Here is a 117524-nt window from a genome sequence, read left to right as displayed (position 1 = left end):
CTGAGGAGAGGTTTGGTCTCCTTAGTCCTTGCAGCAGATGTCACACCCACATACATGTTTCTTCACTTGTTTCTGCTTCTTCTCTACCATCTTTGCTAACTCCCAAAGGCAACTATTCTTACACCTATAATTATATTCAGAGATGTCTTGGTCAAAAGAACAAGTATCAGGCTTTTTCTACCCACATCATTTGCAGAGTTTAGTTAAGGGAAAGGGAAGAGGTGGTGAAGCTTTAGGAGCCAAGATCTGGAACAGAAAAAATGGCAGTGCTGTCTGCTTTAAAATATGTACAGCCTCTCTCCTCCTGTAATCCCATCTCTGAAATTCTTATTTCATCCCCTCATTACCACTCAGCGTCTGCCACTTCCCACACTGCTCACAGCACTAGCAATATACAATACATGGAAAAAAAGGGTTTATCTTTTTAATAACATTTCTGATATATTTCATGTTCTAGAAGAGCTGGATCACTAACTTGGTGTATCATCTTCATGTCACTGCCCCTACTTCTACCAGAGGAAGTTCCATTTGGCTTTTCCAGGTATTAGGAGTTACTTGGACTTTTTTTTTTCCCCATGTAGAATAAGCTGCCTGAGCCAGCAGCTCTTACTCTGGGGCAAGAGATGAGAAAGGAAATGCAGGAGCAAAGATCCATGCCACAAAGCAAAACTATGTCAGCTGTTATGACTGGACTTTTCATGAACACTGTCACCCACCAGTAAGTAGCCCCTCATATTATCAAGTCTCAAATGCATTTACAAAACAAATCTTGCCCTCCTCTCCACCAGCTACAGTTTTTGCTCTAGACTTTCCTGCTTGGTTTTAAGGCAAGTCTCTAGCCCTTGCAGTTGCTTTACTAGATCTTAAGAATGGACATTCCAGTGGCAGCCTGATTTTGCAACCAGCCTGAAATGCTAAGGTGGTCCCTGGATCTTACAAGACACTTCAGTCTTCACCTGGGGAAACATCAGCATCAATCCAGAAGCCCTCGACTCAAGTTACAGTACATTTTGAAAGGCTTACATTATAAAACAGAACTAAAGATCTCAAAAAAAACATTAAAATTAATGATGAATGGGGAAGAGGATTTGGAGACACTGCTAACCCCAAATATTCAAAAAAATGAATCAGTTCTGAGGATTAAGTTTGGCTCTTTTGTTCAAATCTCAGTAAGCTGAGTTCATGCTCTCCAGGTATTTACCATTTCCTAAGGCACTCGAGGCTTAAGGGGGAGCTACCTAAGTCTCATGTGGCCAGAAGTGCCAGCTTCTAAAGAAGCCAGCACAGAGAACAGAAAGAGCTTGAGTAAGGGACATATCAGCTGTCCGAAACCTGTCCGCCCCTCATGAAGAATGCAGGGAAAGAAGAGAGTTTCTTCTTCCCACAAATGGAATCCCTCCTCCCACCCACTCTTCTCTACAGCTTGTACTGAGAAGTGGTTAGTCATAGCAGGACACAGATGCATTCATGCCTGGATGATGAAACTCGGATGATAACAAGAACACGTTCTTGTCCGCAGGCCAGAAGAAAACCACTTATTTTTCTTGCAAGCCATATTTTATAATCCCTTTGTGATGGGGAGAACAAGAGTTCCTTTTGTTTAGTCTTAGTCTGCATTCTGGGGAAAATACACAGGTTTTACTTCGCACAATGCATAAGCTTCTTGCTCTTCCACCAAGTTTGCTTTCTGTCCAGGCTTCTGTTTCCTCACAGGATATCAAATGCCACACATCCCGCAGGATTGCACAGAGCTGTCGGCCATGAGATCTATAGAAGACTAACAAGAACAAGGACCAAGGGTTGTGGACATGGATGAAGCTGACACAGAAAGGCAATTACTGCATGGCAGCGGCGTGTACCCAGCAAAGAAAAAGCCCTCACACTGAGGTTTGGCCCCTCAAAACATACAACATTGCAAACATTAATTTACAGTTCAGTGAGTTCATCATCATAATTTGAATGAGACGCTATTGAACCAGTCTGCCTATATTCACGTTTGGTTATGACTATCCTCTGAAAATGCTGTCCTTCCTTTGTGAAGACGTGCACAACGTGGTGGTAAGCAGTCTAGCGCTCCCTGCATTTGGCAACCCATAGCACATAGGAAGGATGGGCAAAACCAAGGTGAGGCCTTCTGGGTGTGCAGTTACTGACCCTGTTCAGGTCTTCATGCTCAAATAGTGAGAAAACACAGCAATTTGCTGAGCCTTACAGATTTCTAATCCAGAACACCCAGACTCAACAGAGCTGAAATATAAAAATCAGCTTTTCCAAGGCTAAACTTGATAGATTCAGAATACCAACATCATAGCAATTAAAAAAAAAAAAAAAAGAATAATCAAAAGCCCTCTTAAGGAATGGCACTCCTCTACTGGTTGTACAACTTGGAAATGTCTTTGAAATCCAACTCAAGATTCAAACCTTACCAGAGCGTGACTGAGTCTTTTCAGTGTTCTGTTGTTCTGCTTCAAAGTACTTTGAAGCAGCCCTATGCCATTCAGTACTGCTTCATCACTTCATTTTGTTGCTAAATCAAGGAGGTCTCTAGTTAATCACTTCATATCAGAAAGACTTGAATGTACTAAACTGTATGAAATGTTTTCTCCTCCGTCCATCCTGCCATAAGACAAACCACAGCACAAGCAATTCCTGCAGCATCGTAGCTGTGCTAGCTCTCAATAAGCTGCTGAATGATACCTCAAAAGAAATAAGTCAGGACCAGTATTATAAACTTTCCCTGTTCTAATACTGTTCTAGTTTAAGGAGATGAAGAGCTTTAATTAAGCTTTTGGAGGTGTTATAGGTCAAACTAATGAATTCTCCTGTCCCTGCATTACTTGTTGCTTTGTGCTCAGTCTGACTTTGTATGGATCTCTCCTGTACTGCTCAAAGATCAGCAAAGGTTGTTACCATGTGCAGCAGACTCAGCAATCAGTGTCAGGGCCTATATCCATTTTTCCCCTTTCGTATTATTGTACTCAACATCTCAATGATCATGAAACTGGCAACAAGATATGTACTTTGATCAAGGTGTTTATTGCATCTCAGAGGGCACACATGCACTGGGGGTTTGTTTTTTTTTTTTTTTTTGTTTTGTTTTGTTGTTTTTTTTTGTTGTTGTTGTTGTGTTTTTTTTTTTTTTTTAACTGAAATACAAAGAAGAGCCATTTTGAAATTAGCTTTTTATAGAACTTTCCCATTACGGTGTATGTTATCCCCACAGCAAATTCAGATACAACCACTTTTAATGGTACCATACATTGATTAAATAGTTCATTTGAAAGACTTTAGGTGAATATCTTTCCAACCCAATATTTTTTTTACAGAGAACTGCCAAGCCACTTGTAACACTGATCAACAGTGACCTCACTGAAGAGTCAAGATCTTACGCCAAGCCATCAGCAGAAACAGTATGAGAACAAATAAAAATTAAAGAAACACAGTATGTACAGTAAAGGGCATGGATCTCTGGATCAGAATTAAATCTAATCACCAATAGTACAAAAGCTACTCACAGAGCATTCGGTGCAATGGAGAAAACACTAGCCTAAGGCATACACAGGTAAGCACTAAATTAAGAGATGTACGTAAGAACTGAACAGAGATGAGTAACATCATTTGTAATGTTTTGACTACAGATATACCAAAGAGTGCTCTCGTATATGAAGTCCCTTAATGCCAGCACAACTATGGTTGCTTTTTCCAACTACATGGAGAGAAACTGACCCTTTACTTATTTTCAGTGCATTTTGCAAGAAATAATAAATATGCCAATTTTAAAGGCAAAAACTTAAATAATTAAAATGGATTTAAAAATAAAACCAGCAATAAATATGGTATTCTTTCAGATATGATTTTTCATTCTTGGTAAATCATCGAAAAAGTATTTGTTATGGAAGTTTACTTTTATATTACTTTAAATTATCTTAACATATACAGTGCCACAAAAATAAAACCTTTTTTCACGACAATTGAGATTCCTGTGATTGGAAAAAAAACCAAACCAAAACAAAACATGTATTCCACACAATTTCCTAAGTATTTTCCTTACTATCTGGTATTATCACACTATGTTTTGTAACAGATAAAGGAGAAACTGAGTCCTAGGGAAATTTTAGGTGTCCTCAAAAAGTTATATACATTGAAACCTTCAAAAACCACAGACATCGCTCCAAATGGCTCACCAAACAACAGCTGCATAATCTGCCCCTGTCGGATAGGTTCAGAAAAGCACTAGAAGGCATCAGAAACATACATCCATTGTTTAAATCGTAAAACACAAATAACCCAAGTACACAAATTTTGAGAGAGTAGGGATAACAGCTAAGGTAGTACACATTCCTAATGTTCACTTTCACAGCTGTGCTACACGTTTCAGGAGGAAGAGAAAGTCTGAGTAAGCGCTGGGTTTGGTACTGGTGGCTCACTTTGAAACTCTGAGCATCTGTTTGTAGACTCCAAACTCACGTTTTTATCATCCAGTCAGAAAAACTGCAGCTGTGAATATAGAAAAGCATTAGATGAGAACTGCAATGATGAGTTAGATAAAGCACATTCTAGAAGGAGCACCCAGTCTGCTCATCACACCTCAAAGGAGTTATCAGTTTGTAATGAAGCAGCAGCCTTCCCACACACAGTTACAAATCTGCCTACTAGAACCCCAAGTTGAAAGCGCGAGTCCCAGCAATGAAGGTGCATCTCCACTCCTGGCCATCTCCTCCGAGTGCCAGGTACACCTCCTGGGGGCTGGAATTGTGAGAAGGGGGAAGTGGGACTGGGTGGTGCTTGCTAAGAACAGCCTAATCCCATCCACTGCTGCTAACTCCAGTGCAGAGGGGGCTTAGAACAAGTCTTAGAATTAAGCTATACGAAGAAAAAGGGATGTCTGAAGAAAGCTCTGAAGATGTGTAATGACTGTCTTCTCCTCACCTGGAAAATTATTCTAGCCTTAATTATAAAGCTCCTACCTTACTTCTGCATTATTATTTTTTAATTGGCTTAACTGTTCAATTCAATCTGATGTTTCCGCTTGGGCCTCTTCACATCCTTCTCCAAAACACTCACAGTAATGTTTTTGTCTTTTTTTCCTTCCATTCTGCAATACTGATTTTTTGCTTCTCCTCCATTTTTTCTTTTTATTTACTCCTCTGTTCTTCCCCACTGTTGTTCTACACAGCACTGCTCAGACCTCATGCCTTAGCATTCAGAAAAGCAGTGCCTTGAAAAATTGTATGGTCAGGAAGAACGTTAGCTGGCAGCAGTTAAGAGATGCAAACAACCTCCTCTTGATGATCAGGATACATAAGTTTTTCCTCTTTTGATCCCTTCACACCTATGATACCAAATCTGTTTCCACACCCACAAGACTGGAACAAGCTTCTTCAGCACTGTTTTGCCCTCAGTATTTGTAGCCTGTTATGATTCTATTTGTTTCAGTGTTAATTTCATGAAAACAAAACAAAACCCACAAAACAGAACAAAACCATAAACCCTTTGACTGAATGGAAATAAGGCAAAAGTGGAAGTTATGGATTTAAGATAACTTCTCCTAGCAGTCACTTCTGGAAACAAGAAGTAGTCAAAAGTCAAGCTTTCAGGCTAAAATTAAGTGTGGACAGAGAATTTGGTTTACTGTTTAAATCACCATATAATCTGTGCATGTTTCTACCTATCCACAACTACAGTTTTATCAGTCATATTCAATCTACTGGTCTAATCAACATCTGTGTGCCAGACACATACCACAGCGTAACATGCTTAGGCAGGCAATCACAGAATACCTTATCATTTACAAGAAATCCTTGATGTTAAGATCCGCTAATGGGTCCTTTGTTGGAGGTTTCTTGGGACTCTGAGTAGCAGGAGTTGGGCTTGGAGAAAGCTAATGGACGCCAGCCAGGAGGCAGAAAAAAAACAAAGCAGACAAGGATACACAAGCATTAGGCAGATATAGCTGGTTCTCACATAAGCACATTGCAAGCATACAAAGTTCTCATTTTCCTGCAAGTTCAGCGTGTTGCCATTTTGCTCAAGCATTATCTAGACTCTATCCTTAGTACAGGGTTAACGATGTTTGGCTGGTTTAATGGATAAGGCTATAGACACCGCATATTCTAATCAAAGTAGCATCAAATCACTCTCTCCCTGTAAGAGACAACTGTTAGGATCATCAACCCAGACAGAAATTAAGCAAATGTTAGATGTTAAACACCAAGGTGCAGAAAAAGCAGAGTGCATGCTGCAGAGTAAGTCTGAAAATCCTGGCAACTGGCATTTAAATACAAGTTGTTCTACATTGGTACTGCAAATAAGAGTTCAAAGTGACTATATTATACTCTGCTCCTCCTCTGGTAGGTATAAAAATCATCAGTCATTCCACAAAACATGTCAGTTTTTCAAGTTCCATGCAACTCTCTTCACTAGTGAGCCAAGTGATACTCCTATCCTGTCCTTACTCCTCCCCATCCCTACCTTACGCAGGGGACTAGAAGTATTTAATATGTAGCCCTGGCATCTTGATGACTACCTTTCTCCCAGAAAAAAAATTGTGTTTTCCATAATACTATTCTTGATAATGTAAGTGTAGAGATCATTTAAGGTGGGAGGAAAAGCAAGACCAAGAAGCTATATATAAGATGCAGAGCTCTAATACCTACAACCTACCTTATCACTTTGAGCAGATTCAAGTTCTTCCCATTTCTACACAGAAAACCCAGAAAAACTTGAACAGGAATGTGGTTCCCTACTTCAAAACTGTGGTTAACTACAGGTTCATTGCTTAATATTTGCAAAAAACGGAGGTGGCTTGGTTTGAAGTGTTACAAGTCAAATTTTAGAGCTGCAGCATCAACTTCCATCTCTCACCCTATCTGAAAGACAAGAGGGACTTCTGACTTAAAAAGAAGCAAAATACTACAGCTAAGTCATTCCTTGCTTCTACTTTGGAAGGGCCCTTTTCTTTTCAGAGTTATTACAAACCAAACTCTACTTTGAAAAAATGTCCTAATACCTGTTTCAGGATTTATGTTGCATCACCCAGTAGCTTTGAGGCACAGAGTGCTGCACTTCCAAACTTATTAGCTTCAAGTTAAGAAGAATTCTTAGGAAACTATGAGAAGCAGCTGATACCACCCCGTTCAACAGGAACCATGGCATGTCTCCATTTACTCAATCTACTTCTTCATTAACTACTCCATTAGAATTTTTTTCATCATATTAAAGAAAAGACTCATCTCCATGGCAACCAGTAACTTGTGACACAATGTCTCCCGGTTATTTTTAATTAGTATAGAATAAAGAATATGTTTGCTTTGATTTTAGGTGGCCAAACCCATGTCCCCTCTACGTCTAAATATTTGACTGTCACAAAGTCAGACTTGGTAAATATAGTTTAAAAACATGAAAAATGAAGCAGTGTCATGCGTCTCCCACTTACAAAACAATACAATGACTGTAGATTAAGATTGTTCATTTGCATTCCTCTATCTTAATGTAAGTTAGAAGTAAAATTTCACTCCACAGTATTTAAATTTGCACGCTGCTGTGAAAAGTGTATGTTCTAAGCACTCCAATGTTACATACACTATGGTAATTCACACATGAATGCAGTTGTTTTGCCGTGAAAGAAACCAAGCAAGCTACCAGCCTGAAACAGATAAAGTTGTATTTACTGAGAAACAGCTCTCATCCAAGAACTGAAGACCTTAATTTGTTCATAAGCAGATGGTTGGTCTTCTGAGAAATCTCTTTGTGAGCTGGGAGGGATGCTGAGTGCAGGTGTAGTAAATTTCTACAAGCTCTGAACAGAATAGAAATGCTCATGAGCTCCACTTTGAGCTTTATTCAAATATCCCCCCAAACCAAGTCTTGGATGTAGTTAGCTGTAGGAAATTTTTCAAACCTGTTCCACTGGTCTCGTCCAAAGAAATTGAAAAAAAATCAAGGTGGTTCATGTGTTCTGCTGCAAGTCAGACAGCTGATACTTTAAAAAAAAACCCACCGTCTCATTTACAGACTTACAGCTAGAATTGAACTGAGGTAATGCATACACACTAGCTACTTTCTAGAGAAATGAAGAGCAATTGAACGCTCTAGCAGCAACATTTACCTGTACACCAGGGCCAGTGGCAGCTCCAAATGGTGGCCTCATCATAGGCTGCCCGTACATAACTGGCTGCTGGGGCATCATAGGTACGCCCGTGCCTGCTGGGGGCTGCAAATTAACACACTGTGAGTAGGGCTTTGGGTGAAGAAGGGAGAGCAGTGTATCAAGAGAGACTCACCATCCCAAATGCTGCTCCTGGCTGTGGGACAGGTGGAGTACCTCCTGTGGCAGGAACAGCACTTGCTGGAGGAACGGCTCCCGTCTGAAAATTAATTAAAAAAAAAAAAAAAAAAAAAAAAAAGCAGGAATCTCTGCTACACCAACTATCTGGAAACCACAAGGAGTCTCCAGAATTCTCAAAGTTGTTCTGGAAAGTAGGACTATTATGTATCAGATAATACCTAATCCCAAAGCCACAATGCTTCAAAAGAATGAGAGTTGAGTGAGTCCTTACGCTGATGCTCAGCTTGCTTTTTTGCAAGAAAGCAAGGGTGACAGACACCATTCGCTCCATGAATGAAGTCCACTTACTGAATACAACTCAAAATAGGCCAAAGATGATATGTACTTTCCTCTTCCTTCTACACAATGCAAGACAGCATCCCAATTTCATAACTGACAGTCAACACACTACAGCATTTGTAGCACTGTATTTTAGTAAAAGCTTAAGCAGGTTGTAAAGTTAAGGGAAGTAACTGCCATAATTAATTTCCAACTGAAAAAAAAAAAGTATTTTTATGCAGTGAGATTTAAATTAAAGAATAAGTTCACACACTTAAGCGACAATCACAACCATTACATACTTTACTAAGGAGAGTTTAGTTCATCGTGTTATGCTCTTCATTCATGTGCTTAGCTTGTTATGATTTTCATTCAAATAACACAAGGGAAAAAAAAAGGTGATCTTTTACCAGGATTCAGGAAGAGAGAACTGTTACTTTAGCAGTCTGACTGGATATACAGCACAACAGCATCTCTGAACAAGGCCACCCCACTTATCTAGCAGAACCTACACACCACCCCTTTTCATTTACTTGTCTGAAACTTCCCATTCACAGTCTCCTTATGGTCTTGAAAGCATACGAGTCTCTCCTTTTCAGAGAAGTATATACAATCCAAATTATTAACAACTCTGAAGAGAGGCAGGAACCATCCAAGGAAGCGCTTTAAAAATGGTAGTAGGATTTTCAGGAATCTCATTTACTGCTATCACACAGCCTAAATATACTGGCACAACTTATCAAGCTGTTACAGAAGCTGCAGGGTCATGCCTGAGCCTCCACATCCTTACCACCCACCCCGAATCAGTTATACCCCACTGCACGTGGAGGGCAGCTAGCACACTTTCAGTTCAACACACAGTGTATCTCTGGAGATATGCAGAAATTACTCACTGCATAGTCCACGTCCGTGAATGCTGCATTTAGGGCCTTTGGTGGATCCTTGCTTCCAGCCTAAAATACGCCAGTTTCGTAGGAAACTAGAGACAAGTCAAGATAACCTATTCCAGATTCATTAATCAGCAAATACCCTACAGTTTCTGACTAATTATGAACCTCTTTTTCAGTCTGAAAGTTTTCTGTGGAGCATTTCAATTGAAAGCTGTACTGTACCAGCAGTACAGCTGTCCCCAAACTAAATCCAACACCTGGACACTCAGGTGTGGAAAACAAGGAACGGAAAGGCACAGACTAATGACATCAGATGCAGTGATCTGACTGCAGCCACAGGAACACAGAGTAGCTCAAAATCCACTTAGACAGATGCCAAGATAATGGCCACACAAACCGAATCTGCTTTTGCCTCAAAGCACTAGGCTCACTCAAGGGAATGGGCTTTCAAGAAATTCTGATTTTAATCCAGAAGGTGAAAGGTCACAAGGAAGGGAAGAAGTGACCAAAACTTAAGTGGTTCAACAATGACATGAAAGAAAGGTTCGTTTTGGTCTCCAAATTTACTTCTGCAGATCTGTTTTTCTTTGGTTTCAAAATCTGGGTTTATGTGGCTAGGTTTTGGTAGGGGGTGGGCTACAGGGGTGGCTTCTGTGAGAAGCTGCCAGAAGCTTCCCCTATGTCTGACAGAGCCAGTGCCAGGTGGCTCCAAAATGAACCTGCTGCTGGCCAAGGCCAAGCCCATCAGTGATGGTGGTAGCACCTCTGGAATTACACATTCAGGGAAAGGGGGGGAAAAAAAACCTGAGCAATTGCAGCTGGAGGGAGGAGTGAGAATACATGAGAGAAGCAACTCTGCAGACACCCAGGGCAGTGAAGAAGGAGGGGGAGGAGGTGCTCCAGGTGCTGGAGCAGAGGTTCCCCTGCAGCCCATGGAGGTTATCGGTGGAGCAGATCTCCACCTGCAGCCCGTGGAGGACCTCACACCAGAGCAGGTGGATGTGCCCCAAGGAGGCTGTGACCCCGAAGGAGGCTGTGACCCCGTGGGAAGCCCACACTGGAGCAGGCTCCTGGCAGGACCTGTGGCCCCATGGAGAGAGGAGCCCACGCTGGAGCAGGTTTGCTGGCAGGAGCTGTGGCCCCGTGGGGACCCACACTGGAGCAGTCTGTTCCTGAAGGACTGCACCCCGTGGAAGGGACCCACTATGGAGAAGTTTGTGAAGAGCTGAAGCCCGTGAGAAGGACACATGCTGGAGAAGTTCATGGAGGACTGTCTCCCATGTGCAAGGGACCCCACACTGGAGCAGGGGAAGACTGTGAGGAGTCCTCCCACTAACGAGGACGGAGCAGCAGAGACAGTGTGTGATGAACTGACTGTAACCCCCATTCCCCATCCCCCATCCCCCCTGCTGCAGGGGAGGAGGTAGAGAAAATTGTGAGTGAAGTTAAACCCAAGAAGAAGGGAAAGGTGGGGGGGAATATGCTCTTATGATTTGGTTTTATTTCTCATTATCCTACTTATTTGATTGATAATAAATTAACCTAATTTCCCCAAGTCGAGTCTGTGTTGCTCATGATGGTAACTGCTGAGTGACCTCTCTGTCCCTATCTCAACCCATAAGCCTTTCATTATATTTTCTCTCCCCTGTCCAGTTGAGAAAGGGAGTGACAGAGGGGCTTTGGTGGGCACCTGAGGTCCAGCCATGGTCAACTCATCACACAAAAAATAACTAAGTGTATGGTTTTGAAGAAATATACATAGCACCCATTTTTCATGAAACTATCAAAACAACCTAGCTTTCCAGAAAGGCTAGTTACTTACCAGATGGTAAAACCACTACAAGATCCTGCTCATTTTACAGAAGTTATAAATTTCAGGTAGTTCACATCCAACTAAAGCAAAGACAGTTTGAAGCCATTATTTTCAAGCTTACAACACAGAAATGGTTAATTACTACAACCATATTCAACACACTGCCTGAGAATTGTTTGCTGGACAGACAGTCCAACAGCAGCTGTGTTAGGTAGCTTCTAGCTAGTGGCAATAACTGTAGTGCAGATGAGGTGTTAGTATCTTCGTGTTTAGTATGTATAATAAGAGATCAAAAAAAAAAAATTCACTTACATGGTACAGTATTGCCCAGCCTTTCTATCAAGAAAAAAGTTGATGTTACAACTAACACATTCAATGAAGTACCAAGTTCCAGCAATTCCTGTATCTTCCATAAGGTTAAGGAATAAGCTGGAACATGCTTAAGAGTCACATTAACATCTGTCTGTGGCAACAGGGAACTGAACTGGTCATGCTTCCCCTTGACAGGCCTTCCCTTCCCAACCCAACTTCTTTCAAATGGAGGCTGTTTTATGCCCTGTGCAACTCTGATGAGATGAGGTATGACCCCTCTTCAGATTACTCTTGTGACTTACTCATGGTCAAGTTGCTCTCGTGCCAAATTTAGATTTTTAGCTCAATTCAACCCGCTTCTCAAAGTTAGTGCCTTCTGATACATTTTACAGGGCAACATGAACTTTTCCAGCAGACTGCTTTGCTCTACTAAACAAGGTACCAACTTCTAATCTAACATCAATCACCTGATCAGTATGAATACTACTGCATAGTCTTTTGATCTACTCCATTCAGGAAAGCTTGAGAAAAACCTGTTTATTTTCTCTCCTTCCAATACTTCAGCTTTGGATCAATACCACTGTCTTTTGGGCAATGGACCTGGGCCTGGTGCTGGCAAGACCTGTAATGGCTTGGAAACGCACTTCCACACACTTGGAAACATCAACAGATACTAAGTGTACATGTAGAGTAACATCTCCATACATACGCTAGTGTATTTTCACTGACCTGAACTCAATGATTTATGCCAGTTGTAAGTCTGGTCTTAAAAATGTGACTTGAAACAATCATGTAATTTATACAGAAGCAAACTCTTCAGCTGAAGTAGACAGGAGCAGTGCCTACATGTATGCTTCCACAGCCTCATAAAATACTGAGGTTTCAACACCAGTGGTGTCAATGGATTAACCACCTACCAATGGACCACTTGGGACACCACCAGTCGACCATGTTGCAGGTGCTACTTTTGGCTGCCAGTTGGCTCCTCCTGTCAACTTTTTCTCTCCAGCGTTCCACTGAAGGTCTCCCCTAATAGAGAGGGAGAGAGAGAGAGCTACTATCTACATACCCTTACAGTAAAAATGAAAACCAACTGCAGTATACATTAACATTAGGCTTGCAGCTACATTAGTTTATGGTGTATGCAGTCTAAGTTATTAACAGAAAGATACACTTTTCTACCACTCAGTTTCAAATGTTTGTTAGCAGTAGACACCAATACACTCTACACTGAAGTCAGTTACATGGTTATGGCCTTTGTGGTGAGAATTAAAGAGAAGTTTTACTTAGTATTGACTGAAGGTAATGTATTATTGCATATACCCTTGCAAAGTAGGAAGAGGGACTGCTACTGTCTATTTTACTGGGGACAGGCAGTAGAGCTGCCTGCTAGAAGTCTTTGAAAGGTCATTTCATTGCTGGAAATCTTGCTCAGACAGCTGAAGGAGGAAAGCATTCAGTTCTGAAAAAAGTTGATAGATACAAGAGAAACAAATCATTCATAGAAGAAAAAGGGCTGTTGTAAAACCAGGTTTTTTTAGAGACTGCTCTATCCAGAATAAGACACACCATTTGAATGAAGTAGATTGAAGGAAACTAAGTTTTGGAGTAAACCTCCTGATGTGTTTATACACATCACTCCTATCACCTCCACAGATGCACAAAACGTTTTAAAGTACACACATCATAAACTGGTCTTGCATACAAGAGAAGACTCAGCATAGAAGTAAGAAATCAGTCAGATTAAGAAAGTACACTCGAAAATAAATGCAATGCTGTAAATATTTCCTCTCGCAAAAAGAAGCTTTTCACTGTATGGAATGAACTTCTTTTCTATTTTACAAGTATTCCAATGCCTACACAATAAGCACACCCAGCGTCTGTAAAAAGATAACAAAACTATTACATATTAGCCTAGATTACTGAGGGGAGCTATGTAATTTATTATCCAGACTATTTGTTCATTTTAAGTTGGTTGAAAATCAGCTATCCAATATGAAGGCAGTAATTTACAGAAAAAAAAAAAAATAAAAATCTAAGACTCAAATTAAAGCCAGCAAGTTTAAAAGCTCTGCCAGGAACATTTAACCTTAGTTATTCAGTGAATATGTATGGAATAGAATAATTCTTTCAGAACTTCTCTGAACTGATTTTTTTGGGGGGAGGGGGCATATAACCAATTGATTCTTAATAACACTGAAATAGATGTAAGACTATAACAGCAGTTGGAATTATTTTTTTTTTTTTAAACAAAGTTGAACTTACTTTTTTGAAGTGGTACCAGAAATTCCAAGATCTGAAAATTGTAAGAAAGAATAATAAAAAAAAAACCCGTTATATGTTTATTAAATTAAAGCATGTCAAAGTAACAGCTGATGTTTCACTGCACATGGGATTATACAGAGTAATACAGTTTTTGCTGTCTTCATTTAGACAGCATCAGAGGACTGAACACATCTACCCCTTCTTCAGGACAAACTTTTGACAAACCCTGCAGTGGTCTTAAATACTTGAGGAAGCCATTTTTGCTCCATAAGCAAACCAAAGTAACAATATATTTAGGTCTACAAAACGCGAAGTTAGTTAAGAGCACAAACTATCTACCACAAATGACAACACTGGTTTCTGTTCCTCATTATATGCATGGAAGTAAAAAAGCTATTTTTCAAATACATATACATCTGAATGTTACCTGGAAGTTGTGCACTGTTTTATCTGCTCTATAATACATGGGAAATCCAAGTAATTTCCTTAATTACTCTTTGGAAGAAGTTTGAAGCTAAGTTTTAAAGAATATTCTTTCACATGACCAGTACAAGTCCTGTAAATCACAAATTGTTAAGTTTGATTTTCTCCCCCAAACTTGGATATACCAAAAGACTTGCAGAAGAGGTTTCAAGTGATTAAGAGTCCTACTGACTTCTAAGAATGGTATATTTCACACACACCTGACAGAAGAGTATGCATCATAAGACCAGTCATATCTTTGCTGTGGTGTCTTTTCACATACTAAAAGTATTCCATTTATACAATTCTCCAAAGAACAACTTCAGTAGTATTACACCTTAGCCTAGGTGGGCCTCTGTTAAGTTTTTTGCAGGACTGAAGCTACTGATCTCTAGTTAGAAAGGCTCTAGCCCTTTTCCTGCTACAGAAAAGAGAACATTTTTTAGTTTAGCATTTCAAGAACATGTTTTAGAAAGTTCACTGTCAGAGAAGGTCTGTTCTTGGCTGTTGTGCACTCCTCGCCCCACTGTTACTCCTCACCACATTAAGTAAGAATTCAGCTATTTGTGTCCACCAGCTTTTCTGCTTAAATTCCACAGTGCTGTCAGATGCTTTGGACAACTTTCACCTTTCCATCTGTTATCATACATGGGCACATCCATTAGGAGTCTGATGTGCTCCTGAATGCACCTGGGACGTTCACACGTTACAAATCATACCTACCAAACAGATCCCACTGACTCAGATCCTGGGCACAAAGAGGGACAAGTTACGAACCCAGACTACCAGCTATCTGAATCAGGCCTTATTCTTGCCTATAGCATCCCAAATCTCCCAGGGAAACAGGAGGACATTGAAGCAAGCTAAAATAGAGAGGTACTTGGCTGCATGGAAGTACCCAGCTGTATGCCACACAACTTAAAACCAAAATTTGTCACTTACTGCCTACTAAGTTTGCAAGAGATGAATCAAGATCACTCCCGAGGCCTTTGCTTGCTGCTGAAGCAGTGACTGTGGCTGTGGCTGAAGGTGCTACAGACTGACCAGAAGGAACCATAGTTGGCATAAGAAGATCACCTAAGCCATCAAACACTGGAAGTGAAAGGAAAGTGGGTTAGAATAGCAGCTGTAGTAACAAAAACATTACCTGCCACTTTGCTGTTGCTCCAACAAATATAGTACAGACAACCACATCACAAGTCTTACCAAAACACTGTTTGACATTAAAAATAATGCCAACAAGGGCATGCATGTTGTTTTAGAGGACACTGAATGTACAGTAATCCTGAAAGAGCTATATTGATGCGAACTAATATGAGAGGACATGCCCAGAAGGCCTTTAATTTAAGTGTTGAATCTACATAGATACAGCATCACTTCCACATGACACTATTTTTCTTACAGCCATCCTTAGAGAGATGTCAGATGCACACACGTTTGTCAGGAGATATTAAAGGGTTTTAAAATTAACATCTTGCAGCAAACACCAGTCAGAATTACGATGGCAAAGGCAGTCTTATACCTTGACATCTTATGGCAACAGGATTGAAAGTCTCAAGATGTTACTGTTCACTTGCAAGCAGCAGGGATTCAGGAAATCCTACTAATATCTTATGAGATCAGAAGGAACCAGAACCATCCACACTGACAGAGCTAGTGTCTTTAGTCCAGTCATCTAACTCAGAAGCTCATTTTTTAGATCTCTTGAAGTCAAACCACCTGGTGCATCTCATGTCAGCATTCTATCTTCTGATCTGTATTTGAGGTACATGCTAGCGTTAAGTCAACAGGAAAGGGTAAGCATGTGCACTGGCAAGCAACCAATTAACCAAGCAGCAGTACTACTTCAACCTTTTTTTCTTGTACAGTTGCAGAACTCACCAATTTTAAGTTTGTAGCAAGGACCCAGCATGGAAAATATAGAATGGAAGAGATACAAACAAAATGACAGCAATGATGAAAATTTAAGCTTATAGTCAGGCAAAGAACACTACCTCAGTCTCCATTTTGTGTACCTTCAGCTGCCATGCAAGCTCAAGAACAGCTTCAGCAATGAGAAGACTTGCCTATATACTTGATTTACAGAACAGTGTTTTTCTTGCATAACTCCTGATTCATGCAATCAAGCTCATGCAAGGATGACATTCACACTAGTTTGTTTTTTACGGACATGGTAGAGTAATAAATGGGTACAGAGAGCTCTTGGGCACACACCAGCCTAAACACCACCCTGAGTTCTTCCAGTAGAGAAGGAACAGGGAAATCACTGATACTGCTTGTATACAGAGCCTAAATATGGTGTCATTAACTCAACTGACACATAAAACACATTAGAAAATTCACAGGAAGAAACCCTGTGGCTCACCTGATGCATCAAACGAACTGCCAGTCGTTGGAGCTGTTGTCCCAAAAGCTGCATCAAAGTTAGGCTGTAGTAAACTGGTTTGAGCTGGAGTGACTGGGGACGGTGATGGAGAGGGAGCAATAAAAGAACCTCCAAAGCCTTGAAAAAAACACATAAGAGGTGTGGACATTAGAATCAGTCTTGCTGGGCTGTGTTTAACAAAAGCTCAATCTATAGAAGGCAGAATGATAGAGACAATTCTTACTATACCACTGTAAATAACTCAGTATCACACAAACCTCCTTGGTATGCCAAGTATGGCCCAGGAAATTTAAGATTTTGTGAGAGTGACCAATAAAAAATTTAATGTTTGTTATTTAGATCTCTGCAGAGGCAGACCAACAAAGTAGAGAACATAATTTTTTCCTGTACTACACACTATCATTCTAGGTAAGTAATATCTCAGGCAGAATACAACAAACAAGAATTAGTTCAGAAAAAAGAGAAACAGGACTAGCTTGAGAAAAGCATATGATCACCCATCAACTACTTTGGAATCTCAATTCAGAAGGCAACATTTTACTAATTCAGTTTAGTCTCATCATCCTAAAACATCCTGGTCTCTCTTGTCAACACTATTGTGTGTCCCCCTCCATGCCAAAGCAGGATCAACAGCATCTACAAGGGAACTGCTTGTAGTCTAGAGAATCTCCATGAGTAGGACTTATTTATACAAGTATACTGTTTATAATATATACACATTAACTTTAATCATGGAGGTTCTCCAACCTACAAGCAATGCACTCCCATGCTTGACTATTCCTAAAGTCCCTCCCTTGCCCTCTATATAATTTGATCTCCCTTGCAATTTAAGCTAATTTGTATTATCTACAGACTCTGGAAACTGATTAAATATGCAAAGACTCTGTCAAAATGAGACCAGACATATGACACTTTCTCAATTCTCTTAAATCTACAAGCCATTCCTCTTATTCAATCTCTTCTTGACAGTGAAGTCCAAGACCTCTATACCACATCTTCAGTCTCTCACCCTTGTTTTTTCTCAGCTGCCCCTGCACATACAGGATCAGATCTGAGCTCAGTGCTCCAACTGCAACTATGCAAATACAGCAGGAAGAGCACTCTGCACAACCTGCAGGCTGTACTACTTTTTCCTGTATCAGAATAGGAAGCATATTGTTTTGCCACAGCTGAGCACAAGACATTGACAAGCCAGTGCTCTACCACTGCCTTCAGTCTCTTTTCAGGGTACATCCTGCCTTACAGTCAACTGTCCTTATTTGTCTAGCTAATAGTTGCTTACGGACAGAAGCTTGAACATTTACTCATTGGAAATTTCTCCTTTAGACAATTTTTGCAAATTTGTAGAGACCATTTTAAGTCCTATTCTCATCTGAAGCAAATACAGATCTTTTCATGTGGGTGAAATCTGAAAAATTAAGTATGCTACTCCAACAGTCACATTGTTGACATCAACTACCAAATACAACTTATCAATTTAAAAGAGATCACCTATTTACATTAAAACCTAATCACTACTTTGTCTTTTTATTGAGATAGTTTGTACCACTCTTGTTTAAGCAGCCAACTAATTCCTTTCTTCTTCTTTCTTTAGCTTTTTTTAGTTATCAGTTCAGTGGGGAAGTCAGCTTTTTAAAAGCAGAAAAATAAAGAAAATTCTGCATATTTTCTAACCACTTTTTTATCCAAACTGTTTTTCATGGTCACAGGGTATATTGGTTACGGCACATTATGCAGATATCTTACAGACAGTGACAACAGCACATCTCCCAGCTATGAAATCAAGCATCTGCCGGACATTTAACTACGAAATGGGTTAGAGCTCAACAAAGAGCTTGTGCTCAAATTGTGAGCATCAATTATATCAAATGTTACTGTGAGATCTCAGACACTCTCCCCAAAAACTACCTTCTCAGAGAACAAAGACTTAAACACCAAACACTTAATAAACGTTGAAAGAGTAGGAGAAATTTATACAGACACACTTGATGCAAGCATCAGAATTATTTACACATCAGTTGCATATTTTAGAAGAGAACTGAGTTAGCAGTAACTAATTGTATTCAAACCAAAACCCACAGTAGGGCAATGAGAGTGGTGTGCCATCACTGGGTCTTGGGCACCAGGCCAGCAACTTGCTGTACCACCAGCAGGCAGACTTTAGTTGTGGAATGCCTGGCTTGTATGAACAAATACACTGGCCCCAGACACAGCTGGGAGAGGACAGCAAACCTGAGTATGCACTACAGGTCCAGGCAAACACAACCTGATTAGAAACACCTCATAGATTATATCCTTCAGCTGGAGCTTGCCAGATTGCAGGCAATGGCTGAAAACACATCATAACTTAAACTGGTCCCTTCAGATGCTACCGACCAAGGGCACTGGCTGGAGCCAGGGAAACAGAGCAGCCTGCTTTCTGCAGGCTGAAGAGCATTTCAAAAGCATGTGTGAGCTTCCCCATGTTTATGAGACCTAATTTAGGGTTCTGGCACCAAGAAGTCTTTATCACCCAAACTCTCACTCACAGCAAGTCACATGCTTGCACGTGCAAACTCTGATTCTGGACAAACGCACTGGGATCAGAGATCTGCCCTCAGCTCTCCAAGATCTGTTCTTGAAGCAGATTTGTCACAGGATAATTTAGGTTGGAAGGGACCTCTGGAGTCCAGCCAGCCCAACACCCTGCTCAAAGCCAGTCTAATCAAAACAGGTTGCCCAGAGATTTCTCTTGACACCTCCAAAATGAGAGATTTCACTGCCTCTCTAGGTGACCTGTTTTCATATCTGACCATCCTCATGGTAAAAAATTCCAGTATTTAATGGGAATTTCCCACCCACATTGCCTTTTTTCCTATTGCTGTGCATCTCCAAGAACCACCTGGCTAGTCTTCTCTGTATCCTCCAGTGAGGTACCTTAGGTACCTCACTGGACCAGGTGTCTAAGGCCCCCCTTTTGCCTTCTCTTCTTGAGGCTGAATGGACCCAGTTCTCACCCTCTCCTCATATGTCAGGTGCACCAGTCATCATCTCAGTGGCCTCCACTGAACTCACTCTGGTACGTCTTGATCACCCATCTCAAGAGATTCTCTAACACATTCCAGAAGTCCCCTAGACTACCTGTGCCCAGTCATATTCCCTATTGCCCTTCCAGCAAATACTATGGTGGTTAAAGTTGCCCATGAGTGCCAAAGCCTGTGATAAAGAGGCTTCCTCCAGCTGCCTAAGAAAGGCTTCCTCTACCACCTCTTTGTGATCATGTGGTCCACAGCAGACACCTGCTAAAACATCACCGATGCTGGCCTGTCCCCTAATCCTTACATACAAGATCTGTTCTAGTTCATCACCTGTCTCAAGGCAAAGCTCCACACATTCAACCATCTGCAAAAAAGTACTAATCTCCAAAGAATCAGACCAGAAGCAGGTTGACAAGATACAAGGATGACAAAGGCAGTGGACTGCAGCAACTCCTAAAGCACTGGAGCCATCTAAAGATCCTGTGCTCTGTTAGATCCTTTTTGCTTCCTGAGTGAGAACAAGGAGCTTGTCACCAGGGCATGACTTAATATCCATTTATAAGATTCTGTTTAGAAAGTTACGTAAGCTTTTACAAAGCCCCATAAAGTGCCTGTTTCTCCAGCTACAGAAGAGAGTTCTCCCCGCTTCAGGTGATGTTTGCATGTTGATTGGTCCTAATTCCATAGCATTTAGCCTTGTGCAATTTAACAGCAAGACCAGGCACAGAAGCCATAAAAATGCTTTAACAGATTAAGTTCCTAGTTGTCTAGGGCTTGCACAAGACCTGGAATGAGGGCAGAAACAGCAGCAACTGAACAATGTGCTATCTGGACATCATCAGCTGCCTGATTTTGCTGTTGCTTTTACTTACATATTCAAGTAAGATTTCTTATAAGAACATGCTATTAGAGTACATACTGGGATACATACGCACATAGTTTAATTGAATAGAAAGATGTAGAAGGGAAAATTGCAAGACTATCTTATTTATCAGCATAGTTCCAGTCTTATCTGCTGAGAGGCTTAAAAGAGTATGAAAAAAATTCTACCGTATTTTCCAGTGAGCCAAGAAGAGACTAAAAACTTATTTGACAGCAGAACGCTGAAGACGATGCATTGTAAGTATAATCATGATACTATGCATATAAACACTTAGTACAACCAAACACTCATAAACCATGAAGGACAAGCCTTCAGCCACCATATGAATTCTGGACACTCTTAAATTTAAAACTTGATTACACTGCAGGCTATACATCTGCCATTATTTAGGGTGATCAAATGCTTAGCAATATGCTGTGATGTTTACAGACTATCTGCCAAAAAAATAGATTCAAATTTACTGGAAGCCCTTTTGCATGTATGTTCAAAGGAAAAATAAACAAAAAAAACAAAACAAAACAAAACAAAAATCATCTATTCACCCCAACTGCTTCAGGTCTGCTTGAGCATTTAAACATAACATCCCTTTTACAATTTAAGTTTTGATTTAATATGACTCATCAGATTCAGAGAGCACACTGCTGAAATTTAAGCCATCTGGAGCAAAATTCCTACTGGAATTTAAGCTTAGTTACAAATACAGGACACAGAATATTTTGTACTGTAATGTTTGCAGAAGCAGAATTAGCTTCTGTGTGACATCTTTGCACCCAGTCCCCAACAACAGACATAACTGCAAATGCCTGCTATGTTTCGGAATCGACTAGCTAAAGCCTGATCTACAGTCCTAAGCTACCCGTAGATTCACTAATACAAAGATCTATTGAAGTAATATTAAAACAAAAGATGGCCTTCTACCTTAAAATCCTGAAGCTGCCTGTACTAAAGCTTCAGCATGCATTTACACATTATGTCCCACTTTAAGTAGGTGACTTGCCAGCACTGTTACCAACTGAGAAGAGACACACACATTATTATCTAAACTACTTCCACCTTCTTGCAGCATAACTAGGCGATGCCCACACTTAGAGCAGGTACTAGAAAATGTGTCCTCTTCTGCACTTAGAGCAGATTACATATCTCAGTATTTCACTTACCTTATGTATTCCTCAAAATGAAGGACCTCTCATGAGCATATAGAGGCAAAATATACACAGGGTTGGACTTCTAATATAGTGTAAGTTGGCATGAGAGACCTTCAGACATACAGACATCAGGACCCACCATAGCTAGAGTGGTCAGCAGTTGCATAAAAGGCAGACCATCACTCTGGCTCAAAATTAAAGCAACAAAGGTAAAACATGAAGCTAACAATCACCTTTGAAGTTCATGCAGGATAACCTACCCACCAATTTTACTGACAAATTCAGCTTTCAGAAACATGGGGGAAAGTAAGCCAAGTCTTCCTTAAACCAGAAGTGCATTAGTTTCCTTTAAACCTGAGGAAGACATGCTGGGATCTTGTTCAACTTCAAACTGGGATGGGGAGGAGTCACAAGTGTTTAGCACAGTCAGTATAGCCACTAAAATACATGTTATAGCATGAATTTTGGAGAATGGTACAAACAGAATTCAGCTGAAGCTCCTTATCCATAGGATGCAGACTACAATAATACAGTTTTTCAGCCTTTGAAATAGGGTGTGACAGTGTTGCCACATTCAGCACTAGCAGAGACCTCAACTCACCCCATATAAGGAGAGAGTCTCGTATCACTTCTATGCCCTTGAGCTCAGAAAAGCACTCTCACCTCACCCCAGTCTCCTTGGTTAAATGCAAGACTGCTACCAACTTATTCATTCAAGCTCCTAACATTTAAGAGTGTAACCTGCCTCAATTAAATCAACCAAGCAGTGAAGATGAATTAGCAGCGAGGAACAAGTAGCATAGCCTGCAAGACTGCTTAACTAAAGTACTGCTACAGTCAAAGAAACTTTATGCATACACTCCTATTCAGTGAACAGTACAGAAAAATAAGGCTTCTGTAGGAGGTAGGAAAGCGAAGAGCATGGGAAGAAGATAATCTAGGAAGTTAATATGTACTTCACTATAGTGCTGCCATTACAAATCACCCCATTTTTAATTTAAGACAACTAAAATACTACGAAATCTCGTGAACAAGTATTTTATTTCACTGCAAAAGTCCACTTACACCCAAGGAACGTAAAAGATTTCAAAGACCATTTCTTAGTTTTGTTTTAAAATAAGAAGTTTTTAGAAGTTCTTTATTACCAGCTAGTAGGTCTGCAGAAGCTGAGGAACTAGAAGCAGCCTGGGTTGCGGGCTGGGGTTCAGAAGCACTACTTCCAAAAGCATCTAAAGGGAATTCCAGAAAGCATCAAGAAAAGGTGAAGAGTTCAATATTAAACGCATCAATTCATCACTTACTGTAAACAAAAGATGACAAAAGGATAAGCAGTTCATTCACCAGAAGAAGAAAATGAAAGTGTTGGCCATCTTTATTGCAAAGCAGTAACATGAACGCAAAGTTCAGGTGGAAAAAAGGAGGTGCAACAAACCAGCACTTGAAAGAAATCTTTTAGTTGGGCCTCTTCTCAGGAAACCCCCACAAACCACAGCATTCTAAATGAGAGGGTTAAGACCCTTGGAGATGAATGCACCAAATGAGAGTTTGGAGTAACTCCAGACAGAACCTACTGACTCATATTTAGTCTTTTTAGAGGAGTATTTCACTGACGTTTGAAAATTCACGACTTCTAAGCAACATTCCTTTCTACAACACTCCTAGAGTTGGTTGTGCCCATCCCAATTTCCACCTTGTCAAATCCAGCAAAGATCCTTCAATGCAGATACCCAGTTTGAGACATGTCACCCTCAACACTTCAGCGGCTCTGAGAAACACAACTGAGAAAACAACATGACCATGGAGAGTTGCAAAGAAAAAAAGCAAAACAGGCTTTCATTGAACCTCTGAGGAAGAGCCATACATGCATTGACTGAAGACAGAATGGCAAGTGTCATGACAACAGAATGACCATACTGACAGCTTAGTTGCAGTTTGTTATTGTGCAATACCAAAAACTGGACGTGCTAGTCTTAGCCACAGTGCTACACAGAAAAGATGTGAGAAGGGGAAATCCGCAGCTTTAGCAAAGTGCAAAGGTAATTGAAATGAAGTGATTAAACTCTGAAGTGGTGAGAAAAGAAAAATACCCACCACCAAATAGGTCAATCACACCTGAAGAATCCACCTTTGCTGGAGAGGCAGTGGGTAGAGGAGAGGGGGCTGCAAATGCATCCACTGCAGTAAGCATAGGATAAATAATATTTAGTATCAGCAAGGCAACAATGATAGCTAAATATTTCAAAGAAACGTGGGCTCCAACAGTTAGAATGGCAGGGTTGGTAAATTCAGGTAACAGTCTTCTGAACTGCAAACAGAAAGCGTTACATTTCTCACACAGCAACTGAAAATCACAGTACTTTAAAGAAAGCTTTGCTTATTAAGAATTTTCTTATGCTTAGAGGAGGATTTACTCTTTCAACCACCCCATTACTTACTCAACTTCAGTGCCAGCCACTTCATGGTTTGCACCTTCAGCAACTGCAGATCTTGTGACCAAAGCATCAAACCCACAACTTAGTATTCCAGCTTAAAGATGTAAATTGGCAGTAAGTATGGTTTTGGTTGTTTGGTTGGTTTTGGTTGTTGTTTGTTTTTTTGTTTTTTTTTTTTTTTTTTTTTTTTTTTTTTTACTCTTGGAAAAAAAATAGCAGCCCGGGAAGCCTGTAGGATAGCCTGTGAAAACAAGCACTCACCAGATAAGAGGTCAGCAGTGAGAGAGCTCTCAGGCACAGGCGAAGCTCCATGTGGTGGAGATGAAAAAGCATCTTCCAGAAATGAAAGAAAAAACAAGAAGTAAGTATCACCCAAGTCAGTTTACACCATAACACAGCATCAAAGCAGAATATTGGAAGAATTCTCTCTTTACCTGTACCAAAGAGATCTATGCTAGGAGTAGCATCTGGTTTAGGCGCTGCAGGTACATCAGGAACAGACTCAAATAAATCTAAGGCCAAGAACACAACACATCTTTAACTAATTTTTGAAAGGCAGGACTGAAAGCAGAACTTTCAGGTTTTACAGAGAGTATTTGGAGATAATAGGCTCTCTGGCTTGAAAGCCTAGCACACATCATGCATGCAACAAGGGTTTGTTTGTTCTGTACTCCTGACAGATCAATCCATCAGAATCAAAGAGTTAAAAACAAAATTACCACCAAAGATATCTAGAGCAGGAGGAGCGGAGGTGGTGGCGGTAGCAGAAGTGGTGGCAGTAGTGGTAGTGGCAGTAGCTGTAGTAGCAGTAGCAGCAGCAGCAACAGCAGCAGCTGGAGAAGGAGTTGTTGCAGGAACTGGAGTGGCTGCACTAGTTGTAGGGGTAACTACAGGAACAGCAGTCTCTGTTGGCTTCATAGCAAAGAGGTCCAGCTCAGGAGCAGCCTCTGCACTACCTTCGGATGGGGCAAAGGGGTCTTGTAAAAAGGAGAGGGGAAATATATGTGTATGCATATTTAGGATCAGTGAGGGAGGAAGTCAAGAACAAAGCAACTACAGGCAATGCACATACTGCAAATACACGCACGCACACACACAGAGGAGGTCGCTCTAACATCTAGTTTACTTATCCAGACATGTTACTTATGTTTTTCTAAAATAAAGACCATCTGAAAGGCTGAGCAGTCTAGTTACTAAAGGGGAGAACTTTCAAGGGCTGTTTGACAAGGCCCAAAAAAGACAGAAATATGACAAAAGAATAGCCAGTTTAGCAGGTTACTGCTTACAAAACTCAGCACTGACGGAACTGTTTATTAGCACTACCAAATAAGTACAAAGTAACTGGGACTTGGAAACAGGCAGTTTTATTAAGCATGCTCTTCAGTCTAAGGTTTGTTTTGACCAACTGCAAACACTATGAAAATTTCAGAAAAACACACTGCCATGTAGTTTAAACAAAAAAAAAAAAAAAAAACAACAAAAAACAGCAAAACAAGAGACTATCTAACGACATAAAACCCACCATTTCCTGAACATGCATCAAGAGCTGCTGCTACGGGGGTTGGGGTAGCTGGTGCTGCTGCCCCTTCAGCTGCTGCAGGGGCTTCCCCAGGAGAAGCTGCAAAGGCATCTTGGGTGCAGTTTAAGAACAGAAATTGAAAGGAAATAGGATAAAGAGAAGAAAAATATAGTAAAAGAACCAAGTTAAATTGCACAGGTAGATCCCCTTATACAACATGAATGTTGTTACTCTGACAGCAAGACAAGTCGTGCAGCACAAAACGCTTTGTCTCTCTCCCAACCCCACACAAGCAAGTTCTAGACAGGGCTTGAAGATGGAGCTTCTTGGGTTGCCCACAGGAAGTACAGTGATTGTAAAAGAAGGCATTATTCTCATTGTATAAGGGTTCAGAGCAGCATGCTCATATACTACCCAAAATTAACTAATTAAGAAAGAGCAGAGGTATGGCAGTAAGTTGGTGTTAATAAAGACATTAAAAACTTGCATGCTCAAAGCCCATTATATGTGATTAATCTGCAACTGTGAATTTACTTGTATAGTGCTTTGCAAGCTTAAGGACTGTTATGAATAACAATCCAATTATATATTGGCAGACATCTGCATCTACCACCTCTAGTTTTTGAGTCAAGTCAGTCATGCAACATCTGAGAAATTGAACTTACTTGTTTCTTAACAGTATTCCAATTGGATCTTTCTGAAGCCATAACCTAATGTATAGGTTATATTTACTCAGATTGCTTCTGACAGATCAAGAATATTCATCTTAACTACCGGCCAGCCATAGTTTGTCTTTCCTTCTTTCAAGATCACCTCTAGGCCAACCAGTCAAGTCAGGGAAAACAACTGTTTTATGGTTTTGGAACAACTTGTTCTTGAGTTTTGTTTCAACTTTTTTGTTTGCCACCTGATAAGTAGTATGTTTAAATTTCAAGCAATGAACATTTACAGCATTATCCCTAGGCTTAAACCACCACCTGTAGCTCTTAATTCCATGAAGTAGTCCTAATGGACAGTGCCATTTGGACTATCCTCATAGGCAAGCATTTTCTTCACAAAAAGGCCACACAATTAAGATTAAATACTTCAAGACGCTCACAAAGGTCATTTTTCTACTGCTATGAAGTTAGCAAGTTTAAAAAGAAAAAAAAAAAATCTGTTGGGGAATACTGCAATTGCACTGTCAAACTAGTATGGGGAAAAGCTTAACATGCTTTAACTTGAGTGTCAATTTTAAAATGAAAACAACCATTTTAAAAACAAGTTTGTGCCAGTTAATCTAAAAAGCTCAGAAGAACATGCATTGAAACTTCAACAGAAGAGATGAAAGCCAATTAGTCTTGTACAATAGAATTAAAATGAGTTAGTAGCAAAAAAAGGCCTGCTAATAAGCCATTTCAAATATAATTCTATTTTTCACATAACAGGGTTCAACAATAAAACTGGATGGCAGTTGTCCAAGTTAAAAAAACAAAACAAAACCAAAACCAAACATAATTAGTCAAACAACACAGTATGACATGTATGCCGGACACTGGCATACAACACGTAGAAGAAATTCAACACAGAACTGGACTGAAGAGTTTTGAATTGTACTGTGTGAGAATACGCTATGCATACAGTCACGTGTGTTGGGTTTTGCTCCACAGGGCCAGCTTTCAGATGGAAGGTCACCCTGGGCTCTTTCAAAACAGCACATTTCTGTCCACACAAGCTTGTAGGCCAACAATAAAGAAGCTGGTCAACACTACTTATGATTATTTCACAGCATGAAAGGATAGACTCTAGATTTCATCTAAAGTGATATTTCAAAATGCATAGTTAGTCACTAGTTCTGTGTTGGGACCCCTTCAGCCTCAGAGTAACAGCTGTTCCTGTTCCAGATGTAGACTACTGAAGTACCATGTGCAACAGCCATAGAAATTCGGGTGGGCACAAATTCCTTCCAGCCCAAAGATGGAAGGGAACAGTTAGCTTGGTACCAGCTTTATTATTTATTGCCACTTCTGAATAAGGTTGTTTCCAAGCATTATCATTTTCTTTAGCATCATACTTGGGTTAAATGGCAGGTGGGATAAACACCTAAGTTCACAAAGGAATCTAAAAAAAAAATGCTATGTTAAGAACTTTAAATATTAATTACCTGAAAAGTTCAAGAAACCTATATGAGCACAGAGACAAACCAACCTGAACAGGTGACCCTACAACTCAGTTCAAACCAAGGGTTTGTGGTCTGGTTTTTCTTTTTAAATTAGTGCTTATCAAGTTCTTTGAAGCCTTTCAAAATTCACCTGCATAGATGCCCTCTGCTAAAATCTAGCATGATATGTAGAAACGGATACAATTAAATACTGGATTTTTTTATCAGGTTGGGGTTTTTTTAAAGGACCATTTATTTTCTTCTTTGTTCTTCCATACTGGTGTAGTAACCCTACATTTGCATATCGAGCACTGTAAAATATTTTCTCCTTTTAAAGCAGTTCCCATATTTACTCAGTTTATGTCACTTCCTTACATTTGCACACCTTCTGCTTGAAAAGTGAATCTAGCTTTTGACTTCTAAACTCTAGTTGTACGTGATCCTCACTTGGGTTTATAGACAGCCTGGAAACTTAAAGAAACGTTGCTGAAACCTTTGCAAGTTCACACTGCATCTATTAGGAGTGATAGGGACATATTATGTACTGCGTTAACACTCAAATTGTTAAGTAAAGGTAGTTCTTATTGAAATGGTATGCACACAAGGGCATTTTTAAGTTCCAAAACACTGAAGTACTGCTTCAATACATCTTGCCTGCAGCAAAATAAGTGTTCCTGAAGAGTGATATGTTTAATTTCATAAATTCTGGCTTTATTTGATGCCATGGCATCAACACGTGACAAAAGTTACTCACACATGATGATACAGCTGACTTGTCATTTTATGTATTAAGCAAGATGTGAAAGAACCCTAAGGGATGTTACAAGTATAGGAAAAGTCACAGAACTGAAGTGTACAGGTGAAAAGAGTATTTTTCTGTTTCCATGCTTTCTTTCTCTTCAGTCACCTCTCATAACTTTGACATGGAGAGCCTGACCTGACTTAAGAAATATTCCACTATGGTCAGTGCTAGGGAAGAGTCAAGAATTATGGGATTTTTGTTGTTGTTGTTTGCTTTTTAAAATAAGTGCTAGTTTGCTATACCACCATGTTCCAGCATAAGGGACATTCATTAGTCTTTAAATGCTAAAAAGTCTTGATTATTTTGCCTTTAGTTTATTTAAAGGGAAAACCATAGTTCTGCCTGCTTACGATTCATGTCATACGAATGCCTAGTAACTGACATTTGTGCAGTGTCTGCCATGACTTGTTACTTGCACCACTTACAGCATAATCGCAACAGAGTGGAACTCAAGAGCACATTCCTAGTGTCCAAAAATATTGTGTCCAAATTCTATTATTGAGATACACGGCATTTCAGGATACTTGGTCTTTCTTCTACCTTTATATTTCTCCTTGTCAGGAATGATTCCAGCTGCACTTTGAAAACAGCCTCCTCTTGTTTATCTTAGAAATAAGATAAGGAATTCTTCAGGTTGGCCCAGGTAACTGAAAGCTCACCCATTAATCAGACTGAATTCTTTAAAAAAGCTGTGCTGGATCAATTCTGCATTTCTCATCTGCTTTCCAAGACCATCTTAGAGATGAAGACAAAATGCAGAGCTGCTTTTTCTCTTACAGACAAAGCCCGGTCCTGGGCAGCACGCAGGCTCCTATCAGCGAAAGTAACAGCGATATAGTGCAAGAGAGTAACAGTCAACAGACATTCCTGCAGTCTCCTCTTCTGCTTCTTCAATCATCTTGGCTGCCTTTTTCCTGCAACTTTCAGCTTCCTTTCCCTACCCAGCCACTCCCTCCCTGCACATTCTTTGCTCTGGGATCGCTGCTCCTGTACCTTCCCCTACCGCATCTCACTGCAAAGAACAGTGTAAAGCAATCAAGAACTGGCAAGCTGCAAAAAGTTAACGTGACCTTGAAGGCTGTATCTCTAGCAGACCTCGAAGGTCAAATAACTACTTGTTAAGTGTAAGCATGCCTAGCACCCCAAAAGCTAGAGAGCAACAGTGTCTGTCCAAAACCTACCACTTCTTGCACTGTACAGTGTTAAAGTAACAATGAATGTTAGTATGGGACATCACTTATGGCACCGGCTTCAGAAAAATCAAGGAACAAAACCCCCCCTGAGTAGAGAGATGGAAGTTCAATATGGACAGCAGGATCTTAAAAGGGTCTGGCCTGTGGGTGTCTGGAAGTCACTGCAAAAGTACCTTCGCTGCTGAGCGTGTTTAGAGATTTTTCTTCTTGAGAACTAGATGTTTTCTGCTATTGTAAATAATAAAACCTTGCTTTGTCCTGAAGTGTTCCAGGAAAAAGTCAGTATTCATCTAATATACAATCCACTGGAGATTTATAGTATTTGAGCAGCGAAATACATTTCCTTTAAAAGAAGAGATCAAGTCACAGAAGTCTGGATACTGCAAAAGTAAAATTCTTTCCACATTGGGGGATGAAGGCAGCTCCATTTAAGATGCGCCACCAAGTAATCTAATCAGTTAAATCTCTAGAAACTAAAAGCATCCAGCCCTCTGCCACTTCATAAACATGGAAGTAGACAGATGATTTGGTAGCAGCCATTTTTCCAAGCACAGAATAGTGGAAAATGCAGGGGGAAAAAAAAAAAAAAAAAAAAAAAAAAGAGAGAGAAGGGTATATCTTGCTGCTGTAATACTGGAAGAACAGGCAAGGGTAGGTGTTTTTCTAACCCTGTTGCAAGTTTATAGTGATTTCTAGCCATTTAACTATTGCTTAATTTTTTCAAGTCATAAATCTATGCTAAATTGATAACTCAATTTGAAAGTGCTGTATCCAAAAACTGGCTCAACCCCAATGTCTACACATCAGAAGTTTCACACACCATGCATCTGCAGGGGTGTTAATGAGCACAGGCCTTGGCTTCTGTAACAGGCTTCTGAGAATAACCAAGGTCAGACCCTCTTGCTCCTAGTGGTATCCAGAACCGTTGCCCGTGACTATTTTAAAATTGCTTCTGAACTACCTGATCCTGTGGCACTTAGACTATTATCCATCTTTGTAAAAGGAGGGGTTAAGTAGCATGTAGCAGTTGTACTCCTTTCTTTCAGCTTCTCAGCAGTTTTATTGGAGATACCATGGAGCTGTCTTGTTGAAGTTAGCCCTCAAAAAAATTTCTAACTGAGAAATTTCAGTCTTTAGGAAACACCTTTGTAGTCAAACTGTTTATGTACGAGACCTCTCCAGCACTCCTGTCACTAGAAGCGCTAGATAAACACATCCCACAGAGAACATACAGGAATTTAGTTTTGATAGCAAGTATGTTATTATAATTCCTGACATTCATTGTCATGCTGGAAGCATGCATCAGAGGAAGAGAAAACTAGAAAAATACAGTGGTCAGGTGATCTTTAACATGTTAATAGTTTGTAAATTGGAACATGTTTCCATTAACCTGAGTTGGTATAGCGTTGAAAAGAAATGGTAGTTTCTGACACTACAGTTTCCTGTACATTAGTTGTATAGTTTGCATTTAGTACAAGTTCATTGCCACTTTAATTTACTGTTAATGCTATGTGAAATAAAACACAGACTCTAGAATGCTGAAATATAGTAATTTCAGCTGGCTCAATACTATACGTACAGAAAGGATCCAAAAGAAACACAACACAGCTCAAGCACAACTTGTAATGAAGGCGCAGGAAGCTGCCATGTCCATCCTCTTCAACTATGAAAGCACAACTGCCTTTCCCAGAAATTGTAGTACAGTGCATAGTTACTGAATAATGTGGAAAGAATACCTGCTTACCCCAGTGTGGGCCTGAAAACTAATGTTCTTAGCTATTCAACCATAAGGTAATTAAGTCCTAAGTGTATACAATTTTCCATTTCCATATATATGCAGAGGAATCTATTAGCTAAAAGCACACCAAACAGGTAGTTGGACAGATTACATTTCCTGTTCCATCTAGTATCCAAAACACAGGAACCTCTGGTATAGTTGGTTAAATGTGAAGCTTTGTTCTAACAGCTGAACTCAGTATTTCTTTATCTACCTTATGAGCTGGCATAGAGCACTAGAGCAACCAAACTAACCTCCAAAGAGATCCACTTCAGCAGTGGCAGCAGTAATAGTTGTAGTTGTAGCACCAGCAGCTGAAGTAGTTGTAGTATCAGTAGGTGCAGTAGTAGTTGCACTAGGCTCTGGGGCAAATGGATCTGAAATCTGTGGCTCAGAGGTAACTCCAGAAAGTGCAGCCAGATTATCTGTATGCAATCACATAATAAAGATCAAACAGGAAAAGTAAGGGGAAGAGGAAGAGAGACCACAATCACTCAACGCCAGAAAGTTAGAGCTTTAATAAGGAGTCTTAACATTCAAAAGTCTTAGAAATCAAAAATATTACTCACCCTCTCCCAAGAGGTCTAGTGATTGCCCATTAAAATGACAGCAGAATAAAGAAACAGACCAATTAGTAAAACTGCCAACCTGAAGATGCTCATTAGCCATATGTTTATCCTCTAAGTGACATGTCTAGGTTAAACGTAATTTCTGCGCTTGATTTTCCAATATTCAGGAAGTTATTGTTACATGACAAAGCTCATTCTGTTTAATAGCTCTATTTGAAACAGAACCTGTACATAAATTTCACGTATTTGATGAGTTCCTTAATATCTAATCAGCAAGATCTTAATACACTGTTAGCATTTATCAGTTCTGTTTGATACGGTTGGTTTTCTTTTCTTAAACTGTAACAGAGAGAACCAAGTAGTGGCCTATAAGGGTTGACAGGAAGGTCTCCCACCTTTCAATACCCTGGGATAAAGCCAAGAACCACTTCTTTAGAAGCTTGACTCACCACTATACTAGTTTTCTCTTGCATTTAGCTTAGCAGTGTGAGAGTAAGACCAGAAGCATGTAGACTTCCTTGAAGTTCATGAACAGCTAACATCCCCCAAGAACACTGAAAATCTTAAATGCAAGTTCCTGGGCCTAACAGCACACAAATTTAAGACTTTCACCAAGTAAAAAACCCAGTGAACCCCAGTGCTCACATATGGGTACAGTAAACAGACATAACTAAAGCCTACTGAAAACAGTGAGCTATTAGCAGAGGATACTCAGATACCAAAGAGAATCTCAGGATAATTCTGCTTAGTTGCAAGTATTTTCTAGACCAAAGTAGTCTGAAAGCAGTCAAAAATCAATATTAGTCATTAAAAGTAGACAGAATTCAGCTTACTGTTCTGCCAAAGGGAGCTGCTGTGATCTACCCATTAGCTCTAGAAGCCTTCATAAAACTGGCACTAAAGCCAGGGTACTCAAGCAGAGAGCAGCTTGCAAATACAGTGTTAAGTTACTTCAGGATACAGTCAAAGGCATCCCAACTGCCCCAACTGTATTCTGAGAGGCAGACAGGTTGTGGTTCCTGTACTTGAGACAAGCGTTTAACAAAAAAGAAAAAAAAATTTAAAAAATAGTTGAGCAGCTCCTCTTTGTAAGCTTTTCCTGCATTTGTGATACAGCAAGCACACTATGCAGGAACAACCACCTCTGTTAACATTTGCTATGAGGAGTATGAATGATTGACAACATAAGCAGGCTGGCTCTGTTCCAACTTCGGTTCCTTAGTCAACTGTTTCTGGAAGCCAATGAAGCATCTTTAATGACAGACTTTCCTACACAAAAACAGCTATAAGCTATAAAAACCTGTGAAAACTAACCAGGTTGGCCTATTACATTTTTATACTACTGTTAGAATAGTCTGAGCTCAACAACTACTTATTTACTAAAGAGTAGCTCAGTGCTGCTCCTAGATTCATTGTACATGTAACAGGGTCATGGGTTCATCTGATCCACACTGAACAGCAAGCACAGAGTCCAAATGCTTTACTATGGGTCAGTATGTAGGAAGCAAAATGCTTTGAGCAAGCACAGCTCAAGCTTCACAAGTTTACTACACTTGTTAAAAAGGCACCAATAAACCACATCAGTATTTTTGTAATTGATTCCTTGGGAGAGCTCTACTTGAGACTGACTGTACAAGCTGAAGTAAGTCAAAATACCATTCTGAAAGAGCGTAACAGTATATTAAAAATGCAGCACTCTGGTATCTCATTACCGCATACCAGGTGGATGTCTCACAGCCAGACTTCAAATAAGCAACTGTTGGCAAACTTTTATATATTTTTGTTATCCATTTATGTTATAGACCACAATACTGTGAAATTACAATTATCCAGCATGGCAATCTACACTTAGTTTTAATATGGGAAAGATTAAAACCAATGCTTTATGGTATAGTAATATTAAAGTCACAATACTAATAGCAAATCCATGTTCTAAGGCACACTGCGAGGTAGTTCAGAACAGAAACTCAAGTAAACTTGCTTTTATCAGATCTCACAAGGATGCTGAATTTGACTTAGTGTATTGCTGGTAATACTACAGCCTGGCTTGCATGGCAAATGCCTATCTACTCACCTTGCAGTATGTTGCAGGCAACTTATTACCCTACCTTGATCATCTTCCATTAGTACAAAAGTGTAGATTTTCACAGGTTGTAGTATTTCATTTGCTAGATAACTTATGTTGTATTCAGAAATATACCAGGCATACAACAAAATATAGTGTACTGTATGTACTACTAAATATATAGTGTATTATACCGAATATAGAGCATATGCCAGAATACACAGAATCTACACTGCCAGGGAGAGTGCGATAGCAAGATTGCTTGTTGGTGACGTATTCCTGAGTTTTATGTAACATTTAAAGTGCCAGTTTGATGCTGCATCTTAAAGTATTTGATATTCACATTTTCCTAGCTATTCTGAACTGCAGCAGCTCTTCCAGCTTCCTCCCCCTAGTACTTCTTTCGCATGAGTTCCCATGTTAACTTACTGTGGGTCAGAAGAGTTTTGCAGATGAGGAGGAAGCTTAAGTAGCAGAGAAGTACTGTTATACATCCTCCCAAAAGGCCTGAGTAGAAGGAAGGTCATCTTGTCCAGCCTCCTGCTCAGAACATTATGTCCAACACGAGATCAGGGCAGTTATGGCTTTGTCTAGTTAGGTATTGAAAAATCTCCAGGAATGGAGAGTCCACTAGCTCACATCAGGGATCTGCTCCAGTACTGCCCTACCCTCCAAGTGCAATAATTTTTTCCTCATGTTCAAACAACCTCTGAAGCCGCAATCTGTTGCTATTACCCTTCATTATAATCAAATATCATTTCCAAGAAAATGTTGGCTTTGCTCTGTAACTCCCCTTCAAATAGTTGTAAGCCACTATTAAGAGTTCCCCTTTACCCTCCTCTTTGCCAGATGACAGAGGCCCAGCTCCCTCAATCTCTTTCCACAGAGATGTGCTCTAGATCCCTCGAGTCCTGGTAGCCTGGTAGCCTTTGCTAACACCCTTTCCCTTTAAACAGGAAAGCCCAGAACTGGATTCCTGATGTGGCCTCATCTGCACTGATTAGAAAGCTCTGTAGTACCTATGAGACCGTACAATTTATAATGACTACTGGCTTAATCCTGCAAATTTAGTTTAAATAAGTAAATAAAAAACAACTAACCCTTAACACCAGCTCAAAGGATTTCTCATTATCAGATGAAATATTAATAGAAATTCCAGTATTTTCACAACAAAGAAATTCCAGTTCTCAATTTATGCATGTCTGACATGGTGTTTGGCAATTATTTAAAAGAGTAAAAAAAAACAACCAAAAAAAAAAAAAAAAACAGAAAAAAAATATCAAAATGCCAGTGCAGTAACAGGTCATCATACCTGGACTCCTGCCAGCAGTAAAGCAGACAAACTTGAAGCTTACCAAGTTAGCAAAATGTTATTCTGAAAGATAAGACTGAAGTATACTTGATGAGGTTAGCAATAATCCTGGCCAAACGAAAAAAGTTAGCTGCCTTTTTCTGTTGTGGAGTAAGAGGACTAGGTGCATTACTAGTCAATTTTAAAGTTTTCAGTAATTCGGAAGAATAAAACCACTTAAGTTCTAAACTACAAGTGCTTTGTACAAATGAAAAAAAGGAAAAAAAAAAAAACTAAATAAATCAGCTTTCAACTGCAGTGCAAATCAATATTTTACACTATTAATGGCTCTTTACTCTGCATAAATGACCAACTGCTTGAAAAAGTTAGCTGAGGGGCCTGAGCAATTTTGAACATCTTGAAAGCTTGTGTTCCCATGCCTGGCAATGACAAAGCAAGACAAATAGAGTGCAATCAAAAATTGCGGAATAATTAGTCCCAAGCATCCTAAAACAGATGATGCTTTGGTCTTGCTTTCTGGGTGAGATTACATTTCAGTTAATAAGACTGACACTTCTGCAAAATAATATATTAAATTCAACAGATTAAATTGGAATATGAAAAACATGGTCTACATGACAACCATAGCTATCCTCTCATAATGAAGTGGCTGAGATATAATGTCAGCTTTAATGAACGAAAGCTAAGAACACAAATAGGGAATGCAGAAGCCACTAGTACCAAGTATTAGTATTCATAGCAGAGTCAGCATGACTCAGTGCAGCATTCCTGCCATGAGAGGGCTGATGAGTTCATTAAGCTGCCACACAAGATCTCTTAAGATTACACCACAGTGGGTTTACAACTATGTAAGTTAAATCACATTTACTGGCCTAATTCCTTGTCTTCACAGGACATGAGTGAACACAGCCTACATTTATTGCTGTCCCCTTCAGACCACCAGCTGCTAGTGCTGCCTGGAACAACAGGCTCAGTTCACCAGAGAGCTCAGATTTCAGAGAGCTGGTTAGGTATCCCTACTCGAAAGCAGTTAGTCCTCTTCTTCTGTTTTCATATTATTATTCTAAGCAGACAAGGAAGACTTTAATGTAATATGTTAAGGGTTGTCAGAGGCAATCACACTTGTAACAGAACTGATTCACTTGTTTTAAAAGATGTTTTTGATCCTACCCCTAATGACCTGTGGGCTCTGCTTTATGAAAAGAACAGTTGATTTCTGCCCTCACCTTGCCAATAAGCACATGAGCGGTTCTAGTTCTTCTGTTTTAAAGTGTTTACCATACCTGTTCACCTTCAGCCATCCCCTTCCTGCTCACTTTTAGTCACATAATCCTGGCTCCCCCCCAGCTTTGCAGTCAGGCCCTTATAAGCAGCTTATACTATTATGCGTATCCCTGGAAAAAGGAGCAGCCTTGTGCTGCGAAGGGATGCCTGACTGTCAGGTCAGCAGAAACCTGGGAGTGAACTGGAACATCCTGTGCTAGCAGTGAAAGAGCCAGGTTTCAGTTCAGCCAGGCAGGAAGATGAAGACTGCAAGAAGAGATGCTGACAGTGAGGTTTCTCTACCTCCCCATGAAGTTGCTCCAGCAGGGGCTGCTGGAGCCACCTGTCCAGTCGCAGCAAAATCTGGCTGAAGATCCAGAAGGTCACTGGATGGTTTGGAAGAGCTGTGAAGGAAAGGAAGAGAGGTATTAAATACTGGAGGAATTTGTCCATTTTAATCAAGTTAAAGAAATTCAAAAATCATGACCGGATTGTAGGAATTACCCTTAGTTTGGATGACTGATGAAACCATTGAGAGAGACATTTTTTTCAGGCCTTAGGATCAGAGCAGTGGCCATAAACACCTCTATTGCAGTAAGCGCCAAGAATACATTACACTCCAGGATGGGACCTTAGCTTTAATTACTTGATAATGACATTGTACCAGATCTATGAGACTTTTACAGTCCTAAAAAAAAAAAAACAAGCAAACAAACCAAACAAACAAACAACCCCCCCCCCAAAAAAAAAACAAAAAACAAACAAACAAAAAAAACCAGGTGGTCCCTAAGGACAGAGCAAACAACTGCTGCAACTGAAAACAGCTCCGTTCTACTTTAGTATTTCATTGTGCCATGTCAGAAAGCAAGAAACACGCATTTCCAGGCGATAAATAGGCATTAGAAGAGAGTTGGTAAAACTCCCGTAGCTTAAGCCAGCCAGATACTTACTTAGGAAACAAAGTCTAGTTCATTTAGAACATTTAAATAATAAACAATAGAAGCTCTTTCTTCAGTGAAATACTTATCTGACATATAACTGAGATTAGTCACGTCTTCGGACTTTTGGTGCAAGCTTAGAGCTTTTACATGCCTAAAGTTCCTTCATTTCTCCTCATTACAACTGAGCAACAGTGGTTTGTTCTGGTTTTGACTTGAAAGCAAGATTCAGATTTCCTCATTGATCAAATGTTTATTTTTTATTTTAACCTCCAGAAGTTTGTTATTTTTGTGCTTCATTAGCCAATTTGAACAGCAAGAAAAAGGAATCTTAATTCAGCAGTTTTAGAAACAGAATACTGAAAGTCAAAGACTAGATTTGCACATTACTTCAATCTATTCAATTAAAAGTTTATGTTGGGAATGGTACATCACCACTACTACACTGAAAGCAAATTAGAGTAGCCACAATTGGTTCTTTTTTTTTTTTTTGTTAGAGCTCATTTATGATCTATACTGGTAGAATAACGTAGCCCATCTAATACTGCTGTACACCACCTGTAAAATAAGCAAAATCTTGCAGGCAAGCCTCCTGTTACAAGTGTGACTTGGGCATCTTCTTCAAGCTCAGTAACTCAAATATGCTTTTTAACTTACCTGACTGGAGCAGCTGTAGAAGAAGTTGCAAAAAGATCAACTGGAGGAGATGTATCAATAGTTTTCGCTGGAGTAGAACTAGGAGATGTAACAGTTGTGGCTGGAGAAGACTGGAGAAATATTTTAAATATACATTCAATATACCAGCATTTCTCCACAAAAAAACTCATGCACAGATTCACATACTTTAAAAATCCAATTGTGACATCAGGTCGTCTTATTGTGAGCTGTTCCCCTCTTTGAAAGGATTTAAGGAAGACTGGGCTAAGTTTTCTGGGGGTGGTGGAGTTGAGAAACTCCAAGATGACTCCACCTAGTCTGGCTCAAGAGGAAATGCCTGTTGCATGCATTCAGAGCACCTGCAGACACCAGCAGCCAGCCTCATATGAGCTTTAGTCCCTTGGGTTCAAGACTCACCCAACATCTAGGCAAATAACTCAGATCTGTGATCCAGAGTTGCCTTACCTGCTTTTTAAAATCCCAGTTAGGGTAACTAACAGTTCCTATGTGTTAAAGGATTCTCAGCAAGTTCCAAGAAAATAGTTTGCTCCCCAACAAACTCCCTCCTCTCAGTTTTAAGACCATCTGGAAAAGGGGATGGAGCAAAGTATTTTTGTGGGTTTGTTTCTACATGTCAGACCCTTCACTTTGTCCACAGAATGAAGTATCTGTTCATCCACAGCAGAACCTTAGTGCTCTAATCATAGAAATGGTAGAAAATAAATGGTTAGAAACCAAGTTAAAAGTGCGTATATAAACAATCAGACTGAAGAGAGTTTAAAGAGCCATCAACAGTGCTAATGGTTAAGTCCTTGAGAAGATATAAGGGACAGCTTAGACTATGATTTTGCTTCATTAGCTCCTCCAGTTCTGGATAAAGATACCTTAAGAATGGCAAGGACAGACACACAGGAGAGTATATTGCAACTCCTTTGTGCACTTAAAGAATCAAGTTACCTTGAAGAGTGTCAGTTTAATTCTGAAAGATACTACGAGCTTTATTACAGCATCTCACATGCTAGAGAGATCCTCTGCCTAAGGAACAAAACCAAGTCCTATGTTTAGTACTGTTTGCCATTCTCATCACTTCCAAGAAAGAAAAAGTATTGCAAATTTGAAGTGATTTTTTTCTGCATTCTGATATTTCCCTTCCACCATCACAACTCTAGCAGAAGATGGATATAAGCTTTCTAGACTCTCCTCAAGGCTTTACTAAGGTTTGAGACTAGAATGGTCCAAATACTTCATGCAGATCAGGGAAGAGGCGGTTACTTCAAGTTGTAAGAACACTGTCTGAGGCATCATGTAGTTCTCACCAACTGCTACAGTACTAAACAAGAGAGGGTTTTTTTTAAAAACGGGTTTTTGGAAAGAAATTTAAGAGCTTTCACTAGAATCAACCACTGAACTGCCTCCCGCAGATTCTGAAGTTTTCATTGAGTTTTTTGGGCACAACATCCATTATTAGCACAGAACTATGGCACCTGGCAATGCTTCAGGGATGCCAGGAACTACTATTACTAACACCATAAAGCTCATTAGTTTATCTGACACTCAAATCAAGACAGTTTCACTAGCAACTCTTGCTTTAAATTACAGTGAGCAGTCTCGCTAATTAAGGTCAATTCTGAAACTAGGTATACTGCATGAAAGTTTTCTTCCTGGCTTTTCTCATGAATGCGGTTTTAAAAGAGTCAGAGCTTTCTCCTAAAAAGCTGCAAATGGACTGAAGAATTTGGAGGAGAAACACTATGGAAGAAATTTTTCGCTGACATGAGGATTGGGGGGGCGGTGGGAAAGAGAAGTTGAGATAAAAATATGTGTATCTTTTTTGCTTTCACAAAGCGTGACTATCAAATCCTGGCAAAGCTGCTTAGCATCCTGCACTGGTATAAGCACTATAGTCCTTCAGATCAGTGAAGTGCTTTTATGAGGCCATTATTTACAAGGCCATTAAAAGACGCAATTTTGTCAATTAGGCAGGGCCTAGGTGACAAAGTCTAAAAAGCAGATTAGGAGATGGAAATTTAACTCTTTATGACCTTAAGATGTTCTAAAACGTATCACCTGAACAAGAATTAACTAGTACAGCAATAGGCAGTATTTACCTTGCTCAGAGGAGAAGGAGCCCCAGATCTAGGAAAAAAAAAAAGGGGGGTTTCAGATAAGTACATTTTTGGAAACTATGTTTCAGGACATCAGAACTCCTGCAAAAAGACCAAAAACTAAGCATGACAGCTTTCTGAAGATCTCGACTGTAATGTCCTACCCATTTCTCAAACTTCCATGTGCCACATTAGACAAAGAATGAAAATTTTTCCTTCAAGTCTTAAATTAATCTTTTAAGCTAATTGGTATCACAGGATTATTCTGCCTTTTAAATAAGCTCTACTAAATGGAGGGAGGGCATAGATGCATGCAAATGTCTTGCTTTTGGGCCTACAGAAGCCAGTAGGAAAGAGTTACTCGGGCAAGATGTCAACATAGTGTAAAATCATGCAACAGCAGCAAAACAACACCAATGTGGCAGCAGTTATTTAACACAAGTCTTATGAGGATGTGTCAGTAAATTTTCAAAGTCTACTGTTCTTTTAAAGAAAGTCAGAGTTACTTTGAAAAAATGGTATTTAAAAGCATGGAAACAGTTAGTCGGAAAGTCCAAGCTGAAAGTTCTCCCACATGCAAGAAAATCCCACTAAAACTAATGGACAGAGCCTTAATCGTAAGTTAAAATGTATGTCAGTGCATTTGTTTACTTTCATCATTATCAGATATGAAAATAATGCTACATATTTTTAGAGCTGCTTTGATCTAAGAGATGAAAAGAAGAGTCGAAGTTAAAACTGCACCGGTATCAAACTAGCATCCATGCTACAAGTTACTTGAATTGGTTAAGTTCTGGGAGCTGTAGAACTGCTTAGAAGATCTGGAGCTATGACAAAAATGACCAAAAATAACTTAATGACTATATACAAAAGCAAGTAACAGTTTAGGTACAATTTAAAGAAGAAATCTATTTCTAAGTGTTCAAGCCATCTTAAAAACCATACATATCACTTGCATGCAGACATGGTTATATAAACATACGGACTTACCCTTCGCTAAATTGTAAGGAAAGCAACAGTGAAAGAGAAAACACAGGTTTAGCTTAATAATTCCTAGACTTTGTCATGACAAGTATCTAGTAAGAAGATGCAAAGCCATTAGAAAATAAATTTTGATGATAAAAGCCTCAGCAGCAGGGAAAAAACAGTTCCTTCTAGGAGTTTTCCATAGTTAATTTTACTTCATTTTGGAAAATGCCTAGCTGTTCGGTGTGTTGTTTCCCCCCATCCCCCAGTAAGAAAAAACAGTTGCCATTAAGATGACTTTCTAAGGGAAAAGAAAAGTCTAGTCTTACCACAGCTTAGCTTCCAGCTAAGTGACAAAAGGAGCTTGGGGGAGGCAAACCTAAACATCAACTAGTCTCACATTGTTACTATTATGCCTCAGTATATGGTACAACATCTATACCTACTTGTTGCCAGGTTTTTTTCCTTCCAGTGAGTTTAGATGTTGCTCAAGGGTCTCCATGAGACTGCTAGGAGCCTTGAAAGCAAAGAGAAAGATACACTACTAAACACACTGCATTGACCTAACAATACTTTGAAATCCAGCACCAACTTCCCTGAAGTCCGCCATGTGCATGCTCATGCTGTTATTTTATTTACACCACTGTGAAAATAGTGGATTTCCATGCTAGAAGTACTGAGGGAAAGACAGCTTTTCAAAGATAATACTGTGTCCAAATTTGCAGAGAGAAAACATTTATCTCTACTAAACAGTACCTGAAGCCTAAATCCAGGATGTGCCGCTCATCATGCTTTGAGTCAGTGTTAAACATTGACAACAGCACAGGCATCCACAGGGTTAATTTTAAGAGTAATAGGTTCAAGGTCATCCTTTCAGTTTTGCTTTTAGTCAGACCTCCAACACCTCTTCCATGACCAGAGGGTTAGATAGTATTTGCAGTCTAAACAAAAGCTAAGTCCTTTCCAATGCCCCCAAAACCAGCTACGTTTGGTTCAAGATTCCAACACCACAAAACTTTATAGCTGTTTCTTCTCAAAACGGTAGCCAGGTGCAGGTTACTGAACCCAGTAATCTTTCCAGATTTTGCTATTTTAGGCATCTACGGAAACTAAACTTTTTCAAGCCTCCCTGACCTCTGGTTTTATTTTAAGCAACCTTTCTGTGGTCAGGCAATACCCCCAGGCATGCACTTGCTGTTACAATGGTTGATAGGAAAAGTAGTAGTGAATGCAAAGAACAGTGTGCTTAGCTACTCTGGTATACAAATAGAATCCAGTTAAGTAGACCCCTATAAGATCAACAAGCAAGAAGGAAACCCTTGAGAGATACAGGAACATATAATAGTCAAGTATTTCATCAGGGTTACCGGTTCATCAGTGGTACAGTCTTTAAACGGGGAATTCTCTTTATCAGTCTCTTTCAAATCAACCACAATTCCTGACAGCAATACCTATGGTATTTTTCATAAATAATGTCTTTAATTTCAGGGTATACATATGCATCAAAAAAGTCAGTTTGCGATGCTTGAAAACGGACTATCCACTGCTCCTATGTACAGTATGCTGAAAAACAGCTGGCTGGCTAAACCAGATGTTTCAGGATGCTTAGTTCCTGTTAGTACCAATGCACTGCTAAGTGTACGTAATATAGTGTTTGCATATTAATTCTGGCATTAGAACTGAGCAGTAAGGTAACTTAACACATACAGAAATTTAAAATGCTCAAAAAATCCTTAAATGATGGCTTAAGTTAAATATATCCCACATACATATGCAATGCAGAAACATCTTAACCACTGCTGCTTTTATAGGCAAATTTATTAATTTTCAACTAATTTGAGCACAAGAAAGAATTTGGTTAAACACAAGTGACTTAGTTATAAAAATTCTCCAGCAGCAAGAAAAAGACGAGCAAAGGCTGTCATAAAATATAGACTTCTGTGTATTCTACATATTCAAAAATACTACTGCGTAAGATAGAAGTTGTGCCTACTTCAACATGTAAGCAGAAAGCTATGTGTCAAAAAAAAAATCCATGATTTCCTGTTACCAGTTACTTCTACACACTTTAAATAGCTTTCTAATGTATTATTCAAAGGTTTTTAAAAGCCAACAAGGTAATATGAAACTCATCTACCAAACAGAATTCATAGAGGAAGCCTCAGAAAACTTCTACCTAGATAAAACAATTTAGAAATTATATGTTGTCTGGTATCCAATTTGCAAGACTGAACATTGTTTAATTTTTTAGATACTACTTCAACATTATACTAACCTATCAGTCAGCATCATGGTAGAACCTTAGATGTGGGTTCCCCACTAGCTATTTGGGGCAAAAGTGCCATACTTTAAGAATTGCCAATGAATAAAAATGAGCCAAGCCCTTTAGCTGCCAAGATGCCTCCTCAGCCTCCAAAACTTTGCAGCCGAACTCGAAAGTCCAAAGTTGACAGCTATCAGCTTGTTACTCAGTACTGTGATCACTTGTTTGGATCTACAGAGTGCGTACACACATCAGGTATCAACAGAACCAGCTTCTTGATGAATACTACTGACTATTGACATGGCTTGCTTTAAGAATTCAGGTATGCCATTAATATTATATATAATTGTATATTATTTATTAGCTGAAATTCAGTTTTATTATTCACCTTTTATTTATTTCTCACTGAAATACACTGCTTAGGCCCTATACACAATCTATAGCATGTTGCAGATTAGCCTGAGTGAGTACCAAGCAGTCTTTGGCAGAATACAGCTATGACGGACTACTTGAAAAGACCACTGAAGTGATCAGGCAGTTGGACTAGATGATCATTGTAGATCCCTTCCTTCCAAAGGAATTATTCAGTTCTGTTTTAAAGTGTTGGTCCATGAGGTGCAAGGGACCCTCCAGTAGCAGTAACTAAGGTGCCGCTGAGCAAGTGCGGCACTGACTGATGATGCAGAACAGGGATTGTGCAGTCCCAGCAGGAAGCCTTTCCAACAGGCTGACACAACACAAGCAGAAGCAGATAAAAGTGTTACAGGAATTTATAAAGCATATTTCACTAACTGAGCTTAGGGTGAGTTATTCTGGTTCAAGGGCTTAGTTTCATGACTGAGTGGACCTTGTTAAAAAAGAGCCCCTGAGGTGCAGAGTTAGATGAACATACTACTTCAGCTATTTCAGAATTGGGTTTGGTATTCCACATGCTGCTAGAAGTCTAAGCTTTCCTCTGCTGAAAGAGTGGCCAGACTTCATAGCCCCGTAGCATCTGAAACCCAAAACGATTAAAACACTCTACCTTCTCATCATGTCTCACTTTCAGAATTTTTAACTGGCTTTTGAACCAAGAGAACCACTATTCTGATGCCGATTTAAACCAGGCTTTCAAGAGGCTTTCAAAACTACACATTCATAGGTTATGAACACTTAGGATTTACAACTATTAAGCAGTTTGGGCTGCTCTTCCATTCCAATTTTACTGGCACCAAAACTGCCACAAGTGAACTCTTTGTCATGGATCTCTTCCTCCAAGTAAATATCCTCCTCATATTAAATACGAAGCCAGGCACTCAGGCCAATTTTCAAGTGATATTGAAAATGGACCAGCACAATAGAATTTAAGCAGCTACAGCATAAGTGAATTTTGATATTAAAAGTTTTGATGCACACTGACAGAGAAGTTTAGCAATCAAATCACTTCTGCATTTAAACTTCAAGTTCACTATACCTAAACCAAGACAGTAGTGCTAGTGCTGCTCTGAATTTCATCTCTGGACCAAGACTGTGTCAGGAAGAGATTATGAAGCAAGTCACACCACAATTGCTATGCAGTCTGTTGTCAAAAATGAACTTGAGCAACAAGCTGCAAAAATCTGTCCTTTAGCAAAGGAAGAGCAAAACAGCCTACCCTTCAACTACAGGTCGGATGTCATCATGAAAGACATTATTTTAGTTATATCAGTCTTCAAAAATAGCCTTGGGCAGTTCTTAGCTGCAAGTTGGGAGGGCTTTAAAACGTTAGGAGGTATGACTTCCTACCAACATTTACATTCCTGATGTGCTTCTTAATTACAGAACATTTAGTTATTACACAGACCCAAAAAGACTACAAGAGCAGCTGTTGTGGGTTAAACCCAGCCGACAGCCAAACACCATGCAGCTGCTCGCTCACCCTCCCCTGGCCCTGGGGATGGGAGAGAGAATTGGAGGGGTAACTATGAAGAGACTCATAGATTGAGATAAAAAAACTGTTTAATGATTTAAATAAAATAATAGCAACAACAGAAAATACAAACGAGTATATGCACAACATGATTGCTAACCACCTGCTGACCAATGCCCAGCCTGTTCCTAGCTAGCAATCCCAGAGAAGAGAAAATCCCAAAATTGTAATCCTCAATCCTGGAAAAAGAGAGTGAGCTTCCCAGCCCAACCTCATCTATATACCGAGTATGACACTGTATGATATGGAATATTCCATTGGCCAATTTGAGTCTGTTACTTTGGCTGTGCTCCCTCCCAGCTTCTCGTGCACCTGCACGCTAACAGGACATTGGAAGTTGAAACACCCTTGACTTCTCAGCAACAACTAAAAACTTCATTATATTATCAACATTCTTCCCATACCAAATTCCATAATGAATCCAAAACACAGCACTACTCTAGCTACTAAGAAGAAAACTTAGCTCTATCCCAGCAGAAACCAGGACAGAAACTTACCTGCGTAAGATCAGGGATATCGCCTTTGTCAATTCCAACTTGCTGTGGACACAAAAGAGGTAAAATGTAAGTCCATTATTCCACTGCAGCAGGCACTTTCAACTAGAACTGTGGCACATGCTTCAACCTATAATACACTGTATCTTTAGAAAAAGACTACAGTTAGCAAGCGCAGATGCCCATCTTTCCAGTAGTTACCCTCAACCACCTGCAGCAGTCTTTTTTTTTTTTTTCTGTCTGACAAAGTAAATATCCATTTAAAAATCAGGAAAAAAAATAGGGAGTTTGAATCCACCCAGGTAAAGTTCATACTCCATACTACAAGTCAGGCAGGGCTTTCTGGTCATACACTGTTGCCTCAGAAGCCAGCATTAGTGAACTGCCAAACACATACTATCCAGATACCTGATTATCCTAATTAAGTTATCTAAAATTCAGCCAGTGAGCAAATCCTAGAAGACATCGCTTAAAAAATGCTAAACTTCAAGTCACTTTGTTGTTCTGCTCTTTTCTCCTAGCATTTCAGATACAGCAAGATGAAGTCTACATCTGCAATCTTCTATTAGTTGTCCTGTTGCTTCACTATGGCTCTTCAAAGGTGGTTTAGTTTTTCCAGAAGAACAAGCTCCACTGAACCTAGTAATCCTGAAGCATAGTTACTACAAATCCTGTCCTGCAAAGATGATCAATAGGTGTCTAAAGTACTTCACTCCCTCAAGTTCAACATCTGTGTCAGACATTACATGCCATTTGGGAGCCTAGCAGGCTCCTTCATAAATAGTTAAGTAAATTACCAAAGAAACTAACTTTATTCAGCTCATTACTGCTGTCCATTATAATGAAGCATGAAACATGGAAAATGTGTGTCTTGTGCCAAGGAGCCAACTACCACAAATGAGAGCCCAGCAAATGAGTTAATTAACCATGTAATATGTCTATTATCCACGTAAGAGAGTGATGACAAGGATCAAGACCAGGAAAATCTCACATTCCAGTTAACTTGTAGTTGGCTGCAAAGACTTAAAAAGCAGACTTATAACATCATTATGCGCTTATTCCTAATTGCCGTATATTCCTCTAATGTTCAACCCTGTCCTAGAAGCATGCATTTATTACAGTGTTTCCAAGAAATATTGATATGGTTGAAGTCACGTCACGTTACATTACCAGAAAAGTTGAGGCTGGCTGCACAGCAGACACATGGGGAAGTCCTAAGCAGGGCTTAACTACTTCAAGAGCCAAACAAGCAGATCGAGGAACTTCTATACTGCCTCACACTTATACACAGTGAGTCAGACGCTTAACAAGTGCAATTAAAATATCAGTGCTAAAAAGTTCACAAAATACTTAAGTGCCAGACTCCAGATGAATAGTAGTCACTTACCTCCGCAACTTTAAGAAACTCTGATACTCTGGTCATTCGAGTAAGAAATCGTTTGTAGATTTCAAGAGCATCTTTACATTGTCCTTTTTTCATTTCAAAAAATTTCTCTAGAGAAATAATTTGGCAAATTTCAGTTAAGATATCTTGCATTAGGTCTGCATTCATCAGCAATTCTAGTTTTCAGGAAAATCATGTTTCAAGAATATTGCACTATGTCAACATTTTTCTACATGGATGCTAACCTAGTGGCATTCCTAGTTCTCAGTAGAATTTAGAAGTTGGGCTTGCTGAGCTGCTAGGAAATTATATAGTCCAGAAAATTGCACCCAACCAGTCACAGCATTGTGTGTGATGTAAACCAGGTTTTTAAAGATAAAAAGTAAGCAGGTGAAGTAGCTCCCAATCTTAAAATTCAGAGTAATTAAGGATACTTAAACATATGTTAGTGTCCTCTCCCAAGTTGTCTTCACTCCAAAGAAAAGTATTTTCCACTGGAGTAGCTCTCTAAAGTTGGTTCATGTCTATTATCAAGCACAACTGCCACATGTTTCAACCTGAATTTACACTTTTAGTAGTAGTAGACAGCAAAATCTCAATCCAATTGGTATGTCCAACTCATTTGCATCTGCTCCCTAAATTTCTCATGCCTATAGTTTCAGTCAAAACACCTGGGACTTACTTTAATGAAACCTCCAGAAAGCATTGTGACATGGATATACAAAAACTGGAACATCTTTTTGCCTGTTCTGTCTCTGTAACCTGTCTTTCTTCCTGTTCTAGCTGCAACCAGAGGTTTAGGCCAAGCAATCTCAGCTTTTAGCTGTCTATAGACCAGCTGAAGTGCTTACAAGTTTTAATAGCTGAAGTTCACTTTCTACAGGGTCAGTTATGTTTCCTGCAGTTTATGGCAACTCCTGGTTTTAGACTTCAAAACAAAGCCCTTTGCAGAGACAGCTTAGTCCCTGTGTGCTATGCTGGCCATCATGCCAAGCTGTCTGAGCTTCAGAACACGCTCACAGCCTCCTATAGACTTTGTAGGCTGACAGCAGGTAAGGTTCTGGAAGAGATCCAGCTTTGGCAGTCATACTTTCAGACAGATCAGGAATGTTATTCAAGAACACATCACTTCATATAATGCTACCACATAGCATATATAAAAGAAGAATTTGGGCATGTTAAAAATGCAGTCAAAGAGCAAAAGTTGCTTTGCTATTTTTTCAGGACATTATTATGCAAGCTCTCACAGGACTGTTTATTTCTTTAAGCACAGACATGCTCAGTATCTTTAAGTAGACATCTGTACAATTTTAAGGGCATATGACAATCCAGCCTCAGATGAACATTAATATAAGAGGTTATGGATTAAAGTTTTCTCTCACTTCAGAATAGAACAATCAAGAAAAATGTAGTTTTAATTAAAGTAAAAAAACTGAAGCAGATACAAAACTAATTTTTTATTTGCTCATGTTATGTGAGATACAGACACCAGGTTACTTACCTAGTAAGTTAATAACCCCATCATTGTAGCAAGCAAAAAGTTTGATAAGATCTTTAAATAGAAGCATGAATGCAGCATTTATGACACCATTTGTGAGTTCATTTGGATGAACCTACAAATAAAATACCAGTTATTTATAACAAATGTATTGAATGCAATCAGAAGTTTTAACTTGCACCAGGTATCTGATGCTGTTATAGATACAATCGAGCACTGAACACAAGCTTTCACACAAAGAAATCAAACCAAGATTTCTGTTAGCAGATCAAGGATTACTTTTGTCATCACTCCAAAACAATCCACTACAGCAGAGGAGTATTCCCATCAACAGTAAACATCTTAGTCTTGACTCCTTCACCTAACACAAAGAGGAGGAAGGCAGAGATGCTATTAACAAAGCTTTAATTAAACTGGACAAAAGATGTCAGTTCACAGCAGAGCTTAACAAAACCTCAGAAGTCTACTATATAATACAGTTGGGTTAATGATGTCAAGACCCTTCCAGTTCTCGGGTTAACTTGGGCAGAAGTGCTTATTTATTACAATATCTTTCTTTTATTAAAAATACCTCCTCTTCTGAGCCCACTATCACAATTCCTATGCCATTTAAGGAACGAAAAACACATTTGCAAGATGGGTACTTCTAAGGCTTTGCTTTGAAAGCTGCAGTGGGCCTTGTCTTTCACCTGGGAGTGTGTCCTGCCCACCAAGAACAGAACAACTTCAAGACTGATTCCTTCTGAGACCTCTTTGCAATGTTACAGTGTACCTCCTACAATAATTGACTCCTGTTTTTATCCTTAAGGCAGATAAACAATCCCACCAACATTAATAACATTATAAATATATTGTAGACACTTATTTCTATGAACAGTCTAGATTAAAGTTTAGCCAATTTAGTTTACAGATGAAAGCCAAACAATGCACATGTGGTATTTTAATGGCTTTTTCCCTCCCCCTGAAAAGAAGTTGGTTGCCAAGAGACAGATAAAAGATTCTTCAGCCTCCTTGTTTTATCCATTTCTTCCCCTCACTGATGCAGAAGATGAAGCTCCAAGGTCTGAGTTAGCATTCCTCAATGCCCTCATTTCCCATGCTGTTCCTCTACCCTCTCTACAAAGTAAAAAAGTGCAATCTGCACATTTCATACATATAGGAAAGGGCCAGTCTTCAGCACATTACCTCAGTGGGACTCTGAAAAGGGGATTTTTTTGACCCACATGATGGGATGATCAGTTAAGCAATACCTACGAGGTGAAATGTATTCATTACAATGCAACATTTATAACTCACTGCCCAGTGTTAATGCTGGGCCAGCTTCAATACATACATCAAATTCAAGTAGTGCATCAATTTGTTCCTGTAATATTGGCATACTCTTCAGCAGCTTTTCAGGAGCCATTGTTCTCATTACACCGTCAGCTCTGCAAGAGGGAATACAGATTAGAGGCCATAGCGGTTCCCCTCTCCCCCCAAGCTGATTTGTTGTCTAAACTTAAGCTTAAAGCAGCTGTAATCCATTTCAAATGTTTTGAGCACTGTCTGATTCTCCTGCTTCTCACATCATCATGAGAGCTGGCATGAAAAATGCTTCATGCAGCCACCCTCCCCGCCAGCAGGTGAGGAAAGGTTTTGTGTTAGAGTGGTGAATGCAAGAGATTGATCTCTTTATGGAAAGAAGACACCGAGAGTTTAAATATTTTGACAAGAAATACTGCCACAGAAGTACTTAGAGAACTTTTAGTCTTTATGCATTAAGTTTGTTATGAATAAGTAACGATAACTCATTGCTGACATGTCTGTGGTCACTGAAATAAAAAAAAAAAAAAAACAAAAAAACAAAAACCAACAAACTCTACAGGTTGTTTTTTTCCCCATCAAGTGCCACAATACATGCATACTAATTCAGTGACAATTTAAATCAAGGCAATATTTGCTTAGAGTCTCTTTCCGCAGTATTCCTGAGTACTAATTAATTCCATTACTACTCCATAGTATTTACACTGACTTTGACCTGCCTTATCAGTCCTGAACCATTACTCCTACAGGATCACACAACAGTCATGGATGTGTAACATTCCTTAATTGCCACCCAGTCTCACAGCAATCTTCACACATGCCTATTTTTATTTCTGAAATGCCACAGACCTGCACAATCAACATTATGTATTGCCCCATTCTGGCCACTGACAGGCATAGCATCTTCCCTGGAAATGCATACCGCTGTTCTTATTTTATGCTATACTCCGAGGCAGCACCTTGTTTTGAGCACCAGAAATAACATAACATAGAAAGCCTTTCCAGGAATATATAGCAAGGCGGGAATAGAAGGATTCCCAGGAACCAAACTTAAGTTTACTCAACACGAAGTGTTCAAAGGCACTAGGTTACAAACGGAACTTAAGGTGCTGGCACTACCGTGGCCTGCTGGATGAAAGCTGGCCTAAGATATCAATCCAACGAGCCATCAGCTTCTCAGCGATTCACGTTCCAGAGAGCTTCAAGAAATAACTACTCTGGTCCCCACTATGGGAATGGCTTCTAGCTACACAGCAAAGGTGTCACAGTAGGCACTGCACCTTCTGGCAGTTTGAGAAGCAGGAGAGGAAAGCCTGGCAGCAACGCCTGCACTATCAGCTCAGCATCCCAAGCTGCAGAATACATCAGAACTGCCAGAAAGATCCAGTATGCAACTCATGATTAGCAGAAGTATCTTTAGCATGTGGTCAATTAAGCTGCACCTTCAGAGGGCGTTAAGCCATTTGATGTGTTGTCTGTGCTTTAAGATAGAACCTAGAGCCATTAAGGTCCCAGTTAGGAGTCAGAAACTGTCCTGGGTTTGTGTGGCAAGGTATTGGTGGTGGGGGATCTGGAGGGATGGCTTCTGTAAGAGGCTGCCAGAAGCTTCCTCTGTGTCCAAGAGAGCCAAGGCCAGCCAGCTCCAAGACAAACCTGCCACTGGCCAAGGCTGAGCCCATCAGTGATGGTGATAGCACCTCTGGGATAATATATTTAAGAAAGAGGAAAAAAACTGTGGGAGAGCAATTGCAGCTGGAGAGAAGAATAAGAAAACGTGAGAAACAACCCTGCAGACACCAAGGCCAGTGAAGAAGGAAGGAGAGGAGGTGCTCCAGGCGCCAGAACAGATTCCCCTGCAGCCCGTGGTGAAGACCATGGTGAGGCAGGCTGTGCCCCTGCAGCCCAGGGAGGTCCACAGTGGAACGGATATCCACAGAGCAGCCCATGGAGGTTATCGGTGGAGCAGGTCTCCACCTGCAGCCCGTGGAGGACCTCACACCAGAGCAGGTGGATGTGCCCCAAGGAGGCTGTGACCCCGAAGGAGGCTGTGACCCCGTGGGAAGCCCACACTGGAGCAGGCTCCTGGCAGGACCTGTGGCCCCATGGAGAGAGGAGCCCACGCTGGAGCAGGTTTGCTGGCAGGAGCTGTGACCCCGTGGGGACCCACACTGGAGCAGTCTGTTCCTGAAGGACTGCACCCCGTGGAAGGGACCCATGCTGGAGCAGTGTGTGAAGAGCTGCAGCCCGTGGGAAGGACACACGCTGGAGAAGTTCATGGAGGACTGTCTCCCATGTGGGAGGGACCCCACGCTGGAGCAGGGGAAGACTGTGAGGAGTCCTCCCCCTGAGGAGGACGGAGCAGCAGAGACAGTGTGTGATGAACTGACTGTAACCCCTACTCCTCATCCCCCTGTGCCGCTTGGGGGAAAAAGGTAGAGAAAATCAGGAGTGAAGTTAAGCCCAGGAAGAAGGGAGGGGTGCGGGGGAAGGTGTTTTAAGATGTGCTTTATTTCTCATTATGCTACTCTGATTTGATTGGCAATAAATGAAGTTACTTTTCCCAAGTCTGGTCTGTTTTGCCCATGACAGTTATTAGTGAATGATCTCTCCCTGTCCTTACCTCCAGCCACAAGTCTTTAGTTATATTTTCTCCCCGTCCTGCCCAGTTGAAGGGAGTGATAGAGTGGCTTTGGTGGGCACCTGGCATCCAGCCAATGTCAAGCCACCACAAAAAAAAAAAAAAAAAAAAAGTTCTGACAAATACCAAACTGCTCTGGGCTGGGTTTTGTTGTTTGTTTTTTGTTTTTTTTTTTTTTTTTTTTTGGTTGGTTAGTTGTTTTTTGGGGGGTTTTTTTGTTTTGTTTTGGTTTTGGTTTTTTTTGTTTGTTTGTTTGGGGGTTTTTTGGTTTTTTTGGTTTTTTTTGTTTGTTTGTTTGTTTGTTTTTTTTTTTAAATAAACACAGTCCCTGTGGGAAATAAAACCAGTAGTTTACAACCTTATTCTGTGTTAAGTTTATAACTGTTTGCTGTGTTGCCCGCTAAGACCTTCAGGTGTTCACTTCTGTTTTCCTTTGTAATTAGTCATCTTTTTTATGCAAAGTGTCTGCTCAGTAATGAAAAATCCTAAATACAGTTTCAGAGCATTTCATTCTCCAAATCCTAAACACAGTCTTGCTGCAGCACAATTTAACAGGAGTCAGATTTAAGACCTATCACTAAAAGCTCCCAGTTCCGCAAGGCACCTTATTTTAGTTTTCAGTGCAAATAAGTGGCCTTACTGCCCACAGACTTTCCTCTCATCCTTTGTGCAATTTTTAACCAAATTATAAGTACTTAAGAAATCCAGCCATATTGGTGTTTCACTGTGGCTAAACAAAGAATGTAAGAACAAAGTCATTAAGACTAAAATTAAACAACGCCGCAGACAAGATTTTCATGTGTCAGGCAATCCCATCAGTTTATCATATCTAAGCTTTGCTTACCCTTTCTTCACTCTCGCAAAGTCAAATGCCATTTGTCTGTAGGAAAATGCTTTTTCATTCAAGTATCTACTATAACGCCTTATAAAGGTGGACATGTCATAACCTGCAAAAAAGTTACACATTTTACATTTAGTTTTCATGCTTGATTGGAGGTTCTTTAATAAACAACAGTATGCAGTCAATAGACCCTAAGGTTATGTGATCTCTATATAACTTCACATACAGAACAAGGCTCACAAGACATCCTCCAGCTTCTGAAGAAAAAGCAGTATTGCTGCATCAAAACAGTCTACTGCTGTCCTCTACTTCCAACAGATTCATCCAATGTACCAGTGGCATGGTTCCTGGGGAAACCTGCTAGCGGTTCCTGCACAGTTATGTGATAACATTACTTGATGACAAAATTAGTTACCCCTCTATTAATGGGGAAAAATGATTTTTTAACAAAAAGTTTTGATTTAACTGGTACATGACTTCCAGGATGAAGACTGATTTCAACTTAAACACTCCTGCTATTTTGAGCATATCAGTGCCTCTTACACGGATCTTCAGAATTCCCCTGATGAGGTTTACCTGAACAAAGAAATTATGATGGCATGCACAGATATTAGTGCCGCCTTTAAACTGTTATACCAGAGATCTTCAAGGCACTTAATACTGTACAAGCAGCCTCAAACTTCAGGTGACCTTCAATCAAGCCTGTAAGATTTCTGAACAGTTAGCATTACAATCTATCCTTCAGGCATTTCTTACAAAGTTTCTTCTAAGCTACAGAAATGTGTGCAGAAGGCAACTCATGCTCCTCTTCAGTACCAGTGCCGTTAACCTGTGTTAAAATCCACACCCCTCAACTTAGTCATTGACTGTATTTTTCCTTAATATCTCTCAACATCAAATATCTCTGCCAACTCAGGCTTACCAACACTGATGCCTCATTATTTATGACACACTGTTGTATCATCTATGAAACGGCAATTTAATTTTTAAAGAAAGTGGCAAAGAACACAAAGGCATGCATTTAACAGAATTCATTGTTGCCAGATACCAGTATCTTTGAACACGCACAGCATGTTTTGCTTAGACAAACAGTTTTAATATTTGTTTGGCTTTGTTCCTGCCCTGAGTTACCACTTCTAAAAGATGATCAAGTCCTTTCGGTGTCATGTCTCCATCAAGAGATAGAGTAACATGGCATTGCTTCAGTCTTGCCCATTATTGTAGCATTCCTGCATTCTGCATACAGTTACAAATATTCTGACAGCTGCAGAATTGTAAGCTTTCTCTCTTCTCTAGTAGAGCTACCATGAAACAAGCTTTTCCTCTATTAAATGAAGGAATGTTAGAATTTACTAATGATTCCACAGTCAAGGTAGAAAAAGAGACTCTGTAAGCTTTAGAGAGAAACCCTTAATTTCTCCCTAGACCTTTCTAAATTCACTACTCAAATCAAAACCAGATAGTTCTTTTGGTGCCCCCTCTCCCCAGTTATACACTTATAGACAATTCCTAAAAAGTGCAGTGTCCCCAAGCAACCAAATTGCTGTTTATGACTGAGTAAAAACCAAAAAACTAAATGAAAAGTCATCCTTAACTCCCATAACAGTTAAGGAGATAGATGACCCAGTCCTGATTTCTACCAGCACTTTCTAATGGAGTTGCACTTTCACCTTCTGAGTAAAAATTTTGCAGGAACTGAGAAACAGTGTTTTGAAGTTGTCCAGCAGTTCACTTGAGCTCCAGTAGTCATAAGGTACGTATAAAAAGGCTTCAGTAGTACATTTTTATATTATTTGCATCTTATGAACGAAGGAGCAAATTAACAATACTATCTTATTTAGAATCTTGTTAATATTATAGACATGAGTAAGCTTACCATGAGATCCACTTTTGTCCAGAAAATTGCTGAGATTGAACAATGTGTTTCTAGATGCCAGGTACTGAATAAATCTCTGCAACACAAAGTTACTTTCTTATCACAGGCTGTATCTGAAGGCTTTGTACCTCCTAGCAGTAAGATTACCAGTCTAGTTTCAGCACACACACATGAAAACCCAGATTTTTGTGTTAGCCTGCAGTACCTTCCTCGAAACCTTTCTCGTCCATTTGGAATAATTACATTTAGCCTGAATCTCTACTAAATATCCTACTGTATACAAAAAAATAGATTCTGTGTGAAATACAAACCAGATTGTTGAAGGAGCAATAAAAGAGGTTAATTCTCAGAGATTTGAGGAAGCAAAAAGATTTATCTGCTTACAAAACAGCATATCCAGGCCAGTACCAGACTTTTCAATCCAGCAGCCTGCAGTTTCAGCCAAGTTGAGGGCCTGTTTTAATAACAAGCAGGCCCCACATCAAGTACAGGGACTAACAGCCTGAAACATTTACAGAAAGCAAATCAGAATATTGGCCAAAAACCTGGAATGGAAAAAGGACAGGAGTAAAAATTTACACTGTGACACTGGAGAAGTTAATTTCACGAAAACACTTTATATACACAGCCAGGGAGGAATTGTTTCACATTAATACTAAAGCTCTTTAAGTATGCTTTTGGATTTTACACAGAAATACCAGTCTATACAGGTCAATAAAAAGCAAAGGCAAGAAAAATGCCATCCAAAAGGCTATCAAGTTGAATTTACAGCTCTAGGAAGATTTTAACACTCATGCAGAGAGGGCAGCTGTTTGGATGGCTGTACACATGTGCCAGAACATCAATTCTGACTCTAGTGAAAAAGTCCCAGGTAGTCTTTAATCCTGTGTAGCTCTGTTTTCAGATAGTGCATAAATTGCCAACATCCTGAAACAGGCTGTTACTTGCTCTTACGCTATGGTTTTGTAAATGAAGAGACAGATAGTTGGCATGCCTTCAACTAAATTGTTAAAGGTAAGTTTGTTCCTCATCAAGTATCATTCCTGCCCTTTGTTCTCAGGTCCTTACTGGTTCAGAAGAGATGCCTTTGCACTGCTAGTGATTTTGGCTTGGAGCCCCCTCAGTCCCAGTGTGGTCTTGAGAGAAAGTTGATTACACTTACCTCATTGCCATGAACCATTAGATGATGCGTGGTAACTAAAGCTTTGAATACAACCACCCAGCTACTATTTGTTGCTCGCTCAAAAAGCGTATCAGCCATCTGAGGAATATTAACGTTTGTTTCATTAGTTGCTTGGATCAAGTCTGTAAGAGAGAAAAGGGAGGTGTTAGATGCTACAAGACAAATTTGCAGCATGGCCAAGCTCTCAGCCCACCAGGCTGCAGGCCTTGGATGTGACAAACAGCAAGTTCAGTGCTTACATGCTGTATTGACAAAAAACAAACAAACAACAAACCAACCAACAAAAAAAAAAACCAACCAAAACTGAGATTGTATTAGTATATGCTGACAGCAACAGTGGTCTGACTCTTTTGTCCAACAGTACTAGCTTTCCAACAATTCTGCCCTGAGCTATGTCCCAACTTTTCTCCATCTTCATCCCAGATGAAGTTAGGGTGCATAATATCACATGACTTTACTGTTTGTGAGTTTTCAAGTTGATTGTGGTGGTTCACTACCTCTGGGTTAGATGAATATTATTGAATTCTTCACTTACAGCTAATATGTCAAGCACACTGACCCCAGTCACATCAGCAAAAAGAGTTATCACCAGAAACAGATACTCTAGTCACCTCAGCAGTTAGAGTTTCATCAGCATGCTACAGCACACTTCCAAGAGTCTCTACAGACCTAGACAGCAGAAGAGTACATTCAGGCATGCAACCTCTTCAACAGTAGCAAAGAAAGCAAGGATAGACATTAGTTTATACTGAAGAATAGTAGTCCTCTGCAAGCAACTGCACCTTACATAGAAGAAATAAGACATTAGACTGTCTTAGGGAATAAGAATAAAATACAGCATTGTGTCCTGTATGTTAGGAAGGTATAGACTTGCACAGGAGAGTACATGAAATTAAGATAAGTACTTAAATCATAAGCAGTAGAACAGCAAGATTTCCACTAGCATCTATATCCCACATCTACTGATAGGATCTTTGATTTACTACATCACCTATTACATACAGACTCTCGCTAGGTGGCTAGCAATGACCTTCTACAAGTTATTTTTGAAACACAGCTGGAAAATGCATACTGAAACTGCATGACCAAAACCTGTGTGATGCCAGACACAGCCCTAGCGAGATTGTAGGAGATGACTTCATACAACACAAACAGCACAGAATACAGACCTAATTATAAAGCTGAGGCTTAAAGTTTGAAGACCTAAGTAGAAAAAGTTAAAAATTAAAAAGTTTAATTACTAGACTGAGCATTATCTGTGTTACTAACTAAAATACTCACCTTTTACTTTCCCTGGGATGACAGTAACCATTGTTAATAATTTTCCACATATTTCTTTCCCCACGCCCCCCAGACTAGAAATATTCATCCAACTATTCAAGTTATTCAGTGATGACAGATATTCTACCCTAGAAGCACACAGGCTATTCTGTGACTGATCCTTACACACCTGAACTACGAGAGTCTGCTGTAAACACTACAGAAGTTCAGTTCACCTGGGCAGCAGGGTCACCACTTTACAGACTTGCTTTCCCTCCCCAACACAAGCCCATATAATGGAGGGCATTATTGCTGCTAAAAGTGCAGAAAGTGAAGTTTCAGTTCCGTGAAACTACTGATTGTGCCTCTGCAGGGCAGGAAAAGTCCAGAGGACAGGTCTGTCTGAACAGACCCATGAGTCACATCAGCTACTGAGAACCACCTGTGTGTGTTCAGAAACCCACACTGCTGTACCAGAAGCATTCAGAAGTTTAGCAACTTTTTTTTTTTTAATTCATGGCGAGTAATTTTTATGGTTTTCTTCTGTTAAACAGACTCACTTAAGATACAAGAAAGCTATAGCTCAGAGTCATAAGCCTGTGAAAACTGCACTGCTTGTATTTAAAATTGTCTTGTATGAGCAAAATCTGCAAGTCGTCTTCAGTTTCAAGTCAGTGGAATGATGTTCTGTAGTGAAACAGAAGACAAAAATTATGTGATCTGTTCACCGAGTTTAATTGTAAAATGTTTGTTGTCATGGTGTTTTTTGTTTTGGTTGTGGGTGTTGCCTTTTTTTTTTTTTATTTTGCAGAACACCTTTTGAAACGTAAAGTTAACTTCAATAACCTCAGTAATACTACCCTTGAAGGAGGCAGTTCTGCAGACAAAGTATTAGAGTAGTAAAGCCACACTACTGAATGACAGCAATTCAAGCCCACAGAGCTCCAAGAAGTCTCCTTGACCTTGTTGTACAAACAGGCCAATAATCTTTCATTTTGTACTGCTGATTAATGCATTATAGAAGACAGTGGTTTGTAAAAGCCCAGAAGCAACTCACAAGTGGCTTGCTCGCCATTTACCCCATTCAGAGGTTTTACTGAAGATGACAGCATTTGTCTTCAGCATAAGGAAAAATGCATCAAATTTGCAAGCTTTCAGTCCTAAGTCTCAGTACATAGCTCACACTATGGAAGAGGGGTGCTATAAACTGTGTATTCCACCAATGGATGTTAGAAAATGAAACCTCAGGAGTCCACCACGGCAATGCTGGCAACAGGGGCTACAAGGCGCTACTCCCATACGCTACCCCAGCACCACTTCTGAAGTTGCTCGGACATTTCTGCCTCCTCTCCAAACTGCTGCAGGGTACGGCAGTCTGCAGCTCTGAATGTTTCAGGACACGAGTAATTACAGTGTGCTGAGTAGAGAGGTATGATTAAATTTAAGCCTATTACTTTCAGCGCACAAAAAAAAAAAAAAAAAAAGAAGTAAACCACACAAAGATTTTACTCATCATTTGAGGGGGGAAAAAAGGAGATGGGGGCTTAATTCCTGCAGAGCTGTTTCTCATTAAGTCATGCCACAAACTTAAAGAATTCAAGCTTTCTGTGTTTCTTTGCCCAATACCATAGTTTCAGCTTAACCAGCAATCATCAGCATCTGGAGCAACTCACAAGCATAGCTAACTTTAACAAACTCTGAGCAGCGGAGTTTGGTGGCTAAATTAAATTTTAAAGTAAGATTTGGCAAAATTAATTTGACTTCAGTGTATTAGGGAAGAATATGTACAAGGAAAAAGAAAACACATACAAGAAAAAAGAAAATCTGAAAACTACATTTTTCAAAGATACAGATTCAGATATTTACTGGTAGAACAGAAACTTAGTTTTCAAAAGAAACAATGAAAGTCGGTCTTCCAAGCAAGTCACAGGTGGACTTGTTAATACAAAATCGATAATATTAAGAAGTACCAGATGAAGAACAGCCCAAAGGCCATATGAAGCAATGTTACAAAGTTGATACCATTTGGTTTACACACAAGTAGGACAAACAAGGATTAAAGGTACCTTCCTGATGAAGTTTCTGCTACTGGAGGCATTCATGCCAAGTGCACTGACAGCTAATCCGCAAATCCAGAAACTGAGCCCAAACACAAATTCCAAGCAGAATAAGAAATCAGGAACTGTACAGCAGTAGCAGCAAGTGCCTTCATTGTGACTTTCACAGAAATGAAGTACTTGGAGAATGACGACCTATCTATCCTTTATTTAAATCCATTTGTTTGCCATAGGACTAAATTATAATTGCCAAATCACGGTACACGATTTCCCCTATTTCCTCTCTTCACATTTTGATAGATGCTATTTTGAACACTTACTTAGTCTAGAGATCCTTGTGTGAATTATAACTTGGACTTCAATACACTTTTTCTAGTTAAGTTTTGAGATGCAAAACCAATGTACATAGAAGAAATAAATGGATGTCAATTCTTTGACACCGTAACTTAAATCTAAACACCAGTCTTTAAACTCTTTGACTGGCCAACTTTTTGATCCAGTCTTAAGACATCAGCAATTAGGGGAGAGAAACAAAGCTAGAGTATGATTAACACCTAATAAAAAGACAAACCTATCAAACTGAGGAAGATCAGTAGAGGGTTCAGTGAGGAAGACTTAAGTAAGTGAAGACACCCTAGTTCTTCGTGACCTTTTAAACAGATCATTAAAAGATGTGACTAGTTTAGGTGTTTGTTAAGCTTGTAAGGCAAAAAAGAGAACCGCAAGAAAGTTTCAAAGTCTTCACAATTTCCAACTTCTTCAATCTCATTAAAAATTACTTCTAGTTTTTAAGTTTTAATTTTTTTAATGAGAGAGATTATACAACACTTTAAAGAATCTCTTATTCCTTTTCCATTTCAGATCGTATTCTGGATCTAGGCAGGGTTTTTTCCTGTTTTGTTTCAGGTTTGTTTTTTTTTTTTTTAACTGAATTCTTTAATAAACAGACCTGGGATTCCCTAGTTCAAAGTTAATTATTCACAATCTATATTTCAGTATGTAGAGAAACAGCACCAGAGCACAAGACCTCTCTGTTCAAAGTGATATTGGTGCCAATTTAAGAGCAGCTGTCATTCCAGGCTGAATTAACATGCGAGCTACCTCAGCATCTGAGCTGTGTCATACATTCAGTTCATAAACTTTGTCAAATTTCTCTGACAGTAACCCCCATATAGACTTTCCTCACTGTTACACTGAATGCTACAATAGTTTTCATAAGTTCTTTTTTCTCGCTTGTAAGTATTTAAATAATTCTTTGAACCTACAGCAAAGGAAATGCAGAATTGTTCCAAATCCAGGCTAGTCAAGAACAGAAAGAAGTGGCTTAAAGTAACAGTTTATAAGCCTCAACCAAAAGAAGTTAACTAGGCAAGTAAAATACAAGTCCTCCCTTGCAAAACACAGAACCATGCCAGGAAGCTACTGCATCGTTGTGCTAACCAATGCAAGAGCTGAACTTCCAGGTCTACAGAATACTGACCACAAATCAGTGCTGGAAAGCAGAACAAAGTTACCGGTTTCTGCTTCTACATTAATTGCTCATGAGAACATTATAGGATTTCAATGTTGTTGACTTTCACTATCACATAATTCCACAAACAGGAACGGGGAATTTATCTGTGGGGTTAAAGATTTCCATCTACTCTTTTCAGCCTCAGTTTGCCCCATCTCCACAAACATGCATTACAGTCTGGCTTGTAATAATCTCCCCAAGTGGAACAGCAACTCATGCTGTCTCTTCTTTCCTCCCCAAAAGTCTACCTCAAGAGTTACTACATCTCACCTTGACTCCAGCAAGCCTACCCTTTACCAAAGTCTAGCATCCTCCATATATTGCCTATCTACTTCCATGCCTATGCCAACTCAACAACCCTTAACACAATCTGCCCCAGAGTACATGCTCTCCAGGCACTATAAGGACCTTCCCAGTAATGCAGCTGTAGTCCTTGTCATTACAATAATTAGGGGGACTGCTTCCTCCTCTCTCCAGCCTCACTTCAGGAGCTGCAGACCTGCTTCTTCCCACACAAATCTCAGACTCCTGTAAGCACAAATATTAGCTGAGGTTCCTGAATTCTGAGAGGTCACGGCAGTGAGTCTTTGAACCACACAACTCCCACACCAAGACAACCTTTTATATACAACTTCTTCCTCTCTGCCTACTCAGAAGCACACTCATATTACTCGTAGTATTAGGCATTTTGCAGAAGAGAAAAATAGTTTCTTCTTCCCTATCAATCACATGAAGAGTCTGCGGAGAGACAGAGCAGATGACTTAGAGTACCAGCAAATTTCTCTTGGAGCTTCCCCCAGTTTCTCAAACTGAGTTTAACTAGGTTTCGAATCATTTTATTATCACACTACTCCTTTTTAAATACAGTAGCACACTACTTCCTGTATCACCAAATACTTGTTTTGAAAACAAAGCTGAATGAGCTACTGCCCATATGCATTGCTGGATTTTATTCCATTGCACTTTCATACAGTTTGCACCCTTCCTTTCCCACCATATCAAGGCAAGATATTTAGCTTTAAGTCATCTGAAAAAAAAAAAAAAAACACCCCAGACCATTAGCAGTATTAAACCAGTTATGTTGGATTTGTGTGCCTTTTGGTCCTTAAAGATTTACACATATAGCTTTTCCTCCTGAGAAGTTCAGGTGCAGCTCTCTCAGAAAGGGGAAAATAAAAGTCAACTGTCAGGCGGCCTTCTACTGGATCTGAAAGGGTGTGACCAAGGCACCTGCCTCCGTAAGTACTAATAATGGGGAAGAGGTGTGATTATACTGTGTCAAAATAAATTCTTGCCATAAGCATCTCCTTCAAGTTCCATGAACTGTGAAAACTTCTTGCTTAAAAGAACAGTCCCCAGAACTTATAGCTCCACTGCCTCTGGCGGAAAATAATGTGCATTACCTTTAGTGTTTGCATTACAGTTCTCTCCTTGAGAGTAGTACAACTGAAAGATGACACTCAGGACAGCTGCAGAAGCTCAAGTTTAAGCAGCAGTCATTGGGGTTTTAAGTATGGTCTTTAAGACTGCTAATTAATTAGTGATGAATATATTTTATGGACAAAGTCCGAGACCTTTCTGATATATATATGATCCAACTAGTCAGAAGAATAAAAGTTTCAATTTTTACTCAGAAAATAAATATCTGGAACAATAAAGCTGTCACTCAGAAGACGGGCTTCACAAATTCCCTAATACAACTAATACTAAGGAAAAGAGGTTTTTTACCATCACACGTATGAAGCCAGAACACTACCCAAAGGGGAAAAGGCCCCATAGTCAAAGAATTCTGTCTGGTTTCTTCCCAAATACAGCCACCACAGCTTTTTCAAGCAGCTTCACTGTAGGAAAAGCCTTATTTATTAAGTGTAGAATCCTTCTCCTGTCCAAAGTAGTAAGAAGCTCAGTCTTGAACCTCATTTGTACAGAATTCACTCACTTTGAATACCAAAGAATTTGCCTTGGGTAGGAATACAAGTTCAACAAAGCAGGGGAAGGAGGAGCCATCACTGCTCTAATGATCCTTTCCCTTCATCCAGGGACCTCATTCCAGACCCACTCTCCACCCAAACCCTGCTCCACAACTAGCTCAACAGAAACATGTATTTTTCTGCTCAAAGACAAGAATTGAGCAGTTATGCTTATGTCGATATGAAATAAAGTAATTCTGGAGCTAGATGTGCCACTTCTCTATTTTACTGATTTACTGCAAATAGCAGCTGAGCCACAAACCACCATGGTACTATCTTTTTTTGCGCAGCACTCAATAGTTTAAGATATACAAAAGGCCATTTCCATTTGGTGAATACCAACCAACAGTTATAAGGTTAAAATATAAAAGTAATTGCCTTGGAGGAAATGCTATTCCCCATCCTACTGTAATATGGCATCCTAGATGCCAAACTAGCAGAAGGGACATGGAAAAAACCCTAACATTATAGGTAGCATTTATGTTAAGCATTTGACCACTAACTTAGCATAAAAAGGAGCTTTTATCTTGCACAGCAACTCTCAGACCTCATTCTACAAGCCATTTCATTCAGGAGTTTAAACCTGGGAGCCTTAACCAAAATACACATTAATCTAGAGAAGAAATATGAAACTGCAGCCACCACCCAATCTTCTGCCAAGCATTCAAAGATTTTATTCAATTTCTTCTAAGGGGTAGAATTGTTCTCTCCATCCATGCAAGCATTAAAGCAACAGTCCCATTGCATCCTAGGTCTTGCTGCAAGCAGAACAAGTTTAAAGGGGGTATACTGATGCAAGATTATTGCTTAGAAGGATAAAAGTCAGTAAAATCTAGTTAATTGACTACTGTAAGTGGATGCCAGGATTCCAGCTGTGGCCTGTGATTACCATTCCATAAGGGTGAACAATCCCTAACATTACCTGTTGGTTATATCAATTCATAACTCTTATCACTAGGTTGTTTACTGGAATATCAGTAACAGGATTGACTGCAGCTTTTATCCAGAACAGCACAGCTACACTAGAAAAGTAAGGATTTCATGTTTGCCACAGCAGCATAGGGTCATTTACTGTAATCTGCACTAGAGCGTTTTCTAAACAGCCTCTACACATTGGGCTGATCTTAAACTCCAACCACATCTGGCAGAAAGTGGTAATCAACTGAGGCATGGTACATGAGCTATTTGAGCTGTCATGCTGCTGCCATTTTTATTCTCAGAAGAATGAACCCTGGTTAGTGCTTTCCACCCCCAAATGATCTACTTTCCTCAGAAAACCATTTGTTCTTAATAAACTTGTAGAAGTGAAACTGTCACTAACCTATCAACTCTGCCCAGAACAGCAATCTGTAATCGACTACAAATCTGAATGAGACTGTAAATATATTTCGAGCAGCCTGATGTTTCAGCTGCACTGCTTAGTTGTTACACATTGGGAATACATAAAAAAAAAAAAAGGGGGGGGGGGGAGGGATATGAGACATCGTGTGAGCAACTTCAGTGACATGTTAATTAGCTGCAGCCTGTATGCTAGAAACAGATCAGCTGAGTAGGCAGGCTCAGCAGCTGACACATCTAACTTTCGATATCCAGATTATGGTCCATGTTTTTCCTACTCTCTGTGGGATTCCTCTGAGAGTGCAACTATTTTGTCAGTGGATGCCACAAGACAACGCAACGCTCATTAGGGTCAGCCTGAAAAATAACCAAACAAGGCCAGAGAGCCCATGCACTCTAGCCAGCTGACAAGCCACCAGAAGCTTAGCATGAGTTTGAAATTCTCAACCGGGCATGAAATGACCGCAACTATGCGGACAGTCCTGCTGAAAACAGACATATCTGTAGGAAAAAGAAACCAAGCGTAATGCAAACCCATCCATACAGTCAGTGCAACAGTATGACCTTCCAGAGGAATACTGAAGCAGTTGCAGCTACACAGGCAAGTACTTTATAAGATGGGTACAATCATTTCAATCCATTTTGTCTTGTATCTATGTATCTATAAAGCAATAGAAAGACCATAAGAATTCCTAAAACCAGTCACATATGCCTCTTAAGTGAATGGTGTGCCTTAAAACAGTTTTTTACAAACTAACTGATGTCCTTCACAATTAGACAGTTTTATTCTCTCCTTGCTAAAAAAAAAAAAAAATAAAATAATAATGAAATCAAACATGCAATTCCTTTATGTTCATTCCCCTGTACTACACCAGTTAAACAAGAATCCTTTGCTTCTATCACACAGACAGGTGAGTTTAAGTCTCAAATTTTGAAAAAAACTAACATCAAATACCAGTAGACTTCACTCTTCAACATGAGCCTGTAGCCTTTCATATACTGTGGATTTTTTGACATTGAAGAAAAAAAAAAAAAAAAATCCATTAAATTCAATGGAACATCTACCTGAGAGATGGAAGATGCAGTTAGAACTACTAACATTTTAAAAAAACCTGGCAGTACAAAGATGCTATCTAACAGTGCAAAGTCACCAATGCCTCTGAAAGATGTGTTTGCCACTGGCAGTGGAAGTCTCCTATCAAGATACTGATGAGTGGGGAAGCTGGAATCTGTCATGCAGGCTCACATCCAGGCAGCAAGGCTTCGTGCAGATTCAGATCTCTAGACTGGAACACCCAGAAGTGTCAATTAAACTCCTAAGCACAATATGGAGGTGAGTTTTGAAAGGTAGTTTCTCATAATATTGGCTAGGCAATTTTCAGCTTCCTAATAAACAAGAAGTTCTTTAAACTCACCTATTATAAACATAGCGAACTTTGCCTGTTAATACTCTTGACATTCACAAATAACACAGCAATATGAAGTTTAAGTCAAGCTGAGCAAAACTAGAAAGACTCTGCATGGCTTAAAATGAAAGATGGGATCAGAAAGTCACAGGCAAAGCTAATACATGAAAATACTGTTCTGTTTCAGATGCCAGTAACAAAACACCACTCATGATAAAATGTACATGTTTTCAAAACACTGGCACACTAGATATGCTGACTTACTCCGGCTTGCTGCCCCTCAGCAGAATGTACGTTCTCATATAAATAGGTTTAGATGAAGATATAAAACTTAGATTAAGAGCTCCACGTGCAATAACCACACTTTGGATGCCAGAGTCATGCAGCAAGATCCAAACCCTAGCCTCCATTTGAAAAGGTTAGGTTTTAAAACTCCAGGGTTGCTAAAGAACTGATACAATGATAGGTTAAAGTTTTCGTCTATATTTGACCTCTATGTAATGACAAACAGCAGCCTTCAGAGCCAGGGAACGGGCCAGCTGGCTTCCCCCCTTTCATACAAGTCCTACACTCTCTGAAACAAGACGTGAAAGGAAGAGTCCTTTTAAAAACAGTTTGAACTCCCACTGAAGTGCATTTATGTGGGCTCTTCAATTATGTGTAAAGATGTATGCTCTAGCTAGTGCAGTCCTGCCCCGTGGCAAGATAACCAACCACTGCCTTATTTTGAGGACCTTCCTCAACTTGTAAACTTGCATACATATTAAGAATGTGGGCGACAAGTCAGCATGTTTTATTCATGCTTTGAGCAGTCATGCCTTCCTCTCACTTCTACGGAGGACCATTTTAGAGCATTCTGTAAACTATCAGAGAGACTTAAGCGATATAACAAAAGTATTCTGGAGGCCCTAGGAGCCTGCCAGGCTCTGCAGGCTAACCGCTGACCATCTGCGGTGGAAGCACCCGCTGCCATTGTGTCATCCATGCTCGTGCCAAGCCAAGAGTCAGTCTGGAGTGATCGACTGGACTGTCAGTAGTCAAGCCACAGTCTTGTCCCACCTCTCGGACAGCAAAGTATAACACACTTCCTTGAAAAGACATGTCCTTTGGTCCTTTAAATATATGGTGGAACAATCTTAGCCCAAGCGAACCCCAAACTCTCCAATCTACCCTTACAGGTGTTCCACATCTCAGCCATAACCTAGTCTCCTAAATACCTAGAAACAACTAGCAGAGACCACTGCTTTCTTTTTTATTCCTTCTTTGAGAAAGTAAAGCCACCTTGGCTCAACTGTTCTGTTAGAGCTCTGCAGCCCAACTACAACACAGGAGTTCCTGCCAACTTGCTTTCTACCTGTGGTACTTTTGCATATTGGCTCACGACCAGTAAAAGAATTGATTGTCACAAGTCAAACCCAAGCTGCAGACACATTCTGTCAGCAACTTGTAGTCTTCAGTACATATGAGACGCAGGGTGTGATTTCTTGGTGGCCTTCAAGCATGGACATGCCTATGTACTTGCAAAATCTCCTCTACAAGAAATATCATAACACATTTGAGTTTTATCAATGGCTAAAAAAAAAAAAAAATCAACCCAAACTCTAGGAAAGGCAATCAACTGACATACTGCCTCAGATCAAATGGCCAGAATACCGATTACATAAATACACAACATTAGCATACCAGGACTTGTCAGCATCCAATCCCTTTAATTAAACTAAGTTATGATACAGATATAACCTAAAACAAAGCATGAGATTGCATTATCCTGGGCAGGGAGGAAGAACAGAGAGGTATTTAGACTTGGTTTGTCCGGAAGTCACTGGGAATACAATGCACTGCCATTTCCTATACTGTGCCTACAACGAAGCTGCAAGCCTCATTCGCACGGTGGATGCACCATTTGCCAGCAGCCTAGAAAACACTGTTCTAGTACTCCACCTCCATTCATGGTGACATTTCAAGGCTGATGTCCAACACCATTTCTGGCACTAGTCCAGCCTGCTGGTATATTCCCTTTCCTAGTGGACTACAACTCCCAACTGCTTTAGGAAATGTGTTTCACAGCCTAAAGAGAAGAGTTTATGAGCACAAACAGCTTACTGGCTACCAGCTATGACTGTCAAATGTAACCACGAGCACATCCCTGCAAAACTTGTTTTGTGTTGATTTTCAGTGTTTTCAAGCATCTCTGCAGAAGTAAACATGATCAAAATAGCAAGATCAGAAGTATTGAAAACAGTTTTAAGGGTCTAGCATGTGGTTTGTAAGACTCCAGAAAGAGCAGACTTGCAAAGTGACAAGCTAGCCTCTGACAAGCATTCCAACTACCTTCTAGCAGTTGCCAACATCTAGTTTATTCAGGTATTATTTAAGCCACCAAGCTCTCATCCAAGCAAAATTTTGGCCAGTAGGAAAATCAAACAACCATGCCAAGTCTGGTGGGGTGGGATACTCTAACATCAACTTACCAATGAAGCTTCACACTGCAATCTTGCCGGTACTGCTGACTCAGGGGAATGCTGTAAACCCTGTGCTACAGATCACTGCCTGCAGAGCTACTAGGAAGGCTTCTTATATCATATCATTCAGTTTGAGTTCATGGTTCAGCCCTGTGCTGGACTACCCATTCTTTCAGCACACTAGATGTCCTGTGCCGAGACTCAGACCTTGATTTCCTGGCTTGCTTTATTCCTTGCTTTTTAGTTTTCATGGTATTTGAAACCCCTCTGTCCAAACCAGGCAGAATATTGTTCCTAATCTGCATGCCATGTGTTGAAGTCTGGAGATTCAAGTTTCATCAAACACTCATTGGTGAGACTACTGTATTTCCTCTCGGCTGAACTTGTGCTTTTCCACCCTTACCCACACCCTGAGCTGTGCCTTGAAAAGAAGCTCCAAAAAGGAACAGGGCATGTTAATGATACTGTTTGCTACCAATGACTCATCTTTAGACTACAGTAAGACTAATGGAAGGGCTATAATGTCATCTCCCCCACCCCCAATTTTTCCCCACCCCCAGAAACACTGGAGCCAGCTCCTTCAGCAATACCCTATGCCCACAGCTGACTGAGGAAGGTCTCTCCCTTTCTTTTCTTTGGGGGGAGAGGGTATACTGGATGCACATGGCAAGGTTTTGGTAGCAGGAGGGGATGCTGCAGCTGTCATCTCTGAGAATAGGTGTCTCTTCCACAGGCTGCAGGGGATATCTGCTCCAGCACCATGGAGTACCTCCTGCTCCACCTCTAGCCTTGGTGTTCCCTCTGCCATTTCTCACTTTTTCCCTTCTCCTCCTCTGACTGTCCACTGTTTTCTACCCTTTAAGTATGTTTTCCCAGAGGTGCCGCAAGCTTGGTGGATGTACTCACCTGTGTCCTGCGGTAGGTCCATTGCAGAGCCAGCTGTGTCCGGCACAGAACATGCCCTGGTCTATTCTCACAGAGGCCACCCCTGCAGCCAACAACTTGCCATGGACACTCAGTATCACGGGAAGGTAAGTAGGACAGGAAGAATGAAGTAGTCTCAAGTATCTCAAACATAGGCAGAAAAATACTAGAAGCAGGTGACCTTCTGCTATATTATCCTTTCTTCAGAAGTGGGGACTAAGAGCAGCAAATTCTCCTCTTTGGCTCACAATTTCTCCATCCAGCAAGAAGCAGGGAAAACAAATACCATCCAAAATGCTCTATGCCCTCCACAATTACCCTATCATCTATTTTTAAGCACTTCAGAGGATCCTTCACAGGACAGAGACACAGAAGCACGGACTGACCACACCAACAAAGCACTTTCTTGGAGACTTGATAGAATTCCTCACTGTTGGGACAGGCTCAGGTAAGGCACGCAGAAGATGAAGGGTTTACAAGCCAGGCTAGGAAATCAGAGGCACAGATCAAATGAAACCACAGGAAATCAAACCGCAGATTTTTGTTGTTGTTTAAAAGATGCTCAATTGCTGCCACCAAGGATCTAAGGGAGTAACACTATGAGACTATTATGAAACATACTCAACTACTAAATAGAAGGGATTAAAACTATGGACTGGTCACTGTCATACCGACCATGTCATGAACAAAGGAGCTCAAAGAAAGACACAGCTACTCCATTATCAAGGTCTACTAACAGAAGTCAGTACAGCAGAAAGACCCAACTTGTCCCAGAATTTGTCATCCATGACCTTGACAAAGCACATTTAACAGAAGGATCTTGATGACTATTGAAAACAGACTAAGAATACATGACTTCAGCTGAGTAAAAGCCAAGGGGAGGGAGGGTAGGACTAATCAATCTAGCTTTATCGAGTTACACTGTTTGGATGAAAGAAAGTTTAATATTACACTGTCCACCCACTCTTCTGTTTCCTCATCCTCCCTTTCCTTTACTTACTGTAGCATGAAAAGACTTAAACACAGAACAGATGCACAAGATCAAGTGATGCTGCCCATGTTTCAACCTTTGTATCTTAACATGAATTCAAACTTCTATCCAGCTTCAAACATATTTTGAAGAATTATTAGTTAGCCAAGTCTCAGACTAATTAAAAGAACAGCCTTCTCTTGGTACTACAAATGCCTTAAAAACCGTATGGGGCTGGGGAGGTGTGGGGGTGTGGGAACTGAAAGTCAATGCCATTTAAATATTCAAGATCAACTAATCTAAAAAGCCTTCTTATTAGCTCCCCTTACCTATGACAGACATTTCTACTCCTATTCAGAGATCTACACACCTCCAAATAAAGCGAGTCTTCAATACTGTTTTGGGAAAGGACATGGGAGAAACCCACAGAAATAGAGAACTATTCAACATAGAGAGTGATGACAAGTCCTTACACACATACAAATAAATATGCTAATCCAATATCCATTAATGAATTAAAGAAAAGAATTGCTTGCTTGGATTTTTCAATTTTCAGGTGTGAAAGATTCACTGGACTGACAAGTAGTTCACAATTTAGAAAATACCCCAGCTGTGACAACCAAACTAAGGCACTGTATTACAGCTGATCTACAATGCTAACTTTTAAACAAAGTCAGTTCTCTCATACATGGAAACTGTGACAAATTCCAAGATATAGTGAGACATACAAAAGTAGTTTCATTAGTAAAGTGTGAAGGATTAAACCCAGTTTGTACAGGGGCTCTGTTCTTGGCACTTTTCTTGAAGGTAATTCCAGAGCCGTAAAGACAAAGTGTCACCTGGACTGCAGAGCAATGCAGTACTCATGTCTGTGCTACTCCTGCCAGGAAAGGGCCCCGAGTGCCAACAGACTTGGAACACTCCCCAAATCATTTCAGCAGCAAACAGCTTATGAAATACACATCCAAGTTAACCTTAGCAGTCACTGAAGTCTAGTGACTCAAAACAGCACCACTGACCCCCACCTCGCCACCAAAAAAAAATAAAAAAATAAAAATTTAAAAATTAAAAAAAAAAAAAAAAAGCACAAAAAAACCCCACCAGACATATTCCTCAGGAACGAAATAGAGGTTTCTTAGACTAACCTGTGAGATCGAGAAACTTTATCTTTACGAAGCCTAGGAAAAAAGTTTAACCTATTGCTTTTGGTCAACAGCCACTTCTATTTCAACACTAGAGACCACAATGGTTCAAACGTGTTAGATCATCCCCCCAGTTTGAAGGAGAAAAGCAAAACACTACAGGAACAAAGTGTCTTGTATAAGCAAAATACTGACACCAGCCCTGCAGTTCAGTCACTAGCATGAATTAAACTATAAATTTCCTTACAGAGTCTTTGTTTGCTAGCCATGTACAAATATGCAAAATTAGACTTGGGATGGAAAGATGTTACTGGAGATACACGGGACATCTCCACAGCCACAGAAAATCAAGTCTTGATCTTCATCTGCTTTATTTCCACATTTCATTAAGATCTCCCAGCTCTTGATCAGACCTCCCAAAGGGCCTTCTACCATATGAAAATTATTTTGAAGAAGTAAGGAAGCACCATGTGGTCTTTTTAGACTACACACTCCAGAACTTCCTCCTGTTGCAAAACAATTCACTCAACAAAATAAGTCAAGGAAAATCCCAGCCATTTTGATCATTTTCAGAAACAGGAACTTGTTACGACCAACTGCAGATGCAACAACCTCACTGGTTTCCAATTCACTTCCCTAAATGAAAGCTTGACGGTCTGTTTCTGAGCGAGATCCTTTATAAAAGGAGCTGAGTTCAGACCCGCCTATTTTTCCCTCATCTATCATGTGTTTTAACAGTTGAAAGTCAAGTTACTTCCCTCCTCCAAAAGCTTCTCCCCATTGTTACCATCAGTAAGCACCATTTGAGGCTGGCAGCTGCCTTTTACTTGCCCCACACAAATAAACCCCCAGTGAAGCCTCAACGCATTTGTCAGAACAATTTTGAGAATGAAACTTCTATTCTGTGGACTAGGATTGCCCTCTCAGTTGAATTACCACAGCTTGCATATCCTTAATGTAGCCCCTGTATCTCATTCATCCACTCAGCAATGGCCCTTCTCACCGCAGCAAAATCAAGTTGCTAAATCCCACTTCTTCATCGGAATGCTTTCCTCACTTGCTGTATCTAATCATAATTTATTTAACACAACATGGTCAGCTGAGGGAGATTAATCCATATCATTCTGGTGAATTTAAAACAACTTTACGATGACAATGGTTTGTTAGGTCCAAAAGGTTAAGAGCTGTAACATGCCAACTGCAACAACTTGCCCCAAACCACTGAAGCATCACAGTTTTACATTCCTTTTCTCCCCACAGGGACTTGGGAAATGCATTTAATGTCATTTAGCACTACTTCAGCAGTTGCTGGAAATTCACTAGTATGAGAGCTGGAATTCAAGAAAATGGTAAATCTCACTAATGAGTATATGATAGAAACTTAATCATACTTCAGTACCTCTTTACATGGCAAACCTGTACAGCACCCAGAGCCCATGCCAAAGGACAGCCACTATGCAGCATCCATATTAAAGCCTGTATTTGAAAGCTACGAAAGTACAGAGAACCACACAAAGGTAAACACTTAGCAGCTCAGGTTTTGTTCACAGAAGATACTCATTCTGTTTTCTCCTCCCTTCCTCACACACATGCACTCATACACAAACCATGCTTTTTATTCCTCAGAGCAAATTCCCTCTAAATAGTACTCACTAAAAAAAACTTAAACCAAACAAAAGAAAAAAAAAACACCCAACATCTTATCAACTATCATCTTTCTGTAACCCTCTGGAACTACTATCTTCTGCAGAAAACATATGAGGACAGGCATCACTGTGTTCCCCCCTCACAGGACTACTTAACTCATGTTAAATAGTTGATCTCTCCATTTAATTTACAAAGCCCAGTTGCTAAGCAGGGCAGTGGAAGATAGGTTGCGTGACATGACACCTGGTCACTAAGACATTAAATAAAATTATGGAGTTCCCTAAGGACACAGAACCCCCACACCAATTCTAGAGTTACAGCTTTTCATAAAGCATCGCTCCAACCATCGCTCTGGTACATGAAGTTTTAATCATCTAAGTCCTTCGCACTGTGACTCAAAACTTATCTTAAGGCATTGAAAGTTTTATCTTTCATTCCCTTCACATCTTCAAATGCTACTTTACCAACTTGAAATGCAGTCAGCCACGTGGCTCAGATCTACCTCCACCTAGCAGTACCTCCTGCATGCATGAGGGCATTACTCCTTCAGAGGATGAACTTGTAATTTACTCTCTCATTACAATATATAAAGCCCATTTTAACACTTGTTCACAAGATACACGCCAGAGTTCAAGGAATTGCCTATCAATTTGTAGTTATGAGGGATGCCTTGGGTTTAAGAGCCTGAGAATATTTTTTCTTTTAAAACATGAACTTGATTTTCATTTGTTGTCCACAATTTTGAACGTGTGTATCTCCCACTGACAAGATTCTGTCTTCAATGATACCAAATAGTTAAACTCTCAACTGTTATATACCGACTGGAAAATAGAAGGAAAAATTAACAGGGATATATCTTCCCAGGAAATGGTCATTTTTCTTCCTCTCGTGTGTCTTGCGTACAGGCAGCTATGAAATTGCATGGAATGCTACCAGCTTCAGTCTCCCCCATGCTCATTTTCTAAAGTAGTAATATTAGCAACAATATCCACAGTCCCTTTCCAGACCTTAATATACCACTAGTAAATTATTTCTACCTCATTTTCATCCTGCCTATTCTGTATAGTACTTTTATTTTTATATATATATACACACACACACACACACATACACACACACATATATATAAATACACACACAGAGACACAGAATACTTTTAAATACATAAGCCATGATTTTTTTTTAAGCTAAAGCTTCCAGTAACAGATACAGTAGGCCAGTCCAGACACAACCTACAGATTAAGAAGTGCAGAAAGCTACCAAACAGCAACATAGGAGACATCAATAGATTTTTTTAAAAATATACAAGAAAACAAGAGAGAATACATGGTATCAAGACCGCTGATCTATTTAAGCTATGGTTTAGACTCAAGTCAGTCTTAATCAATGCTCCTTATGTCAGCATCTCTTAGACATATACACAAGAGTAGATATACTGGAAGGTTGGCATGCTGTTTGCCACTTTAAGGGTTAGCTATGAAGTCGTCAGAACCAAAACCTGGACTTATTTTGCAGAAGTAATACTACCTCCTTTTAAGAAATACTGCATCATCAGAATTGGACTTACATGCACCTGCACCAGCATTACTTAGTAATGGCCAGCAGCCAAGAGACTGCTTGGTATAAAACCTGCTGATCTTTGCTTGAAAGTATTTCTTACCATGTCCAAAAAAGAATGGGAAAACACTTAATTTTAGACATTAAAACCTGCTGTTGCTCTCCTGAGTTCAATGCTGGACAGAGTTACTACTGGTAAACAAGGCCACTTAACGTCATGCAATTAAATTCTTTCACCATTCTACTCCTTGGTGTCTCCAAGCAGCAACTGACAGGTGAGTGGGTTGAAAAGAAATAAAACTGTCAAGACAAAACATCACTAGCTCATTGTTTTTTAAGAAACATTTTGACTTCAACCTGGTTTCATGCATTAACTAGCTAATGCCAGTCCAGAATAGACCATCAATCTATGAGACAAAGCCACCAACCATCTTCAAGAAAACACAAAGCAAACTACTGGACAGCTCATGAAGTTGATGTCAGATATTTGGGACCTCAGCATAGCCCTTAAACTCTCCAAAGGCTGTCCCAATCTACAGCGTAGCGTTATCCAAGTGCCTTGCCATTTAAGCACACCACCATCTAAACCTCTTCAGAAGCCTGCTGTGGTGAAGGCCACACTTCTACCGGTGCTTGGCCAGCTCCTGGAGTAGCATTTATGTCTCTGCCTAGCTTAATCCTGACCGAAGAAGGCAGTGACAAGCGTGTGTCCATTTTGCCCAGTGTCCAGTTCCCTCCCCTCTTTGCAAGCCCCTGCTCCACAAGGCACGTATCACACTGCCTTCATGGATAAAAGACAAGAGGTCATGAGTGGGGGGGGGGGGGAGAAATATGGCCGAAAGAGAAGTATTATGCAATAAGAAAAGAAATGCAATAACAACTCATCCTTTCCTGGAGATTTCTCATAACCCTTACGGTTTGCAAGCTGGAATACAGCAAGTACGAGAGCCAAACAGCTCCAAGGGACACTGAGGACCCCCGTGGGCAGCCTCCTCGGCCCTGGGGCTTCGCGGGGGGTGGGGGGGGGAAACAAAAAGGGATGCTCACAGTCCAGGTGCTTTTTCTTGGGCCCCATCACTTCATGCGTGGTGGCTTTGCAGACGGCTCTGGCTACGGCTGATCCCGTAACGCTGTACTGAGCAGCTGCGATGCGATCTGTCAGCGTCTGACCCGACATCTTCGCCTGGCGTGCCTGCTGCTGCCTGCTCTGCAGAGGCGGAAAACACGCGAGGGGAAGGGGAGATTCCGGGTTTATCGCCGAAGGGAGGCGGGCGGGGGGGGGGGGGGGGGGAGTGGGGGCGGCACGGCAGAGACACGCACGGACACACGCACACGGTCACACGGACACACCACACGCACAATGGTCCTTCAGGCAGCCCGGCCCCTCCCGAGGCGCAGCCCCCCCCCCCCGTTGTGTAAGCCTTCGCCTCACTAGAAGCCGCCTGGGGCAAAAATAAAGAGTAATTTAGGCGCCGCAGGGAGAGGATGAAGGGGAAATAATGACGGTACCAAAAGGAGGCTGCACACAAATAACGGACGAGCCCCCCGGTGGGGGGGGGGGGGGGGGAGGAAGGACACCCCCCCCACACACACCTGCCCCGGCAGCGCCCTCCCCCCGAGAAGCCGCCGCCGCGCCCCGGCCCCGCCGCAGCGCCCGCCCCGCCGCCACCCCGATGGGAGATTATGGCACCGTCGCGCCATGTTACGCCCTCCCGGTGCCTCTCCCCCACCGCCACCCCCCGGCCCCACCGGGGACACCCACCCACCCACCCCCACACACACACACGCACCGGGAAACGGGGCGGGCGCCGCTGGATGCGGCGGCGCCCAGCGCCATGCAGCAGCCCGGGGCTGAGCGGCGTGGGGAAGGAGGGGACGGGGGAAGAGGAAGAGGAGGATGAAGCCAGCGCCCGACCTGTCAGTGCGTCCTTCCCTCCCGTCCTCCTGCCGCCGCTCCGGGGCGGGCACCGCCGCCTCCCGCCGCGACCGCTCCCCGGCCCGGTCCGCCGCGCTGCCCGCTGGCGAGGCGCAGCAGCAGCCCTCCTCCTCCTCCTCCTCCTCCTCCTCCCCCCCCACCCTCCCTCCCTCCCTCCCCCCGGCCCCGGTAGCCCCAGGTGCGGGGCGGGCCGCCCTCTCCCGCCGCCCCCCGGGGATGCGCTGGGCGTCCGCGCCCGGGATCCGCCGCCGCCGCCGCTGCTATTTCCAACCCGCGGCTTTAATCCCCGCCGCAGCCTAATCCCCGCGCTACTGCCGCAGCAGCGCCGCCCCTACCCCGGTGCAGAGGGCGGGACGGCGCGGCGCGGCGCTGCCCTTGTTGCCGCCGCCGCAGGTCGGTGGCCCCGGCGCAGTCAGGTGACCCCGCTCGGCGCGGCCGGGTCTGCCCGGGCCGCCCGGTACCGCGGGGCAGAGCCCCCCCCCCCCCCCACGCCTCGCCCCGCCGCGCCTCTTAAAGGGGACGCCGGTGTGCGGCGTGTCCCCCCCCGCCTCCCCCCCTTCCCACTCGCCTCCTGCTTCCCCGAAGGGGCGGCCGGCCGGCGCTGCCCCCACGCGGGTGCCGTGTGGGGGAGCCCGGGGAGGATCCGCGGGGCCCGGAGGTTGGGGGCGGGAGGGGGGGAGCTGAAGCCACTGATGCTTCCCCTTGCCTGCAGCGTGGTCCTGTCGTTAACGCTTAAAATAACGCCCTGAGGGATCCCCAAACTGCACATACGCTGGATTTCTCCAGAATCTTTTTTTATGATGTTGTTGCTGTTATCAAAGATATACGAAATACGTCCCCAGAAAGGTTTTCTTTCTGCTATCCAAGATGTCCTAAAGGTCTTGGTTACAGCAGCGCGCTACGCTAGGGAGGATGTATTGCCACAATTTTATTGTGTGATTGAAGCCTGACGGAGTGTTCTGTGGAGTACTGAGAAATGCAACGTACATATATTACCATAAATTGGTTGAACTTAGTTTTGGAGTAAAGTGATCTAAGTGGGTGGGGTCCAAATGAGATAGTAGTGGTAGCAATTACTTCGAGCTGCCATCAGAACAAATTTCAGAAGACCATGTAAGTGCGTGTTATTAATTAGCTGAAGAAAACAGTATGTACAGTCAAAATTGAAGGTTTGTGCGTATGTAGTGATAAATGGGTTGTGTTGCATACAACGACGTACGGCACCATTTTAGTCTATTATGCCAGGAGAGGAATATTGATGATGGATTGTGGTCTGTGACAGTATGGAACAGCAGCTTTTTACTACTACTTTTGGGTTTTTTTCCTAATAACCAAGAGATTTTAAAGTCCTAGGTATCCTGAAAGCTTGTGAATCCTGTTAAAACAATACTCAAAAGTTCAAGTTACTGTTTCTATGGAAAATCTCTTCCAAAATAACTATTCAAATGACGCCTGTGTCTGTTGAAGAAACGTGTTTGGATTTTCAGGCTTTCGATATTGGTTCAATCTTCATTTTTGCAGAGCAGATAGAGACGTTTTGATTTCAAGTTTCAAATATTTTCTCAAATACAGTGTTTCAATATGGAGAGGGATTTCATTTCAAAAAAGATGTAAAGTGTATATCGCTAATGGCTAGCAATAAGCATCAGGGGTCTGCAAACTTTGAGTGTTCCCATAAGTGAGACTCTCATATTCCAATAGTGAGAACGTGTCCGTGCTTCCCAGCTCTATTCAGTAATGAGTAGCAAATGAATAAATGCTGGAGTTGCACAGAAAGATAATATAACACTCTGTTCTTTAGCATTACTATAGTCTACTGTTCAAGGACACACACATTTTAGTAATATTTAGAAATTGTGTTTCATTTACCACTGAAATGTTAACTTTTGCTCCTAGAATTTCATCATTAATGGGGTGATTTGGGGGAGCTGGAATCATGTCTTAGCAGAGGCACACGCTTTTTCCTCTGTACTTCACAGTTATTGGGGTCATAATGCCAATTGACTTAAGAGGAAAGAAACACTTGGGATCTGCAGATATTTCATGTTCTATTACTGGCACTAAGAGTGACTCTGAACTCTTCTTGGTCATATTGATAGGAGTTTAGAATGGCTTAACTTTCAAAAAGATAGAACGCTTCTTTTTAACTGGTATATTATAGAAGAAAAAAAAAATTACACAAACTGTTCTGGAGTTTGCTGATTCCACCCAGCAGAAATTTAGTGTAGCTTTACTTGCTGCAAGCAAGGTAGTTTTCAAGTTTATGCTAGGTAAAATATTTAATTAGTGATGCAACTTTTTATTGATGTCTAGTGTATATCTTCAGTGTGACGGTCTGGATACTTTCTGAACTAGTTCGTATTGTTATCAGCAGTTTCTGTCACTGAGATTCCTGGCTCAGTCACCAAAAACTATGATTGTTAATAGCTCATTTTATATCTTCATGTTGTCAAACTATTTAAGCAAAAGATAAGTCAGACAATTTGTACTATTGCCTTAAAATTTATGTATTGCAAACTGAATTTACATGCAAAGAATAAAGAGATCCTCCAGTATTTTGGTTATAAGCCAGCAGGTGGCCAAGTCATGATCTGGAGTATGCAAATGAACAAATTGCAAGATTGCAATTACAGAAGCATTTTTAAGATGTTAATTTATCTGCCAGTACTTGCATATTCCGCAAAACAATATGATAATTTGTCTTATTTACATCTCTGTCATGTTTGGTCAGTACTGCTCTACATGGGACTTTTCTGTTTCTTCTTGAAGTCTGTGGATGGACTTCCATTGACAGCCCAATACAAAGATTTTGTTGAGCGAAACCTGGGTCACTTGACCCTGAAAGATTCAAGAGGTATTTCAGACAAATCTCATTCTCAAGGAGCATGTTCTGAATTTTTAATGCATGATGATCTTTCTGAAAACCTAAGATGCTTTAAGAGGGTGGGGAAATAAGACAACATTAGTACTCTTTAAGATACAGAGTAAAGGGATGTGATCTACTGAAGCTGTATTGCTTTTGGATTCAAAAACAACCACCAACCCTCCCAAAATAATCCAACCACACAAAACAGGAGTTCAGGTTTGTAATAAAAGATACACAGGAAATAGGAACCATCTTGAATAAGGAGAGACCATGGAGGGAGCTGCCCAGGACGAAATAGATAGGGGCTTGGGGTTGTCATTTGACAAGGGAGTTTTAGACTCAGTTCTGAGACGTCACCTGGTGTGCTGGCTCTGTGAAACCCAGGTTCACAGCTTGGCTGGTGGGATGCACCAGGAGATCTAGATGAGGGCCATATAAGCAGCTGGAAAGGGTTCTTGCTGTTAAGAATGACCCAGAATTGTGGGGGTTTTTCTTGACTGTTTGTAATTCCTCTTTCAACTCCACCATGAAGACCCTGAAGGAGAGAAGATATATTAATGACAAGCTGAGCAGACATTTTGAGACAAACGCTCAAAGATAATTCTTAACTGAATTTGAAATGAGAAAGAAAGAGTCGGTCTGTGCTAATCTCACATTCAGGCACCCACAGGGTTGGAAAGAGGCATGTCTAGAGGCTGATTCATCACACCTCACACCTGAATTCTGCACCAGAGTTGCCTGTGTCTCCTAAAGCATGTAGAACTCTATTTTGTGCACTTTAAGATATGGGCTTATGACCATATTTCTGCTTTTTTGTTTGTTTGTTTCCCAGTTTTTCCTCTCAGGTCTTCCAGTTCTTCAGCCAGCTTCGATGCCCTTTCCTCCTGCCTTCGCAGCCCAGGCAGAGGCTCAGCCCCCCAACCTGATTACTCCTGAGCCAGCATCAGGGCCAGCACTGCTGCTTTGCTTCTCCCTCTTGCTCTTAGGGCCAGTGGTACAAAGAATGCTCCTGGAGAGGCTGGCTGTAACCATAGTGATAGCAGCAGTCCTGAACAGAGCTGCTTAGCTCTGGGAAGAGGGGAAAAAAGGACTTTTCAAAGGAGGACTATCCTCCTGACTTTGTATCAGGTTGACGCAGCCAGGAAGGTAGCAGTATTCTCCCTCTACGGGGCCTACAACAGAAGTTGCAAACTACCAGTAGATACCCAAATTTTTAAATACCCACGAGTTTCTGTGCTTCTGCTGTTAAATAGAACCTCATTACCTGGTCTTGTGTGGATTCTGGCCACAACAATTAATTCAGCCTCCATACTCACCCTCCTTAATGGCAGCTGTTCCAGAAGTTCCTTTGGTTACTGTGATAGAAAGCACCAATGAGAAATTAAAGCAGGCTGTCAATTTTCCAGTCAAAATGATGGCCCAAGAAGAAAGTAGCCTGAATGTGCTCATACATCCCAAGTAGACTATTCATTAAATTTTTGGGAACCGCATGAATTACTGAATCTAAGGGAATAACAATGTATAGTGGTAAGGGTACAGGCTAGGAGGTATGGGCACATCCTCTACCTCCCACGGGAAATGCCTTTTTTTGTGTGTTTGAAGAACTTCACAAATAAAAAAGATAATTTTGGATAAGGGAGAGAATTAAGACGGGAGAGAAAGTTATACAAATAATAGCTAACTGGCTCTTTTACTGGTTGTTAGTCCATGTCAAACCAAGGTCATGTTCTGCAGAATATGGACTGATTGGCATATCGCAGAGCTGATGATTACAGAAAGGCGGTAATTGGCACATGTACTGTTCTGGACAAAGCAACCAGCCATGTTCCTTCCCTTTGTCCAACATGCTGACTCCCACAGGGACAACCTTTAAATCTTAGAGACCTCTGTTGTTTGATGCATTAGTGGACCCAGTCATCCACATCACATGGATATTTCTGCTGTTGGAGTAGCCTTTGGATTGGGAATGCCAATAATGCCAAGGTTAATAGACCAGAAGTAGGATAGATGGACACACGTATCAGAAGTGGGACAAGGGTCTTGTAATCATGGAAGTCAGTACCTATGAATCTTTTCACTATTTGGTACTGATTTTGGACATTAGTTTTCTAATTTTAGTAGAGCCTCCAATGCAAAATTCTGGAGTTATGAAGTATATTGCACCTCTACACAACAGACTAAAGCTAGGCTTAATTTTTTTTTTAACCTTTTCTTTTATACTGAGCACTAATATCTTATTCTACAGATTTATTTAAACAAGTCTGTGTACCAAAAGCTACCTAATCTGCTGCTTCTATAGGTAATGTGTATTCTAATATACTCAGTGTAGAAATAGCAGCTTTATATTGATATTAAACAGATGTGAGAATTAATTTAAGAAAGTCCTCAGGTCAGCTTAAATACAAATATTTAATATTCTGTTGAAGCTGCTGATAGCTGGAAAGAGAATGACTGTCAAACAATTTAGGTGAAGTCATGCTATGCTTCACAGACATTAGCATGAAACAGATTCGCAGGAGTGTACAGAAACAGATAATTTACCACTAATTGACTTTTAAAATTTATTACTCATTAACTAATTGACAGTCCTGTCTTTGAACACAAAGTAACTCTGAAGGCATTGATCACAGCTGCATCATTTCCTCAGAGTGAAGGATGCTGCCTGAAATAAAGTCCAAATTTCATTTCTCCATGTGCCATATTTAAACATTTTCTCCATGTGAAATTGTGATCCATGGACCAGACAACAGACTTTTAACCTACCTTGGCTTTGTGGTCATTAAATTTTTCTGTCCAAGCAAAACCAACTTATTTTGGTAAAGATGTATTATTTTGTTATTAATACTGACAAAGTGCTAGTATTTTGCTGTCAGTGGTGAATTGCTCTTGTATTAATAATTGTAATAATTGTATAATTGTAATAATTATATTTTAATACAATAGTAGTTGTATCCTGACTATGGCCATCATGTACAGAAACAGGGATGCTTCATTGACTGTCACTTTGTTTAGCTTCTGTCTGCTCTGCCAGTGGAAGCATTACACTGCTGTAGCTTACATTGAGGGGAAGCAGCACACGTGGTGTGAGCTATGGCTGAGAAGCAGTTAGCCATGATCTGCAAAGGAGAGAGCTTCTCTATATTCTTCCAAAAATAAAAGACTGTCGAGAGAAGGCGATTTCATTTCTTTGCTGTGCTAAATCAGTAAAGCATAGCTGCCATCCTGAAACCTAAGCCTGGTCTCTCACCTACTCAGCTGGCTCTTGGCAGCAAATTTAGGCAGCAAATTATCCACTTCTGCAAAGGGAGGGCTGCTGTTAAACAATACCTTTAACATGATGAATACTTTTCAGTAAATTATGTGCATTTACAGCACATTTTAATTTTACACATCCAGTATCTCCAGGAACTAATGAACAGTGATAGGCAAAAGCTATTACGACAGTGGGCCTTCAGTCAAGGCCAGGAAGGATGACCCACCTCCCATTCAAGAGCTCTGCCAGGTGATGTGAACTGTTTATTTGATCTTTTCGGCACTCTAAAAGCATGTTTTAACCAAATAAGAATGTGGTGTGTTGTAGAAAGAAGCTGAACTACAAGGAAGAGGTTGCTGGGGTTCAGCATAATGCCTTTTCCTCACTCTCAGTGCAAGTGTGGTACCATTCATACTTCAGGACTGAGCTCTCAACCACATAGAGCATGCCCCATCTGCTGCTGTTCCAGGCTCAGAAATACACAGCAGTACAGGAAAGTGACAACAAAGTATTGTCAAAGTCTGCTAAGAAATTTCTGAAGTTATAATTTCAGTGACAGATTTGTTCAGCAGAGGTTCAATAGATGTCAGATACATGTCTAATAAAAGTAAAATTTTCAACCCAGAGGGTAGAATAAGTTTAAGCAAAGTAAGATAAGCATGTATTTAATTGGAGAAGATTATGAATTGTAGTACCTTATGACCAAATATGACCTCTGTTCACATGAAAAGAAGCTGGATTAGGCAATTAGCTGCATGAATGTATACTAAAACTTATATATGCATATACATATATCACTGATTTTTTTCTATGTTCTTAGCAATACTTAATACATAATCTTTTAACAGTTCTGATATTTGCAGAGCACATTATAATTTTGCTAAGGCCTCTGAGCACAAAACTCAATCTGTTAATGTAAGACCAGATTCTTCAGCTGTGCTTTTGAAGTGGTGGTGTGTGTATGGCTTGGCATGTTCTCACTTCCTACTCTTCCAAGCTTGAAGTTGCTCTTTAACTGAATCTGTCCACCCACAGTAGGAGACTTTTGATTGTATTGTCTCCCAGTGGCAACCTAAGGGCCATTTCGGTGATTGGATGTAGTCAGTCAACTCCTTCTTCTTGACTTCATGCATTATACATTTAATTGGTCTTGCACACTGTTGACTGTGCCACAACCATATGAAGGACTAAGCCCTTCTGATTTTGGATTGCTTGGAAAACTGTGATCTTTACCAACACTTTAATACTGTCAAGTGCATATATCTAGAAGCAAATCCTGTAAGATTACTTGCTGGAAAGCTTTTACTCTGAAAAAAGATTAGGGGTCATAGCAGGCAAACATCATATTTGAAGTTCCAGTGTGATGCTGTGTGGAAAGACCTGGTCAGACTTAGGACTTTATAATCAGATACCACCAACAGGACAGTGGTATGATTTTCATTTCTATGTATGGCATGGATGACATTGGCACTACAAGACTGCTTAAATTCTGATTTTCATGTCCTCTTTAAAGAATTTTTAGAAAATGGACTAGAGTGTTAGGAGGCTCTTTCTGTCCTCTTAATAGAGAGGTCCATGTATCCCCTCAGGATAGACATATGGACCTTGGCTGTAGGCTGCTTTCCTTAAAGGGGAAGAATTTTTCTACTTCTCCAAATTACCTAAATCACTTGATTAAAGAGGAAGCAGAAGAGGACAAATAATATTCTTTGTCAGGAACATCTATAAGAGGTAGAATTTTATTTCCGGCATTTTTTTTTTCCTGCCCAGCTGTAGATGTTGCTACTATTTCTGGAGAGAGAGAGATGCATCCTTTTGCACAGGACGGTTTGTTCAAGCTGCCTCTAAGCCAAAAGAGAGATTTTCAGGGGCAGGAGTGTACTCAGGCTGTTTGCAATCTCCAGTCCTGACACAGAGAACTGTAATGAACAGTGACAAATGCAAGTTCCTTAGCTCACTGTGCAGGCTGATAATGACCACTTACTTGGAAAAAACATATATTCCGGCACAAGAGGAAAAGTGGACACTGCTATGTTTGCACACACCCCTTGCAGGTGTGTATTTGGCATAGGCATTGCCTAGCATAACCCTGATGCTCGCTGCAGCTCCTCCTTCAGCAGTTCTATCCAGTGTACGTAATGAGGCCATGTTTGCTTGCTTATGGGGCATTTGCCATTTCTCTTTTTGTATCTTCTGGTTGTAAGATGATTTCCTCACTTCATTAAAGCTGCATTTACTTCAGTAGAAATCCAGAAAAGCAGTCCTCAACTTCTTGAAAATCAGGACTATAAGAAACAGAGGCATGGATGTGGCACTGCGTAGACAGATGAGTTCATTTTATTCTTAAGACCATGGTAGTAATGTTTCCTCACAGGCCACACTGCTAGACTATCGCAAGAATGCAGAATTTCTGCAACAGGTGCAGGATCTGACTTCAGTTAGTAAACAAATATTATTTAAAGAAAATGAATCAAACTTCATTTCTCCTTGAGTTTTGCCCAGTTGGATAAGAAAAATGCTGACTGCTCAAAATATACAAAATTATACAAAACACAAAAAAAGATGTTTAAAACATCACCTTTAACTAAGCCAAACCGTGCTTTACCCTGATGCTGTAGAATAGTCACTCTACGAAGAAAACAATTACCTATTAATTACTTTGTGTTCAGAAAAAGAGCCAAACATTTCCTGATGCCACATTGAGTTCAGCCTATGAGAAGAACAAGCCCAACATTATTGAGATTTTTCAATCTTTGTGTAGCTATCTGATAAGAAAGCCTGTTTTCTAGAAGTGCTAACTGCCAGCACTCTCCTTGGAAGTGATGGTCCTATGAGTATCTTGCAACTCTGGAAAGTGGTGTTGTTTTTTTATGATCCAAAGATTGACAGGAGTATGTTATTGACCCTGCCTTGGATTAGAAATCATCTATGTGCAAGCTAATATTGTGCTAAATTTGGGGTGAGGTAGGGAATTCAAAGCTAGAACTAGAAGATGAGATGCAGTTAAGCATGGACACTTGGCATATGTAGCATGCATGGTTTAATCAAGAAATGCTGCTTCTGATGGGCAGAATGGCAAAAAATATCTCTAGGAGGAACTGCGATGAGGGAAGTGGCTTGATAATCAGGTTCTCCCAGAGTGAGGCCAGAAAAAGAAAGCAAAGTAGGGCCTGGAAGAGCAGGAGGCTAAAGATGATTACAAATTCTTATGCTTGAAAGAGAGAAACAGCCTCTAGAAGCAAACATGGAACAAGACCAAGATGTGGATAAGGATTGCCTATCTGACTATTTTTACTGGGGTACTTATTCATATCCCTGGGTATATAATTGAATGCCTATATGGAAGACTTCAGTCTAAAATAATAACTGATCCAGATCTAGCATGAGTCTCATTTCTGTGTGTTGCTAATAGTAAAATTATGACCATTATTGAATAACATTAATTATTGACATTTTTTGCTTCACAATGAACTTTGGTTTAGCCTTAATTTCTATGGCTAAATGAATGGCGTCCTCCATTCAGAGAACTCCAAGTACTTCATAAATGCTAATTTAACCTCCTGACTTCACTGTGTGGAATGTAAGTATTATTACCCCCGGGGACTGCCTTCTCTTTATGTCAAGGAAGTGCTTACTACATTGCTGGTACTGCTATAGAACTTCTATACTGAGCTGTTTGCAGCACTAGAGACCTAAGGAGCAAAACCAATAAAGGGCTGTCTTTGTTCAGTGCAAAACAATTCTGCTAGTAAGTCTCTAAGCAGTAAGGTTAAAAATGGGCAGGGAAATGCAGCTCAGTGAAAAAAATAATTAAAAAAGACACAGCAAGGATGTCATATAGAAAATATATATGCCATGTTATACTCCATTTATATTTTGGTGTAGAAACAGTATGAATAAGCACATGGATGTACATGTGTGGCTCTCATCTGTGTAAATGGCAGTTAATGAGTCTTATGGCTGTACTGAACAGTGGAGAATATGTAAGCTTATTCTTTTGCATCTTTTTTTGCATTTACAGTGTCAGACTTGGCAGATCAGGACAGAACACTCAGTATTTGTGGGTGTTTCATCTTGATGAGTTTGAGTGGGACTATTGTAGAGGGAGGCTAACCCACTGCATAATGCTAACATATTTATATTTATATGTCTTTTCAATAATTAATGATATGCATTTAAGTCTCTTCAGTAAGCATTCATAGGAATAAACAGCTTTTTCTGTATGTCTGGATTAGATGCTGCATTTTATTTACACTGAATTTCACTGGAATTACAAAGCTTTTTGATAACTACTCATGAAAAAGACAGAAGGTGCATACCATTCCTTTAAACCTGGAATGTATGCATTTTATGTACTTTAATAGTAGTATCATCATTAAATAGATATTTTTTTATATAGGGATAAACTGTTCTCTCTCTCAAGACCAATGTTGGTGGGTTCACTGAATCCATTATGAAAGTTTGATATAGAGAATGCTTGATAGTCATTCTGATCTCCAATAATGATTTTGGAATAGATGTAATGAAGTGGAATAAGTCATTTAGACTGCATCTTGTCAACATCATTATTAATTTAAAACACACATTTTTGAAGATTAGAAGTAGCTGTTGATGATCTATATAGGCAAACAAAGAACTGAGTGGAATAGTGAAGGTGGATTTCCAGTCTGCTGCAACCTTTTCATGCCACTCTTGCCCCATAAAGGATCTGGAAGCCTACCAGGATCATCCTACAAGTATTTCTATTGGCATAAGAACAATATATGGATGTCTCTTTCCAGCTCTTGGGTAGAAAAAATGGCTGATCTCAACCATGAATGACAGTAATGGGGACTCTACAGCCCTTCATCATGGTCTTTCTAACCTATATCAGGCACCAAAGGGAACTTTAATGGTCACTGCAATGCATCAAATAGACCATAGCTCAGCCATGTTGATGAAGCTAGGCCTAAATTATGTGGTAAGCCTTTATTTAAAATGCCAGAGCAGTTTGTAGGGTTAATTGAAACTGTTAGAGATTATCATAGCATTTAGACTGTTTGGATGATATGAGACAATGCAGGAATGCCCCTGCATGCTCTGCTTTTCGGTGTGTTGGTTCCTCACTGCACTCAGACATCCTTGAAATGTTATTGAACTGCCTTAAAACATTCTGAAGGAGTAAAAATAAGTGTGCTCCTGTATCACTGGCTCACAAACTGGGAAAAACAGAACCAGAGCTCTTCAAGCTTACTTGTCTTTTGTCCACTGGCAGCAAAAGATCGTGAGGTAGCACCTCTTTACTCAGCCTTGCCCATGCATCCCTCACACACAATTCTCTGCACTAGTTACCTTAAAAGGTTAGTGTCTGATTGCCTTGTTACAATTCACCATGAGTCTGTAAACTTGGTTCTGGCTCGTGTTCAATCCACAGCAACAAGAAACTTCTGGTATCTTAGGGGAAAATTATATAGCTGAGATGTCTGTTCAAGTGCATATGCATCTTCAGGTTGTGGGGTTTCTTAAACAAGGATAGCTAAGCATTTCTTCTCCATGGAACATACATAGCAAACAAAGAATTAGATAAAATTTCTGACTGGCTTTGGATATATTCTATTTTGGGTCATTATATTTCAGTTGTCCCCAAATGACAATACTAAATTACAAAAATTCACAGCAAAGAAAATAAAATAGGGTGTTCTTAAGACAATACTAAAAACTGCAGTGAACCCACTTCAAGCACCCACTCAAGGAACAAGTGAAAAAACAGCTACTTAACATTTAATGATCTAAAAAAGGTGAGTTGAGTCATACTCGGCTTGAAATCAGTTGAGGATACTTTGGGGAGGACTGATTTGGGGAAATCAGCTGAGGATACTGGAGAGGTGGTTACCTAAACAAGGAATACTTTCATGTTGCTTTTTACAGTACCTAGCATGTAGGTATTATCTTGAAATGAGTAAACAATTTGAAATTTTCTTAGAGAAATAATCACTGGGGGGAAAAAAAAAGATAAAAAATTAAAAGAAGCTAGACACCTGTAACTGGGGGAACACAAGATCGTTGCAGAAACATTGCTCTCCAGTTCTCACTCAGAATCATGATGTCCTTGTCTTTGGTTGTTTCTATATTCTATAACCTTCAAAGTTATGTGTGGTTTTAGTTCTCATTTACAGTCCTGTCATCATTACAGCAGAATACATTGGGCTGGCAATACCACAAGTTTGAAGAGATGGAGATCTAGCTCTAGCAATGATTCATTTGTTGAAATGTGGACATCTATCTGAGCTATTTATCGGCTTTCTAGCCAAGAAGTGGCAATTCTGAGGTACATTCCTTCTTATCATAAAATAGATATCTTCATAAAGATCACATGAATTCCACGTATTTCTCTCCCTTGACAATAAAGGAAAGCTGGATAATGAGCTCACACACAAATATCCATGGTGTGGGCATCTGAAGCTACTTAAGATGAATCCTAGTCCCAGCTTCACCAATTTAAGTTAAACTCTGTGGCCTTTACTTCCCTGTTAACACTGCTGTTATCCCTGAATGAATGATGTGAAGCAGAGACAATGGAATAGGACACTTGACAAGTATTAGCTCTGGAAAGCAAATAACATACTGGAAGTTCTCCAGGGTCTTTGTGTGCTTCTGCCAGGGATTTCACCAGTTCCTTGTAGCTGACAATTTCAGAGGCTGCTGAAGTGCAGGATGAACACCTGATCTTCAGCAATAATAAAGGCTCCAGGCTTTATCAAAGGTCACAAAACCTGAGACCTGCTGAGCTGCTGAAAATACTTCAGATCATCCTTTGCAGTCCTCTTTTAAAAGGAAAAGAGATGTCGGAGGGGGTGAAATTAGAGCTCTCCACAAATCTTGAGTAAATAGGCTTTAATATTCTTCCTTGAAACTGAGTGGGAGAGGTGGGGAATGAGAAGGGAAAGGAAATTCCCGCTGTTTCGCAGACGCAGATGGAGGAGGAACAGGACATCTGCTCCTCCAGTGAGCTGCAGTAGTGGCTGCTTCCCTGGAAGAGACTGTCAGGAGGGTTTCTGACCTATTTGTGCCATGTCCTTTTATCTCTTGCTACTTACATGACCCAGTAATACTAAAGCAGAGAAAGTTACTGTGATTTATTCAGCTGCCCACATACCTGTTTCAGGGATTGCCGTCTCACACTGCTCAGGCACCCCACAGGCTAATCCCACCCTGTCCATGCAGCTGTGTAGGATGGGTAAAAGGGGTTTACCTTAGTATTACCATTCCATTCCCTCAGCAAGTCGACTTCAGCATGACAGATTTTACTAGAAATACAACACTAATATCTTCATCCAGTGTAAATCAGAGTTATTTTATCTTGGGAGAAGGAACTGTCTGCAAAATTTAGAAAAGATGCTCTGTACTGTTGTACCCGGTTCAGTGACACGTAGACCAAGAGGCAGCTCTAGTGCCTTTTAGATAGCAGGATTGTCAGAAAAAAATTTAGTGAGACGCTCTTTGTTTGTGTGTGCCTGTGCGCAAGTGTGTAAATATACACTCACAGCACAGTGGAGACTTCAGAGATCACGATGACACAAAACAAGAAGGCGCCACAACACATGGGAAGCATATAAAGATGTGCCCACACAGTAGCCCTCGGTGCTTTCTCTAAGCTCATATAAACTTGGAAAAAATTATTTCCTTGAAGAATAGAATTTAATATGCTTATATGTAAGCACCAGGGAAGCAACTGGTAGGAAGAATGCAGCTCACTGTGTACCTACTGAAAAGTCTCTCATTGTGGAAGGTGAGCGCTCACTATGGGACCATGAAAGGAATAAGCTATTCTCTGATGTGAATAAAAGTTTTAGAATTTGAATCTAAGAGAACATGCTGAATATGTTTAGGTTTCCCTTCTCCAATTTTTGAACTTGCATAGAAGTGGCAGACATAGATCATCACAACATATACTGCTTCAACGGTCTTGCAACAAATACCTAATGCACAGTCTTTCAGAACTGAAAATAGTCTTCATTTCATTTAATGTTTCTCTCTACAATTTAGAAGCTTCTGTGACTTCAAGATGCATTTGATTGCTGACAAATATACATTTATTTCTTGCATTTAGCTCTTTATTTTAAAAAAGAAATGCCTTCACTGCTAGGACATAAACTTTAATAAATATTATTCTACCTTTTGACAAATCTTCTTTTTTAAAAAAAAAAAAAAACAAAAACAAACTAACATGACTAATAAGGTACATATTTCATTCCAGATTACCATGAACAAACTGGTATTTGATCACCAGCTAACCAGCATTCTTGCTACAGGTTTTGAAGTCACAGCTAGACATAATACTAATTCTACTATCAAAAAACAATCATGGAACAATTCACCACTCCAGACCTTGAATTCAGACCAATCTGTGCACACATGGGAGATGCTATCTTTTCTTTTTTTTTTTTTTTTCCTTTTTTTTTAATTAAAAATCTGTAAGACCAAGGAAAAGAATTAAATATGACATTGATTTTATATGCTTGCTTTCTGGCTCACTTGTGATGGCAGTGCTCAGAGCATGACAAACAATGCTTGTTTAACGTGATTTACATAGCTATTCTTCCCAAATTTTTCCTCTGAAATCCAACTCATTCTGTCATTGGTAGGACCAAACATCAAAAATATAAATCAGTGCAGTTGTTAAGATAAGGGTATATATATTTGAAGAGTTATTAAAATAAACTATAATTTAATTCAGCAGGCTAACTGTCAGTAAAGGCTAAGTCCTATTTGCCTTACTTATGCAAGTTACTACATTGCAATGAGATTAGTCACCTAACATCAGTAGGAGTTGATTCTGTAACAAATCTGCAAACACACACAAAAAATTTTAGTTAATCTTGAAATACCATTTTTAGCTTGCTCTCATTGTGTCTCTTTAATATTGTAGAGGTCTCCTAACAGTGACAGTTTTAACCTTGGCTCTCTTGCTTTTTGAGAGATGAAGTCAGCCCGTCATCTGAATGGTTTTTTCATAGTTTAATATCCTCATCAGTTTTACTTGAAAGCTAGGCTAAAAGAATGAATAATAAATTTGATGCGAGCTGGTTAAAGAAAGCATTGCATTGAATCTGGATTGCTCCCAGCTGTCTTAATTGAACAAAGGGAAAGTTTCCAAATACACCTTCTATATTGGCTGACTGCCTTAAAAGTTCTCTGAAGCTAAGACGTCCTTCCTCTCCAAATTAAAACACATACTGTAAAAAAACCACCCTATTAAAATCTGTTGTATGAAGTCAGACCAGAAATAATATAAAACAGATTATTGGCATCGGAATTAAGCTATATTATGTGTCCGTTTTGGTGTTGGAATAGGTAACAGTTCTAGTTTTTGTCATTGTTTAATTTTGCATATGGATAAAAAGCCTGTTTTTTAAAAGCAAAAGATCCTGTTCTTATTTGGGTGGACATAAATCAGTAAAAGTACCGGCATGATTTCCTACTGATGTGGAAATTGGTCTGCAAGGTCTGGCCCCAAGCTGAAAGGGGTGCTGCTGATACCTGGGAGCAGTTGAAGAGAGCTGGCTGGTGTCATCAAACGAATTGAGTGGAGCTTGGATTGTTTTACCACCTAGAGAGAAAATAAACCCCAAACACATTATTTCAATGATCCTTGTCATCCCTTTGATGTATTACCCCGTGGTCTGTCATGGCCAGAGGTCTGCATAGCCTGGTTTTCCAGCAGCAGCTGAAGGGCGATCTGGTAGGTAGGTTGATGACTATCAGTGAAAAAAATTCCAGCCTTATTATATCGGTGCTTTCTGGCAGTGGGATAGGGTTGTTGCATCCCTAAACTCCTTCTGGTGATGGGGAGGGCCCATGGGAAAGGCAAAATGAAGCTCATGGTGGCAAAGCCTTACGAGGACTTTTCCTGGGGTGGAGGAACAGCAGCACAGTGGTTGTTAGCAGTTGTGAGCATCCCCTTGCCATATGTGTTTTGAAACACAATATCTATTGCATTGGTTAGCAAAAATCCCTTTAAAATCAGCACGTTCTGGTTTTCCATGGTATGGCATTCCTGGGGTGCAGTCTGCCAAAACCCACTGATGGGATATCAGGGACCTTATGGAGATTGCTCTGTAACACCGTGAAGGCGGTGCTTCTGTAATTGAAGGCAGCGGTTTGTATGTCATGTGTAACAGCCTGTGCTCCCACTGTGAGACCAAAGATTTTTCCATATGGAAAATATGCCAGCTTCTCAGGAGCAGCAGAAACATGTGATTTTCATAGTAAATAAGCCGGAGCAGAGAAAGGCAGTGCAAAAAGTACATATTTGAATCAAAGGGGCATTATTGACTATTATCCATACATGATATTTCAGTCTGGCATATCTTCTCTGTAGATAACTCTGTGTACTTGTCACTTAAATTGCAAGTTCATGGAAGCTACTATTTGCCATTGGCAATTACACCCAAATTATACTAAAAAAATTAGTATACACAGAATTTAGTATTCAGAGGCATGTAATAAAAGAATGTTACTCTTTTTAAAGAGCTATTCAGCCTCTTAAAAGTTAGAAAGTGCCAAAATTAGGAGAGTAACTTGAATTTAGCTCACTTGTGAGTGCAGTTAACAATACTGTACCTAATGACACAGTCACATCCTTTTTCCACAGCACTCCTGCCTCATTTTGTCTGGAGGATGGACAGACCTCACTGAGGGGCAAGCTAATCAAATATTCCACTTTCAGTAAGCTCAAGCCTTAACACAATTATTCAAATCTTCTATTGGATTATTAATTTCCTCATGAGATTTACTATGATGATCTCTTTGCAATATTATCACTGTTTACCAACATTAATTAATGTATCCCTGCAGCTCTGTTTTGAGGTTACTCTTCCTGCAATTTTATGCCTGGGGACCTGAGACAGAGAGACCTGAAAAACAGATGTTAAACCCAGAATTATCAAGTATTATCTAAATATGGGTGCCCAATTTTAGAAGCTCAAAGCCTGATTTTTTCCATGTGTTCAAATTGCAGCTAGCAATTTTAAGTGCAGCTGTGAATGTTCAGCCCTTTTCTAATTTAGACCCAGATGTCTCCCGTTGGGCCACAAGAAAATGAAAAATGACAGAGGCAGGGATAGCATCAATCTCTCCAGGGCAGCATTCAATTGCCTGCGGTCCCCTGCCTCATTTGCTGCACATTTTATAACTTCTGGAGCTAGTGAAGCAGGAGTCACACGGACAACAGCTAGACTAGTTGCACGACCCTGAAAACCTCTTTAATTATATGATTGCATATAATTTGCTTTCCAGTTATTGCTGCTTATTCAGTGCAGAGGAAGAACTATCTTCAGAAAAAATACCATAATGCAAACAGACCAAGTTGCATGTGAACCTTCATTCTAGCATTTCCCAACTATTGAGAGCATGAGTTTGCAAGCTCTGCTTTCTTTTCCTGCCTGCTACCTAAGCCTTCTCTAGTACATCAATGCACTAGTATCCTGGGGGCATCTTCATGCAAAATATTGAAATTATTTCTTAATAAAAGGCCTTTCTCCTTTTTTTTTTTTTTTTTTTTTTTTTTTTCCCTAAGTGTTCTACTCTGGAAAGAAATGGTCTTGTGGTGAAAGCCTAAGGCAGGGAAATAGAAAATTTAGTTCCAGAATCAGTTTTGCCATAGACTTTCTTAGTGACCCTGGGCACTCCTTATCCTTGCTGTCATTCTCTTTCATCATCTTAATGTTGGGACTAGCACAAGGTCTGCTTCAGGGCAGTTTGGTGGAGCTCAACTCATTATTCTTGGTAGAGGGTCAGATACTCAGGTGGAATGTGCGATGAAAGTGTGAAGTATTATGCAAAAGCATGCTGCAATAGAAATGTTAAACACAAATTGGTGTTATGAAATACTAATAATAGTATAATTGTGTTAGGAGGTAAGCCTTTAGAAATTGTTTACCTGCTGTCCAAGATACCTTCATTAATATCACTATTTCTCCTTATCTTGACAATGATGATTAGGTCCCAAGGCTCTGATGGCTAGTATAAAATGTATAAAATGTCCAGCATCACTGCCTGGCTTCAGAGCTGTATTTACCCAGAACACCAAGTACAACTTGACTTTAACTGGGATGTCTAGGAGTCCAAACAGAATTCCACTGTAGTTTTATGTATTTAACACCCTGGTTCTGTCAACTTCTTTACCTTTTCCATTTACTGCTATAGCCTTAGCTTTGTCAGCTTCATCAGAGTCTTGGCTACAGGAGGCTGGCCCCACATTTTTCTGTGAGACTAACTTTAGTTGATAAATACAGCTATGTGATTGCCATCTGAGAGACTTTTGTCAGGACATTCACCTGGCTTTCCAAGTATCGTTAAGCAATGCAAAATACCAATAAGGAATATTTTTAAAGGATTAAGAACAAGATAAATAAAGCATTTCAGAACTATCCTTGGAGATTATGATCAAATGTGAATGTTTCTAATGGGGCTCTACATGGGATGCATGGTTGCAGCGTGTGCAGTGCTCTCCATGATCTACATAGCGGGCAAGGACCGGCAATACGGTAATGATGAGGACTGGGCTATCATACACAACGATCAGAAAAATTTAGTTAACCACACTAAAATACATTTTAATGTAGCCCAAAGCAGTCTCGTACATCTGGGAACAATGTACTCAAACTGCATCTATATAAGGGAGATGTGCCCAGGAGAGGATGTAAGGACCACAGGAGACAAGTGGGAACCCCGCACCACACACGATGTGCTTGGATGGGGTTGCAACCAGCAGAAGTGTGGGAAGACAATGCTGTAGGTGTAGCTGGCGAGGTAGATATTGAAACACCACACAGAGTCCTTTGCCCATATCTTTAGAAGATAAGGGAGAGTGAAAAAAAGCACAGGCAAAAGACACAGAAACTAGATATTTTCTGGCAAAGTGCCGGAAGTTGCAATCGTTAATTGGGGTACTTAAGGATGTTAGAATTTTTAAAAGAGATTAGATTACAGTGAACCAGCTTCTTTCCAGAGAAAATATGATAGGTAAGATAAGTCTCTTCAATTTGGGAAGGAAAGCTATAAAAAAATCAGTGTCTGGAATTTTAAGCTGGGCAAGCTTAATAGGATGAAAGACAGGATTTTTCTTAGTGGGATGGTAACTAATCATGGGATCATGTCACTGCCAAGGATAGCGGTGGATTTTCTGTCCCTTTGGATTCACAGCTTGGATGCCATCTGGAGGATAGGCAGTAGTCCAACACAACATCAATATCAATGATATACAGGACGATCTAATGATCCCTTTTGGCCTGATACTGAAGGAACTGAAGTTCACGGGAGTTCTGCCATTGACTTTAATGAAGGCAGGATTTCATCTTCTGTTCCCAAGGCTTTAATAATGGAAAAGGTATTAATTACCTCTGCTCAAATGAATGGAGGCACTGATGTGCAATACCACGGAGGAAAGCTGCCAACAGAAAGCAGCAATGATGCAAGTTGAAACTAACTTTTTTTTTTTTTTTTTGATATGAGTATTTTCTGCATTTCAGCTGCATAGTCTCTTGAAGCACATCTGTGTGGTCAGTTCTAATTATAGAACACTTCTGGGACATAACCCTGCATACAGCGGGAACCAGGGCTGCATCACAGGCTTGGAAAAGCAGCAGATGAGAGGGGATATCCTAGTGATCCAGATTTCACTGAAAGAATGGGTGCAATTTTGGTAATTGAAGGCGAGCGAGGTTGTCAAAGATGGGGCAAACTGAAGGTCATCTGCATCCTCAATGAAGGGAAGCAGGATTAATAGCAGTGGATGATTCTGGGCTTTGGAGATGCCTGTATCTCTGTCAGTGCGCCAAGAGAAAAGATAGATTCTTCTGCTTCAGTGGGGTTGACTATTGCTTCAACTTCAGAAACTGCCTTATTTGTGTAGTTGCATTTAGATGCCTTGCCAGAAGTGAGGCTGCTGGCTATGTACTAGTTTCTTTTAATAAAGGCATGTTCAAATGTTACAAATCCACAAATGTTTCTTTCCTTTCTGTCTCTGCATCATACCCTGCACATAAAAGGCTGATGAGTTATTTAACCCCTTCCATGTTAAGAAGAGCTAGAACATTTTCTATAATAAAAAATACTCTTGGTTTAAAGGCCAAGTACAGCAAATAGATTGATAATACTGCAAATACTGAAAGCATATATTTGATTTTCCTGTTTTCATTTAGATTTGCAAATAGAGGCACCAAATCATGAAATACAAGCAGTAGCTCTAAGGTACAAACACAATCCAGTAAAATACGGACATATATCCAAAATGAACACACACCTACAGGCAAAACCACAAACCTACAACTGATCGGAAAGTCTGTTGAAGTATCCCCAAAAAAGATTTCAACATCAAATATTTTTGATGGTGAGTATATACAGTGAAGCCATCAGAATAGTCAAACACTGATGATTAATTTTATGCTTTAGCTCTTTGAAATTAAAAGTTTCTCCTGTGAGCATGGAGAGAAAAATATTACATAAATGAGTGGGTTCCAGGTTATCAACTGTCCCTGGTATATGCCTTTCTCATTCAGAAAGCCCTTACATTCCAACTTGCATTTGTAACAACCTCATCCTGGAACAAAGATTATGTGAATACCCCTCTGCCCTAGCCATCCAAATACGGAGCTTGGTCCTCTTGGTATTTCTTGGAAGGCAGAAGTCTTTAGGACCTGGTCCACAGTGTCTTAGTTTACCTCTGCTTGGGGATGACTGATGCTTGGGCCGGTCTGGTGCAGCTGAGCAGAGACAGAGCTCAGGAAGACAAGACAGCCAACTTAAATCACTACACTGAGGCAATATGAAAAACTCTCCTCCATCCTTTTCTGGATCTATTGTGTGAAAAAGGTCTAAAGAAGAGTAGGCTGTATTGTGAAAGAGCCAGCAGATGTTATACCAACATATGGTCTACTGTGAGTCACTGCTGGGGCTACAGATCCCAGACTGGGACACCCTCATGCAAAAGAGATAAATAATAAACTCCTTATAAATGGCTAGGCTAAAAAGTTCATCATCTAAACACAGGAATTTAGATGTCAGGTCATAAATCCAGACAAGAAATTATAGGATATATACTGCAAGGATTTAGGACATTTTTATACTATAGTGACCAGTCTATTAAAAAAAATGGTACGAATGTGCTGAGATCCAAATGGGAAGGAATACAGCACAGCATTCATACACTTGCATTAACTTTCACATGCTTGATATACATAAAATTGCTGTGTTTTTTCATGATAATTAGACCCAGGATGTATAAATTCTGCATAGCTCTTTCTGACACAACGTACTATCTAAAGGATTCACTTAGTCGCAGTGCTTCTTCATCTGCTTAGGCAAAACCAGAAAAGAGTTTTCTTCCTGTTGAAATAAATGCACTTGTAAGTGCCAAGTAGTACAATCCTGTTGTCTGAAGAAGACCAAACCCATCATTTCAAGTGTATGTTGCTGAGGCTGGCCACAATGTTTACTACCCTTAAAGTAATAGCACTTGTAAAGCTTAAAACATTATTTATCTGACTATGTATTGATCACTTTGATTTTCTAAAGCCAGTTGCCTCTTCAAGGCTTCTATACACCATACTCAAACCACAAACAACGCCAGTTGCTCCATACCAACATGGTCACTTTTGTGAAAATATCTGTATTTCTAGAGTACATTATACCTTGTTTTCCACTCTTATGTTTTTTTCCTTTTCTGTTAGGTGGGAGGAGAATGACAGCATGTCAGAGAGGTCTGACTGGTCCACCTTTACTTCTGCCTCCGGCCTAAATTGAAAATAAGAGGATAATTGAGTAAAAGACCTCTTAAGAAATTGCTATGATTATTAGACTATTAGGGGATAGTTTTACTATCACTGACTAAATTCAGACACTCTCAACAGTGCCATATCCAATCCTATTTCCTGTACTTTTGATATTACAAAAGCCATCAAAAATCTTTGTAAGTACTGCTATAATGCTGCACCTACTCACCTTGACAACTAAAGGTCCCAGTACTACACTGTTTTTTGCCATTTGACAGATTCATCATATCAAACCCTCTCTTTCAGAGATTCTGCATCCATTTTTGCTATATTCACAGTTTCTCTTTAAAATTCTTGTATATTTTTTATATTTGGGATATGGGTTGGGTTTGTTTTTTTTTTTTTTTTTTTACTCCCCGGCTACATTTGTTGCTTTCTATTATATATAGGTCTTAAACGGTTTAGATAACTAGGACTGGTCCATTACATTTGGTTCCTACAGATGCTGGAATATGTGGAAGTATATACCTCTTTCAAAGTATTATTATTTTCTAAAATCCAACAAAGTAATCTACAGCTTATTGGCAAAGTGAACATTGCCAATAGCAAGTGGCTTTCAAACTCTGAGCCTTCAAACTCTGATCCTTCAAACCCCTGAGTAGTAAAATTCTGGCTCATGTGTAGTCTATGACAACATTATTAGCAATGTGAAACAGCTGATCCTAGTCAAAATACGGGAATGCATCTCCCACCCCCTTTCTCTAGCTCACACAGAAAACATGTGAATGCACAACATTTTTTTCATTCAAGTATTACATCAGAAACCTCTCTGACTTTGTAAGTTTTCTGTGACATTGAGATGCTCTCCATGAGTAAATGTTAGGTGATTTGGAATATAGGTACGGATTTATAGGCAATTTTAGAGTCATTTGGCTATTTAAGTAACCAGTTAAAATATTCTTCTTTTAAATTCCATAGAAGTTCCCACAACCTGAACTGACTAACTGGCATTGCAGCCACTGATGGCATTGCAGCCATTAATTATGTCAGTAGAAATTATTGGTGCAACATTATGAGTAACTGAAGGAAATTCTGAGGTCTGTTTTATAGAGACTGCACCAGCTGGTTGCATGTTGTCAGTAGCTCTGAAAAGATTTCAATACAGCCAGTGGGATTCAGCTCTGGGTCAACACAGCTGAATTTATGTGCCCGTTGTAGCCAACATGCAGGCACCTAGAGACTTCTGAACAACCCTTGGGTGTCTTGCCGGGCCACCGGCTCCTGCTGCAGAAGGGTTTTGGTCTCCTGAAGGTCCCACTGTTGCGTGTGGCCTCTCTGTGAGGATGAATGAGATACACCAGGGCATCTTGCACGGCACAAGGTGCCTGTGTGTTGGCCCTGCATCCCACTCATGCCGTCTCTCTATGGTGGCAGGAATTTGAACACTTGGTCCACAAGTAGACCTAGATATGCAGACATCTACATGCAGGTGTTTACGTCCTTCCCTGTATGTCATCTAGGAGAGACACTCATTTCAAGAGGCTGTTTAGGCATACCCAGCGTTGGCCCTAGCCTTGGTGTGCCCTAATTTTCTTCAGAGATACTTTGGGAGGCCTCTCAGCTGTCCACAAAAGCAGTCAGTGGGACTGAACTGAGAGGGAGGAGAGAGGAGACATGGACCTCTGCCTCGGGGTGGGGAAACTCCCCAGTCAGTGCTGGGTTTGTGCACATGCAGTCGCTGGTACCAGGAGGCTCCTCCTGGGGAGGGGGTCGATAGGCAGCACTGCTGACATTGCTTGTCAAGAGGTGGACACGTGGACATGCTGCAGAATGGCCGGGGATGAACAAAGCTGCTGAGGCCCCTCAGTAGTTTTTACATCTGAGAGCTGGCTTTGCAAAGGCATGGGCATGACCAGACAGCATCCCCTGAAACAGCACAAAGACCACTGGCTGTGGCACTGACTGCTGCCTGTCCTTGAGGATGCATGGGAGGAAGAAAAGGAAATGACACATCAACTGATGTCTGTAGTGAATACATCATTCGTGTAGAAAAGCAGATGCTGTATCTTCTCCAGCACCGTGTTTCCTTTTCTCCAGTAAAGTTTCCTCGCTCCATACCCCAAATTAATATACTGTGCTTTGTCTATGAAGGCTAATCTGTAAAGTATTTAGTAACTCCAGAAGCTATTAATAGCCTTTAGGAGCTCACTGGTAGCGTCCAACAGCTGGCAGAGAAGTGATACGTGAATATCCATTGATATATTTGCAGATGCATTGTATATCAGCATAGCTGCTGAGCTCATTAAAATATATCTGCATGCTTGCCTTTCTAAAATGATCCTGGGATGTGTGAACGAGGATCTGGCCATAGATGGCACCAAACAACCATGAGCAGAGCAATCCCTTCTTGCTGCTGGAGCAGCCGGGCTGGGGCTGCTGGATTGCAGCTGCGCCCTGGGGCAGCCCCAGCAAACAGGCTGGCTGCCGTGATGAGATGCCAGAAATTTCACAACTTCTTCTTCCAAGACACGATTCTGTATATCCCCAAAAAAAACAATTAGCCTTTTTGAGCTTCACAACTATTTTTTCCTGTTTAATTCCCCCCTAGTCTTTTTTTAATACAGCAGCACAAGAAAAGCCCTACCACAGTCATGGATGTAGTATGTTGGCACTCTGAAAGTGCACAGGAAGGGACCATTGCTGCTCTGAAGACCTAGCCGTCTGAATAGGCTGTTGCATAGAATTGTACGTATGAAGCCCAATTTTTGCTTTTGCAAATAATTGGGTAAAGTAATTCTATTCATAAACTGGTAAAGCTCTGTCTTAAAATCTAATTGCTATTTCTTATTTCCATAACAGTTATCGGGATGGTGTTTTGGTTCTGTGCCTCTCTGAAGATTAGAAAGGTTTTAATTTCCAGCCTAGATTCGTCTATGGACATATTATCATTTTTCATTCCTGTACTAACACTGTGTTTTAGCGTAAATAGCTCTCCTCCCTACCTGGTATTTCCTGCTCAACACAGCTTCCCATCAGGCCCATCAGACTGTGTGACTCCCAGACATGTGGTCACAGGTTTCGGAGGTAAACACTTGCTCCTTTAGCCTTCACCTCCCTACCCTGAAGATATGCCCAGAGCTTTTCCCTCCTTGGCTCCCAACAAAATGCTCAGCTGCCGCTGGGGCTGGAGCATCGCAGCTCAGATAAAGGGATTATGAAGACATCGGCTTGCTGAAGGCAATCCAGAGGACGTGAGCCAGGTGAGAAGAAGGGAAAGATGAGTAAGGAGTGAACAGTCAAAGAAAGCAGTGAGGGGATGGGATCTCTGGCGAAGGGGAGATGGGGTTGAGCAGCAGTGCAGGTGGCTTGGGGCAGACTGTGTCTTTCGACTAGCTTTGGAGGCTTCTGCCATTGCCTATTATGAGTGTACCAAGGAGTCTAGAAAACAGGCATTGTGGACCACATGTGAGGTTAAGGCCTCTCTCAGTTCATGCTATTACCTGTTGTCCTTGCCATTAGGGTCATCAGTTTCTTGCAGCTTGCTAACTGGATGCTCCCCTGGCCCGCTGGTGTCCTGCGCCTGTGTGCACCTCAGTGCACAGCCACTCCCCAAACCTGGCCATTGAACTGGATCCTAGTGGTGATCCTCCAACATTTCTCAGATTCAAACCATTCGCTTGCCTTCAAGCACAATGGGCTGTTATTCTCCATCCCTCCTTCTCCTTTCCTCCTCCTCAGCTATGGCCACGTTGAAACTCCCCTCACCGTGCCTTTCTTGTACAGTTGAGCTAGTATTTTTTCCATTTGGAAGGCTTATTAAATACTTCGCAGAGGTCCAGTCGGGCTTCTCTCCTCTCTGAAATAGGTCATTTATTTTGAAAAAAGGAAACTGAAAATGAGTAAGATTAAACAACAACTTGGTGTACTGACAGCGCTGGACGTTCATTTGCAGTACTTACCCAGAGGTGGGCAATTTTCCCCCAAGCATAGCCACTATACTTTGGTGCAGCTCCACTACTTTTTTGCAAACTTAAATGCATACATTGAAGTGAAGTTTTGTGTATCCTCAGTTAAGAACTGGGGCTGGGAAGTTTCCATGTTGCTGGGTCTGAATGTCTGCTTTTATAATCCTCAACTCAGACATGCAGCATTACATCTGAGAGGACTCCTTTCCTTTTGCTACATTTAAATATCATTTTAGTTAATTAATATTGACTGATATTGAATGATTGAGTCTGGGACTGAAAAGGGGGAAGTACCACATGGATACGGGAACAGGATGGGCAAATTTATTTTGCAAATACAAATTCAGTTTCTTATTACTTTGTTCAGCACAGGACTCATTAAACATAGATTATAAGCTCCTGTTGCTTAGACATTTCATGTCCTTGACATCTGTTTCTTTCTTTTTGACAATGTGGTGTTGACAAAGCTAATGTAGTCTCAAGGCTTCTGACTATCACCAACATTTATTTGAGCAGATGCATACATTATATGTAAAACAGATAAACTGATATCCAAGCTCAGATATCACAGCTTCTTCTCTCAGCACAAGCTAAAATATCCTAAGCATCTCTCTTCTAACGTATTTGCTACTGGTCGTACATGATGACTGTGATACATCAAAATAACAGCTGCATTTCATGTTAACAAGTTTTCTGTAATTTGTATTAATATATTTTCTTCTTCAAAGTAAACTTCTCCAGTATTGCCCAACAGAATGAAATGTTGATTAATGTCAGCTCACTACAGGAAAACAGAAAGGAGAAGTGTGATAACTAGACTGGTCACTACCTTTATCTGAGCCTGCTGGAATTAAGCAACCATTTTCTATCCTTCTTTCTGTTTGTTTAATCATGTAATAGCAATTTTATTTTATAGCTTTCCCTGAACTTCATCTGTCCTTCCATTCCTTTTAGCCATTCAGGCTTTTTTTTTTTTTTTTTACTTCTGATTCACTTTTCACTTTTTTGTATTATCAATGACCCCTCTGAATTAATATTTGTATAAAAAAAGGAAAATATTTTCAGCTTCGGTTTAGAATTTATTTTCTATCATTTCTTTCACAGAATTTAAGTCCAAAGCAGAGTACCAGATAAATTCACCTGTTTTCCTGCCGATCCCAGGACACCTAGTATCAAACTGATGCTTTTTAGATAGCCTGAACATTTTACAAAACCTAGCATCAATGAGGATGGATTTGTATGATCTCAGGCAGTAAAACCATCTCCAATGCACAGGCAGGTAGAAAGCTCACAAGGCCCCCAGCATGCCTCTGAGCTCATGTAAAATGAAAAGATTCTCCCATCAGGTTCTAGAGGGATTTGGAGCATATACTGGTGGTGGCATGGAAGGTGTTATTTTTTCCTGACCCTGAAGACTTGAAGCATGAAATTTGATTATAATCATTGTCTCATTGCAAAGCTGCAAAATTTATGAGCAGCAAGAGCAGAGCAGCCAGGTTCCTTTTCTCTATAGAAGACCACCAGTGGGTATATGGGGTGAGACACAAGATCATGAGATGTGGTTATCGAGTTACCTCCCAGCTTCCTTTTATGTAAGGTTTTTCCTAATCTCTGAATTATTCCTAGGTCTCTTCTCAAGATCAGTGCAGTGCAGGCACTCTCCCAGCTGGGCTGCAAGGGGGGGCACCTTTGCCCCCTCACTCACAGGCCACCTCCCTCCCAAGGTGACCTTTCTTTCCTTACGGCTGCAGAAGCAGCAGTGCACCACAATTTGTCTTCTCCCCCATGTTTCTTTTTCCCATTTCATTCTCCTTAGAGTTGCTCATTTCCAGCATATTCTCTCACACTAAAAATGCATAGAAATAAGCTTTTCCCCCCAATAACTGGATCTTTCTTTTGTAGATGTTAGAACAAACCCTACTGCATCAGGACCATGTACACAGTGGATCCAAAGCACTAAGTAGCCAATTCATAGTATGTGTTACTGGTGCAATCTTCTGAGATCCAAAATCTTGTCAGCAAAGACTTTGTGACTCACACTGTGAATCATCAACAGCTCAATAGCCTTAGACTAGAAACTGAGTGCTGGGAGACCCAGCAGAACCAGACTGGTCCGTTGGAAGTCTCCATTTTTATCTAGCTTGAGACCTGTCTGTGAATGTCTGGATTTACCATTGCCTTCTTAATTTCACCAGATAAAAGCTTTTAGATCTAAATATATAGATCTAAATATATGAAATATATATATACAAATATATATAAATGCTCTGTGGAAACCCAAATAGGTGGTATTGACACGTTGTCACTGTTGCCCAAACTGTAGCTGAGTCAAAGACAGTGAAATTTCATTTGAGATCTACCTTCCGCAAAACCATGACACTGACTACTTGTATTTTTAGCCTCTATCTCTTTGCTGCTACAGCCTTCTAAAACCCATTCCAGTGTTTTGCCTATTAAGTTACCTCCTTTATTTTTAATACTGCAAATGAATACATTGAAATATTTTGATACATTGAAATATTAGTGTTAGTGGTTACAAGATCTCTTCATATATTTCCTTTAAAGTTCTTGGTGTGAAATCCCTAGACCTGTACATTTGAAAATGTTTAAATTCAGTAGGCACTGCTTTGCATTCTCCTGTGTTAATTTCATTAAAGTGAAAAAGAAAACCTCTGTGCCAGCTGAAAAATTGTTGCTGTGGTCAGTATTTTTAATTTTCCCTACATAGACCGAGCGGATAGCTGGTTCTTTCATACCCCTGAAGTCTATGGAGAAAATCTGAGCCTCATGTGAGAATTTCACCCAAAGGCTTTTCGGCAGTGGCTTTGGGAAGCCCCCCCTTCCACCGTGACAGTGGGTGTTCGGGGGTCCCCACTGTGCCACGCGTCCCTTGGTGCCTGCCACGTTCACCAACACCCGCAGCGCACTCATGGCTATTTCATCTTCAGCTTCCTCTTGAGAAGCAGCTGTAAATCGAATTCCCTTTTAGCTACGTGATTTGCAGTTTTGGGATTTGCATCATAATCAGATCCTATGTGAATCACCTGATGATTTTTCTAAGCATTTAGAGCACTGCGAAGAAAGCAGCCTTTCTGGTTTTAGTACTGTAACCACTGTTTAATAATATGTTGTGCCTTTACTTCCCCCCCTGCTCTACAGCTTTTCTCTCCCAACACTTAATTCTTCAGGGTGTATTTAAACCTTCAAATTTTAGCAGACTGCAAAGCAGTTACTGTGTATCTTGGCAGAAATTGCATTACCAGTCCTGTCTTCTCTCCACGGTTATTACTCTATGGTGCCTCTATCAGGCCTTCCCCTAGAGAGCCTAATTGATATTGATGTTATTGATGACTGTGGCTTGGGAGCTCTGCGTCTCTGTTGCAGTAGGGCATCTTGCTCTCAGATTGCACCAAATACTAATTATCATTTTTAGTCTATTGAATTTTAAATTATATAAATGGGAGAAGATTATTTAAATCACTTTGCCTTTGCTGTGAAAATAGGCTTCCTACGGCTAGCTTACATCCATCACTGGAGTGGATTTGGGGGAGACATCACCGTGTGGCCACCGTAACCCTGAGCAGGTGACTGCTGAGGTGGTTCAGGATTGCTCCGTGCACTCCAGTGTTTTCCACATCTTTGGTTGTTTCTTTATTTTCACGTTGCACAACAGCAGACAGTAGTTTGGGTTTTTTTGCTCTGGACTTTCCTTGATAATGAAAAATCACAAAAAAAAAAAAAAAAAAGCTTGCTGCTTCATAGAAGCATAGAACAATTTGGGTTGGAAGGTACTTTTAAAGCTCACCTAGTCCACACCCCCTGCAATGAGCAGGGACATCTTCAACTAGATCAGGTTGCTCAGAGCCCCATCCAGACTGACCTTGAATGTTTCCAGGGATGAGGAATCTACCACCTCTCTGGGCAACCTGTCCCAAAAGCTTCAGAAATCTTCACTTTACCCAAAGAACAAAGTTCATGGCATGATGTGAATTGGTTTGGTTCTCAGGTACTATGGATGTGAACCTAAGCACCAGCTGCTTTAACTGAAATATTAAAAGAAATTCTACAGGCTTTCTGCTGTCAGTTGGTTTTGTAAAACACTTCTGATGCTTTAACCAGATTGTCCACAAGAGCTAAGCAGGTAGACAAAATCATGTCCAGCTAAGAGAAAGGGATATGCTCAAATATATTTAAATATTGCATTATACTATTTTGGACTTAAATTACCTGACAGCATCTTTCTAAGTTAACACACTTTTGAATGCAGGCATGTGTGATCTTAACTCATTCTCACTGTGTTAGAGCATTCATATATGATCTCTCACTCCTGTTAAGTAAGACACATTCTCAAGGAAGTTATATACTAATAAGGGGAAATATTAAACATGAACCCATTTTTTGTAATTGATAGTTATGTTCCCAGCACTGATGAGAAAAGCTAAAATATGTGGATTAAATGCTGGCCTATGTTGGGCAAACACATGAAGCAGATGAAGACAAATATAATTGTAAACATCTAATTAAAGATGAATCCTTCATCCTAAAGGAACCAAACCACCCCTTCAAGGAACTGCAAAACCTGGGAAGACTCACCGACATTGGATCCGTGCACAGGCTGAGAGCAGTTACTGGTCCTCCAGGCCTGCTGTTTCTTTCAGCTGAGCTGTGGTTTTGTTAAAGTATCAAAGATGCATAGCATCGAAACAACTAAATATCACAGCTGACCCATTTTAGATCACTCTGCTTTTAATACATGACAATTATAGGTTCCCTAGAAAGCAGTGATTCAATAGATGCAATAACCCAAGTGACACATGGATTCATACTGCAATGAAACTATTAGTGTACATCTGGGAAAGCACTGCTTTTATTATGAAGCAAATCCGTAAATGCATTTGGTTTGTGTAGGAGCTCCTCCACTCCTCCTTCTGCGAGACACAGAGGGGATGATGAAAATGCCAAATGAAACACCTCGTAGTTTGAGAAGATAAGGTGCATTTCCCTGGCTTCTTGTTAGAAATGCGATTAGCTTTCCAAATCATCACTTACTTCTTTCTGTGGGTAGCATGGAGGGTGAAAAAACTTACAGTGCACGGGTCGAGCCACAAAAGATGGCAAGAGATATGGAGGTTTTGACCCCAGGTCCTTTTAACAGGGCACAGGATTTCTGCAGTCTGCATGGCACCTCGGCCTGAAATCACAGCAATCCCCAAGAATGCTCTGAGTGACAGGTGAGCAAAGTCTGAAATCAAAGGCACTTGCCTTCATTGACCTGCACATGGGAAAAATGATATTTTTTTGATGATGCTTCCCTGGGGAATACCCATATAGGAATTATAGCTATAATGTGGTACAGTTTATTTAAAAGGTAGTGCTTTACTTAAAAGATGAGATTGTAACTCAGGAGTTACTCCTCACTGGCAGGTGGCTCAGAACTAATGATTCGGTTCTAGTAAGTTTAAAAAAAGGTGTTCATCTCTAACATGTCTAAACTAGCAGAGCAGGGAAAAGAGAATAAGCACTAAAGTATAGAATATGCTCAAATGAAAAGTTATCATTAAAAAGCTTTTTTAACCAAGTGTCCAGCCCAAATAAGTCTGCGCTAGAACAGGCTTGAACGGGCATTTCCGCAAGGCTGTTCTAATTCAGGCTGCTGCACAAGCATGGGCAGTTCTGCATGGCTGATGAGTTAAAAAGATGGCTCCTGATTTGTGACGTTACAGAGCTTCAGCTTTTGTTGTCTTAGATGCTCCAGTATCCCAGTGAGTCCTGGTCTCCACTGAAGTTAACTAGGGAAGAAATAATCACAGGTCTATAGACTTACATTTTTTTCTTCTACCTTCGATTCAGTTATTAGGATTCCATTTTTCACATTTCTTATTTTTCCTCCTTCCTATCATGAAATGTAACACATATAGTTGTACTTGCACAGCCAACAAACCCCAACTTTAGTGCTTTAGCAGTTGTGACAAATGTGAGATGATGAAAAACTTCTGGATAACATGCTTCTCAGGGACCCCCAAATTGAAATTCTCAGGACATTGCTTTATTTTATGCTGTTAAATCTAGCTGAAAGAAAACAGGATCTTTGTTTCTTAAGACTTTGCTTCCTTCCACTATTTCTTTCCTACACTAAGACGCAGATTGTAATCCTGTTTGTCATCACAGTCTGTCGTGGGAATTATGATATGATGCCATTCCCACTGACGGCAAAACTCGTTTGGACTTAGGAACACAGGCAACCACTTTGTATAATCGCTCTCCTCAGTTTATATGATACACAGTCAATCCTAATGTAAGGGATAATGAGTAAAACATTCAATTCTCAAATCAGGAAAAGAATTAGAAAGCAGAATGTTCTAAGAAAAAGAACCTCAAATTGATCTGTTTCTGTCAGGCATTTTTAAAAAGGGTCAGCAGCCCTTGCTTAGTGAAAGCTAGTTTATTCACTAGGTTCAAGGTGTTCAACTATCTTATGTAAGGCGCTTCAGGCTAGAGACACACAAAAATAGATATTATGAACAAAAATTTCATCCTGGGTTCTACACTTTCTGCATAAGACTGTGCAAATTGTCCTGCAGAAGCACGTGAGCTGCAGTGGAGCAGGATCCCCCAGCCAGAGAGGCACCAGCACTGAGCAGAGTAGCATGGTTCATGGCAATGCAAAGGGATGCCCTGGGAACTGAATGAATGTCCAGGACCAGCCTTATGTCATTTGCTTTCTTGTCAGGGTGTGACTCCAGTTTTGATATCATTTCATCATGAAGAAGTCTTGACCTTATTCAATCGCAACTGCTGTTTTCCTCCACTGCCCTCTATTTAAATCAATATTAGCACAGGCAGTGAAATTTGGCTTATCAATGTTGGCATCTAACCTTGACCTATTCAAAAAAATTGAAAGAAACGAATCTTAACTTCATAACTGTACATATTTTTTCTTATAAACACAAAGAATCTTTATTAGAAATGAAAGGTTATATGAGAAACAATATACAGGGTATTGGGTGCAACACAGTGCTCTGCAGATTTCTCACTATGCTTTTTATGCACCTGGAGCAATGATTGTTCTTTCAATCTATTTTCATTTTACATTATGGTAATATGGTAAGAAGAATGTTACACAAAATCTCCATAGGTTAGAAGAGAACATAAAGATCATCCTCTAAAAGACTGATCACCTTGAGCCTCTCCATAGGTGCTGCCCAACAAAAAGACAAGCAGTCTCTATACTTGGAAGTAATCATACCTGCAAACTCTATACCTTTCTTGCCTCATTTTGTGCATTGTGGAGACTAAAGGTACAGATCTTCCTGGAGAATTGACAAAGTTATCAAAATACACTCTCAAGGTTTACAGTGAGAAAGAAAAAAATGAAAGGGTTCCTACTAACAGCAGAGATAATGAGGGAAGAGATTCAGGCAGCACACATTCAGCTTCTTTTCTCCTCTGATCTCTGGAGAAAAGGCAGGTCATTCTCATATTGAAGAAATGCCAACAGACAGAGTTAAAATTGGAACTCAGAAACCCTGCACTGAATGTGGGGAATGTGAGTGAGCAGGACAATAAGGTAAAATCAGCTCTGAATGCCACTGTATCAGTGACTTGGTTGGCAAGGAAGGTTCTCAAGGAGGAAAAAAAAAAAGACAATGTTGGAAATGCTTCTGCACAAGGAAGTCTTGAAAGCAAAGAAAAAAAATAGACATACATATTTGAGCTACAAAGTACATTTTAACTACTACTCTGTGAATGAGGATCTTGAGAACAGTGAGACTCTCCTACTCCCAGGATAATCATGCCAATAGATATAAATTATGTTTACGCACCCGATAGCAACCTCCTCACATGGACTGCAGGAGGAGGTTCCAGCAGCGAGGCGCTCACACCCGATGGCAGTGTTCTCCTCCTGCCAGCCCAGAGCCTCTCCTGCCTGGCCACTTCTTCCCCTGAACCCCCCAGGGTGGTTTTCTATACATCCCACTCTTTACAACCCTTTCCTGGGATGGTGTAGATGATGGGCTGAGAGGGCTTGGGCTCCTACTGTCCTCTCGTGACCTGGTCATCTCTGACAATTCAGGAGATGCTTGCTTCTATCATATGGCCAGTGATTCCTGAGATACTTTTCTGGACAACAGAAAGAGTGTCCTCAGGAAAGTCAGAAACCTTCTCCCTCCCCCATCAGGATGGCCTGTTGCCTCCTGATTAGTCCATTTTCTGGGGAAGTTGAAGACCTAAGTTTCAGTTCTTTCAGCCAGAGATAACAGTTAAATAGATATATCCCGGGGCAGAACTCAGCTGAGATCTCCCAACTGGTTTATAAGTATCACCAACCCCTCTTCAGCTGATAAATAAGTCAGATAAAATGGATATATCCCACAACAGTCCATGCTCTACACTGCCTTATCCCTGACTTTAGCCCTCCAAATGCAGTGATTTGTTTTTCTGCTTAGTTCAAGATACACAACTCTGTGGATACGAATAGGAAGTTCCTGTGCACATTACGTCTACAGCATTTCTAATTGTAATATAATTCTGACTTTCAGGAAGGCTGGTCAGATGTGAAATTGTAAAGGGAACTGATCCTGATGATAACGATAAGGACAACTAACTAACAAAGGGGCATTTGGTGTTTAGCTCATGTTCTGAGACAACGGCCTGATAATAAAAGGGAACAAAAGAAATGTGATGAATGAGAGTGGGACTCTTAAGAGGAAACAAAACACAGTTGCAAACAAAGATAATGAAATAATAGGGATCCTTTAAACCAGTCGACACTTTCCTGAAGAACCTACAAGACACAAAATTCACATAGGCCAGAAAGGCTGATTGCTAAACATGTATGCATTTGTAAACAAGATGTAATTTGGAGTCAGGAAAAGGGTAAGAACTAGATGATGTGTTTACTGAACAGAACATTAATTGGGTCAATTGAGCCTTCAGTGCTCATAAAACTTCAAAGAGTTATTGCAATAATATTCCTATCCTGTATTTCAAATGAAAAATAATCTTGGATGCAAGCATTTCCCTATTTTCAGATTTTGCAACACAAAATCACAAAATGTTCCACATAAAACTTGCCACTTAGCAGTAGAACACAAAATGACAAGCACAAACCCTCAACGAGCAAATCTGGGTATTTTTGCATCCAGTTTGGATGAAATAGAAATAATAGAGTATCAAGGCAAGTAACCAGGACGAGGCCTGATGTCTTCCAGTGCAAATGGATACAGGTGCTTTGGTTTCCTTTTACAGAAATACTAACAGTTTAGAAACCCCTTCAGCTTTCTCTTTCTACACTGGAATAAAAGGCGTGAGGAACAACAACAAAAATCCCATTTTACCATACCTTCGCTGCTGAGTTTAAACACGGCTTAATTCAAAAAGCGAAGAAAGATCCAGCTTCATTGCTCAGTCTCATTAACTCTAAGTTAAAATTACTGCATTTCTGATGCAGCACTGGGCCAGTGTGCGGTGAACACATCCCCACAGTGCTCCAAAGCTGCCTTGCCCAAAACCCCTAGGGAAGCACCACAGCCCCTTCAGCAGGCCCACAGGACCTCGGCTGTGCTGCCGCCGGTAAGCCACTGCTCTACCACATCATTGCTCCCGAATCCTCTTCTTGTAAATGAATTAAAGAGCTGATGGCTGCAATGCTGTTCCTGAGCAGAGCCCTCCTTCCCCAAGCGACCCAGGAGCTCCAAACATGTGCGATCATATGGCACTTCCACAGTAGAAGGACTGACAATTCCTGTACGGTTCCTCTGGGTCCCCACCTGCCCACCTTAAACACCAGTCAGCGGTTAAAAAAACAACACAAATGAAGAGAAGTCTGAAGAGTGGAGTGTTACACAGCCCCTTGGATGGAGAGGAAGGTCTGCTGGGGCAGTGTGAGCAAGTGATGGGTCTGGCACAGAGATGCAATCCCTGTGCTGATACAGCAACCTGAAATTTCTAGGAAATGCTGGTACGCCAAGGTACACCGTGCCTGTGTACGTGTGCCTTTTGCATGTCTGTGTAAAATGTAGATTGGCTGGATACAAACTTGGACAAAAGTGAGTCTAGTCCCTCCAGACTGGGGTGGGGGGTGGGGGTGAGGGTTGTAAAAACTCCAACCGGCTCCATGTCACTGGGGAATATCTGCAGATTTAAGTTCTAGTTACTGGGGGGTTTGGGGTTTGTTGTTTGTTTGTTGGGAGGACCATTTAGAGGTTTCTTATCACATTTCTTTATCCCAAAGAAATAATTTAATGTATTCACCCAAGAGATTCCACTCATAAGATAGAGAGCAACAGAGTAAAATTACCTTCCTAAGTGAGAAGTGTGATCAACACTTGCTAGAAAACCTTTCAGGACCATTTGTAAAAATAGCTGAAGTTGTGTTGTTTGTATTAGCACTCTGAATTATTCCCAAGCTGAGATCAGATCTTTGTGTTTGCTCAGGCATAAGGGGAAGTGTTAGTGTTTACTGAGTCAGAAAGTTGTTGCTTAAGGAGCTTAATTAAATTTATCATTCTTAGCTCATGGTGTCTCAAGACAAGTCACAGGATGCACTGAGCCACCAGAAAAAGGCAGATAACCACAACCCCATTTTCTGTGCTGTCTGAGCAACCAACTGGAATGAGGGGAAATGTCAGTCTGAAAATAATCCTATTACTGTCAACATCTTTTTTAACCAAATTCTCATTATAACAGAAAAATGTGAAAGTGGAAGTAAATGAATTGAACATTGAAAGGGATATATCTCATTTATTATATGAAGTTGTTTATTATATTAATTTATTATATGATTTAAAGATATTTATCTTAATTGAAATAACCAGACAGGGGGCTGCTGTTCCATTCAGCTAAGAAAGACTTGGTATTCCTGTTACAAATGAGAGCCCCTGGGATATGATAACTTTGCTGGAGATGTTCGTCTTGAAATTATCACTTGGAAGCTAGCCCGGTTTGCCATAATCAAAGGTTGTTATCTGATGGGTAGAAGTGGAGAAAATAATAACTCGTTTTCTCCTCCAACTTTTAAATTACTTCGGTTAGAATGTAAAAACAACTACCCCTCTCTAGGCAGGGCGCCTGTCCAGTTCAGTCTCCGACACTGGGTGTTGAGAAGGCCGGGGGTGTATCTGCCTTATCTATGTCTGATACTTTTTTAAACTTCGCTGTGCTTTTGGTCTTGACAGCACCCTGTGGCAATAAGTTTCTCAATTTAATTGCACATTATATGAAAAAGCATCTTCTGTTCATTTTAAGCCCGCTACCTGGCAATTTTATATGATGCTTCTAGATCTTACGTTATGAGAAATAGCCTTTCTGTTTCTCAGAGTTTACTATCTCTGTATCATTAATGGTTTACAGATATTTAATAAAATTCTCTGACACCTTTCTTTTAAGCTGAAGGGTCCCGTAATGTTTCCTCCTCCTCAGCCTAGATGCTGTTTCTAGTCCCCTATCCTAATTGCTGCCCTTCTGTACCTTTTCTAGTTATTCTCTACCAAAGGAGCAAAAGTCTGTACTCAAGATACAGTTTCACCAATGGCTCACAGGGTGGTATAGTCATGGGTTTTGTTTCATTTTGATATCTGCATTTAATGAGCTGATGATACCTTAAACAGTGTCTAGCACATTGGTGAAGTATAACTTCAACCTTTACAAGCCATGCTTTCTCCCTCACATATAAAACATTTACCTTTACTTTATTCTTTTATGACTCTTGTAATTTACTTTTGACCAGCTTCATCATTTGTCAGCAGCTCCCTTCTTGAATTTGGGATGTTGGTGCCTTTTCCATTTTTGCAGGGATGCTGGATTTTAGTACCTCAGTCTCACCGCTACAGAGTTATTCCTCTGGAATCATATGTAGAAATCACTCCTGCAGACTGGTCAGGATTGAATCTAGAGTGGCTTTTCCTCTTGTGGATCATCTGACTAGATAGGCCAAGAAGTAAACCTGTCTAAAACTGTCATCTCCAAATAAAACCATGCTCTGAACTTGTCCAAATCCCCTGCAGACAGACGAAGTCTCCCGTTGCACCTACCTGACCCTTTCAGCCTTTCGTCCGAGGGTGCTTTGCAGCTGTTGTCACCACTCGGTCAAGTCACTAGCAGCACAGCCTTGATCATCAGGTGGATTTATCCTGCTTAACTTTACCCGTTGAACAGGTAGGCATTTTGCCAGAGCTTGCCAGGCAGGCTCCTGAGCTTGTTGTCAGCAGAGAGGGACGGGCACTTGCAGGAGCGGGGCTGGTCCCACCTATTCGGTGCCCTGCCTTGGGATGGGGTGGGCTGTCCGCTAGAGAGGCTGCTCTGACCTCTGGGTTCAGGACAACTGGGTTTTGACTATTGTTCCTTCTCGGCTAGGGAATTTCAACCCAAACTGATTTTAGAGCACATTTTCATTCTGTTACCAATTGGAAATTTAGCTTTCTTTTAACAAAGACTACTGCTCCTCTAATGGTGTAATCTTCTCTGTTATTCAGATATATTTGTACTCTATCGTATTACAGTATCCCACTGATTATCTTCTGGCAGATGCATACTATTACAAACATTTAAAATGAAATGTTCCAGTTCAGTAATCTCCATCCTTAGACTCCCAGCAGTCACACAGAGCACTTTTGTGTGGAATACTTATCTAATCCTTTTTTGTATGCCCAATTTTCTTTGGATTGTTTGTACCAATCTTTGTTGTTTCCTATCTGGATTTTATCATCTTCTCTCAGGCAGGCAGAGTGTTTTTGGTTTTAGCCTTTTGATAATGAGTCACTCCAACTGGCGTGCTCTCCTGCACCTGTCATCTTGTCCTCAATCCTTCATTTAAAAATGCTTCTACAATTTTTTTTTTTTTTTTTTTTAATCCTGAATGCTAGCATACTCCTTCCACTCCACAAAATGTGTTTGCCTTTAGTGGAATGACAGTTTATGGAAACAAAGACTTAAACACAATACTGGAGATGTTCAGGGAACAGAAATCTTAACTGATAAATATGAATGTGTGTAATGTCCTCATGCCAAACTTAATCATAGCAGTCCAGTTCAACAAGAGAGGAGAGAGATGTGGTGAGTCTGTCCACCATGCTGACAGACTTCCTCAACACAGCTCAGTTTGGTTAGGAGGAACTGCAAAACCAGTTCATGCATAATTTATTAAAAATAGAGATGCATGTGTTTAAATAAGCAAAATTCAAGTATTTCTCAACCTGTTGACAGTTATATTACAAAAATAAAGAAACATGCACACATAGAGATGAACCTTTTGAAGTAGGTGGTTTGTTGAAAATTATACCCTCGGTTCCAGTGTTCACTGAGGTGTGCTATTAAGCTGAGCTAATTTCTTGTGTCTGCCCCAGAAAGCCACTACCCCAACTGTCGCTACGGCTTGCACGCACAGCACACAGGTTTTGCGTCCTCCTCCTCCAGGGAGTGCTCCCAAAAAGCTTACACCGCCACTGCTTTCTGTCCTTGAGATCCATCCAGATCTGTCCCGCTCCTTGGCCTGTGAGAGGGAATCCTGTGTCCATGTAAAGTCCGTGAAAATAACAAATCCTCGTGCCACGCATGCCTCTGCCCTTTCTCCACTGTCAGCCTTACATGCAAACCGAAAGGGTGTGCTGGGGAGGCTGAGGCTGCTGCTGCTGCTGCTCAGAAACGCAAGCCTCTGCAGAGTATTCCCGATCCTTCCTCTCTCGTTCCACTACGTCAAGGCCATCTTGGATGCAAAGGAGGATTAAGCCTGGTCAAGATAGGGATATTACCTCCTCCCCCCCCCCCCCCCCCCCCCCAATTTTGAGTTCTCCAGAAGATTAATGTTGTTAGCATTTATGATATGATGACTGAGAGCAAGGAAATTAAAACTCTGTGTGGAACTTCCTATATGTGTTGTGCATGCAGAAACCCTTGGGTATTTTACACAGAAATGTTGATTATAATTATAGTACTAGCACACTTTATCTGCCAAAGCATCTGCCTTGCACCTGCTCTCCTGCCACGGAAAGAGAGCAATGAGAGAGAACAGAGGCTGCAGCAGGAAGGGAAGGAAAATAGTAACCTCTTTAGAAAAGCTCCATCAGTTTTTCTTCAAACATATTTTTTCTTGCCCTCAGTGTGGGGAAAAACAAGTACAGCTCCTCCACTGTTTTTTTTTTTTTGCTCATGGATATAAACAGTCTTGTGAAAGGCATCTCAAGTCTACAGAGCTTTGAAGAATTGAAATGAAAGGATGGATCCTCAGAAGCTGGTATATTCTCTTTGGTTGAGCAGGCACAGGCCTTGTAGGGTCAAGACACGCTTTCCTCCCCTCCCTCCGACAGGAACATGTTTATTGGCACTGCGGCATCAGCTGAGAATCGATAGGACTCCCTTGCAGTTCAAAGTAAAGTCGCTGCAGGTTTCAGAAGGAGCCAGGGCAGGCTTTAAAACTGCATTTCTTTTGAGGCCGTTGAATCCCTTCTAGATTGACAGGATGCTGCCAGTCAACATGTGTTTTTTTTTTCTGATAAACCCAAAAAATGTGTCAGGAAATAAAGCCCCCACATATTCTGCAGTTATTATATAGCCCTGGTTTTTATCC

General features: G+C 40.5%; 1 protein-coding gene across 13 annotated transcripts; it reads right to left on the bottom strand.

Annotated features, from left to right (window-relative positions):
- Positions 1-3015: 3015 nt before the first annotated feature.
- On the bottom strand, positions 3016-77592 carry SNAP91 (synaptosome associated protein 91). Of its 13 annotated transcripts, none has more exons than XM_042803124.1 (30): positions 77461-77592; positions 76237-76396; positions 56923-57065; positions 55761-55836; positions 53888-53990; positions 50437-50530; positions 49107-49218; positions 47609-47715; positions 46225-46266; positions 41963-42033; positions 41541-41546; positions 40554-40581; positions 38446-38555; positions 37154-37254; positions 32211-32225; positions 31896-32066; positions 25733-25840; positions 24930-25187; positions 24645-24722; positions 24472-24543; positions 23870-23953; positions 22924-23007; positions 16713-16850; positions 15290-15439; positions 13886-13916; positions 12538-12649; positions 8283-8366; positions 8108-8212; positions 5781-5881; positions 4385-4497 (listed from the first exon to the last, which is right to left on the bottom strand). In XM_042803124.1, exons 2-29 carry the CDS (start codon positions 76364-76366, stop codon positions 5789-5791), a joined length of 2706 nt encoding a protein of 901 aa, XP_042659058.1. In that variant the 5' UTR covers positions 76367-76396; positions 77461-77592; the 3' UTR covers positions 4385-4497; positions 5781-5788. The 13 variants fall into 13 exon arrangements, with proteins under 13 accessions (XP_042659062.1, XP_042659058.1, XP_042659060.1 ...); XM_042803126.1 differs by lacking the exon at positions 77461-77592 and adding an exon at positions 77105-77255 and having other exon boundaries at positions 15290-15424; XM_042803123.1 differs by lacking the exon at positions 77461-77592 and adding an exon at positions 77105-77254.
- Positions 77593-117524: the final 39932 nt, after the last annotated feature.

The sequence above is a fragment of the Tyto alba genome, unplaced genomic scaffold, assembly GCF_018691265.1.
Source record: "Tyto alba isolate M040663 unplaced genomic scaffold, T.alba_DEE_v4.0 Super-Scaffold_40, whole genome shotgun sequence".
Taxonomy (NCBI): domain Eukaryota; kingdom Metazoa; phylum Chordata; class Aves; order Strigiformes; family Tytonidae; genus Tyto; species Tyto alba.
The sequence above is the reverse complement of the archived record's forward strand: the minus strand, read 5'-3'. Positions and strand labels throughout refer to the sequence as shown.

What these genes read in the sequence shown, in the direction of transcription:
- SNAP91 (XM_042803124.1), bottom strand. Translation starts at nt 76,366, where the DNA reads ATGTCGGGTCAGACGCTGACAGATCGCATCGCAGCTGCTCAGTACAGC. An exon ending in CTCCTTCTCCTCTGAGCAAG is followed by an intron (nt 38,556 to 40,553) that starts GTAAATACTGCC and finishes ATATTTCTCCAG; the next exon opens with TCTTCTCCAGCCACAACTGT. An exon ending in CCACTGGCCCTGGTGTACAG is followed by an intron (nt 5,882 to 8,107) that starts GTAAATGTTGCT and finishes GGCGTCCATTAG; the next exon opens with CTTTCTCCAAGCCCAACTCC.